Source organism: Hyaena hyaena, unplaced genomic scaffold (genome assembly GCF_003009895.1).
Source record: "Hyaena hyaena isolate Hyena2069 unplaced genomic scaffold, ASM300989v1 scaffold_511, whole genome shotgun sequence".
Lineage (NCBI taxonomy): Eukaryota > Metazoa > Chordata > Mammalia > Carnivora > Hyaenidae > Hyaena > Hyaena hyaena.
This window is the reverse complement of record NW_024081144.1, coordinates 1,072,400-1,192,100: the sequence shown is the minus strand read 5'-3', so window position 1 is coordinate 1,192,100 and position 119,701 is coordinate 1,072,400. Positions and strand designations below refer to the sequence as shown.

Sequence of the window (119,701 nt, the reverse complement as noted above, 5' to 3'; positions counted from 1 at the left end):
GAGCCGGCGGGGAGCGCGCCGCCGGCCCCGCGCGCGCCGCCGTCGGGGTCTGCGGGGAAGCGGTTCGGGAGCTGTCCCTGGTGCTGACCGCTCGTCCGCTGCGGGCCCAGGCCGTGGGACCTCCCGCCGGCCTGGGGGCGCCCCGCCTCCGCCCGGCGCCCCCGCGGGGCTCCCGTTGCTCTACGCCTGCTTTCTGGGATTGGGAGTCGGGCTGAAGCTGCCGCTGCTTATCAACAGTGTGACCTTGGGGCAAGTTCCTTACTGGGGAGTCTCTCTGGTTCTCACCTGTGAAACGGGCCATAGCGGTGCCTGCAAGGTTGGTCTGAGAATGCAGTTAAACCAGGTCCAGGGGCCTGGCACACAATGGGTGCTCAGTAAACTCTGGCCATTATCGAGATTTGTTTCCATTCTCGTGGTGAGCAGCCACCAGGCTAGGGAGAAAGGGCGGTGCCTGTCCCGCCCCGGGGCCTGGTAGCTGCCCTTGGGTCTCTCAGGGCAACCGCAGAGGAAGGGAGCAGACTCCTGCCTTGGGACCACAAAGCACAGGTTTGGGTCCAATGGCTGCACGCTGAAGCAGGACAGACTGGGCTGCTTCCTTCCTGACATGAGGTCCCTCCACCTGAAGGGAGTGCTCCAAGAGGCAGCGAGTGGCCTCTGTCCCTGCAGACAGACACTCAGGAGGAGGCCAGAGACTCTGAGCTGAGAGAGGTCTGGAGCTAAAAATTAGCAAAGGATATGTAAGGCACTAAGAACCCTGCCTGGCACGTTGAAAACATAATATGAATGTTTGCTTTTCCAACTCTCAAGTTCTTTACAAGATGCATATCTTGGTAGGAAAAACCTGCTACTTCACTCCAGTTCTAGAGACTGGAATACTGGGGACATAGAGCGGGGGTGAGGGGACCTGCGTGGAGTCCACTCCCGTCTTACAGATGGACCGAGGAGAGAAAAGCAAGCAACCGGCTCAGAGCCACACCGCAAGACCGAGAGGGTGAGTACTTAGAAACCAGACAGACAGGCTCCAGATGTCCAGCCTCCTGCCTCCCCCTCACACGTTCCCTAAGAAAGGTCACTGCCCAATTCCCCAAAGCTGTTCAAGCCAGTTTGAGCCTGGAGAGTTTCCTTATAACAAACTGGGCAAGTACCTCATTCCTCTTAACTACTGGAAAGAGCTGGTGCCTGCCCCTGTGAACATCTCTGTCCCTTCCGAGCAGGATAATTGAACGCCACCTGCCTCGTTTCCTGAGGGATCCGTGGCAGTGTGGATTCATTAATTAACTGTGCACCGTACCTGCTTCCACCAGGCACTTACTTCATGATAAACATCACTCATTATGTGCTCAGTATGCCCCAGACACAAGGCTAAACACGTTGCCTGAATTATCTCATTTAAATCTTCTCACCAGCCCAGTGAGATGACTTTGCTGGTGCAGACTGGAGGCTTAAGAGCAGCAGACCAGAGCTGGCGTAGACTGAATCCCAAACACGTGCTCCTTATGCCCTCCTCCCAGATTCTCGATGTGCTCCCAACCTAGGAAAAAATATGGAAACATTAATAGAAACTCCATATAAGGAGAAGGGGGGGAGAGAGAGAGAGACAGAGAGATGCAAACCGGCCAGCCAATCAGTGCCCAAGGTGTCAGAGTAGGAATCCTTTAAATTGACATTTTCTGTCAAAATCCCCATTAGACAACTGAGCCACTTTTTTTTTTTTTTTAAATTTCAGGATTGCTTAGATCCTGACAAACATGTGCCAAGAATTTAAAAGGAGCATCACTGCCAAATCCTCTCCAGCCAGCGCCAGTGCCTGCCGCTTCTGCCCACGTCTGCTCATTCACACTCGGCAGAATTTCCCAGCTGTGGGTCTGGAGCGGCTGACCTCGTGAAGCACGGGTTTCTTTCCCGGGTTCTGCAGAGGCGGGCTCCCGGTGCCCTTGATGATGCGACCCGAGCCCCTTTTACTTGATCCAGGACTAAATATCCCCCACAACATATAAAGTAGACGCGCTTCTTACTCATACCTTATCAGTGACGGCAGAGGCGGGAAGCGGCTTACCGGCGGTCACGTGGGCAACCGGAAGGTGGCTGCCGTGAATGGATTCCCTTGGGTGTTGACACTCAATGGTCCCCACCAAACTCACTCTTGGTGTGATCAAATCATGACCTGGTTTTAAGCAAAAAGCCCATTTCCAAAAAATAAAAATAGGGGAAAGTGAGGAGCCACTGATCTGACTTTCTAGAAACAATCCGTTGTCAGCTTCCCTTAAATAGCAAATTCTCCTGATGCAGGCGTGCAAAAAAAAAAAAAAAAAAAGATCTGAGCTACACATGATTCTGTCAGGTTGTCCAGAAACGGTCCTGGGGGTGGAGGCACGGCTCGGCACCAGCTTGCTGGTGTTCCTTCCACATCCATATGCTTTCAATTGCACGGCAATTTCAGTTTATGGCGGCTACGATGCCCCCATCACCAGCATCTCTCCTGGGCACAGAGCTTCGTGGGTATAACTCAAATCCAACAGATGCCGAGGTTGAAAAAGCCCCAACACACTGGAACACGGGTGGCAGTTTACAAGGGTTCATTTTCCCCTGGGGGCAAATGGGGCTTTTGTAAGATCAGCCCTGTGCTGTAAAGACAGGACCTTCATGCCCATGTGCTTCTTGGGGGCCGGGGTGGATAGCTTGCAGGGGAGGGGCCATGGCAACCAACGCTCAGTTCTCTCGAGGGCTCCGCAAAAGTGTGTGTTTAGTGTGCAGTCACTGAATCGACGTATAGGAAATAATTATGCTGATGACTGCAGGGGTCTCAACCTGCTGGTCACAGTCACACACCCAAGATGGTCACACATCCATCCGGATGGAGTGAATTACGTCCTTGGAGGCAGAGGATATGCACCCAGCTACGGCTTCTCACCTGAGTCTCATCCAGCTGAGACGCAGAGGAGCCAAGCGCCCGAGGAGTCAAGATTTGCCAGCATGTGGAGAATAACGGTCCAGAGCCTTTCCAATTCCCTTTCTGGGAACCCTCAAGAAGGAGTGAGTTCATCATCTCCAGACGTGTCCAAGCAGCAGCTGACTGTCCACTAACTGCGGACTCGAGCTGGCTGAGCTGGTCCCTGGGGTGGGAGGTGGGGGGACCTCCTCCAGCTTCAGAAGTCTCTGGAGTTTCAGAATGGGGGCTGGTGGCAGCTTAGGGTGCCCAGCCCCCATTTCAGCTGCTCAGCGGATCTTAGGCCACCAAAGGGGGCCCCATGTTGAGTCTTCAAGCTCTTCTTTCCCCAGATGGGCACTAGGTCAAAAGACTGAAGGCGGCTGCTGTCCCACCAGCAAGTACTTACGGAAATTGCCAGTGCCCTCGGGCAATTACTAAATTAACCTTTGTTTGGTCTTTGAATTGTTTTCTTTTCCCGGTCAGTGCTCCTGAGGGGTTTTGCCGCTGGTTGATTGAACAGGCTCTGTGGCGGGTCCACTTAGTCACTGAACCTGTGTTCACCCAATTCCAAAATATCCATCCAGGTCAATCCCATTTACAGAATAGTTTGCTTTTTGTTTTGTTTTGTTTTGAGAGATGATCAATGCCATGACATTGCGATTACTTTGTGATGTTGGCTATGCAGAGTACACTCGTATTCTAGCTCCAGGGCCCTGGATTGGGTATTTTTGTGACGTGACCAGGAGAATAAGGAGGCATCAGAACGTGCAGGAGAGAGCAAGAGCGAGAGGGTTCGTCGGCCAAGCGTGCGGAGGGCTGGGCGTGGGCGGGGTGGGGGCGCAAGGGAGGGCTCGAGGTGGGCGCGGTGCGTGGTGTTTCCATCGCTCTGGGTTGAAAAGGCAGCCTCGTCTGTTTGAACAGAAATTACTGGTGGTTTTCAATGACTGCAACATTTTACAACGTTGTGACAGCAAGCTTGATGTGCTCATTCTTCAGCAATCTTCGAGGATGACGAATGAGGACGAGGTAGTGCTGCGCGAGGCGCTGGGATCAGTCAAGGGTCCCGGGGGCTCCTTCGGTGACTCACGGTTCATCCTGACAGGCCCTGCCGATGATTCTTGGTCTCCTCCGCTTCTGGGAATGTTTCTCCGGAGAAGCGTGAGCAAGACCTCTCAGGATCTCATCATCCCTTTCCCAGCCGGCCCACTCTCCACAGCTCGAGCTGCGCGTGCACGCACACACTCACTCACTCACATGCCACGCACCGTGGGTGCAGACACGGAGCTGAAATGCCCGGTTGCCGGGGAGCCCGGAGTGGGTGAGGTTTCCGAAGGCTGATGAGCCGGGGTTCCCTGGGCCGAGCTGCACCAGGACTGCACTCCCCGTAGCTGACATCGGTGGCGTGCTCACGATCACGTGGCCCTCCTGACAGCCCTGGGAGACGAGAACTCCTCTCTCAGTTTACCCACGCGGCCTGAGAAGGACCAGAGCACTTGGGCCATTGCCGCCCTGTGAGATCCATGCCTGCCACCAGCCCCTGACGCCCGGGCCGACGGTCACAGATTTGGACTGGGGGCCAGGAGGAGGGAGGGTGTGGGAGGGGAGGCAGGTGGGGAACATTAGGGTCAAATGTGGGGAAGCAGGATGGGCGGGGCGGTGCCCCAAGGTCGAAGGCTGCAGGGGTGAGGGGTGGGATGCCGAGGCCCCCTCCCGCCCTGCCTTGCTGCTGCACCCCTCCACACGCACACAGCTGACGGCCTGGGGTGGTTCCAGAACCTCAGCTAAGGTCTTTGCTGCAGCCCATGACCGCTGCCGCCCCTCATGTCTCTACCTGGTAACATGTACCGGAGACACCATGGCGCTTTCCTAACCCCCGAAAGAAGCACGGAAGACGACTTGCATCCCCGGCTCCCCTCGCTGTCCGCTCTTTCTAGCACCTGAGCGTGGTCTTCGTGGTCCTGATTCTCTGCACGGTCTCTCAGACTCTGCTCTGGGGTGGAAGGGCCGCTCGGGCAGAGCTTTGTGCCTTCCCTTCTCCACTGTCCCTGCACCAGCCTCGGCGGGAAGGCATTAGCCTGAGGCTCTGTGCTGGTCCCCGATTTCCCACCGCCCCTCCCCCGGACGAGGGGTGCTCACTGGCCACGTGATTTCTCCTGTGGGACCAACAAGGAAACTGAGGCAATGTAGTGCATGTGACCAGAGGGGATACAAAGTTAATGAGCGACTCAGGGGTGACTCATGCCCACAGCCCCTCCCCTCAGGGCCTCCCAGGAAGAAAGGGCAGCCCACTGAGCCCACCAGCCTTGGGGACCCGTGGACCACCACAAGACCCCTGAGCCCACCCCACACACTCCTGGAGCCCCTCCGTTGCAGGAGCCTCCAGACCGTTCACTTTTGTCCCCTGGATGGGGGTCCCCTGGCCATCAGTGCCGGCCCTCCGCCAGCTGACAGCCTAGCCAGCCCCGGCGCTGTCGGTGCCCAGGTGTGCCACTGGCTTTCATCCTCCCGGCCTGTGCACGTGCCAGTCTCTGCCAGAGACACCCCTTCTGCCCGGCACCATCTGGCAAACTCCTACACAGCCCGCAAGGCCCAGGCTCAAGTATGGCAGCCTCCAGGACACCAGGGGGGTCAAAGCCCTATGTCTTCTGTGCTCACACAATACTTGATCAAAAGTGTAACCTCATCTTTTGTGTAATTGCTAAACTCCCTGTGAGCATGAGCACCTCCTGCCTGGAGGCTGAGTGAATCAGCCTCATTTATTGAGCACTTATTGTATGCAGTAGTGTTGGGTGTTGGGACGCAAGGGCAAGGGTCCGTGGGACAGGTCCTGACTTTCTCTCTCAGGACTGATGTCCTAATGGGTCTGCTGTTGTCTCCTCCATGCCTGCCTCAGGGTTCAGCCCCCAGTCTGGGCTGGTCCAGAGTTTGGACCTGGGCACGCAGCTGTCATGGGGCAGGGCAGTGGAGAGACCAGGGCTTGGAGGTGGGCAGAACTGGGCTCGATCCTGGTCCTGCTCACTGGGTGGGCGAATACAGGCCCTTCCCTCAGCCCCTCTGAGCCTCAGTTTCCCCATGTGCAGTTCTGAGCTACCCAGACCTGCTTATTTCCCAGGATGCGGGTGAGGTGACCCCCGGCTTGTCCAGGCCAGGCTGGCAGCGAGGGCTGCCCCTCCTCTTCTGGCCTGGGGCCTGGGTGCTGGCCTCGGGAGCCCCAGTCCCACTGGCTCCCCCCAGCCTGGGTGAGTGGGGCCTTGGTGAGATGGCCTCCCTACCTCCAATGGAGTCTGGAGCGGGGCTGGCATTTCCCCAGGGCCCCCGCACGTGGCAGCCGCCCACTGACCGCCTGTGGGCTCCACAGCCCTGCCTGGCAGGCCTTCCCTCCTGGGCTTTGGAGAGGTCTTTGCATTCTCGCCTTTTCCTTGGCAGCGCTCTGGCTCTCGAGGATGCGGGGAGCACGTTGCAGGGGGAGTATTTGCTCCAAACCAGGGCCCACCGGGCCCGTGCTCCCAGCCCGGGCGGCCGCTATGCTGCTCATCTCCTCTGCTGTAGGGAACGTGGCCGGGAGAGGGGGGCAGCCACTCACCTGCCCCCCACGGGCCCTCCGCCACCACCCCTGGTCCTGTCGTTGAGCCCCGACACCCTGAGACAGGGTCACCCTGGCAGGAGGTATGAGCCCTCAGTGTTGGTGGCCCCTGCCCCCCGCCCCCCCGCCCACCCCCCGACCCTCCTCCCCGCAGCTGAAGGGTGGCTCCTGCGTGGGGGCAGGGACCCGGGGCCACTGTCCGTGTTATAAAACCGTCATCCCACACAAGGGCTCTCGCCCTTCCCAACGCTGCCCTGGCCTCTCCCACTGCACCTTTTTCTTTTGCTTTTGCCCTGTTTGGTTTTGATGAGGACCTTGGCGTAGTTACATCACCACAAAGTCCCCGTAGGGGACTTTTCAAGACTCGTGTTGGTGAGAGGTGTGTATCCCATCCCCCACTGGGAAGCTTGTCCAGACTTGCTGGGGCTGACTGTGGCTCCTGCCCCTGAAACCTGGGTCTGAGGACCCCCCCGTATATGTGGCAGCGTGTGGCTCTTAAGAGGAGTGACAAGGCTGTGTGTAAGAGGTGGGTGGTGGCTGCTTTCATGGGGACGTCCGCCGTGGGCATCTCTGCTTTCCAGCTTCCCAGCACGCATGGCCCAGAAGGGGAGAGGGGTGGGGGTCTCCATACCCCGCTCCCCCGCGATGGGGCCACGTCAGGTGGGGTTGGGTCTCCCCGTGCCACATGCCATCTCCTCTGACCCCCTTCTCCTGGGGCCCCACCCCTTCAGGCCTGGGCGCGGGAACAGCACCTGCTCACTGCACTTCACCTTGTGGCTTCCTTTCCTCGCTTTGCCCACTTCTCCATCAAAGTCCCTTTGCTAAAGGCCTCCTTGAGCCTTCTCACGTGAGTGGCCGCGCCTGACGTGCCCTCCTCCCCACCGTGGGGACAGCTTGGGTCTCCCTGCAGCCTCGTCGGACCAGTGTGGGCCATCCGCTCCATTTCTCCTTCTTGTATCTCATTGGGCGGCTTTGTGTTTTCCTGCCTGAGGGTGAGGCTGAGAGCCCTTTGATTCATCTGCTTCTGAGTCTTTGTGCCCTCACGCTGATGTGCAGACACTCTCTATGTGCTCATCTGTTTTATGGGGTGCAAATACTTTCTCCCAGGCTGGTGTCTGTCTTCACCTTGGCTTAGGGTGCGTCATCAAGCTGAGGCCACCGGCTGTGAGGGGCTAGATCTGCCAGGCTTTCACGGCAGGGCTCTGGGAGGCTTGAGAGTCCGACTTCGGCTCAGGTCATGATCTCGCGGTTGGCGAATTCGAGCTCCGCGTCGGGCTCTGTGCTGACAGCTCGGAGCCTGGAGCTGCTTCGGATTCTGTGTCTCCGTCTCTCTCTGCCCCACCCCTGCTTGCTCTCACTCTGTTGCTCTCAAAAATAAACATTAACAAATTAAAAAAGAAAAGTAGACGAGATTTTCCTTACTGTTTGTGCCATTTTGACTTTGTGTTTAGTTTTTAACCCTTCTAGGATTTTTGTGGATACGAGTCACAGTTTGCCTGTTGCTGTTTTTATTTTGTTTTGACAGTCAAATTACCAGTGGTCACTGGCTCCCTATCGAAGTGGAAATTGCATCCACCAGACACACAGGGTTCTACTCCCGGAGCCTCTGCTGCCTGATGACTTACTGGCCTGTCAGCTCACCGACCTGTGACAGACGCAACTTTGACAGCCCGGGGGCACCACTGCCAGCTGGGAGGGCGAGAGTCGCCTCCATGTTCGTCTGGCTGCCTACCCTCTCTCGAGTTTTCTCCTCTGCTGAATGATCTGTATAATCCACTTGTGAGATCGGGAACCCTTTGAGGCCCCTCACGAAGACTGGGTTGAATTGTGGATTAACTGGGAAGAAACCCAATACCTGGACCAGTAGACCAGAGCAGCAGCAGAGATGCTGGGACCAAACAGCTCGGGTTCAAATCCCAGGTCCGCCTCTCCCGGGCTGTGCGCCCTTGGGCCAGTTGGTTGCCGTCTCTGTGCTCCAGCTTTCTCCACCAGTAAAATGGGATAGTAATAACACCAATACCACTCCATGGGTTGGTCTAAAAACTAAATGAGCGAAGACATGAGAAGCATGTATGAAATCAGACATCACCTTTCTTGAGGTCAATCATTACTGCGTGGACTGCTCCGAGGGGGTGGGGAATGCTGCCTCTTAAGCTCCAATATGCCCTTGACTGTGAAGCATATGTTACTTTCAGGATCCGATAACACATGGAAGATGTGTTCATCAGAACCAATACGGTAGACTACCGTCTTTACATTATAACCTCTCCCAGCAAGGCGGCTGGTTTTCATCTTCATTGATTTAGATTTTCCTTTTTTTCTCCTGCAGTAATACCTTGTAGCGCTCTTCACATAGGCTCTTCAGGCTCGTCCATAAATTTTAGGAGGGTAAAGGGATCTTGAGGCCACAAAGTTTGAGAACCAGAGGTCCGCATTCTTAGAGAGGCAGGGAAAGCTTGGGAGAGTCGGAATAGATGCTGGCAAAGCAGATCATTGAAGTCAACAGCGCTTGCTGATTGAAAAGAAACGGGAGAATCTCGCTCACCTATCAGAGGGTATTTAACGCCCATCTTCGGCAGGCGCCCCGCACGTTGGGACTTTACAGGAAGTGCTCCCGGGGACAAGCTGAGCGGCCCTGCGCGGCTGCACCCCCCGTGGCCAGCTGGCCTGGCGAGTCGCTGGACAGAAACGGAAATAAAAGACGCAGATATTGAACCAGAAGAGGCTGAGCTGTGACTGCTGGCTGACACTTGGAAAATTCCACTCCGTAAATCCAAGCGAACCCGTGGAAGATTTATTAAGACAATTGGGAGTTTAACAAGGTGGCCAGTGACAAAATAAACACTGTAAAGAAATCGATGTTTTTGTACCCATTACCATAACCCAATTATATATATGATGAGAAACAATGTCCATCTGAGGAGAGGCCAGGGGGCGTCACCGAACCCGTGATGTTTCTTTATTTTGTGAAAGCAAAGCAAATATGGCAGAACAGACACCGGAGATCTGAGCGGTGAGCACATCGGTATTTGTAACGTCACCCTCTGTGGTTTCCTCGTGTTCGAATCTGTCCTAACGCAGAGACGACGATAGATCCTGTCCCTCGTAACCACAAAGCTGCCCAGGGTTCGTTCCCCATTCTGTTGGATTCTATGTCCCCGTCATCTCTGCCGGCCCGTCTTCCTCTTGCTCGGGTTAAGATTTTTTGTTTGCTCAGGTTGAGGGACTTGAGTTAATACTTTCAGAAAGAAGGGGAGGTGGTGGTGAAATCCTGAGCCCTTGACCATCTGAGTGGTTCTCTTTTGCTCTCAGACCTGGATGGCCGGTTTTGGACGGTAGACTGACTAAAGCCTTCTCTCTGACCTTGGAAGGAGAGTCCCGTGTCTCGTGCCGGCTGGCGCTGCGATTCGGAGAACGTGCAGGGACCTGGCTCATGCCTGTCCACTGCGGGGGGAGGGGGACGGGATGGCCACCCTGGGTGGGGAGGGGTGTGTCCCTCCTGTTCTCGCTGTCGATCCAGGCTCCTGAGCTCTGTTCTCTCCCGGAAACTTTGCTCTGCTTCTGCTGATCTGGAAACGAGCCTTCGCCTGACTGGAACAGGCCTGGGTTCATTTGTTCGGCACCTGGTGAGTTCTAGGAGTCGAAGATGGGTGTCATTCTGTGGCTCTGCGTCCACCCCCTTCCCTCCGTCCTCGCTGCGCCACTGAGGGGACATCCACCAGACGGCCGAGGGGCATCTGGAGCTGTCCCCAAGTCCCCGAGTTCTGCCTCATGTTTTCCGTGACTTTGCCCTTTCAGACGGCTTCCTGGGGCGGCACCTGGCCTGACCCCCCAGCGCGCCGCTTTGCTCCTCGGCGTCTCCTCTCTGCTTTCAGCCCGGCTATTTTAAATTTCCAAGATCTCTAATTAGTTCTTTTATATAAAAGCCCATTCTTGCTTCATGGATCCGATAACCCTCTTATCTCTCTAAAGGTAGTAATTATACGTCTTTTAAAGATTCCTCTGTTGACTCAATCACTGCGCTCCCTGGGAGTCAGGGCTCCTGCTTCGGAGATGATGGCTCTTTTATGGGGTTGTTTCTCCTCACGTGCAGGGGCATGTGGGCTGGGTGCTATTTCTGCACTAGGGTGTCCATTTGTCTGTCTGCCGCTGTCGTGTCTGTTTCGGAGCCTCTGACGAAGATGGGGAGATGCATGCACCCACCCAGGCGAGGTGGGCGGGGACTTGCTCCCTTGGACCGGGGGCCTTCAGCCTCACTGAGGTCTGTGCTTCCTGGTCTCAGTCCCGCTGTGGTGACCATCCTCGGCTTGCACCTGGGGACTCAGGGGCTCTCTGCTGTCCACGCCGCAGGAGACAAATACCCTGACCACTGTGCTCTGCCTCCCCAGCTCCAGACGGGGGCGGGGGGGGGCGGGGGCTCCAGCCATATCTGCAGCTGCCCAATCTGGGCATTTTGTGGGATGTGGTTCCCTTCAATCTTGTTTCCTTGAGTCTTTCTGTGATTCCTACAGAATTCCAATTCCCTGAAAAGACTCCTTATTTAAAGCCAATTTTATTATGGTTTTTTTTTTCCTTTTAAAAACATTTTTCTGACACTTGGTAGGATCTGGAGGGTGGCATGTTTAGTTTCGCACGTAGCTGAAGGCCCCAAGATGTTATGAGACGCCCTGGGGCGCGTGTTCGCCCCGGATGCCCGGCAGACCCCTCTCCAGGGGGGTGGGGGCGCCCGGGAAAGGCCGGTGAAAGCACCAACTACCAACACACATGGCATCTCTTCTCTGCAGATGATCCTTTCAGACTGAGACTACAATTTGGGGTCTGCCCGGCATCCTGAGGTTGCACAGCAGAAAATAACCAAAACGCGGAGACCACAAAAGTTGGTGACGCGTGAGAATGTTGGTCTCCCGCCTGACGGAGACTTGGGCCTCCCTGGACCTCCTTTGCCCCTCAAGGTCGGCCCCACACCGAGCTGCTGTCAGCACCAGCAAAGGTGGTGACGGCGTCAGCCCCAGGCGGAGACTGACGCAGGGACTCCACGAGGCGAGTTCCCCCACAGGCCCCTGGGACAGACCTAGGACCCTTGGCGGTAACCAGCCAGTGACGTCAGCGACTCAACGCTGGGGGGCTTCAGGCGCAGACCCGTTGTCCAGGAATGACACAGGCCTTTGGCAGGACAACCTGACCAAGTGCCACCGAAAGAGGCCCCCAGCTGCACGCCGCCAGCTCACGTCGCCCCCTCACCTCCTACGTGAGGCAGATCTGTGTCCTGGTCGTTTTAATTTGCTGTCCCCCAGTGCGCGGCTGGGCCAGTCTCTCTCTAACTCGATCAGCGGTGGGACAATTGGATCAGGGCGGGCAGATCGCTGTCCCCTTCTTCCCATGTGAATGTCAGAGGCCCCCGGGCGTGGAGACCTGCTCATTTCGGTAGCTTCCTCTTTGAAAAGCAGATGGCGAGCTTTGGGCCTTATTGAATTTGTGTTTCTGTATGTGATGCATTTGATTGTAGCCTGAGGACGGCTGCCTGGTCCAATAGCAAATCTGGCCCGTCACCCGGTTTGAAACCTACTTACCTGCAAGAAACTATTTTGTTCCCGGGAAGGCGGTTTGTCCTCGGTGCCCAGCAGAGCCGCCAGTGGCTGAAGGATTCCTTGATCAAGGCCTTTTGAGCCTTGGGAATGACTTTGTAGGAAGCCCAGAAGCCTTCAGCCATCCAGGGCCCCGCCTGCAGGGATTTATTTAGACTGAAAAATTACAGGCCCAAGTAGGAAGGACACGCGTGCACGAGCGATCGGGGCCCTGTTGCTTCTGCTGGTTGATTAAATAGCCAAGAGCCCCGATCTCTCCCAGCAGGGAGCTGGTCACATCGATCGGAGCACAGATATAAATGGAAAACTTGGGGGCTGGTCAGAGGTATGAGGCCGGCCAGGTGTGCTAACGGCTGGTGCGTGTCCAGCACGGAAGTGGGGAGGCCCGAGGCGAGTGTGCGGGAAGCCGTGGGAAAACCAGTGCTTCCTCGCAGACACGGGATCACCGTATGATCCAGCACTTCCATGTCTGGCGTGAGCCTCAAAGAACGGAAAACAGGGATCTGAGCAGAGAGATTGACAACAGCCGAGTGTCCATCAGGAGATGGTGGAGAAAGAAAACAGGGTCCGTCCACGCCGTGGAATGTCATTCAGCCTTAAAGGGGAAGGCAATCGTGCCACGTGTGGCAACGTGGATGAACCTTCTCAAGGACACGATGCTGAGTGAGATAAGCCAGCCATGAAAGGGCAAATCCTGTCTGATTCCACTTCCCTGAGGGCCCTAGAGAAGTCCAGTCCACGGAGATGGAGACAGGGAGTAGATGGTGGGTGCGGGGGGCCGGGGGAGGGGAGAGGATCAGTGTTTACTGGGGACAGAGTTCCAGTTTGGGAGGATGGAAAGTTCTGGAGACAGATGGAGAAGACGGGTGCACGACAGTGTGAATATGCTTAATGCCCCTGAACTGTGCCCTTAAAAATGGTTAAGATGGTAAATTCTGTTATGTAATAAACACAGCAAACACATAAACAATACATAATGAACGAAGTTTAAAAATACTTTTAAGGGGTGCCTGGGTGGCTCAGTCGGTTAAGTGACCGACTTTGGCTCAGGTCATGATCTCACAGTTCGTGGGTTCGAGTCCTGCGTCGGGCTCTGTGCTGACAGCTCAGAGCCTGGAGCCTGTTTCAGATTCTGTGTCTCCCTCTCTCTCTGCCCCTCCCCTGCACGCTGTCTCTGTCTCTCTCACACAAATAAATAAAAACATTAAAATAAATAAATAAATAAAAATAAAAATACTTTTAAATAGTGAAAAGGAATTCTGAAAGACAACTCACTGAGCTGTTAATCGTGGTTATTTTTCGAGGGTGGCATTCTGGGGGCTTTTCCTTGCCCTTTTGCGGATTGCAAGCACATTTATACTTAAATCACAACAGATAGCCTGCATCCGGTGGAGCTGGGAGCCCAGGCAAGGGGCTGTCCCTGCAGCCTGGCCCCTCCTGTGAGGGTGGCTCCCCCCCCCCCCCCCCCATCAGGTGAGATGAGCACAGAGAGTACACAGAGAGGTGAGGTTAAGTCCTGGGTTCCTGCCTTGCCACCTCGTTCACTCTCACGGGGGCAAGAACCCCTTCCTGCTGGTGACAATGATCTAAATGTCCAGGGACAGCGCTCCCGGCCGTGCCCCTAGAGCCTTGGATGCAGACACAGCTACTGTTGGCCACCTTGGCCCTGGGCGGGGCCTCGGATGTGGTTTTCGCTGAGCCTGCGAGGTGCTGCCTTTCAGCTCTCTGATCTGATTTCCAAATTCACCTGCCCCCAAGTGTGCACGGGGCTGGGGGGAGGGGTGGGCAGGCAGGGGGCTGCGGTGCGGTCGTGGCTGGTGTGGCTGGTGGTGGTTGACTGTGTCACAAAGGGTGTGGTTGCCCCAAGCTGCTGAGGACCGGAGCGGGGCAGGGGCATGGTGGCCCCCGGAGGTGGGGCTGGTCTGGGGGCAGCCCCCAGTCTGCCCTTCGCAGCCCTGTGTCTGCTCCCCGCAGCTAGAATGCTGGATTTTCTCCGCAGGAGGAGCTCCCAGGCCCAGGGGCAGAGCCTGCAGCCCCCCCGCCCCCCCACCAGCCCCGACGGCCTCTGGGGAGGGGCCTGGTCAGGCCGGTGTGGTTGAAGCCCACCCACCGGGCTTGGGTCCTCCCCACTTGCTGCGATCTGTGCCCTGGGGAGCCAGCCGAGCCGGCCTCACGTGGCACAGGCAATGGGGGATTACGTGCAGAGGATGACAGTGTCGGAGAGATTCGGAGAGGAAAGGGCTTATTAAGCCGCTGAAATTGGTTCTAAATGAGGTCAGCCGTCGAAGCGCCTTGGAGGAGAGCCAGGCGCTGAGCAGCTAGCGGTGTTTATTTCCTGACAGGGTGGCGGTGACGCCCGGGCGACACCCCCAACCCACCCTTGCCTTTGGAGGGCAACTTGCACCGCAGCACCAGAGCAGAGCCGGGTGGGGCTGGGGGCAGGGTCAGAGGGCACGCGGGAGGGGCTGCCGTCTCAGCCCTTGAGGTCTCCGCAGGTGTCGCACCGGATGCGGGCGGGCCGAGGACCGCTGAGTCCTGCTCCCTTGTGCGGGGTCGAATTGCTCCGTTTGTAAAAATCCATTAATGCAAGGAACGCACATCGCGGCCGGGGCCCTGTGATTGGCCGGGTCTCTCTGCCCCCTGCGGGGCCCAGCGCTTTCCTTTCTCATTCCGTGTCCCTTCCTCCTGACTCCAGTGGAACGGCCCTGACCTTGGCTGCCTCCCCAGTGCCGCGCTTGCTAGAAGTGGCCTCACCCCAAGGGCGGGTTGCTCAACTCCTCTGCAGCCTCGCCTCCCCTGGCATCTGAGGACAGTTGCAGCCCCCCCACCCCCACCCCGCCCCGAGGCTGGCAAGGGCGACGCGAAGCGAAGCTGGTGGTGGGCTGGGCGTGGACACGCTTTCCGGCTCCTGTTGATTCCTAGCGCTTGGCAATTATTACTTCTGAGATCGGCTGCGTTGGCTTTGTCGAATGCAAGGGGCACGCGGGAGCTGCAGCCCAGTTCCAAGCTGGAGAAAGAGTGCCTTTTAAATCCGGTTAAAAATAACCGTGTGTCCCTGGCGCTCTGCTGTTTACTAAGCCACGCAGGCCTCCCTCCTTCGGAGCAGCTCTGAGCAACTGTTGATCCCTCCGCTTCCCGCTTCCCCGTAGGAATGGAGGTGGCTCGGCAACCCGAGGGCCTGCTCAGGGCTGGCGCTGTACCCCTGGGCTCCCGGCCCCAGGCCTCTCCGCCTCTCGCTGCCTCTCCCTGCCCAGGACGCTGGCTTGAAGGCAGCTGGCGGGTCCGACCCCTCTGGCCATCTGGGTGGGGAAGTGCGTCCCCCAGGAGGCCCAGGCGGGAGCCCGCAGGATTTGAACCCAGAGCCTGGAGCCCCCCTGGGAGGGGGGGTGCGGCATGAGGGCCTTGGGGTCTCCCTGCCCCAGAGTAGGCTGCCGTTGCTCGTCGTGCTGCCTGTCTTCCAAGGCCAGATCCCACCTGGATCCTGGCCCAGAGCTGGGCACGCTGTGGGGGGCCAGCTGCCCCGACTTTGCTGTGCTGACACGCCCCCCTCCCCGCCGTGGCCACACCCTGATCTGGTGGGGAGTGTCCTGGGGGCGTCTTGACCTCAAATGCCAGGCATCTGCTTCCACAGCAATGTGAGGGCTGTTCCCTCTCACGTGAGGCCTTCGGAGCCTGGTCTCCACCCCCACCCCCCACCCCGCCCGGCCTGGGCCCGCCTGCCTTCTGTGTCGGGCAGCTTCGCCCAGAGCCTCTGGGACTAGACCTGTAGCTAAGCCAGACCCCCCCCGCCCCGTGCCTCTGACCCCCGGAACGCGGACCTTCCAGCCCCCCCCCCCGCCCCGAGTCCCTCCCCAGCCTCCAGGAAGCTCGCCTGCCGCCCAGGCGAGGGGCCTCCCTGGCTCCGACTCCTCCCTCGTGCTCAGCAGCCTCGGCCTCTCTGGGGTTTCCCCACGCCCTAGAGGGAGGCCTTGCCCGCACCCCGCTCCTGTCCCGCCCGCTCACTCAATCCTTTATCTTCCTCGTACCTGCTCCGCCTCCCCTGCAGCCGCCCGCGCACAACAGCCTTTAGGTGCCGATTTCCAGACAGTGATGCGCCTTCAGGCCCAGTGGTTTCTGGCTCTCAGCTGGCAGCCTGGGCTTGGCCTGCGGTGGGGGGTGGGTCCCTCTGTCTGGTCTCCCCCCCGCCCGCCCCAGGCTGGTGTGAAGGGCAGCCGGGTCACTGGGAGGCAGAAAGCACCACCGCCAGGGCCCCGTGAGGGCTGGAATGTTCCCCCACTTCCTTCTGCAGGCGGCACACTCATTCCTCCCTACGGAACAGGGTTCAGAGCTGAGCCTGCACCGCCAGCCTCTGCAGACACCTGAGGACTAAAGGTTGGGTGGCAGCTGGTGACGTCCCTGTGTCCCTAGGGTTCTCGGTTCTCGGTTTCTCCAGAGAGGGGAGGAAGAGGAGGAGGGGGACGAAGGAATGAAGGGAGGGAGAGTGAGAGCGAGCCAGGTGCCTGAGGGAGAGGGACTGAATTCGGGGCTATCAGGGAGAACTTCCTCGAGGTGGCAGCCCAACTAGAGTCAAAGCACTGTGCACAGAGAAGGACGGGGGCTACTTGGGGTGCAGCGCCAGGGCTGTGAGCCCCAGTGGATCTGTGCAAAGGCCCTGTGGCAGGTGTGGGAGAAACAGCACTACCGGCCAGCAGGCCCGGGAGCATTCACGTTCAGGCAGCGTCCACTCTAGGCTAAGGGGCGTCACAGCTTTGGGAGCTTCGGTGACGGGGAGGCAGGCCCGTCCTGGGCACCCTTTTCTGCAAAGCCTGTCCCCCAGCGATGCACCCCGTGCCATCTGGCCCCACCCCCCAGCAGTACACCCACTCCCGCGGGAGCAGCCGTGGCACCAGCTGGAGCCTGTGAGGAAATAGACAGGAGACAAAAGTGGGAACAGCAGGCCATGGAGAGAGTGTCTAAACACAGGGACTATGTGTGGACCGTCTTTTATTTTTAGTTTGAAATTGGTCCACCCTCCAGCATGGCGGAAGCGGCTCACTGGGCCGGGGGCCACAGCGGCAGTGTCATTACTCGCTGGTCACCCCGGAAGTAAGCCCTTGGGGCCTCAGTATGCCCATCCACGGATAGGGCGGCACAGGGCCCATCCTGCGTGTGGCTCAGGGACAGGACCAGACAGCCTGCCTGGTGGGCAGCCCGGTGCCTGGCTGACGGCATCTGGAAGGCCTTCTGGCTGCAGGGAGGGGCGGCTCCCCAGACAGTGCTGCAGAGACGGTTTGGTTCGGACGGACGGAGCGCGATCAGTCAGTCGGCTTCAATTCCCGCTGATGATGTCCATGTGTCATCAGGGCCAATTAAGAGAGCAAGGGACGCAAAGGGTGTGCCCCCGGGGCACAGGCCGGTGGGAGGGCCACCGGGACGATTGAATTCCCTACCAGACCAATGTGATTAGAGAGCAGCTTGAGCCCACCCCCTGGAGGCCGGGACATAAAGTCCCGGCGGGCGGCCGCGCTCCCCAGTCATGCAGGTCGCCGGCCCCAGCATGAGAGAGGCGGCCTCCATGTACGGCACGGCGGTGGCCGTCTTCCTGGTCATCCTGGTGGCCGCGCTGCAGAGCTCGGCACCCCCCAAGAGTCCGTTTCCCTACCGCATCCCCCTGGATCCCGAGGGGTCCCTGGAGCTCTCCTGGGATATCAGCTACGTGAACGAGATGGTCTACTTCCAGCTCCTGGTGCGGGAGCTCAAGGCCGGCGTCCTGTTCGGGATGTCGGACCGCGGCGAGCTGGAAAATGCTGACCTGGTCGTGCTCTGGACCAGCGGAGACAGCGCCTACTTTGGGGTGAGTTGTTCCGAACCCCCGGCGCTCCTGACCTTGTCCTTACCCAGCCCCCACCCGGCCTTCATCTTCCACTCACGCCTGGCACCCCCCCGCCCTTAACCCAGCAAAGAAAGCCCTCCCTCCTCCCCCTTCCTGTTTACTCTGACCTTAGCCAAATTTGCGCCCCAAGCTTGGGTGTCCCAGGGAAGCCAATCTGAGGACAGAGCGGGAAATAGATGTCCTCCGCGGTCTTTGACCGCACATGTCCGGACAGGACGCGGTGTCCTGAGCACACTTGTGCACTTGCCACACACCTGCCAGGTAGATGAAGGTAGGTGAAGGGATCTGCTGCCCCCCATGAGGGCGGACCTCAAGTCCCCCACCGGCACCAGCAGCTCCCAGTGCACCCTGTGGGCCTGGTGACCGCACGTGGCCAAGCACAGCACCAGGGCGCATGCCCACGGCCCAGGACGCAGCACCCACAGGCCTAGCTTGCACCTGCGGGCGTGAGCAGGGGCGGACGCAGGTGTGGTTCGTGGTACAAACCTAACCGAGCTGACTCGAAATGGGAGGTGCCCTTGACTTGGTGCTTCCAAAATTTACCCCCTTTCTTTCTTTTTTTTTTTTTTTTACCGTAAAGGGCAGAGGAAGGGGAAAGTTTCCCTCCAAACCAGAGATAGAGGGGCTTTCGGGCCCTCAACAAGCTCAAGGGAGGTGCGGGTGGGCAGAGGCGGCCCTCTGCCCTGAGCCACTGCTCCCACCCTTGGCCCCAAATAGGCCTCCTTGGGGATGAAACTTAGCTCTCTCCACAAAAACAGACACAGGAGGGTCTAACTTCTTTGTCTTAAAATTTTTTAAATGTTTATTTATTTTTGAGAGAGAGAGAGAAGGAGACACAGACCCAAAGTAGCTCCAGGCTCCGAGCTGTCAGCACAGAGCCCAACGCGGGGCTTGAACCCACGGACCTGAGCTGAAGTCAGACACTCGGCTGACTGAACCACCTAGGTGCACCCCCACCCCATTTTTAAAGGTCTTTATCTGTGAGCAGTGGGCTTTTCTTAACCCGTTTACGTGGGGGAACCCGCAGAGGGGCCCTGGGCCCAAGACTCTGTTTCCTCATCTGAGGAGTGAGGACAGCAATCCCTCTGCACCTTTTTGGGTCCTTGTGAATTCCCAAGGAGCTGACAATGGCCGATATTTCTGGAACCCAGCTGTGCTCCAGCCAGCCCCCCCACCCCCCAGGCCCCACTACTCAGCAGGTCACAGCTTAGGCGGGAAGCCTTTCCGGGAGAGCCGGAGCCAGACGCTTGGGCCGCCCAGGCAGAATGGGGTGCAGGCGCCGGGTTGGGGCCCAGAGCGGGCTTGCTGGGCTGCACTGTCTCCCCGCTGTAAGGATACTCAGCGGCCTGGGGAGGGGTCATGGCCAAGAAGGACCTGGGGCAGCCCCAGCTCTGAGCCGTCAGCCATTCCCGAGCGAGCAGTGGCGCCTCTGATCAGGAGCAGGCATGCGGGCCGCGGAGAGAGCCCGGCGACAGGTGACATCGCCCTCCCGCACACTCTGTGAGATTAATTTGCACAACAAATTCCTGCGCAAACAAATGTCAGCCTTGTTTTTCCTCCGTTAGCCGTATGCTCAACAAATACGTTCTAGATTTCCAGCTGAACTTACACTAACTTTCTGCCTCTGTTTTAAAATTAGGCCTGCAAATTAGCCGTGTCTCTTAGCAGGGATTTCACTGTGGTGCTTTCCTCTAGGGAAAATTTTGCAAAACCTTTTGCAGGTTTCTTTCTTCTCAAGGAGATGGAGCAAACAGGCTTTGGGCCTGGATACAGGTTAAAAAAAAAAAAAAAAATCCCAAAGCTCCCGGTGTTCCTGAACTGGAACAGAGGTGGGGCGGGCAGGGGGACCGGCTGGCCAGAGGCTCTCCTCTCCCTCCCCTCCCTCCCCTCCCTCCTAGCGTCCTCTGCAGGTGACTGCTTTCTCTGCACTGGCCTGCAGACTAGGCCTGAGAGCCGGGCGCACAGGAAGCAGGTAGCGGCAGGGGGCAGTCAGGTCAGCCACCCACTAAGGACCTGGCAAAATGCAGCAGGCCCGCTTCCTCCCTGGGCCTCAGTTTACCCTCTCCAGGCAAGGCTAGGGCTGGGCACAGTGAGTGAGGGGGTGCTCACTCTCAGGGGTGTGTGAGGTCAGGGACGGCACAGCTGGCTTGTCCCTGGCCTCCCCCCTCTGCCCCAGTCTCCACGAGCTGTCGTGACCCCTCCCTCTGCAGACTGGCGGGGGTAGGCGGTATTTGTGCCAGGCGCCCACTGCCAATGCTGGTACCTTCTTAGCCATCGGTTCCTGGGTGTACCCAGAGGTCTGAGACCCTGCTCTGGGATGGCTTCGCAGGGACAGCGTCATGTTGTGCTGCGGTGTCCAAGGCCAAGTCCTCCTCCCCCGTCACCTGGGGTCTCAGAGGCCTGCGGGCACACATCCCTCTTCTCTAACCAGCCGCCCTGAACCCCGGCTGGACTTTGAGAGCCTTGTTTCAAGGCACAGAGGAAGTGAGTGGCATTGAGGGGTGACTGCCATCTCCAGGCAGACACACAAAGTGGGAGTCACCCCCTGCCACCCTCCCCCCGCCAGCCCCATGAGGACCCCCGAGATCCACACCGTGGACCACCAGCCTCGCGCTCTGGCCGTGACGCTTGGCGCCTTCTGTTCAGAGTCCATACTTGTCACGGCAGGATGCCTGGAGTGACCAGTGGGGACAGATTCACCTGGATTTCCGGCAGGATTACCAGCTGCTGAAGGCGCAGAGAACCGCGGAAGGCCTGAGCCTGCTCTTCAAGAGGCCCTTTGACACCTGTGACCCCAAGGATTACCTCATCGAGGTGGGTGGTGGCGCCCCGTACTCAGGAGATGGTGGAGCGGCGGCATCCTGGGGCAGCTTCCCTGGGCCTGGTCCGCGCAGGGAGGGAGCCAGGGAGGGATCCCAGTGGCGGCTGGGAGGGGACCAGAGGCCGGCTCCGTCATCAGCCTGACCCCTTCAGGAAGCATTCCTGGATGACACAGCCATGTGGCTCTAGATGTGGGTCCTGCCCCCAAGCCTCTCAATGTGGGGCCAGAGCCATCTTGCTGCTGGCTTCCTCTCCTCCTGGCCTGTCACCTTCAGGTGGAATTGTGGGAAGAGGCCAGGACGCCTGCTTTCCCAACCTGCCCTGTTGCCCACCGGCTGTGAGGCCTGGGGCAGGCCCCTCACTCCCCCAGACGTCCTCGGTTTACCCACCTGTGAAGTGGGGGGGAAGGGAGAGGGCAGGAGGGCCCGAAGAGCCCACCAGCTCTGCCCAGGAGCTCAGAGCCACAGCGGATCCAAAACCACCATAGGCTTCTCACGCTGCCCCAACCCACCCGCTAAAAACAACCCATCGTGGCCTTGAAGACAAAGTTCTTTTAATTTTCCAGCGTACTTTGACCTTGGTCTCCTTGTGTCATCTTTATGGTATGGCAGTGACGGGCTGTGTGGCAGACAAGGAAACTGAGGCCGGACAGGGGAAGGATTTGCCCCGGGCCCCACGGAACGGTGGGACAGGCCACGGAGGCCTCACGCCCCTTATCTGCCTTCCCTGCGGACGATGCCAGGTCGGACGGACGCCGTCCAGGCACTTTGCAAGGCGTCCCGAGATGTGCACATGTGCTCGGCTCAGGGCTTCGGGGCTGGTGTTGGGGGGCTTCTGCCTGGGGCTCTGATGTCTTCTTTGGCGAGAGCAGCTCACAGGGGCCTCAGGTTTACGTGGCCATAAACTCAGACAGCAAGCAGGGGCCGCCCATGAGGAACACAAACCCCACACAGACACCCACCAGTGCCCAGAAAACCACGGAAGGTATTTTCAGGGCCACACGCCACACGTGGATACAGGCTTGCATTCGTAGCAGCACCGTGGGGGAAGCCAAGCCCAGGCTCCTGCCCTCCTGGGGTCTGTCTGTGACCTCGAGCACAGTGCTGCCTAGAACTTTCCACGTGTGCACCGTCCAGCACCAGTGGGACAGCACAGCTCTCCAAGTTCAGGGTTACTCTTGAGAAGCCACAGTGTGGTCTTTTTTGCTTTATAGGGGCATTGACTCCTCACCCTGAGCTTTTCATGGGCCCGGAAGTGATGATCCGCACCTTGTCCCGGTGACCTTGGGGGCGGTGGAGGGGGACAGATATCTGACTTAGCGAATGTGGACAGAACATATTTGGGAAAAAAAAGTGTATTTGATGCCTGGTGCCAGCTGCAGGCTGTGGGGTAATGAGCCTGGCTCAGCCGGGTCCTCGGGGAGCCTTGAAGACACCTCCTTCACAGAGACCCGAACCGGGCATGCTGCCTGCCAGGTGAGGTGGGCGGAGCCCCGGCAGCCCCCGCTTACCAAGGAGCCCAGCTCTGGGGGGTCTGGGTGTGTTGGCTGCAGGATGGCACCGTCCACCTGGTGTACGGGATTTTGGAGGAGCCGTTCCGGGCGCTGGAGGCCATCAACATCTCGGGGCTGCAGACGGGGCTGCAGAGGGTACAGCTGTTAAAGCCCAACATCTCCGTCCCGGCCTTGCCCGCCGACAAGCGCACCATGGAGATCCGTGTCCCAGACATCCTGATCCCCAACCAGGAGACCACCTACTGGTGCCACGTCGTTGAACTTCCAGATGGTTTCACGAAGCACCACATCGTCATGGTACCTGGGTCGGGGGCGGGGGGCGGGCACATGGCGGGCGGTCCGGGGCCCGGGGCCTCGTCCCAGCTCCGCTTTCCACCTGGGGCCTCCGAGGGGTGCGGAGGGACGTCCCCATCCTGGAAGGCCGTCCGTGGCTCAGCTTGGACTGGATGTGCTCTTAGCCACAAGCATGCTTTGACCCCCGTCACCTGTCATCCTGTCACCCTGCTCACACCCACCCTCCCCAGGCCTCTGTGGCCTGACTTCCAGACTGGACCGAAGGACGCTGACTCTGCCTGTCTATCAGGTCACAGCCCCCTCCACGAAAAGGCAGCTCAATTCCGATCTCAAGTGCTCTAAACACCCACCCAGAAAGATAATGTGAGGGTGGTAGCTGTGGATTGTCATCTGTTTCCCTGGCCTGGCCCGGCGGGGAGGTGGGGGTGGGGTGGGGGGGCGACAAACTCCTCCCCACGCACTGTTTCCAGCAGTGACAGTGCAGCCCAGAGAGGCTGTGTGAGTGCACAAAGGCCCACAGGGGTGGCCGGCCTGCTCCCTGGGCTCAGGCTTAGCCTCGGGGCTGCCTCTATGTCCTTGCCCAGGACAGCTGCCTTCCTGTCCTCACCGCATCAGGAAACGGTTTGCCAGGGTCCTTATCCCCTTCCCTCTGGAGCTCTGTGTGGGCTTCTGGAAGATTCTGCCTGGGTTCAGGTTGGTGGCTCCACCTTCCAATCCCTGGGCCCCAGAAACTCCTCCCTTAACCCTCCCATTTTACAGATGGGCAAGCAGGGGCCCTGCGGGGAGCTGAGCCCTCCACCAGGGGGTGAGCAGGCTGCTGGGGAGGGGACCGCCGCCCCCGCGGGCTCAGCGCCCTCCCGCCCTCCCCCTAGTACGAGCCCATCGTCACTGAGGGCAATGAGGCGCTGGTGCACCACATGGAGGTCTTCCAGTGTGCCGCCCAGTTCGAGACCTTCCCCCGGTTCAGCGGGCCCTGCGATTCCAAGATGAAGCCCCAGCGGCTCAACTACTGCCGACACGTGCTGGCCGCCTGGGCCCTGGGCGCCAAGGTGCGTGCCCTGCAGCCCTCCCCCGGCCTCCTCCGCGCGCCCCCGGGTCCCACCCCTGCCACGCCCATGTCCCCCCCCCCCCCCGGGCTCCTCAGTCTGAGAGGCTCCAGAGGGTGCTGGCGAGGCGGCCAGAGAAAGAGCCCCCCCCCACCCATCACCCCCGCACCCAGCGCTGCCTCAGTTCTGCTGCTCTCGGGCCGGGAAGGCTTTTCCCAGCCTTGGTTGCTTTTTTATAAAAGTGCAAAATCCCAGCATAGGTACTTTGTTTCCCCACTGGACGTGGGGTTTTGTGCACGGGGTGGTCCTGGCTGGTGGCCTCCACGGGCTGCCATCAGCTGCTCCCTCCGCCGACGCAGAGGGTGAGGCAGGGCCAAGCACCAGCTCCCCCTACTCCTGACCCCGAGTCGAATAAGACATCCGGGCGGGCTGGTCATGAGCTGCCCGTCAGCGGGAGAGCAGCGTTTGGATCCCACCCGGCAGCTCAGGCCTCAGCGGGTGGGCGGGTTTGTCCCGACCCGCGTCTGGGAGGCCCGCGTGACACACCAGCCTGCCTGTCTGGGCTTCGGTGCCCAAACTGCCTGGCTCGCCACCTTCCCCCACCCTGCAGGCCTTTTACTACCCGGAGGAAGCAGGCCTTGCCTTTGGGGGTGCCGGGTCCTCCAGATTTCTCCGTCTGGAAGTTCACTACCACAACCCACTGATGATCCAAGGTAGGGAGCTCTGAGCGTGCATTTCTACCTCTGTCCTCCCTTCGGAAGCCTGGATCAGCCGTGTCCAGTCTGGAAGGGGGTCGGGGTGTCTGTTCAGTGCTGGGCCCAACTCCCCGAGGTCCAGCCTCCTCGTATGACCCATCAAGACATGAGAGCCCCTCACGCCCTTCTTTCTGTTCCTCTCCCATGCCTGCAGTGGGCTCCCTGGGGCGGGGCCCCGGCCGCACGGCTCACCCCTGCACCCCACGCAGTGGGAGGCTTGGCACCCCCATCTTCCTCGAAAGTGCCCACTGCCAGGGCCACCCTCTGGGGAAAGGCAGGCAGAGGTTTCTTGCCCATTTGCGGATGCGGAAATTAAGGCCCGGGGGTGAAGGGACTCCAACCAGCACCACCAAGTGAGCAGGCGGGGCCAGGAGCCCTGGTCTGGGCCGTGGGCAGCCGCAGCCACGTGGCCGTCCAGTGGCCGACCCCACGCTTTGAACTGGCAAGGTGGGTGGGACTCCAGGGCTGTACGGAATCACTTAGACGCTGGTTCGGTCCAGCGGCCCGCCCTCCTCCCCACACCCCGGGGTCACTAGCCTCAAGGTCAGTGAGGAGAGGTCCCAGGCCAGAGCACTGTCCCCGGCTTCCCTGGAAGTCTGACTTCTGTGAGGCCGCTCAGACCAGTAGCTGCCTCTCGTCCCCAGTTGTCCGTAACCAGGCGGCTGCCAGCATCCGGGCCCGATGGCTCTGCCCTCCCCACACCTGGTGGGGCCAGAACGGGGCCCCCTGGCGGGATGCGGCCACTCCAGAGCCAGCACGCCCCCCACCTCCGGCGGCCGGCCCCCTGAAGCCACGGCCCCCAGGGCCTATCTGCAGGTCAAGGGAAGAGCTCGGGTGTGGGGGAGGGCAGCATTTCTGGCGGTGAGCTTCCCCCCTGCTTTTCAAAGCACAACAGAGCAAACACAGGCTGGAGCCCGCGTGCGCCCATGGGCCCGATGTCCCCGCAGTTTTGTGACGGGGGTGGCAGACAGTCGGCTTTGCCTGTGGGGCTCCTCTAACTGACCCTCAGCAGAGGCACGGGGCTCCTGTTGGAAAGGCATCTGAGGCTGGCCGGGGCCCCGCAGGGCAGTGCTGTCGTTGATCCATGAGGTCTGCCCCGTGCAGTGCTGGCTGCTTGATCAGCCCATGCCTGCAGGTGACGACGACAGTGGATATTTAGGACGATGCCAGCTGATGTCAGATCAGAAATGGAGACGTTTCCCTCTGCACCGGCGCCGCCCCCCACCTACGGCCACACGGCCCTGGTCCTCTCGCTCTCTGTCTCCTTTTTTTTAAAGGGATGCTTGGTTTCATTTGTGCATGTGAGGAGCAGAAATAGCCTGAGAGATCAGAGCAGGAGGTTCAGGCTGGGCCCCAGCCCGTCCCTCCCTAGCCCGGTGACCCTGGCGGGGACCCCGCCCCCCCCAGCATGCAGCTGTCCTGGGGCTGGGAGAGCTCGGGCATGCGGCCCCCGGCGGGACGTGGGCACCGCGGGTGTGCTCCGCCAACGGCTGCCAGTGAGCTTCCTCCCGGCGACATAACTAGCGCTTGCTGCCACCGCCGGAATTATCTGTAGTGTGCACGGCGCGGGGCATAAGTCAGCGCGGGCTTTAGCGTGATATGGGATTTATTGCTCATTTAAAACCTGAAAGCAAATGGATTTCTGAACACTCCTTAAGCGTCAGGGAGGTCTGCCTCTTCCTGATTATCTGGTTATATTTATGGATCCTTTGCCAAATATAAGGATGCTCTGTCACTTCACAAATCTGGAGACGGGCCGCTCTTCTATAAATATCAAAATGCCACAATTATTTCATTATTTAATCCCCATCTGAATTTTAACCAATTGCATCTCCCTTTTTATTATTATCCTCTGATGCAACCAGCCCAGAGATACAGAGGCTGAGTTTGGACATCGCATGGGGGCGGGGGCAGGAGTTGGGCACGGGGGAGGCAGACGCAAGAAGGGGTGTTCGTGGCCCCACCTCGAGGCCAATGAGCAACAAGATGGCCAGGGCCCCTGGGAACGCCCTGGGCTCAGATCCCAGCATGGCCGCTTTCCAGACCCGCGATCTCGGGCAGGGTCTCCAGCTCAGGCTGCGAGCCTCAGTTTCCTCATCTGTAAATTGGGGCTGATGATTCTTAAGTGACACGTGCTCCTCTGCCCACGTCCCAGCTCTGCAGTGCATTCTGAGGGGTCGAGCCACGTCCAGCCACCCCATCTCCCCCGTGGGACCAGCCCAGGTCTCTGCCCTCACACACTTGGGGCCTCAGCTGACCAATTCCAGGCAGGGGTAGGGCAGGGGCTACTGGTGGCCACATGGTTGTGTGGCTGTGCCTGTGGCCACCAACATCCCTGACCTCTGACCACCAGCTTCCTGTGGCTGCTGGGAGGCCCACCCAGGGAGCCCATGGACTGTCCAATTAGCAAACCACAAGACGAACCAGCCAGTGTGGCTGGACAGTGATGGGCAGAAGCCCTGAGTTCTCCTTTGGAAGAGCCTCTTGAATTTGAGCCCAGAGAGGCCCAGAGAGAGACAGTGACTTGTCTGAGAGCACACAGCACACTGCTGACCAAGTGGAGTCTGGGGTCATGCCCGCCTGCCCCGGGGCCCCACGCTCTGCTCTAGTTTTCCTGTGATGTCCTCAGCGCGTCAGGGCAGTGGTCAGAGGAGCCAAGTGGGGGCTGCGAGAAGAATGCCTCTTACGTGTCTCTTGTCAACTTTAACACGTTTACCCACGTTTGCCGGGGGGCAGAGGCTCCTCAGGGGGCCGGGTGGATGCCGTTCCCCGCCCTCCTAGTTGCACAGAGCATCCGCAGGTCGTCCCGCGGGCGGATTCCAGTTCAGATGCCTCTGAACGTGCGGAAGGACATCAGAGCATATATGCAAAGCCACCCGAGGTAGCGCCAGCTTCCTGGATATCTCGCAGGCGCCTCACCCCCACTCACTCAAAGCTCTGTTGTAGTTACCCGCCTTGATCGAGTCTTTCCAAAGCATCAACTCAGTTTTCATAGAAACAAGGGCTCTTTCTCTCCACGTGGGTGTGGCGCAGAGCTCGCGAATGCCTGGCATAAGCAGGTGCGGGAGCGGGGGCAGCTGGCTTCGGGTGCACGCCCCAGGTGGGGGCAGGGGAGGGGCGAGGCGGCTGGGGGTCCGCTGGGGCCGGAGCGGGAGGCTGACCGGCGGGGGCTGCTGCGAGTGCTTCCGCTCCCCTCCGCCCGTCTTTCTGCTAGGCCGTCGCGACTCCTCGGGCATCCGCCTGTACTACACGGCCACGCTGCGCCGTTTCGACGCGGGCATCATGGAGCTGGGGCTGGTGTACTCGCCCGTGATGGCCATTCCCCCGCGGGAGAGCAACTTCGTCCTCACCGGCTACTGCACGGACAAGTGCACCCAGGTGGTAAGTGGGGCTGGCCGGGCACCTTGCCCTCCCTGGCCCTGGTTCCGCTGCCGAGGCCCCACGGGAGGTTCCCACTCGGTCTACACCACGTGCCGGCCAGCACCTCCTCCCGCCGCACGGAAAACGAAGCTCTCATTCCGCAAGTAACATAGACATGGCTTCACCCCTAAACCGCAGGCATCACGGCTGCAGCACGCTCTCCCCCTACCCCCAAACACCCCGATTTCAGCTCCTTTGTGTCCCTCCAGACTATAAATCACTACGTGCCCTTATATGTGGTGTCTAAAAGCAAACAGACCGAACAGGAAGCATTTGTCCTATAACCTGCCTTTTGGCGGCTACACAGCCTTACCCGGCGTGGTTTCACTGTGGACCTCACCGGGGCCACCCCGCTGCGGCCAGGGGGCACCGATCTCGGGGCCATGCAAGGGCACGTGGGGCACAGGTCGGCACGTAGACCCCGGAGCAGACGGCGGGGACCTCGCTTCCAAAGGAGCGGCAGTGACCCCCAGGCTCCGTGCCCTCGGCGCTCCCCGGAGTCATCCGGCCCTGCCTGTGTGCACCTGCCCTGACTTCTCACTGACGGCGAGAAGGACACCCTCACACACCAGGAAAACATTCTCTCAGGTAGTGTCCAGAAAATGCCGTGCACAGAGGACGCGAGCTTCAATTTGAAAAAAATCTCACAAGATGCCTTCCAGAAAGTGAATCCGATACCTCCTCCGGCACATGGTACGGGCGGGTGCCCCGTTCCCCGGGGCTGCCTACCCCCCACATGATCAATATTTTAAATATTTCCTCAATCACTTGGAAAAACACCTCACTGTTGTTCAGTGTGAATTTCCAGACTGTTCGTAGAGCGTGAGGCTGAGGGCCCTCTCGCCCGTCCCGCGGCCGTGCGCTGTTTCCTGGGAACATCTGCTCACAGCCTTCGTCCCGTTTCCCTAGTGGGTCGTTGGCTCGTCTTCCTTTTCGTATCTAGGGGTTCTTTTCATTTTCCGTCTGTGGCGATTGCTGCCGACGCTTTCTCCCGCGCCGCTGGCTTCCCACAGCGCCCGGCTAGGTGGGCGCTGCCCCTGACCCCAGCCGAGGAGCCGGACCGCGAGCACGTCTCTGACTCGTAGCGCTGTGGCCCACGGCAGCAGGCGGCTTTGCGATGCGGCGTCCAGTGCGCGTGCCTGTCCAGTGAGGTGACTGCACGTGGACTTGTTCTCCACGGGGCCCCCGAGCTTGCGGCTTCCCGCCATGAGGGAGCAGAGTGCCCTCGAGCTGGAGAGAGCAAGCCGTCAGCCGTGCGGGAGATCAGCTCCTTTTCCCGAGACTGGCACCTGGTGCGTGCCCGGAGCTCCCATCAGTGACACTCTGTGGCCGGGCCTGGGGCTGGGGAGCGACCCACCGACGGCGCACCTGGGAAAGTGGCCCGTGGCACTCTGGCCTCTGGAGAATGCCTCTAGCCGGCATGTTAGGAAACATTCTGTCGAAACCAAGTCCCCGTGATGTTAAGGAGCGCATCCTAGACCAGCCTCAGATACTTCACCATTGGGAAAGAAGAAGCTCAGCCTACCCTTCTTCCCCTCCAAATGGGACTTTAGCACGTCACCGAGGGGCGTCAATTCGGCAGCCGAAAGGCTGGCGTGGTTGACACATCTTGTCGAAACGGACAAGCCAAGAAAAAGTATGGCGTCTGAGACCACAGGCCCCAGGACGGCACGTTTTCCTCGTCAGACACCCACGCCTCCGGGCGAGCAGAGGCTCCCAATTGTGACAGGCGTGGCCGTGAGGCTTCCCAGCCTCAAATCATTGCGAGGGGCCAGAAGTTTCCATACGGCCAAGCGCAGGACAGCGCAGGTGGAGGGTCAGAGGGAAAGCATGAGGTGAAATCAGCCGACGGGCAGAAATCTCCGCAGCCCGGGGTCACTTGGTAACAGAGCGTGGCCACAGGAGCCCCAGAGCCGCTGACAGCGTGGACGGTGCAGCGCGGAGCTCGGTGGGGTGCCGTCAGGGAGGCGGCGGGTGGAGAAAACACTTCACACGTGGAATCGTTCTAGGAAATGGTCGAAGGCAAGTCCACGTGGAGCGAAGGAGAGCGCCCTTCCTCCGGGAATCCCCTCGTGCCTCAGTGGGGAGGCAAGGTGGCCCGATGTGAGGGCTGGCGGTCCCTTCTGAGGGCCAGCCGACAGCTTCCACGCTCGGTGCCACGGCGGTCAGTGCCATGTGACCGTGAAGCAGGGGAAGGTCCCCTGTGCCTTGTGAGGCCGTGCCACGGGGCAGCTGCTGAGGCTGGCGCCCAGCAGGCGCTGGACAGGACAGCCTAGCCCCCGACCTGAGCCTGCAGAGCACGGGAGCCACACTGTGCTCACCCGGGCGGCCCCTGTCCCCCGGGGCTCCCCTTGAAGTCCACTGAGTGAATGAAGAATGGACGGAGCAGCCAGAGGAGGAGGAAGGTGGCCGCAGCCTCTGGGGGCTGTGACAGTGACATCACTCTGCGGCAACTCCTTCCCTACTGACTTTCCTGGTGGGGACTCAGCCGTCCAGGGACGAAGACGAGGCTGGACAGGGTGGACGTTCTGGGCGGGTGGACGCGGCGTCACTGTCCCTGGGCCCATGGTCCAGGCCGGCGGCCAGCGAGAGGGCAGCGGGAGGGCGGGTTCAGGGTCCCCCACGTGCCAGGCCCTGACCCTGCCCCTCCCCCCCCAGGCCCTGTCTCCCTCGGGGATCCACATCTTTGCCTCTCAGCTGCACACACACCTGGCGGGGCGGCAGGTGGTCACCGTGCTGGTCCGGGGCGGCAGAGAGAGGGAGGTTGTGAGCAAGGACGACCACTACAGCCCTCACTTCCAGGTAGGGCCGCCCGCCCCCGGGGCCTGTCTGGTGCCCAGGCTGCGGGCCTGTTGGGCCTTCTCTGTCCCCCGGCCGCAGGAACGCGCCCACGCTGGGTTCCTGCCCCCCCGGGCCAGGCCCAGACACCTGAGAGCCCGCGACAGCCAGCCCTTCTCCTCTGGGGAACCGGTCCAAGGGAGGGACAGGCGGCCTTACGATGTAAAGCCCGTCCCGGATAAGCACCTTCCAGGCCCAATCCCTTCCTGCCCGGCGGCCGTGCTCAGCCCGTCCTGGCTTCCCCCCAGCGGGCCAGGAGCACAGCCCCAGAGGGCTGGGGAGGAGAGGCGGCTGGCGGCTGGGTCTGCAGCCCTCTGAACCCTCCCCTCCCTTCCCAGGAGATCCGCATGTTGAAGAAGCCGGTGTCTGTGCACCAGGTGGGTGCCCAGTTGGGAATGGGGAGGCCGGGGGGCTGGGAGTGCTCCCCACAGGAGGTCAGAGAGGCACGGAGGATGGCAGAGGCCGTGTGAAGGTCTTCTAGAACCGCGTCCATGCAAGGCAGGGGCTGGGGCCATCCCCAGGTGAGATCCACCGGGGACGTGACAGAGGACCCAGAGCAGGCAGCCCCGGGGTGGGGGGCGGGCGGGGGGCGGGCGGGGGGCGGGGCTTGCATCCTCCGGCCTGGTCAGCCGGCAGCAAGCCCCGCGCTTTCGAGCTTTCGGGAAGGACAAGGAAATGGGGGTTGCTGGTGGGGCCCCTGATCATGCAGACGGGGAGCCCGGGCTCAGGCAGGGGCTTGCCCAAGTCCACCCACGGGTGCGACATGGCCCACCAGGCTGCGCGGCAGTCCTGCCCGCCTGCGGCCCATGTGCTGAGGGGCACGGAAGCCGACACCGGTGGGTGCTGGGTCCCTGGGAACACCCAGATTTTGACTCTCACTCGTGGGGGGCCCGGAGGCCACCATGGGGCCCCTCAGGAATTGATGGATGACTGCGTGCCATGGCGCGTGCCAGGGCGTGGTCCATCACGGGAGCACAGGTGCGCCTGTCACCCCCACGTGGGCGGACGCTGACGGGCGTCTCTTGGCTTGGCTGCCCAGGGGGACGTGCTCATCACTTCTTGTACATACAACACGGAAGACAGGAATCTGACCACCTTGGTGAGTCCCCCTGACTTTTCCCTGCTGCCTGCTCCGGGGACGTGTGAGGCCTGGGGCCGGGGGTGGGGGGGGTCCCCTTCGGGGCTTTTACCCTTTCAGGAGGACAAGTCTTAACTCATTACCTAGAGGTTTGCTGGAGGGCAGGGGGTGACATCCCCCATTCATTCAGTAAACTGTCGGTCCCCGGGGTAGGGCTCCCTCGGCCAGGTCCCCCCGGGAACTTGGGAGAAGCAAACTCTCGCAGGCTCCACTCCAGACCTTGAGTTGGAACTTGGGTTGTGACACGTGGCGGCCCTGGTTTAAGAAGCGTCCCCAAGGCGCTCTGCTGCCTGCCGGGGTTTGGAGCCTCAGCAGGAAGATGTCAGCCCCCGGGTACGGACGCCGGGATGAGGGCTGTGGCTGACCCCCGTCTGTGCGGAGCTCCACCGGCCGGCGAGACAGGCGCGGGGAGCAGAAGCACGGAAAGCCGGCACGGTGCACAGGGCCAGGGGCCAGGAGGGAAGGCGGGGCGGCGGGGGTGGGAAAGTGACCTGTGCCCGGGCAGAGGGGAGGCTGCAGCAAGGGTCCGAGGACCGAGCCCCCCTCAGACCCTAGGTGATAAGCCTGCAGACTGTTGGTGGCAGAAACACTAATTTTCATGCCATTCCCTTCGGGGCTTTTTGCACAGACAAGTCTGCCCGGGTGTGCGGCTGACTGTGCAGGGCAAGGGTGTGAATGGATTCATCTGGGCTGCGCTGGGGGTAGCCCGGGAGGGGACACTGTCTTCAAGGCAGGTTCTGCGCCCCGCCACCCGGCCGGCGCGCTCTGCGGAGTGAAAGCCGGTGCTGTTAATGACCCTATGGGCTCAGCGGGCATCAATCAGGGCTGGCCTGGCAAACTGGCCTCCCGCTAACACGGCTTTGCTAATCGTCCCGTTGATCACTGTGCCCCCCGCCCCCCATCATCCTGGGAACCACGAGGCTCCCGGCGGAACAGAGCCGGGGCTACAGGCGGAGCCCACGGCACTGCTCTCTCTGTTTTCCTCCTGCTAGTGAATCCTTGGTGTTTTCTCAAACGGCTCTAGTGAGATGTAATCCACACACCAGACAGTCCGCCCATTTAAAGCGTGCCGTCCAGGGAGGTTCTAGGCTCTGCACAGGTGTGTGCGACTGTCCGCACCGTCAAGGTTAGAACATGACCTCTTTCCCAAAGGAACCCTGGCCCTTGGCCCCTGAGCTGCCCCCGTCCTGCCTCCCATCTCTGTGGGTTTGCCCACCCAGGACCCCTCCAGGTACATGCAGTCCAGCATCACGTCCCAAGGGTCCGTCCGAGTCGTAGCGAGCGTTAGCTCGTCTCTGCTCTTCACGTGCCGCTCCGGGGTCTGCGCGGACCGCAGCGTGGCCCCCCTGTTCTCCAGTGGTGACCATTTGACTTGTCTTCTCCTGTTCAGCCTTCACACCAGTCGTCAAGGGAGGGGTCTCTGTGTTTTCACGGTGAGAGCTGAGGCTCCGAGACGGAAGACACTTGCCGGGGGTCACACAGCTGATAGCAGGCCCTGTGCCCGCAATGCGCTTGACACACGACCCCTCCCTCCCTCTGGCTGTGGGGTGACAACTTCTCTGGGTCCTTGGTCATTAACTCGGGGAGTAGGAGGCCTTGGCAGGCATGCAGCCCTGACCTAAACCCCACACCCCCTTCTTCAGCCTCCAGGAGGGGCTCAGTACATAGAACAGCAGCTGCTCCCCACGGCCGGGCCCCACGGCTCCCCCTGCCCAAGCTTAGCGCCCCTCTAAGCCCCACCGGGACTCTGTGCGGCAGGCGTGGGGGGAAACGGTGCTGGGGGAGCAGCGCAGGGCCCTCGGCCCCGCAGGCAGTAGGGCTGGTCCAGCTGCCGAGCCCGCACGGGCCGACTCTCCGTAGCGAGCTCTGAGCCCTTGTACGGTGAGCCAGGCCCCTGGAAGGACCATCATACGTGCCCATTCTGCAGGTGAGCTCACGGGGGGGGNCCCTCGGCCCCGCAGGCAGTAGGGCTGGTCCAGCTGCCGAGCCCGCACGGGCCGACTCTCCGTAGCGAGCTCTGAGCCCTTGTACGGTGAGCCAGGCCCCTGGAAGGACCATCATACGTGCCCATTCTGCAGGTGAGCTCGGGGGGGGGGGGGAGGGACCCCCCAGGCCCACCCCCACCCAGTGTTACTCCCACGGTCCTGCCCCGCCTGCCTCATCGAGGTGAACTGGTGTCAGGTCCCAGGATGTTCAGGGCAGGTGCACCCCAGGTGTCTCAGACGCCACGTTCTTCAGGCCAAGGCCCCAGCTGCCCCGCTCCCTCCTCTCAACTGTCACCATCGCCCTCGCCCAGAGGGACCGAGGAGCAGGGCAGCTGGGCATCCCGGCAGGCATGGACAGCCCTCGCGCCCACCCAAGAGACGGGGGCCTTTGTGACGTGATTTCCGTCCCAAGGGGAAGGCAGAGGGAGGGCTCTCACGAGCAGAGCGCAGGGTGTAAGGGGCCCTGGAACCAGACGAGGGGGTCAGGCGGTGGCCGCGGGGCCCTGGCACCCCGGGGAACCAGAGAACAGTGCAGGTGACACCGTCCGGTCGGGGCCACCCAGGAGCCGGGCAGGCCCGCTCCTGGGAAATCTGCTGTGTAAACGCGCTGCCCTTCTGCAGGGCAGCGTCCACACGGGGACGGGGCTGAGGTGGCCTTCAGCTGGGCTCTTCACATACTTTGTTTCTGCTGCCAAGGAGCACGCGCCTCTCTTCCCCCAACACTCCCGCCAGCCAGGTGCCCCACCCCCACCCAGGCGCACACCCATGTGCCCAAGGAGCCAGGAGCCCAGCACTTGGCAAAGGCGGGCAGGGCAGTGCCACCGGGGGCCTGGGCTGGCTGTTCCCTGTGGCCACTCGGGGCGTCTCCCCCAGGCCCACTCCCTGCGCCGCCTGCTCCTGCTCCTCCGGGGTCTAGGCTCCAAGGACAGGGACCGGGCCAGGGCCCTGAAGCCCAAGGCCGCAGGGAGAGCCCCCTCTACCCTGTCCCACACGGCAAAGCTGCAGGGTGGCCCTGAGAGGCCGCCATGTCCGCCTCAGAGCCGAGTTCTGGAAATGACTGGTGGACGGTGCCCACTCCACAGAGCGAGGGGAATTCTTCCCAGCCGTCCTCCGTCTCCAGGCTCTCACGGGCGAGGGGACCCCGCCTCAGCCACAGTTGGGAGGTTGTGTCCACTCAGGCCTTGCTCCTTACCTTCCCTGGGACTCAGTTTCTGTATCCATAAAATGGGTGCACTAATACCTCTGTGTCCTCACCCTGTCATAGTCTTTTTCTTCCTAACACTTGCTGCCGCCTGAGACACGGCTCCTGGCGGGCTCATTTGCTGTCTGTCCCGTCAAGGGAGACGGGGAATCCCCAGAAGGCAGGGACTTGGCTCACGTGGAACGGCACCTGCGCTGTGCAGTGGGTGAACGCAGTGAATGAGTCTGGAAGCCTCAGCATCCCCGCACGAGGCACGGGTCCTGACGGGCGTCTCCCCATCTCGCAGGGGGGCTTTGCTATCACGGAGGAGATGTGCGTCAACTACATCCACTACTACCCCCTGACACAGCTGGAGCTCTGCAAGAGCACCGTGGACCCGGGTTTCCTGCAGAAGTATTTCCACCTGGTGAACAGGTGAAGGCTCCGCGGGAGCGTGCTTGAGGGGGTTCCCGTCCCCGGGCTCTGCAGAGGACGCCCCCGTCAGGCAGCTGGGCAAGAGTGACGCGCCCAGGCTGAGTTCCGGGGGGCAGGGTGAAGACGCACGAGGCCGCCGCACCTCCACTTCCTGTACGGTGCCCGCGGCAGGCATCGCTAATCGATCCCCATCCTCTCGCCTTGCTGAGCCTGGAACTGGCCTGAGGAACCCTCTGGGCCCAACCCTGGAGCAGCCGTTCCCAGGCATCGCTGGCGTGGAGGCAGCGGGGTTGGGTGGAGGCGGCCTGAGTCCACCTGCGGGGGGTGGGTGTCACTCACTGCCACCCCATCGGCCCCACCACATGGCAGGCTGCTCGTTCTCCCCACCCCCCCACCAGGTTCAATGATGAGGAAGTGTGCACCTGCCCCCAGGCCTCTGTCCCTGAGCAGTTTGAGTCGGTGCCCTGGAACTCCTTCAATCGCGAGATGCTCAGGGCCCTGTATGGCTTTGCCCCCATCTCCGTGCACTGCAACAAGTCTTCGGCCGTTCGCTTCCAGGTATGTGGGGGGGGGGCAGGTGGCGCTGCGGCAGGCCACCCGCGCGAGGCGACACCCCCACACCTTCCAACCCCCAGCCGTCTGCAAGTCCCTGGGTGTGCCCCTGTGCACCCCTGGCCCCCACGAGGACCCCAGGATGGGGCTATAGGGCTGCGCTCCAAGGAGCTGGTCAAAACAGTCCCTCAGAACAGCTGGAGAAATCGGGTGGTGGCAGACGGGCCCAGACAGGCTGATAGAACTGATGGCCCTCTCCCAGGCGACATCGCATCCCAGGACTAGTCTTGGGGGTGTGAGTAGGGCACCGGCAACACCCCCAGAGTCTAAAAATAAAGTGCGGGGGCGGGGGGCAGGCGAGAAGCCAACCAGCCTGAGGCTGCTGGCTGGTGGGGCCTCCTTATCTGGGACCCACTGGGGTTCGAGGGCATCTCATTTATTCCCGAGAGCAGAGAGGGTGCTGGTGGAGGCCTGGCTGGTGCTGAGTAGGGTGTGGGGAAGGGTCCGCAAGCCTGCAAGTCTGGGAGACAGATTTCCCGCCTTTGGGAGCCGCATTAATGGCCGAATCATACATCCTGGGCCCCGAGGGCAGGGCTGATGCTGGCCCAGGAGGGAGATGCGGTGTGGACGTCTGATATGGTTGGAAACTCGGCATTTGGGGCGGGCTTGTTGGGGAGGAGGGGCTGAAAGCTCAGCCTACACCCAGGGGTCCTGCTTGCTTCCGCTGGGTGGCTGTTCAAGCGAGGGGCAGGCAGGGCGTGGGGGCTGGGGTGACTCCAGCTGGAGGGAAGGAGGGTGAGTTGGGTTTGGGATAAGGTGAATTTCAGGGCAAGAGTCCAGGAGGTCATGGGAGAAAGTCGCTGGGAAGATGTTGCCTCATCTCACCCCTCCAGCCTCAGTTTACCTCCTGGTCCTTTCCTCGCAGGGCGAATGGAATCTGCAGCCCCTTCCTGAGATTGTCCTCAAGCTAGAAAAGCCCAGCCGTCACTGCCCAGCCAGCCAGGGGCAGGGCCCCTCCGGCCTCACCGTGGTCAGCATCGGCGGGGGCAGAGATTGAGTGGGGGACGGTCTCTCGCTCCCAGCTCGGCGCCGTGGCTGTGGAATCACACCAGCTCTGTGCACCCCCACTCTTTGAAGACCCCCTGCGGGACAGCTCTGTGTGCCCAGGATGAATGGGCAGAGCCAGCCCCTGCCTGAGACCACGGTCCATTCTAGCGTTTGCCCCTCAAGGATCCCCCTGCATGGCCGAGAGGGTCCTGTGAGAGTCCCTTTGACCCACCTGGGACTGGGGCGACCAAGGCCTTCTCTGCACTCCCCTGGGTGGCCCAGAGCCCCACCTACCGCACTGGGAGGGGCTGGTCCTAGCTGCGGGGCAGACCCCCCCACGGCCCCCCGTGTCCCCAGCCCCCAGCGACGGCGATCTGTGTTGGTGCATTGGGTACATGTGCTACTTAAACATTTCCCTGCAGAGTGGCTCGTTTGTCACAGTGGGCGTCTTCCCTGCCACGGAGGCAGGACAGCCACTTAGCTAGTTAGAGATTTGCCTGGGGAGGCTGCTCTCTGCAGGGTAAACAGATATTTTCGCCCACCTAAAGGGAAACACTAACAAGCATCACTAGCCCTGAAGGGTGAGTTGGCAGAGACCCAGACGAGGAGCTGGGTGCCAGCCCCTCGGGGAAGCGGCACCATCAGCCCCGCGGCTCTCCTCGGAGGCAGTGGGACAGGTGCCTAACAGACTGGGCTCCGGAGCCAGGCCCGCTCTGTGTGGGCTTGGGTGGGCCATTCCACCTCCCTGACCCTCAGTCTCCGCATCCAGAAAATGGGGCCAATGCCGTTGGGTGAACGAGACCATGAAGCTCACATGTGGGCCGGCGCCCGGGGACGTCTAACACAGGGTGGCGTGGCGCCGCCCCCTGGGAGGGGCCTTGTCTGAGCCTCCTTTCTGCGTGGGCGCTCTGCCCCACGCGTCCTGGGTCAGTCTCCACCTTCGTCCCCTCTGCGCTGCCTCCCGTTTAAGGCCACGTTTGGCCCCTTGCTGGTCTCTGCAGGGAGGGACAGATTTGGCCAGTTCAGCAGAACGCCGCACAGCCTCCAGGGGAGCGGGAGGGTGATGGATGGGCCTCCCCGTGCTCCTTGCTCAAAACCCGGCAGCTAAGCGGCTGCCTCTCCTTCTGAGCCACTTCATTATAGACAAATGGGCCCAGACGCTCTGCAGTGCGTCGTATAAATCACGGCTTCCCGCGCCGTAAGTCACGGGCACGGTCACTGCAAAGTGCCAGCCCGACAGAGGCTGGGGAGCCGGCCGGCCCTCCGTCATCTTTATGGCCTGGGAGGACATGTGGGGGAGAGGGGCGGGCCTCGGGAGGGGGCCTGGCGCAGTGTCCTGCCCAACAAGGCCCCTTACCTCCGGCCGGCCGTGAGGACTGCCAGACGGGACAAAGGTCCTGGTCAGCCGGGGACTGTGGGAGAGGTGCCAGGGGGACCCTCAGACGCGGCGAGCCCGCCTCACACCCCCTGAGCCCTTCCTGGCCACCGTCACTTCATTCCTGAGCCCCTCGCCTCCCCAACACGGCACCTTCCCTCCCAATCTCCCCAGAGGAGAAGCGCCTCACCCAGGGTCCCGGGACGATTAGTAGTGACAGGGAAACACACCCTTCCAGAACTTTCTGCCACCCAGATGCCAGCCCCTCCCCCCACCACTTCTCTCACTCTCGCCCTCTGGGGCTGGTCTTCCTCTTGCCCCTGGGACAGCCTGCGTGCTTCCTGCAGAGACCCCTGCGTGCACCCTGCCCCACCCTGCTCTAGCTGTAACAGCCCCCCCACACCCCTGGATTATTGCATCCCTGCCCTTGCTAAGAGCTGCCCTGGTGTGCACTCTGGCTCTGTGCCAGCCCGTCCAGCAAACCCACAGCTTAGCCGTTTCTGCTCCCATCGACACAAAGGGAAACTGAGGCACAGAGCCCTACAGTTAGGTGCTGGGGTCACCCAGAGGGAGCCATGCAACCTGGCAGCCACCCTGGGTATGTCGACTAGACAGTCTGGCCTCTCCACCTCCCTTTCCTCAGGCCGTAGGCACCATCCCTGTGCCCTGTGAGGGCTCAGCAAGGGCGTCTGGGAGAACCGATTTATTACCTGAAAACAACCTGTCAGGGTGAGGGGTGCTACTGCGGCCCAAGTCCCTCGAGCGACCTTCCAGGCTCGTCTGAGCAGCCTGGTGGAGGAAGAGTGAGGGCCTCACAGCCTGCAGCCGGGGTTCCCATTCCTCTCTGCTGTGTGGCCTCGGGCAAGCTGCTTTCCCTCTCTGGGCCCGCCTCTCTTGCTGCCCATTGAGGGGCAGGGGCTGCTAGGGTGACATGAGCCATCGGCGGTGAAGCGCCCTGAGCTCCAGGCTGAGGTGTGCTCGCCCAGCATCCATGCTGAGAAGGGGTCTGGAGGGGGGGCGGGGGCGGGCCTTCTCGGTCTGCAGGCTCCAGCCAGAGCGGGTGAGTGCCGGCCCCAGGACGCTCCAGGGCCGTGCTGCCCGGTGCTCAGCAAGCAGCCTCATGCGGCTATACGAGCATAATCTTCAATGAATTAAGATGATATAAAAGGGGACATTTGGGTTCTCAGTCACACCTGCCACATTTCAGTATATGTGCTGCCGAAGCGAGCACACACCTGCCACATTTCAAATGCTCCACAGCTACATGGGGCCGAGGCTGCAATGCTGCAGGTAGAGAGCATTCGCTCAGCACCAGCTGCCCCAGGGCTGTGCTGCCCCAGGCTGCGGTCCCAGACAGCACCGGCCTCCCAGAGCAGCCGGGGGGGGGGGGGGGGGGGGGGGGGGGGGGGGGGGGGGGGGGGGGGGGGGGGGAGGGAACGGGGAGCGGCTCAGCTGGTTCATCGGCAAAGAGCAGCTGGGCCACCGCAGGGGGGCCGGGATGGTCCACGGATGCATTTTGGCAGGATGGGTCTCGGGTCTCAAAGGCTAAGGATTGTCCTTCAGGCTCTGGAAGGTTGGGCTTCCTGCGCCCCGCACCACACAAAGCTTCAGCAGCAGCCCCATGGTGACCAGCCGAATGTTCCCTTGGGCCCCGAATGCCCCTCAGGGACAGGCTCTGAGCACTCTTTGGCCCCCAGCTGCCAACGGCTGGCCTGGTCCCCGGCCCCCATCCATCCTGTTGTGCAGATGGAGAAACTATGTCCCAAGGATCCCGGGCGCCCCCACCTTCTCTCTGTTCCGCTGCAGCACAAGCCGAAGCTTCTCCGGATCGCAAAGCACCCATCTCGCCCCCTCCAGTCCGTGTAACATGCACTGAAAACCACGAGCAGCCTCCTGGGGCACACGCCGTTCTATTTTCTCCACCTCCCCCCCCCGCCTCACGCACACACCCCACGTTTCCCTGAATCTCCGGGAGGTTCTGGGATGGAAAGCAGCCTGCCGTGTCCCCTGAGTCCCAGGCCAGAACTTCTGTTTTTGTGGAAGATTCCTAATAGGGACTTGGGGAGCCATCAAGGGAAGATTCTGGACCGGAATCCAGGAAGCCCTCCCTCTGAGATTCGGAACTTCGGCAGGGGGTGCGTGGTGGCCCCCTTGACAACCTGACTTGAGTGGGCTGAGGAGGTCGCCCTCATCACATTTGTTCCTGAAGGTCTGGATCCAGAATGGAATCAGGACCATCACAGTTGTCCCCAAGGTGTCCTCGCCCCCCCCCCGTCCCTCCGGTCCTGGGTCTCCCCCCACCCACCCCTCTCCTGCCTCCGGTCTGAGCTGCTTATCCAGTCCCAGCTGCGGGGCAGGCCCTGGGGTAGGCGCAGGGGCGGCACCCTGAGCAGGACATGGGGTCCTCCCGGCTTCCATGGGGGGGGTGCAGACAGGGAACAGACCAAAAAGAAGCAAACAGTGCACAGAGGGCAGCGGGCAGAGCCGTAGGGGGAGCCGGCTGCGGGCGGCGGCCACGAGGGGCAGGCTTGTTGGGAAAGGGGAAAGTTAGTTAAAATACTGGGGGGAGGTGAGGAGGGGAGTCCCAGCAAAGGTCCCGAGGTGAGAGTGGGGAACAGGGTAGGGGGGAGGCCGGCGAGGCTGAGCAGGGTGGGCAGGGGCGGCGGGAGGCTGAGAGGCCAGAGAGGCTGCAGCAGGGAGGCAGTGGCTAGTGGAGGCCGGCGCAGTAACCAGGGGCCGGGGGTAGCCGTGGGGGCGGGAGCCGGGTCAGGCTCCAGAGGTACCCAGAGGGGAGCGCCAGATTCTAGAACCGAGTGAGAGGGCGAAGGACAGCAGGACCCGCTGCGAAGCCCCAGCCGGCGGCAGCCATCCCCCTTCCCAGTGGGAAATGAAAGCTTTGCCCTGGGCTTTGCTCCAGCTCCTTCCTCGCTATCTGAGAGACATGCGCTCCAGGAGGGGAGGAGGAAGAGGGGAGGGGCGGAGAGAGAGGAAAGGAGAGGGAGGGGGAGAAGAGAGGGAGAGGGGAGGAAGACCCAAAGGTCGCAGTTGCTAAGGGATGCCTCGGTGCTCATGCAGGGTCACCAGGGGCCAGCAGGTCCAGGGGAGCCCGTTCTGGGGGGAGGGGGAGGGGACGGGCGGCGCCCAGGCCCAGGGGGCAGGCCAAGGGGCAGTCACCTCCCAGCCTGGCCTTTGGAGCCCTGGGTCAGAGAGGGGCTCCTGAGCTTGCGGGGCATTTAGCGGGGGGCGCTCTAACTTGGAGCCTGAAGGACAAGGCTGGGAGCGTTCTGAGGCCCTCTGCCGCCACAGCCCGGAGCCCTCCTTCCGCAGCCTGTGGCTGACACGTGGGGTGACGGGTGGCCCTGCGGCGGCAGCGGTGGCCACACTCTGCCAAGCCCTTCGCGCCACGCAGCCCTTCACGGTCTGCTCCTTCCACTCGCAACCCAGGCGAGGGCCATCAGAGGAGTGAGGCTCCCACCAGGCTCCCAGGGCTCCCGGTGACCCAGAGCCACATGGCTTCGCCACCCACCACCCCGACAGTGACAGTGACAGCGACATGGGAGCCTTGGGCAAGCCTCTCATGGTGGGGAGGGGGGGCTGAGATGAGCACTCAGGCCCCATCTGGGCTAGACGGTGTTCCCACCAGAGCAAGGAGGGTCCTCAGCAGGCAGGAGCCCCAGCGGGGGTGTCCCCAAGCTGAGGCAGAGTGGGGAGCATGACTCTGACCCCCCTCCCCACCACTTCCCATTTGCAAATGGGACGGTTGAGGCCCAGATGAGGTATGACCCTGGCCCTGGTCACATGGTGGGTCAGGCCCACCCCAGGACCTTAGCACATGATGGGCTCCTTGTCCACAATCACTTTGGGTGTGATTCTCGTGTGTCTCTTACCCTAGCGCTTCCTTGTCCCTTCTGTTTGCCATGCTGGAGGGGGGAGGTGACATGGGAGACCCGGGACGGAGCGGGCTGGGAGGCACCTGGGCATTCCACTGCCAAGGCCCTTGATCCTCACTGGGGAGGCGGGCACCTCATCCCTGCCAGCCGGGCTCTTCCCCACTCACCCCTGGAAGACCGGAGGCGGCGGGCTGGCCACCCGACGCACCCGGGCCGTGTCTGGCAGCCCAGTGCAGCCCTCCTGACAGGCAGGAGCCAACAGGACCGGCGTGTGCGCAGGGGCCGCCTGCCTGCCCTGCGGAGGGCACGGTGCCCCCCGGGGCCTCGAGCTCCAGGGGCCCCTCCCCACAACCCCTGGCAGGCACTGCTCAGCCAGCTGAGGGCCATGCTGTCGTCCACGAAAACCTTTGACACCGGGTGGGGCGACAGGTGCCTAGACTGGGGGTGACAGAGGATGGGTCCCGGGGCCCCGGCGTGGGGACACACTCACCCTGCCCTAGGCCGCCGAGGCAGCACGGCCGGGGCTGCCCCCCACCCGGCTTCCTGCAGCTGGCTGGTGGCAGAGCTGGGAGGTGGCTCCCTGGACTCTCCCACGGTGTGACCCGATGCTCGGTGCCCTTTCCAGAGGGGCCGGTCATTTCTCCCCGGCAGAGAAGCAAACGTGCCAACAGCGAGGGCTCGTGCCAAAACTCCTGTCTCCGAGCTCAGCCCCTGAGGGAGGGGTCAGATGGGAACCTGGAGCCGCCCTCCATCCTCACGCTTAGCCTCCCCCTACGCAGGACAGACTGTGGGGGAAACATGTACCCCGGCCCAACCCAGGGCTCTGGGGCCAAACCGCGGAGCCTGGGGAAGCAGGCCAGGCCATCTGGGAAGGTGTCTCCCCTCCTGTGCGTTTCTGGCCCCTCGGGATCCACTCGGCTTCCCCCAGACTCTCCCACGGGGGCGGGGGGCCAGACCTGCCTGTGAGCTGGGAGGCCACAGGTTTCCAGGTTTCTGCCAGAGGCGTGCAAAACCCAGAGGCGCAAGCTTCCCGGCCTGTGGCCTGGTGCAGGGGGCGGGGGCCACAAAGCTTTCCAAAGGCTCCATGTGAGACCCAAGCGTCTTCCCAATAAAGCTTCGGCTTTATTGACCTGACCTGTGCAGCAGCCAGGGCCCGCCCGGGACTGCCCCGGCCCCAGTCACCGTGTGGTTTCCTGCGAGCGTCTGTGGGAGCCGCGCCCTCCGTGTCCCCTGCACATCTGTCACCTTCTGCTCCCCAGAGCCAGGCACGCCTGGGCAAGGCCTCCTGTGCAGCCCCGGGCTGCCTGGTGGGCGTCGGAATCTTGGGGGCAGCTAGAGAGGTGATGGGGGTCCTGGCACAGGGGCACGGGGTGGGACAGACCCTCATCCGGGCCAGGGAGGCAGGGAGGAGGGCCACACAGGCAGATGCTAGAGAGTTCTGAAGGCCCAGAGACGGGGTACAGGGGAGTCACCCCTTTTAAGCCCCTGTGCAAGGTCCTTCTCTGGGGCCACCAGTGGAGAGATAGGAGGGAACATCCCAATCAAAAAGTAAGGCCACAGGCCACAGGCAGGAGGGGTCTGTCAGGTTCTCATCCGGCAGCACGCCGCTCCTTCACAGACCTAGAGGACGATGTGCTCTTGGGGAAATCGAGGCAGAAGGTGGGGCTTCTGCATGGGTGAGGGAGGGCACCGGTGTGAGACCCACCCCTCCCAGCCCCTGCTTCTGCTCACTTCTTTCAAGAGCTGGGAGGGCCCAGAACGCTTTCCCGCGTGAAAAACAGGTTAAGGCAGGAAGAGCTTGCTTCCTAGATTCCCTCCTCTGCCAACCTCTGGGAAATGGACCATCGTGCCCAAGGGCCTGGCCGGCCTGATTTGACTGCAGGGATGGAGCCAAGCTGGCACCCCTGCTCTGGGCCTTTGCTACCGTGCCCGAGGCAGACAGTGCTAATCAGTCCTCACTCTGCCCCTAATTCTGGATGCACCCGGAATTCTCCCAGCGGTGCTCTGCTCTGGACAGTCCTCTGGTCATCAGGCCTGGGGAACCCGGCGGATCTCTTTGCCTCCCTGCTTTTATACTGGGCTTACTAGGGGTTAACGACGCACCTTCTCGGAAGCTTCTAGAGGGCCACATGTTATGCTCCCTGAGCCCGAGAACTTGCAGGTTTGTTTTGGGGGGTAGGGGTGGACGGGCCCTCTGGGGCCGTTAGTGTCTGTTTTGGGGGGTAGCAGAGCTGCACTGTGGGGGCGGGGAGGACCCCGATCTGGCTGGGGTCCGGGTCCTGGGCCAGGGCGGCGGGCCCCGTGGGGATGGTCAGCGAGGGACGGAGCAGCCGCTGGCCTCCTGACGCACCGAAGCTCTGTCCCGCGGGGGTATCAATAGATTCCCTTCACCCTCCTGTTGTCAGGGTCGAAGGGAGACTTCAGATGAGCCCGGGCAGGGTGCGCCACGCCCATGCGCTCCAGAGCGTAGTCCCCACTCTGCACGAAGTCCAGCGAGACCTGTCACAGAGCACGAGGGGTGCAGGTCAGCCGCTCCCCGCGGGTGCTGGGCTCCCATCTCCCTGCCTCCCGGAGCGGGGCTCGGCCTCCCTGCCTCCCTGCGGGCAAACCCATCTTTGTGCCACGGGCCCTTCTCCGAACCCAGGAGCTGCCCTGAGCCCGCAGGCGCCCTGAGGTGGACTTGACACCCTGGGGCCGCAGCAGAGCCGGGGTCTGGCAGCCCGTGGGGACACCTCCAGCTGCAGAAACTGCGGGTCCCTGGGACACCGGGGAGCAGGAAAAAGACCGTGTGCCTGGCCCCAGGCACGCTGGCCCCGTGTGGGGATCCTGCGCTCTTGGTACGGGTCCACCCCCAGGGCCGTGGACAAGGCATCGGGGGCTCTGTTCTTAGAGGTCTCTCCTCTGCCAGCAACACAGGACAGGGAGCCCGGGTCCCAGGACCCCCACAAGCCCGGGGGGGAGCCCCCGCCCAGGCCTACATGGCGGGCCCAGCGCGTCCCCTGCACCCCTGCCTGGGCCGGTCTGACTCACATCCGCCTCCTCCTTGCTGATCCTTCCAAGCGGCTCTCCCTCTGGAGCCTCTGGTGGGAGGGAGGGGGCTGCAGCCTGGGGTCCCCCGAGGGCTGGGTGGGCGTCCCAGCCCCCACGGTCAGAGCCTTGCAGGGCCTCAGTTTCCCGGCTGTCAGAGGGCCGGTGCAGGCCTCCAGGGAGGCGGGCGAGCACGGGTATAGAGGTGCTAGGACAGCGAGTCCTCCCCCGGCTCCGTCTCGCCACAGCCCCCAGCCCATGCCGCTGTCACCCTGTGACCAGACTCCGGCAAGAGCTTGTCCCGGGCGCCGACCCCTGCAGGCCCTCGATGGGCCTGTTCCCTGCCCCTCCCCCACCCCCTGCCACTGTGCAGGGACGGGCTGGGCTCAGTGGGGGTCACTGGGGTTTATAAATGGTCATGTGGCAAAACGCGTCCATGCATGCACGTGTCCATGTGTGAGTACACGTGTGTGTACATGTGTGTGCACTGCTGTACGTGCACACAGGTGTTGGCACGCATGTGCACCCCACAGAGGGGGCACACGTGCGACGAGGAAAGAGAGGAGAGGAACGTGCTCTCGGGAGGGTCCGGGTCCAGGCCTCAGCTCTCCCTGGCATCCACCCCAGGCTCGAGGTTTGGGTCTCTGGCTCCCGGAGCAGAGGGCGTTAGCCCTGGCCCAGACCCTCTTTATGACCAAGAGAAGCTCCCAAAAGCCAGATTCTTTCAGAAAGAAAATACAGAAATAGCGCTGACCCCTCCCAGAGACACGGCCCCATCAACCGTGACCTCGTCACTTGCAGGGGTGCAGGGGTATGGGCGGCGCTGGGGCACTGACAGGGAGCCTGGCGAGGAACCGGGCTTCCCCTGGCAGAGCTGGGGTGGGGCGGGCTTACCGACTGGCCGCTCGGGTCCCGGATGTAGCCGTAGGCTATGGTCTTGTCAATGGCGAAGCCGAAGTCAGCCCTCCGGATGTGGCCGACCACTTGGCCGTTTCTCCAGATGGCCTCCAGGCCGAACATGGGCACTTTTCTGGAAGAAGCAAGAGAGAGATGGGGACCCGCACGCCGGGGCCTGGCGCCACTCCACGGCCTGCCTGGGACTCTGGTGCCAGCTAGCGCCTGGCCCCAGGTCGCCGGGCACTGCGTCCGAGCAGATGAATGAAGGAGCAGAAAAGACCAGCGCCTGGCCCCGACTTCGCGTCTGCAAGGACAGACCCCGGTGCCTGGGAACAGCCCCTCTTTTAACCTGCTTTCCGTTCTCTTCTGAGTAAGCCTGTTGCCCCAAGGCTGTTTTTACTGTGTTCTCTCCACAGTACGACACATCATCTATCAAAAGGACTTTTGTTTAGTACGCGCAAGGGACGCATGCAGACTATAAAATTTCAGATGAGAAAACACAGAGATTAAACTACAATTACGGATGCGCCAGCATCCGGAAGTAACTGGCAAGTTTTAGTGCAAATCTCTGCAGACTTGCCCGCTGGGTGTTTTATCCGTGGTGTTTAAATGATGGGCACCATCATCCAGAGCCTTATGGTGCCCAGGGCCAGGAGCCCCCTGGGAGAGGGGGTGAGGGCCCGTGGTTTTGAGCAGCTGTGTGGCTCCGACCTGGAGCCAAGGCATGGGGACAGGCGGAGGGGGCCTCTGGCTCTGGGCTCCCCGTGAATGAGGGGGGGAGGCAGGAGATATGGCGGTTCTGGGACAAATCCCTGCCCTTTCGTCCCACTCAGGCCTGTGGGGTGCGTGTGCTTTGCATGTGAGAAAACAGGCTGGGGTGGGGGAACTGCGGCCCCGCACAGGGCCCAGGGCAAAGTGGCCGCGCCCTGCCCCTCCACAGCCCGCGTCCCGGCCCTGGCCTTCCTCGGGACCGGGGCCGCCCTGGCTGCCGCACGCGGTGGACTTGGCGGCCCTGTGAGGCCCGTGGGCTGGGGCGGGCGCATCTGAGGCCCCGGGAACCACACAGGCATCAGGCGGTCTGCAGGTGCTTCCTGGGGGGCCGGGGGCCGGAGGGGCTCCACAGGGCCCTGCTCCATCTGCACCCCCACACTGGAGCCCGAGCCGCTCCCCGGCAGGCGGGCAGGCGGCGTACGGGGGGCCCGGCCTGGAGCCGAGCGGGAAGCGGCAGGGTGATGGCAAGCCACGCTCAGCTCCCTCTCTGCCCCCTGCACCCCTCCCCGCCATGGCTGTTGACATTCCCGTTGACGGCTCCAGAAACCTGGGAGAGTGGCTCCGTTTGGGGGGGCCTGTCAGCTGCAAATCAGCAAAGCTCAGCCGCAGGCCTGGAGACCGTTGCCACTCAGATTCCCGCGAAGACGCAGCGGTACTGACACCAGCCTGGTCCTGTCATTTCAGAGTCACCCCCCTGCCCAGGTGGAATCCAGGGACAGACTGGCCAGATCCTGAGGACACAACTGAACCACCTGCTCAAAGCCAGCCCTCCCGGGCTACCCTGTCCTTGACACCCCCGTTCTCCAAGTGGGGCTGGTGGCTGCAGCCTGGCCTTCCCTCCGCCATCTGTCTTGGGGGGGATTTAATGGGAACGTAGTGAGGGGTCACCACGTGGTGACCTCAGTCTGTATCCACCCTCAGGATGCAGTCTGGCGGCGCCTTGGTCTTTTGCCCCCATCCCCACCCCCGCCGTCCCCTCAGGCCCTGCCGACCCTGCCCTACTGGATGGACTGACGGACGGACGGATGCAGGACCACGGGCTACTCACTCATCCACCGTGAAGCACACCAGACGCCGGCGGAGGCCCTCGGCCCGCTGCTTCTCCAGGGCCTCGCGCCCCAGGAAGGGGACGGCAGACTTGAGCTTGCAGGTGAAGGCCAAGCCCGCTTCCAGGGGACTGTCGTCTGGGCGCAGGTCGGCGTGCCAGTGCCGGTAGCCTGTGGGGCAGAGACCCCGGGGTCAGTGCCCAGCAGCAGATGCCCCTTCCAGCCTTTGCCCTGCGGGCTGAGACGCCAGGGAGGGACCTGAGCAGCCCTGCCCTCACAGTCCTCAAACCTCCCGGTTTGCACCCCGTCCAAACCCAGCTCCGGCCGCACCCCCACAAACCCGGGCAAGCCCCCTCCCCCTCCCCCTCCAAGTACTGCCATCAGGGACCCAAGCGCCATCCATCGCCAGGCCTTCGTGGAAGACATGGTTTGCGGGCAGTGCAGGGGTGGGTCGGAGGGGAGGCTGGGGAAGCGGACATGAAGGGGTAAGTGGGAAGGGGAGTGGCGCAGGGAAGAAACACAGGGGGACGCCCCCCCGCCCCCCCCCCTGCAGCATGGTGGCTCTGGGCAGCTCACTGGCGCTGTGTGGCCCCTGCACACACCTTTCTCGATGCTCAGGGAGTCGATGGCCCGGTACCCGGCGTTGACGAGGCCGTGCTTGGTGCCCGCAGCCATCACAGCCTGGTACACGGGCACGCAGGCCAGCCTGGGCACATGCAGCTCCCAGCCCAGTTCCCCCACGAAGGAGAGCCTCATGGCCCGCACCTGGGGGCACAAGGCACGGCTCAGACCCAGGCTAGGGCCCGGCGACCCAGGTCAAGTTCCTACGGTCACCATTCTCATTAGATGGCCCTGGGCCCAGGCCACCCACCACCCAGGGAGGGGGTCTCCAAGGACAGAGCTCCAGACTGCTCTGGAACTCTTTAAGGAGAAGAAGGGGTGTCAAGGCCGGGAGCAGGAGGAGATGGACACAGGGTTCCCAGGACTCAACTCCTCTAAGTCACTGTGCACGCGCCCAGGGCAGCCGTACCAAGTGACCACAGACTGGGGACTTGGAACGGCAGAGAGGTGTCCTCTCCCAGTTCTGGGGGCTCGAAGCCCCAAATCGAGGTGTCACACTCTGTGCTGCCCCAGAATCTCTGGGAGAGGGACCTCCCTGCCTCCTCCAGCTTCTGGTGGCCACAGGTGGTCCTAGGCTGAGGTCACATCCCTCCAATCTCTGGCCCAGGGCTTCTCCTCTGTGTCTTCTCTGCTTTGGTCTCTTAGCAGGACACTTGTCATTGGAGTCAGGAGCCACCCTGATCCTCGATGATCCTGTCCGAGTCACACCGTCAAAGACACTTCCAACTAAGGCCAGAGTCAGGGTCTGGGTGGGGGGCTAGCACACAGACATCTGTTTTGGAGGCCACCATGCAATCACCACACGACCTTTGGCAAGTCTCCTGGCCTCCCTCTGGCCCCAGTTTCCTCATCTGTAAATGGGATCAGGAGCCTGGCTCTGTCTTTTTTAAGAAGGTCTGGGGCACCCAGGGGGCTCGGTTGGTTGAGCATCCGACTTCGGCTCAGGTCATGATCTCGCGGCTCGTGGGTTCGAGCCCCACGTCGGGCTCTGTGCTGACAGCTCAGAGCCTGGAGCCTGTTTTGGATTCTGTGTCTCCCTCTCTCTCTGCCCCTCCCCCACTTGCGCTCTGTCTCTCTCTGTCTCTCAAAAATAAACATCAAAAAATAAATAACTTAAAAAAAGAAAAGCAGCTCTGAGGTCTGTCTGTGAGGGGGAGTTGCTGGGAAGTTGGTGGCCCAGCCCATGGGTCACCGTGGTACACCGGTGGGTTCAGACGCCTCAAGGGGGCAGCAGACAGGCACTGAGTCCTCTCTGGGATTGCTCTCCAGCCTGGTCAGCCTTGGCCAGATGCTGGGCTCTGGAGACACACATGGCCTTGCCCCCCAGGCCTGGGGCCTTAGAAGGACTGAGCCAGAAGCACCAGCCAGTTCTATGGCAATAACGGGGCTCAGGGTGAGCAAGTGCTGGGAAGGAAGGTGGGAGGGCCGGGCCGGGCTGGAAGGTTAGAGCTTCCTGCTGCAGACTGGCCTTCCAGAGGAGCAGGGGCCAGGGCACCGAGCTGGAGCAGGTCCGTAGGGGAGGGGAGGGAGAGAGGGGCATGCAGTGGGGTTGGAAGGGCCTTGTCATCAGGCTGTAGACGTGTGTGAGGACCACTTCAGTGACAGCTGGGCCCCCAGCCCCTCGGAGACGGCAGTGCTGTTGACAGAGTGTCCCTGGGCCACTTTCTGCACACACGTTCTGTCACTGGAGCCCTTCTCCCACACAGTGGCGGAGACCGATGTAAATCACACCAGGGGATGATACAAAGACAGGGGCAGAGGCGCCCAGCCCGAGCACGCGCTTCTCTGATGGGCTCCCAGGCTGGCGGCTGCGGGGCCACAACCAGCATCTCCCTGCCTGGTAGCCTGTGACCTGTCCTGTGCCGCTGGTTTGCTTGCACATCATTTACAACCCAGCCATGGGTGCCTGCTTCCCGGCCTTTGGGCAAATCCTTGAGCCCAGGGTGTCCCCAGGGGTAAGGCCTGAGCACTCAGCTCCAGGACCATCCTCGTCACAACAGGGATGTCGAGGGTACAGTGAAGCACAGAGCTCACAGGGATGAAAGCGCTTACCCTGAGCTTGTGCAGCTCGGGCTGGACTGCTGTCTGCACAGGAGGGGGCGGAGGCCGCTCTCCCGAGCACAGACCCGGCTCCTTATAAACCTGATGCTTTAATCACATTGCTGCCGAGGGGCTGGATTCTGAAAGCTCTGGAAACTGAACATTTGCTCTGCATTGCCATTTGCCCGGGCCTCTCAAAAAACTCAAAACTGACACAGAAAATGTACTGTTGACATTTCCCTGCTTCCCCAGTGCAAGCCGTGGGCCCCTGACAAAGATCGCCTTGTCAACGGGGTTCTAATTTTAGACAGCCCATGGAGGAGCTTGGGGCTCAAAGCCAATCTCATTTTGAAACAGGAAAAATCATTTTTAAAGCTCACCCATTAATGGCCCAAGATTGCAAGTTCATGTCAGACACACATGGTCCCAGTTAAGTGATAGGGTCAGGCTCTGGAGCTCTGTTTGACTTCACCAGTGGGAAGCCTCTTCCACAGCTCCCCCCACCCCTCCCCAGGCCAGGGACTGGCTGCCTGACTCTCTACTGCACCCTTGTGCTCAGGCCCAGCACACAGTAGGTCCTAAATAAATACTTCCCAAATGATGGAGGAAAACAGGGGCAGATGGACTTCTGTTTCTTGCAAATTGAGGGAAAGAGTGTGGGGAATTCTGGGTGCATTTCTAAGTTCACAGAATTGCTGGTTTTCTATACATCTTGCATTTGTTTCCACTGAAGCAGTGGATTTGGGGGGGGGGTCCTCATTTCTTCTGAGCAGGGACATATAATAAAGAGGAAAAGCTAAAACTGAGGATACCTGGATCATGGGTTCTGGGTCAGCCAGGCCCATGTGGGTCAGCCTCTCCCTGTCTCACCCCCATCTAAAGAGGTCAGTGCTGCTGATCATCAAGTTCAGGGGAAGTCTGGTGCCTGGCACATAGTCATCTGCCAGTAAAGATTGGGCTGGACTGACTTCAAAAGCAAGCTCCAAATGGAGGCAATCCCCCTGCAAAACAGGGCCCTGCCCTCTTACAGGAACCACAGGCCCTAGACAAAGTGACAAAATCATGGAAGGTCATCAGGAAAGACCTTACATCAGGACCTTCTCTCACCCTAAGGACCCCTCAGGATACTGCTGGAATTAATAAACATGGGATACAAAATCAACATACAAAAACCAATGGCGGTTTTATACCTTAACAATGAAAAATCCAAAAAGGAAACTTTTTAAAAATTCCATTCATAACAGTATCAAGAAGAACAAAATACTTAAAAAGAAACCTAACTATGGAGGTAAAAGGCACCTACACTGAAGACTACCAAGCTTTGCTGAAAGAAATGAAAGAAGATAATAAAGGGGAAGACATCCCATGTTCATGGATTGGAAGGCAATCATCATGATATCAATACTACCCAAAGCGATGTACAGATTCCATGAATCCCTATCAAAATCCCAGGGACACGTTTTGCAGAAATAGAAAAATCCATCCTAGCATTCATATGGAATCTCAAGGGACCTCGAATAGCCAAAACAATCCTGAAAATGAACAGGGCTACAAAACTTGCAGTTGCTGATTTCAAAACTAACTACAAAGCTCCCTTAATCAAAAACAGTGTGGCACTGGCATAAAATCAGACCACAGACCAATAAACTGATGGGACAGAAAAGAGAGCCCAGAAATCAGCCTTCGTGTATGTGGTCAAATGCTCTTCAGGAAGGCTGCCAGGACCACTCAATGGGGAAGAGACAGTCTCTTCAACAAACAGTCTTGGGAAAACTGGATCTTTACACGCAAAAGAATGAAGCTGGACCCTCATCTTCCACCATATATAAACATTAACTCAAGATGGATTAAAGACCTAAGAGTAAAACTGTAAAACCCCTAGGAGAAACAGGGGAAAGCTTCATGACATTGGACTTGGCAATGATTTCTTGGATATGACAGCAAAGGCACAGGTAACAAAAAGCAAAATTAGTCAAATGGGACCTACACTGAACATGAACACTTCTGTGCATCAAAGGAAACCTATGGGGTGGGAGAAAATATTTACAAATCATATCTGACAAGGGATTAATATCAAGCATACATAAAGAACTACCACTCAACACCAACAAAACAAATAACTAAGAAATGAGGACAGGACTTGAATAAATATTTCTCCCAAGATGGTATACAAATGACCAACAAGTATAATGAAAGGATGGTCATTATCACTAATCAATCATGAGGGAAATGCAAATCAAAACCATAGTGAGATATGACCTTGTACCCATTAGGATGGCTACTAGAAAATAAAATAAAAGAAACCAGAAAATAACCAGTGTTCGCAGGGATGTGGATAGATTTGAACCCTTAGGTTCAGATGCTAGGGAAAACAGTGCGGAGATTTCTTGAGAAATGAAAAATAGAGTGACCATGTGTCTGGCGATTCTGCTTCTGGGTAGATACCCCAAAGAACTGAAGACAAGATATTGGATAGATATTTGCACACCCATGTTCACGGCAGCCCTAGTCACAACAGCCAAGTGGTGGAAGCAGCCTGAGTGTCCACTGACAGATGAGAAGATAAACAAAAGTGGGGTCTAGCCATATAATGGAACATTATTCAGCTAATAAAAGGAAGGAGATCTTGAAACCGGCTACAACACAGATGAACCTTGAGGACATTATGCTGCGTGAAGTAAGCCAGACACAAAAAGGCAAGCGCTATATGAGTCTGCCTCCATGGAATTAAAGTAGTCAAATTCCTAGAGACAGAAGGTAGCTGGTGGCTTCTAAGAACTGGGGGGAGGACAAGTCGGGGGTGTGGTGTAACGAATACAGAGTTTCAGTTTCACAAGATGAAAAATTTCTGGAAATCTGGTCTACAACAAGGTGAATACAGTTACTACTACGGAACTATATGCTTAGAAAAGGTTAAAACGGTAAAAAACAAAACACCCTTTTCTTCATGGACGGGCACCTAACGTCCAGAGGGACTGGGTGACTTGCACTTTCTTACTGTTTTGGGTGCCAGGAGCGAGGAAGAGCTGCAGACGCGCATGCTGACGGGTCGATGAGGGGCCGGCCACCCACACAGCAGGCACCCCCTGGCTAAGAGTGTGGGCTCGGGCTCAAACCTGAATCCCTAGGGGCACCTGGGCGGCTCAGTCAGTTGAGTTGATTTCCGCTCAGGTCATGATCTCACAATTTATGGGATCGAGCCCTGCCCCGCGTTGGGCTCAGTGCAGAGCATGGAGGTTGCTTCAGATTTTCTCCCTCTCCCTCTCTCTCCCCCTCTGCTCTTCTCCCCTCAAAATAAATGAATAAACTTAAAAATTTTTTAAATAAATAAATAAGTAAATAAAAAGTCCCCAGTGTTGCAAATCTGGTCATTGATGTCCCTCTGAGTCTCTTCTGTGAGCCCTGGATGATAACAGTATGTCCTTCATTGGGGTGCCTGGGGGGCTCAGTCGGTTAAGCATCCGACTTTGGCTCAGGTCATGATCTTGAGGTTCGTAGGTTCTAGCTCCACGTCAGGCTCTGTGCTGACAGCTCAGAGCTTGGAGCCTGCTTTGATTCTGTGTCTCCCTCTCTCTCTGCTCCTCCCCCATTCGTGCTCTGTCTCTCTCTCAAAAATAAATAAGCAGTAAAAAAACCCCACAAAACAGATGTCCTTCATAGGCTCATGGGAGCACTCAACAGAATCATCCCCATAAAACCCCAGGCAGGGTGCTCCCATTTTACAAAGAAGGAACCGGGGACTCAGGGGAGTTTGGTCACTTGCCCCAGGCCCACTGATGTCCCGGGAAATGTTTGACAATCGTCTCCCGGGGTGGGGAGGGGGGTGTTCTGTAGCAATGACCACTTTCCATGGTATAAATACTCCCCCCACGGCTGATCACGAGGAGGCGGCGGCACGGGGTCTTCACCTGAGTTTCCGAGTGTAGAGCACGTGTGGGGGCCATAAGAGCCACACCCCCTGCCCTAGACAGAATCACTTGAAGAGTTTCGGGTGGGAGCACTTCTGGAAAATTGTGGGAGCTTGGGTTTTAGCAAGATGTGATCTGGGAGCCTGACTGTCCGTACTCGGTGCATTACTGTGCTCCCGCCAGCCTTCCAGAGAGGTCGCGGGCAGCCGCCTCGGCTCAGATCAAAGGCCACACAGGTGCCCCGGGCAGGGGAGGCCATGTGGCTCTCATGGGACCACCCCCCCCCCCGACCCCGGGCATGTGCATCATCGGAGCAAGCCTGGAGCGTGCCTTTCTGGGGAGATGCCACAGGAGGGCTCCGGCAGTCGCGCCGGTGGACACAGGCCACTGTGTCCCACGTTTTCAGATCACATTAGCTTGTGGCAGTTTACAAGTTTCCAGGCGTGTGGTTGTATAACAGCGCCCCCGACACGCCACGCACCTCCTCCAAACTCAGCCATCCCTTACATAAGTGAGGATTCCCAGGGGCCTGGAGACAGGTGTGGGCGGGGACCAGAGCAGGGGTGGCCCTCTGCGGGGTCTGGCACCCTGAACCCACAGGACAGGGGGAGAACATGCTGGTGATAGGTTCAAGGACCTTCGTTTTTCAACCCCCCATGGGGCCGCCGAGACCTCCTGGATCCTAACAAAGTTCTGCAAGGGGGACGTGCGATTTCTCCCGGTGGTCTGGTGCAGCAGGCGGGTATGCAGGGGTGGGGCGGCTCTGGCGATGGTGGTAGTGATGGTGAAGGTAAAGGTGGTGGAGGTGAGTACGGCAATAAAGATAGTGGTGACGGCAGGAGTTGGGGGGGCGTGCGGGGGGTGGTGGGGATGGGGGCGGAGGAGGGGATGACTGCAAACTAATGTCCAAGAATAAGAACAAATAAAAGATATGATGCTCAACTCACATATCGAAAACCTGACCTTCGGGGCACCCGGGGGGCTCAGTCAGTTAAGTGTCCTACTCTTGATTTCAGCTCAGGTCATGATCTCATGGTTCGGGAGTTCGAGCCCCACGTTCAGCATTGCACTGACAGCGGGGAGCCAGCCTGGGATTCTCTCTCTCCCTCTCTCTCTGCCCCTCCCCTGTTTGTGTGCATGCTCTCTGAAATAAATGAATAAATCAACCAATCAACAATAGATGATATTTAAACTAAAGAGAAGAAAGGCTGACCCATTCTGAGGATCTTAAAAGCCTCATAGAAGCTGTTGGACCCCCCGGGGTCCTTCCTCCAGGCCCCGGGAAGGCCGAATGGGCCACGGACCCTCCCCGCTGCTCCTCAGCAGAAAGTCCGCCTCCCCAGCCAGCTGGCCCTGGAACCACAGATTTCAAGCCACCCTGGGCAGTCCCCGAGGAAGATGGCTGTCTACACCACAGAGCAGAACGGGGGCTGTTGGGTGAGAATGTCACTCATTCCCCACAGAGAAAGGACAGAGCCCTGCCCTGGAGGGGCTTCCAGAATCACTGATGCTCATGTCCAGATGCCATCCAGACACATGCCCACCACGTCTTTACCTTATGGTTTCCCGGCAAGAAGACACCAGGTCCCCCAGGGGATGCCTTGAACAGTGGCCGTGGCCCCACGGCGGCTTTCTCCGCCATACCCATGGGGCCCGCCCCCCTGCCCCCCTGGCTTTCCAGAGCCACGGACGGATCTTGCACACGTTGTGCAAAGCAACTTCTAATGCAGCAGCTAAAACCCAAGTGTCAAATGAACACAGGTTCTGTGAAGCCATGCGAGGCCCCGTACGGAGGCCTGAGCCTCCGACTGTCCACGTAATGGGTGCAGGTGGGAGAATGTTCTATCCCGAATGAATCGAATCCCAAGGCTGCCACGGCGAGCCCTTCACACCGTCAGAGGAAACCCAACCTCCTTTGGACCTGAAATTAATTTTCAGGAGACAATCAACATTATCCCTGTGCCTCGGACGAGCTTGCGGCCTGGCTCCCGCCGCTTTCCAGAAGGGGGGCCCCCCCGTCCTCGGCCGAGGCGCCAGGAACACCACGTCTCCCCCCGGAACCATGCTGGGTGAGCACTTCCCGCTGGGAGCCTCGCTGGCCTTGAGGCCGGCATGTGGGAGGCAAGGCCATCTGGTGAGCTGCCTGCTGAGGGGACGCCTCCCTCCGCCCCTGTTCTTCCTCTAGGAATGCGGGGCTCCGGGTGGCTTGGGGCCCGAGCATGTCGGGGAATTAGTACAAAACCAGGACACGGCTCTGCCGGGGTCGTCGACCCAGCTGTTTGCTGTGAGCGTGGGTCACGCCGGGCAGTGGCAGGTCCTACTTGCCCACCCCGGGCCCTGGCTGCCGTCTGGGCTCTGGCCCTCGACATTCCATGCATAGCGACCAGGAGGCCATGCCGGCCACGCAGGCCCACATTCCTCCCCTGCATCTGGTTGGCTGGAGTCCAGTGACCTCCCGTAACCTGGCCGGGCCGCACCCTGGCCCCAGCGCCTCTTCACACAGAAGGATATGGCGTCGGTCCATGTTGAAACCAGTGCAAGATATTATTTGGGAGAATACGAAATCCCCCTGTGTTCAGAGTCCAGACAGACTTTGCAGAACAGCGCAGAAAGGATTTTAGACACTGTCCAGCCTTTGTGCTACAGGTGGGGAAACCGAGGCCAGGAGAGATGGTCCCAGAAGGCCGGGCAAGACTAGAAGCCAGGCCCACAGGCGCCCGGCTCTGCTGAGCACTGGGGTGACTCTGCTCCTGGACTCTAGGGTTCTGTGCTGACCCAGCCCCCACCCCTGCCGGCCTGTGAGGCCACCACCGGGCCGAGGGCAGCCCAGATTCCCCGGCCTGAGGCCCGGCCAGCTTCTCCACTCCTCTTACTGGAATGGGGTGAATGGGGAGGCCATCGTGTCCTAGGTGTAGCCCATCCCGGAACATGGGGCCTGGGTCACGTCACCGCCAAGGGAACTCAGCCTTTGCTCTGTGTTGTCCACGCCTCCATGGGCCTCGGGAGGTGATACTCAGAGGTAGGATTTCGGCCTGTTCGGGGCCTGTCCGGCACCAACCTCCCTCAGCCTCAGCTGCATCTCGTCCCTCATCCCTCGGATGCTCTGCACTGGCCCCCGCAGGGTGCACGCTCCTCTCATCTCGCCAAGGGGGCCATGGGAGGGGGACCCCTGTGCTAGGGCCAAGCCCCTCGCCGGCAGAGAGGCCGGAGTCACCGTGCCTCTCCAGTACCTTGTCTTCCCTCACTTGTCTTTGCCAAACTCCATTCTCCCTCCTGGGCATCTGCTCCCGGGACCTCATGCCAGCTGCCTGGGGAGACAACTGCCCACCGCCCAGGCCCTCTCTCCAGTGCAGGCTGTGCTGTGCTGCTGAGTCCTTCCCGCCCCACCCCTACCCCCGCCAGGGTGTGAGCTTGTGGAGGGTGGGGCCCGCATCGCCATCCCAGGGCCTCAGGGTCCAGCAGCGCCCGGCACCAGTGTGGGGGAGGGGCTCCCAGCCAACATGTCCAGAATTAATTCTAGAGCCAGGTGGGAGTGCGGGGGATGGGCGGTAGAGGGAGGGCAGAGGTGGGGAGAGGAACTAGCATCAGGACTAGATCCTGCAGTTCAGTCAGAGCTCAGATGAGACCTGAACTGGCTGCGTGTGAGCTGATGAGGCCAGCCTCCCGTGGGCAGGACCTCATACCTTTGCACCTGCTCCCGCGTCACCCCCCCCCCTTCCCCCCCCCCCCGCCCCTGCAAAGGCCTAGGACCGCACAGCGCACGGGGAGGAGACAAACTACCAAAAGATGGGCCAGAACACACCACGGAGTGACCCAGAAGGCTGGGCCTGTGTACCTGGGACACCACTGGGTCTGGGTCTGCTTCTGGTTCTGAGGAACCTGCCTTAGGTCAATAATCAGAGTCGTCAAAGGACCATGGTCAAGGGCGGCGCATCACCGGGCTATTCCCAAGCATGGACGCTGCTCAGGGAGCTGAGACACCATCACAGGGGTTTCCAAAGCGGCTCTTGGGGAATGTTTGGAGGAACCGGAAAACTTACAACTGTCATCAGAGAATAAAGCTGCGTGCACACGCTGTCCACACAGACATCCCCGCTTCTGCTGGAAACCTTACAGACAGAGATCGGGGAAAGCAGATGCAGTGCTAGCCTACTAACCTCGGCTTTGCTGGGGGCAGAGTTACAGGGGCTCCACGTCCTAGCCCTCGGTTTACACACGTTCCCAATATTTACAGTGAAATGCGGCGCCCACCATCTCCTCGGCCGGACTCTGGCAAGGCGAGCTTTGTGCCGGCATCTCGTGCGAGGCCCCTGCCCACGCACCAGCCATCCCCGGGGCCGAGGGCAGAGAGAGGAAGCTCCGACATGTCCCGCCAGGGTCACACTCAAAGGGGTCTTGCGAAAAGTGAGCTGTGCCTCCAGGCCCCTCGTTCTGACCACCACACGGCACCGTTATGCTTGGAAACCGAGCACTCGTTCATAAGGTACTAAAACGCTTTTTGACAAAACCAGGAAGTGAGCTCCAGAGGAGACAGTGAGGAGAAGGCACCCCGTGGGTGCCCTGTGCCCGGACCCAGGCGTCTCGTGCCACCCTCACCTTGTGTCCGGCCTTTCTGTCACCCTAGGGAGGGGGTCATCCTGGAGTCTGGCCTCGCCTCCCCTTGGCCGGAGACCCGGCCCAGCCCAGCTCCCCGGCCCTGCTGGCCAAAGTGCAGCCAGGCGGCCAGGGGGAGGCGGCCAGGGCTGCGAGAGGCCGGCCCTGGGGGCGGAGGCAGCTGAAGCACGCTGGCCAGGAACGGGTCCCAGGGGCCTCGGTGGGGCGGCCTGTGCCAGGAAAGGAAGTGCTCCCACCTGCTGCCCTCCCCCACTCATCCCCCCAGACACAGGCAGGCCGGCGGACACCAAGCCTCTCAACTCCCCTTCACACCTCCACAGGCCAGAACCCAGTCCCAGACAGGGCCGGACGCTGCCCGGACCTCGCAGGGGCCCACAGCCCAGCTGCAGCCGGGGCCGGCCGGGTGCCTGCCGGCGCCTGGGTTGAGCTGTGCCGCTTTCTCAAAGCACCCACCCTCTCTGGTCCTGGCAGGCAGCTCTGAACCAAAAAGGCAGGAAGCAAGCTAGACAGAGGAGGCAGAGACCCCTTCCCCCGGCTTCCTGTTCCTCAGCTCGGCCTGCGGGGAGTGAAGGCAGGAGCAGAGCCAGGTCAGCGCTCCCCTGGTCTGCACACCCGCCTTCGTCCCCGTCTTCTCTCTGCGGCCCCCTCACCGAGTCCAGCGCGACCTTGTTTCTGCGCTACCAGGACCCAGGTTGGGCCCGGACCTCCAGCCCCCCGCAGGCCAGGACCCCACTCCTCACCAACGTTCCTGGGCACTTTTTCCACCAAACCCCGGACGAACATGGAGGCAGAGGAAAGGGAGAGGTGCCCCCTGCCCCGGCGGCCCAGCCCCCGACCCCCTGCCTGACGGCCCTGTCCGATCTGGGGACGTGTGTTTGGTGCTTTAATGTTCATTAGCTGAGGGCCGCGGGCAGCTCTCCGCGCTGCCGTAGGGCCTGGGCGTGACCACCGTGCGGGACGATCACAGACTAGCTCCTCTCCTTGGGCGAGTCTGGCCCCTGGGGCCGCTGGGCCGTGTCTGGACACACTTGTGGCTGTCACCGCTGGGGGTGCCCCTGGCACCGAGTGGGTGGAGACCAGGGGTGCTGCTCAGGCCAGCCTCCAACACAGAGTAATTTCCGGAACGTCCACAGTGCCGAGGCTGAGGGACCTCCTAACAGAACCTTCGGTGCTTGTGTGGATTAAGCGGGACATGTGCAGCCTGTGCCCAGAACGGTGCCCGGTGCCCAGCAAACCCCCAGCGGAGAGTGGCCTCAGGGAGTCAGAACGGAGACCAGGATGCTTCGTTTCCAACAAGGACACTGAGGTGCAGGGAAGGGACGTGCTGGCCCAGAGCTAGACCCGCCCCCGCCCCCCTCCGCCGCCCCCCTTCACTCTGAAGAAGGTTCCTGCCAGAGCTGGGCCCCACTGAGCCCTGACACCGCCCACTGTTCCAGAAGCCCTGGGGCCCGGGACCTGGACTTTCTGGAGCTGGGAGCTGCTCGAGAGGAGCCCCTCTTCCCCCCGCAACACTGCGGGAGGGGGGGCGGGGAGAACGCCAGGGAAGGCCAAGTGCCTCCCCAGAGGCCACAGAGCCCCCCCCCGCCCACGGCCGTGAACTGCTCCGCTGTCCCCCATCCTGTTGTTTCCAATGCGGTGGAGGAGGCGCGTGCCACCCTGACTGGGGGGGACAGGATGCCCCGTGCCTCTGGGGAGGGGACGCTGTGGGCGGCTGTGCGGCTGGCGAGGCTGTCTCTCTTGGTGGGAGCTTGGGGGTGAGCCCCCCTCCCTGGGCAGAGCACTCGGGCCCGTCACCCCTCTCCAGTCCAAACGGCCGGTGGGCAGGACCATCTAAGTCCCCGCGGTGAAGCGGCGCACAGAGGCTCAGGGAAGTCAGCAGACCTGCATGAGGGCACGCAGCGCCCCCTCCCCCGGGTCCTGGCCCCAGGCTTGCTGCCACCGCCCACAGCCCGGAGCCAGCGGCCCCTCGGTACCTACCAGGTGCCCAGCGGCTCTCACCAGCTGGTGGGTGGAGAAAGGGAAGGCCTCATCGCTCAGGTCTGCGTCGAGCACCTCCTGGAGAATGGCACGGCTGGGAGCAAGAACAAAGTCGGTGAGGCAGTCGACAAACACTTGCTGAGCACCCGTGGGCGCAGGCTCTGGGCAGGAGGCAGCAGGGAAAGAGCCGTGAGCAGGGCAAGCCCCTGTCGACGTGACGCAGACTGACCACAGACGGGCATCAGCAAAAGCGCGCAAAGAGGACCACGTGCCCAGAACACAGTCCACTAAGACACCCGCTCAGTAGGAACGGGGTCGGGGTAGCCCGGCCTCACATGAGCTCCTGGGGCCAGGCCTAACCAGCTGACGCCCCCAGGTCCCACCAAGTCCCAGGGCAGGAGCCATGTTTGTGAGCTCCCTGAGCGCAGGGGCCGCCCTGCCCGCCTCCCGCACCCTGGCACCGGTACCCGGGGTCTGGCTCTCGTGCTTCATGGGTCACCTGAGAGCTCGCTGGGCCCCAAGCTCTCAGTACCCATGGAAACCTTCACTTCCTGGGCCCCTTGCCCTCTCACCTCCTTCCAGGACTCAGTTTACTCCTTCCTGCCCTCCTTGGCACAGCCACCCAGATGCCCTGCCCCGGTTAAGACTTTGTCATCCTTCAGGTGTTGGCTTAGCTGCCACCTCCTCCAGGAAGCCTTCCCCGACTCCCTGAACCAGGCTCAGGTGCCCTTTATCTGGGTCCTGAGGCTCTGATACAGCTGACAGGGCACCTCTCACGTGGCTTGTACTTGCCCCCACCCCCATGCCACCCCCAGACCAGGAACTCTGTGACAACAGGGCTCCTGTCCCAATGTCCCTGGCACAGAGGGCACACGGTAAATGGAACAGATTGACAACAGCCTGGCTTTGTACCCCAGGGTGGGCTCCCCGTTGGCAGGAGACAGCCCCCCACAGGGGTACCAGTGGGTGCTGGGGCTGCAGGGTACGGCTGCTCAGAGTGCTTGCGGCCCACCCTGATTCCCGCGCCCACAGCGCTGTGGAGCTGCCCACCCACGCCGGCCCGAGGTGGCCAGCACGCTGCAGGCTGCGAGCGCCTTATGTAACTCACACCCCCGGCACCCACGTGCTGCCAGCCCCCAGAGAGCCCATCTCCAGCCCTCAAGGAGCACGGCCCCTCTGGTGCCTTCCCGGCCTGCTTCTCTGCAGGGGCAGGAGTCTGCGGCTGCTGCCCCCCGCCGGGCCAAGGGTTTGTAGGGGGTCCGCAGCGCGACGGGTAGCTCTGGGCACCAACCCACCTAAACCGGGTTGGGGCGCAGGAGGCTGTCCCTCCACGAGAGAGGCAGCAGGTGGCGCTGGGGGGCACGGGCCAGAGACACTGGTTCAAGTCCCGGCTCACCTCTCACCCCCTCCCACCCCCGCACCCCATCCTCTGCTGGGGCAGTGATGCCCCCTCCCAGGGCACTGGTGAGGAATCAGTGCGAAGGCACGTACCAACCGCCTGGATGTTGGTAATTGTGACAGGGCCCGTCCACTAGCCACCTGTGGCCGCTTGAGTTTAAGTTCATTACGATGAAATATTCAGTCTCATCAGACACATTTAGGGCTCAGTGGCCACCTACAGCTTAGCGGTAGGTGCCGTACCAGGCCCACCCAATTACAGAACGCTTCCAGAGAGCTCTACTGGACAGCAGGTCACTTAGCATCGCCCACGGTCAGGGTGCTGGGTTAAATCGCTTCCCACCTGACAACTCAGAAGGTCCAGCCCCCACCCGTGGTGCCAGTGCGGCTGTTCCTCTACAGGAATGCGGGGCTGTCCTTGAAGGAGAAGGCACATCGGAGCAGGAAGTTAAGAAATTACCAGGGGGGTGGCCGTCATCACCACCCACCTGGAGTGGCTTCCAATGAGGCAGAGGAGGCTGGCCTGTCCCGCAGGGGCCCTGCCTTGGTCTGGCTGCTTGCACCCTCCCTCCCTTGCCCACCCACCTCCTCCGTGCTAAAATTAGCTCACGCCGGGCCGCGGGCACTGTGGTATGGGTCGGGGGGAGGCTGCCGAGGGCCGGCCGGGACCCCCAGCTCCGTCCGGCCCACAGACTGTGAGTGGCTGGCCCCGGGGAGACCAGGAAACCGCCCACGGTATCTGTGCCGGCCGAGCTGGGGTCCTGGGCCACCCCCCCCTCGGGCCCCACGTCCCTCCCCTTAGCCGTGGCCAGCGACCTCGCTCCGCTCCACATTCCCCTCCTCCCTTCTTGGGTCCGCGTGCTCCCGCCCAGCCGTCCCACAAACCACCCTCAAGTCCACTGCAAGTAACAAACATAATGCTCGGTTTTGGGTCTTCATCCCGCTGGGACCCCCGGGCCACCTGGACACGGCTTCTCCGGCCCCCGAGCTCCTCACACCCCTGCTGACCTCCTCGCCCTGGCCGGCATCAGATCCCCTGTAAAGCCCAAGTCTGACCGCGTCTCTGCCCTGCTCAGTGCCCCTCACTCACAGCCCCCCCCGCCACAGGCTCTTGCCTCCTCTGCTCCCCAAGCGTGTCTCCGCTGCCCTGCTCCAGCCAGCCTCACTGTTTTCCCGTCGACACACAGGCCACCGAGCCTTTGCACCTGCTGCGTCCTCTGCCTTGGAACACCGTCCCTCCAGAGCGCAATCCCTCGTTTCTTCCAGGGCTTTGCCCAAACGTCCCCGCAGTGGATGCTGGCATTCGTGGCAGCCTCAGGTCAACCACTTGACAGATGCCGATCCACATTCAAGTATACGACGTGCTCAGATTCGTCCAGCAAGTGCGCATCTGCCGGGTGCCCCCGGGGTCCCAGAGGGACTCCCGCTGACACGGACACAGCCCGGGGGCACCTGGCTGCAGTGCGTCCGGCCACCCCCCCCCCCCCCCCCCCCCCGCCTCCGGCTGTTCTGTTCCCATCACTTTCCAGGAACACAGCCTTCCTCGAACACGGGCCCCCAGAGGCAGGGCCCTCCCCCGCCCCCCCCCACTTCACTTCTCCAGTCCCGCAGTCCCGTGGGGAGTCTCCCCCCCACCGATGGTGCCTGGGCTCCGGGGCCAGTGATGGAGCACCGAGAGCACATGCGTCGTCGCCAAGAGGGTGTGTAACTCCTCGGGAAGGGCGACGGCAGGAGTGCGGCTCTCAGAGCCCGGGGGCGGGTCTGCACGCACGCGCCCCGACACTTACGAGCATCACCACCCTGGGCAAACGTCTCTCTGGCATAGGGTCTGGCGCCTCACAGGTGCCCGGTTGGTGGCTGTTACCACGATTATTCTTCCCCACTGGTCCCCCGTCCCCAAGTCCCTTCCGGAATCCCCGCCAGAGGGACCTCTCCAAAGGGCACAACCGCCCAGGAGCTCCTTTGCCTAAGCCAGTCTGTGGCTCCCTGCACAGGCCAGCCTCGGAGGGCCCTCCAGGCTCTGACTCCTTGCGGGCAGGAATGCAGCTCAGCAAGTATGTACGGAACGAATGAATGACTGAATCACTCGTCCGGAGGTGTTCGGGCCGTGGGGGGGTGGCCTCTCAGTGTTTGATAGACTTCTCAGCCCCAGGGTCAGGGAGAACCCAGCCTGGCTGTACACACTGGAGTGGGCATCAGTAACTGCTCGACTCTACCAGTGACCCAGAGGCAACCCCCCTCTGGCACCCCCAGGCCCTCTGCAATGCCGCAGCTCTCGGTGCAGACTCCTGGCGGTCCAGTCTGTCCCACCGAGAGCTTTCCTGTATTCCGGGGCTTTGAACGTGATTTCTCCGGCGTGGCGTCTCTGGGTTCACGAGAGCATTTAGCTAACCAGAACATCCCACTCTGGACCAGTGCCCTGTTCCAGCCACAGGTCCCAGGTGGAGGGCCCCGGGTTCGGGCCCCGGGGGGCCGTGCGTCCAGCTGCGTGGCTCCCGGTCCCGTCCTTACCTGGCGGGGCCCTGGATGCTGATCATGCCCAGGTCCTCGGAGCTGTCGATGAGCTGGCACCGGAACTTCTGGTCCTGCAGCACCGAGCTGATGTGACACCAGTTATGCTGGGCCACGGCCCCGCCCACGGCCAGGTAGTAGCCGTCCCCTGCAAGAGAGGCACCCGGGCTCAGCGAGGCGGCGGGGCCTGGCCAGAGGGCAGCCACCCTCCCCAGTGGCCCTGGCTTCTCTCTGGGGGCTGGGACTGGGGGCTGCGCACAAGGGAGCCCTGTTCTGGGAGAGTCTGAGGCTTTCAGCCACTTCTCAAAGGGCTCCCGGTCCAGGAGAGGGTGAGAGCCCCCCACACCACGGAGCCCCGTCCGTCGTCAGTGCTGGGCAGCCTTGGGCAAGTCCCTGTTCCTCTCTGGCTGTGCTTTCACTCTGTATTCCCCTGGCCCCTGGTCTCTGGGTCCCCTGTGGCCATATCAGGACTTGCTGGGGCTGGGTACTGGGCCTGGCTTTATAGGTAATACCCCTTTGATTCCTCCCAGGAGACTGATGCTCAACACCACCCCAGGGGTTCAGAAAAGGAGACCGAGGTTCAGATAGGTCATGTGGTAGATCAGACTCTGTCCATCTCTGAGTCACAGGCTGGGCCACACTGCCACCCAGGTATGGGTGCATGGAGGGCAACCCGTCTCGGCCCAATGTCCAGGGAGAGCCCCTGCCCCCGGGAGCTGGGACAGCTGTGTGGCCTTGGACCTGTCACACAGCCTCCCTGAGCCCCTGTGCTCTCATCTGTCATTGAGCAGCAGCATAGCTCCTCTGCGGGGATATTGTGAGATCCAGCCACTGCCTGTGCCTGGGGCAGGCGGGCACTATCTCTCGAGGAGCCAGGGAGGTGGGCGAGGTGGGGAGGGAGGGAGGGGGGAGGCTCCTTCATCTCAGCTTTCTCTGGACCTCCCCTCCCATCCCGTCTCTTTCCTTCCTTGTTAGTTTCAACAGGGCTCCCCCACCTCAGAGCAGAGGTCCCCAGGAGATCCCTGACCCCCCAGCCGCTTCTCCGTCTGTATAATGGGAACAGGACCGGAAATGCCCTCACGAGGGCCCGGTTCACACAGTTGCTGCGGACGGGGCCCCAGGGAGGGGCCTGAGCAGGGCTGGTTCTGCGCTGGGAGGGGGAGGCATCCTCCTCTCAGGGGCCTGTGGCAGCTGCTTCTTTCCACCTGGGACACCGCTGGCTCTGGGCATCAGCCTCCAGGCCGGGCATAGCGAGTGGGTGTGGGGGGAGATGGGCAAGGGGCCCCTGAAGCTGGAGAGTCCCCCTAAGTGCCTCTCCCTGGACCATACCTCACCCCACCCCACCCCCGCAGCTGTGGTAATAGGTACACTACCCACCACGACTGACAAGTAGGCACGCCTCACTACCCTTCCCTGCAAAGGAGGGCCCGGCTGGTGGCAGAGGGCTGGGGATGCAAGGGCGCCAGGCCTCTCTCCCTCTCCGGGAGCACCTGCTGGCCGGGCTCTCGTTGGGGGGTGCCCAGGCAGGGTGGGGTGGGGCGGGGCTGGAAGCTTGGAGCCTCCTCCCTCCTCAGTTCCACCCCAGAAGGAGCAGAAGCACGGGCTGCGGGCCTCCTTCCACCCTGTCCAGGGGGCCCCTGGGACATTCCCCACCTTGTCATCCCATGTGCTGTGTTCCCTTCTGCTCCCCCAGGTGCCACGCAGGGGCCTTAGCTTCCGGGAAGCCCTCCCTGAATACCAGAGCTAGAGGCACCTCCTGGCAGGTGGCCAGACCCTGGGGTCGGCAGCGGCCCACCATCTCCTGTGCCCCCACATCCCAAAGCAGCCCCCAAGTCCCTTCTCTCAGCGCCCATAGGCAGCAGCACCCCTGGGCCGGCTCTGTCCCCTCCTGGCCCAGCCTCCAACCCCACCCCCAGTCCTGTCCACCACATCTTGACCCCCTTGCTCCCCAGCCCTCAGGAGGGACCGAAAGCACTCCCTCCGCCCGTCAGAGCCCGCGCCTCACAAGGCACGTGGTTTGGATACACTTGGCCCGTCTTCACCCAGGCCCTCCACTCACTGGTGCCTCGCCGGACCCAGCTCAAACACCTCCTCCTCCGGGAAGCCCGCTCACCCACCCCAACCCTGCAGAGCAGCAACGCGCCCTCACCGCAGTGGCCTGCCCCGTTGCCCGTGCCTGGGGGCCGCGTCTGTACCCCCTCCCCAGTCTCCCTACAACCAGGACAACACCCTGCACGCACCTTCGGATCCTTTGGGCTGTGGGGCTGGGAAACAGGCTGCTCCCCAAGTCCCTGTCACACCCCCCTATGGGGACACTTTGCAGGGACACTACCCCACCCCACCCCGGAGGACACTGTCTGGGAATCACATAGGCCTTGGCACCAGGCTGGCCTGGCTGAGAGGGGGTTCTGTGGCTTGATGGCCTCACTTCTTACTTCTCTGAGACTCCGTTTTCTCATCTGTAAGATGGGCTGAACCACACCTGTCCCCATAGGACTATGAACAGCATCCACTGGGTAAAAAAATCTACCAAAGCACCAGCCAGGTGTGACTGAGTCTCCTCTCTTCCTCCTTCCTCTTAAACTGATGAGCACAAAGGGAGACAAGCCAAAAGGCCAAGTTGGCCCCCAAAAGGGCCCCCTGACCTCTGGGCTGGGGACTCTTATGGGCCCCATCCTCTGTGTAGCACCAGGGGTCTGAAACCACCCTAGGCCCCTCCCCAGGGGTGTTGCCGGGCTGCCTGGGGCCAGCGGGGTGGCAGCTGCGGGGCCTGACGCTCTCCTGGCAGCTGTCCCTCACTGAAGATCCAAAGTGCCAGGTCCTGCGGCCGCAGCGGGCTCAGCTCCGGGCCCAGCCTGCAAGCAGCCATGGCAGAGAGGGCGTTCAGTGGGCACTGAGCCCAGGGGCTCGCGTTCCAGCCGGGTACCTGGGGGCCGTGGATTTTATCTGGCACCTTCCTGCAGTGTCAGAATGTCTCCTGCAAGCACGTCTTCCTTGGGGATATCAAAGATGGTTCAAGATCACGGTCAGCATTGACAGCTGCTCTGTACGCAACCTTGATCGAATGCAAACCGCCCCATCCTCTTCGACTTCATGGTGATCTGATGTAACAGGTGTAATTAACCGGCGTCTAAAACATGCATATTTAACAGGCATGCATATTCATGGCAGGAACGCTACAGTTTTTAAGGCCGAAAATAAAACGCAGTCCACATGCCGCCGGTTTTCTCGTGTTTGGCCGTGTCCCCGGGCCCGGCAGCACGTTCCAGAGCCTCCCGGGCTGTGACTCAGGCGTCACGGCGCCTCCCTCGCCACGGGTCCCGCGTGCTCCCGCTGGCAGGCTGAGCGCAAACCCGCCCCCCATGCCCAGGCAGCCGTGCAGTCTGACTCAGAGGCGCCGGAGTCTGGGAAGAACACCTCCGAATTACGAGCACCGTGCCCTTACCTCGGCTCCACAGCCTGCCCATGCCTGGCCCTGGCAAGGCGGGTGCTCCTCAAACCATCTGCGCCAGGAAGCCACCTGCTGAATCTGGGCGCACCTGGGGCAGCGGCTCAGTATACAAAGTGCTTTCACTATAGCTCCCTGTGGTGAGGCGACCAGCAAGGTCCCCATTCTCCAGATGGGGAAACTGAGGCTTGGAGCCATGGGCCACAGAGCCAGGCAGTGGCAAGACCTGGCCCAGGACTTTGGTGGTTGGTGCCCTCACTGGGGTCCCTCTCCATCCAGCTGTTTACAGTCACCTTTCTAGCTGTGGCAGCTCCTACCCATCCCCAGAGGCTCAGACCAGAACATCACCTCCTCCAGGAAGCCTTTTGGAGGCTACTTCCATAGCCTCTAGAGCCCTGCTCTCTTCCATCCCCTTGCTCTTCCACTTGGTGCTCTATGGTCTCTTCTTGGCCCTGTGTGATACCGTGAGATCTCGGAGGCCCCAGCCAGCCTCCTTCCTCTCCTGCCTCCGCTGGCTGCCCGCATCTGTCTTACTGTAAAGGCTCTGTGAGCACTGGGAGAAGGAAGGGGCGATCGAGTTCATTCACAAAGCACAGCCGCCCTGGCTGCACCCACTGCTTTCCCGGCTCCTGCACCACCAGCGCCAGGAGGTGGGGGGCCCCCAAGCCCTGGCTGCACCCAGTAAGACCCCTCACCCGCACTCACAGCCTCCGGTCAGCTGGTGCTACGCCACGACACTGTGTTCAGCAGTCAGCCAGGGACCCAGGAGTCCACCCACCCTCAGCCCCCAAGTCCACCCCCAAGGAGTCCGTGTCCAGCACAGCAACCTTGTCCCATCACCCCTGCACCCCCCCCAGATATAACCCCAGGGGCTGGAGTCTCCTGGGTGCCTCCAGCAGCCTGGGAAATGGCAAGTGCTCAGCAAGTACTTGTTGAACTTGTGCACCTGCCCGGCCAATGAGCCCTCCTTCTCACTCGCCGCCCCCTCCCCCACGGCCTCGGGAGCTCGCCCGCCAACCCCTGACTGAGTCTCACCGAGGACACAGCTACATCTGTTGGCAGCATGGAGCCGGGTCCCCGGGGGCGGGGGCGGCCAGCTTCTCTGAATGGGCTGAGTCCTTCCTGCTGACGGACCCTCTCCCTGGCATGGCTGACACCCTTCTCCTCTGCAAACCCAGTCTCTCAGAGTGGCGATGGGGCCCCTTCCTGGAGAAGGAAGGTGCTTCCTGCTCTCTGCGGATCTCAGCCATCTCTCTTCTTGCCTAGCCAAGACGGTTACAGGACTAGAGGTGACCTTGCTCCCGTGAGAACCGAGAAGTAGGGTCGGGGAGTTGAAGTGACAGGCAGCAGATCTGGCTCAGCGTAGCTGTCAGGGCTGTGCAGACAAGGATAGCAGGTACTGAGCTACCTGTCACTGGAGGCATGCAAGCAAAAGTGAAGGGGCTGCAGAGGGCAACCGAGTAACAGCTTGAGCACCGAACCATATACCTTCTAAGGACCTGCCCCAGCCCGAGACGGGATTCAGCAGAGATCAAAGTTCCAGAGACATTGGTGGCAGAAAGGAGCTAATGTGTCCAAGTGGGAGGGGACCTGGCCCCATCTGTGGCTCCCTCTGTTCTGGGCAGACAAGCTGAGCACGCCCACGTCCACGCCACGCCACGGCACAGACAGATTCAAAGACATAATCACGGAGCACTCAGAGCCGCCGTCAGTGCCAGAACAAAGCCAACCTCTGGCCTGAAGCGACACCCCTAATCTCCCAAGCCCTGACCGTTGCGCGCGCCACGGGTAATTACAGAGCTGCCCGTGGCAGCCCATCCCCGACCCAGGGCTGCAGTCACAGCATCACTCAGCCCGTGGGGCACCTCTTACCTTCAAAGGCGGGGGCCAGGGCCGAGGCCTGGGGGGTAGGGGCCAGGCGGCTGACGGTCAGGTCGCTCTCGGTGCCGCCCCTGTGGTTCAGCATGCATGTGTACACGGTTGAGCCTGGGGGCGAGAGAGAGACCCAGAGTGTGTGAGCCGCTCAGCACAGCCCGGCACACACGCCTGCCTAGCCACTCGATGGGGTGCCTGCCCTAGGGCGGGTGACCTCGACAAGGCGATGCCACCAACACGGAGGGGCCCAGAGAGGGAGGGACGGTCACCCACGCTGTCATTCCCTGAGGAGGAAGGATCACGAGCGGGGCTTCTTTCTTCTTGAAACACCTCGACCTGGGACATGGATGTCCCCCACCCCCCACATGCCAGAAAGTTCTTAGGAGCAGGGCTCCGGTCTCGCTCACTCTGGTGCTTCCGTGTCTGCTGAGCAGAGGCTCCTAATGTCTGTGCATAAATGACTATGTGGATGGATGGATGAATGGAGGCAAATGGGAAGGTGGATGGAGGGGTGCTGGGGTGGGTGGGTAGGGGGGGCAAATGGGGTGTGGGTCACGGGGAGGTTTAAGAGGAGGTGAGCAGGAGGAGCAGGTGGGTTGACTGGCTGAGAAAATGGTGTCATGGGTTGAATTGTGTCATGAAATGATATGTTGACGTCCGACCCTGAGTACCTGTGAATATGACCTTATATGGAGATAGGGCTTTGCAGCCGTGATCGTGTTGGATGGTCATTGTGGTGGGCTCAATCCGGGATGCCTGGCCTCCTTGTAAGGAGAAGAAAGTGCAAGGAGCTGTGACATCAAGGCAGGGGTGAGGCTGGTGCAGCCACAGCCGAGGAACACAGAGGATTGCTCGCCCCCCGCCCCCAGGAGCCGAGGAGCCTGGAAGTGTTCCACCCCGGCTGTCAGAGAGAGCACAGCCTTGCTAAAGCCTCCTGAATTCTGTATTTCATCCTGTATTTGTATTTAATTCTAGAAACCCTACTTGGGGAGAGTGTTCCCGAATGGGCTCCACAGTCCCAGGAGACATTTACAGAGAGCCTCCTGCCTTGTATCCTTTCTGGAACAAAGTAAACAGAGAAGGAGGGAAGGAGGAGGGGGAAGGAAGGGCAGGGGGAGGGATAGAGGAAGGTGCTGGGAGCCTAGGGCCTGAGGCGTGGCAACGAGGGCAGAGAGATGTAGACGCAGGGCCCAGGGCCAGGCCAAGGGGCAGAGCCCTGAGTGTCAGGATGGGGCTCTGTGTCAGAGGGGGGCGGGTCAGCTCGCCGCCTGGCCTCAGTGTGCAGGGCTGTGCCCAGGAGGTTCTTCCTGGCACCAAAGTGGGACAGAAGCATGGCCCCCGGAGCTCGTACCTGGGGGTCGGCTGACATCAGCAGAGAAGAGCCAGTCGGCAGCCTTCCTCGCATCCAGACCCACCAGGTAGAACTTTCCAAAGTAGGACATGTTGAACACGGCAGCGGCCCCTCTGCAGGCCAGACACTCCTTCTTGATCTGAAAAGTTCCAGGGAGGAAGGATGCCATGAAGGGCTCGGAGCCACGCCTCCCCAGAGCTTGGGGCACTGGCCTCTTTGCTGCACACCTGCCCCGAGATCCCCTCCCCGCTCCCAGCTGGCAACCCACCGTCACCATTCTCCTCAAGCACAGGGAACGTTCTCCCGGCAGACTGTACACCACCAAAGAAGACAGTGCAATCAACGGCATGCTCTTGGACCACAGCAGAATTACATTCAAGTCGAGGGCAGGAAGAAAGTTTGCATGTAAGTGACATTGAACAGCCACTCCTGAATAACCAAAGGATTGAAGAAAACATCTGGGGTGGGTGGGATAGGAAAATACTTTGAGAAGGATGCTGACGGAAGAGGGGATGAAGGCAGGGCCGTGCTCACAGAGACCTTACACCTGCAAATGCTGCCATGGAAAGGAAGCTCTCAATCAGTCCATGTCTCAGCTTCCCAGTTGGAGAAACTGGAAAAAGAAGAGCGAACTAAACCAGAAGCAAGCAGAAGGAAAGACTTAATAAAGACCAGAATAGGAAATAGATGAAATGAGGAATAGTTGAGAAAATCAGCAAAAACAAAGCTGGTTCTTTGAAAAGATCAACAAGATTAACAGACCATCAGCTAGACTCAGAAATAAAACAAGACAAGAGACTCAAAGTACTAAAATCAGGGAAGGAAAGAGGAGACATCACTACCCACCCTACAGCAGTAAGAGGATTCTAGGGGAAACCCACGTGTAACCATATGCCAGCACGTGGCATGTGAAATGGACAAATTCGTAGAAAGACACAAGTTACTAAAACTGACTGAAGAAGAGGGATGCCTGGGCAGCTTAGTCGGTTGAGCATCTGACTTCAGCTCAGGTCATGATCTTGCAGTTCGTGAGTTCAAGCCCTGCATCGGGCTCTGTGCTGACAGTTCGGAGCCTGGAGCTGCTTCAGATTGTGTGTCTCCCTCTCTCTGCCCCTCTCCTACTCGTGCTCTCTCTCTCCCTCCCTCTTTCTCAAAAATAAGTAAACATTATAAAAAATTTAAAAAAAGAAACTCCCAAGGAACCCACTAAAATCTATTACAACTAACAGTTCAACAAGGCAGCAGGATACAAGATCAAGGTGTAACAGACAAATAAAAACTATTATATTTCTGCATTTCACTAACAATGAGCAATCAAAAATGAAATTCAGAAAATAATCCCACCTACATCATCAAAAAGAATTTAAAAATACCAATAAATTTAACAAAAGAAGTGCAAAACTTATATTCCAAAAACTCGGCAATATTTTTGAAAGAAATTAAAGAAGGCCTGAAAGAATGGAAAGACATCTCATGCTCACAGGATGAAGACTTGATATTGCTAAAATGATGATGTGCTCTCCAAATGGATCCAGATTCGGCACAATCGCCATTAAAATCGCAGCGGGCTTCTTGGCAGAAATTGGCAAACTGATCCTGAAGTTCATACACAAACGCAAGGGACCCAGAATACTTAAAACAGTCTTGAAAAAGAAGGACCAAGCTGGGAGACTCCTGCTTCCTGATTTCGAAACTGACTGCAAAGCCACGGTGATCACACTAACACAAGGGTATGCACATAGGTCACTGGAATGGGGTTGAGAGTCCAGAAATAACCTCCCACGTTTATGGTCACGGCTCTTCCACAAGACGCCAAGGCCGGGCGAGGGGGAAGCCACGGTCATCAACATGCAGTGCGGGCACAGGGGGACAGCCACATGCAGGGAAGGAGGTGGGCCCCTACCTCACACCAGACACGAACCTTAGCCCAGGTGGGTCCAGACCTAAGAGTAAGAGCTGAACTATAAGATTCTTAGAAGAAAACACGGGAGCAAGTCTTCATGGCCTTGGGTCAGGAAAAGCCTTCTGAAATATGACCCAGCACATAACAATATATGTTATATCTCAATATAAAAACCAGTAACCCGATTTAAGATGAGCAAGGTGTCTGAACAGACATTTCTCCAGAGAAGATGTACGAATGGCCAATGAGCACATGGGAAGACGCTCAACATCATTAGCCAGGAGGGAAATGCAGCTCAAACCCCCAGTGAGATCCCAGCTCACACCCACTAGGATGGCTGGGATCAAAGAGAGAGATTCACAAGTGGTGGTGAGGACGTGGAGAAGTCAGACCCTCATCTGCTATGGGTGGGCACGTGAAACAGAGCGGCCACTTTGGAAAACAGTCGGCAGATCCTCAAGACGTTAAGCATCGAGCTCCCATATGATCCGGCCACGCACCTGCTAGACATCTACCCAAGAGAAATGAAACCTATGTGCACACAAACACCTGTCCGTGCATGATCACAGTGACATGACTCCTAGAAGGTAAAGAGTGGAGACAGCGCAAGTGTCCGGAAAAGTTGCTCAGAAAAAGAAGTGACGAATCACGGATACGACTGAAAACGAGTACGGATCTTGAATATACTGTGCCAAGCGCAAGAAGCCAGTCACGAAAGACTGCATGATGTAGGACTCCATCAGTATGAAACGTCCAAGCGGGTACAGTGCCAGCGACATAAGAAGCTTTCGTGGTCGTCTGTGGGTGGGGACGACATGGGGACAGAGTGGAGGATGGGGAGTGACTGCTGGTGGGTCAGGGTTTCTCCTGGGGGTGGACAAAAATATTCTAACATCACCTCGTGGGGACAGCTGCACTGGCCCGGGGGGTAAATTTAAAAACACCGAATTGGGGGGCGCCTGGGTGGCTCAGTCCCTTAGGCGTCCAACTGCAGCTCAGGTCATGATCTCACGGATCGTGAGTTCCAGCCCCGCGTCGGGCTCTGTGCTGACAGCTCAGATTCTGGAGCCTGCCTCTGATTCTGTCTCCCTCTCGCTCTGCTCCTTCCCCGCTCACGCTCTGTCTCTCTCTCAAATATAAATAATCATTTGAAAATTTAAAAAGAAAACACCGAATTATATACTTTAAGTGGATGTGTTGTGCAACATGTGAATTCTATCTCAGTAAAGCTGGTTGGTTTGCTTTTTTACACAAAGAACACAGCGCACCTGCTGGCTGGTGTACGGATGCCCCCGCCGGGCCCTCCAGGTCCCGTGTTAACTGTCCATTTTTCTGCCCCGTCTTCTGTCCGGGCACCATGGCATATTCGTGCTAAACACATCACCCACTGCTGAGTGGAGGCGCCCCCCCTTGGTATCCGTCGCCGAGCGCTGGGGACCTGTGTCACCTCCTCCCACCCCACACGAGGAGGCTGCCAGGAGCGCCCTCTGAGGGCCCGGGGAGGGGACGCACGGTTGGCTGCGGGCTACGTGGCTGGAGGACCAAGGAGCCTCGCATCCAGCCCGCGCTGTCGAGCGGTGCCCCCCCCAGCTCCGCGTGGGCGCATCGGCATGAGCGGTGAGAGCGTTTACACCGGGGAAACTGGCCAAGGCCCCACTCGGGCTTCCCCGGGGGGTCTGGCACCCCACAGGAGCCCCAGATGCCGCCACCCCACACCCCGCAGACACTGCTGCCCTCTGTGGGGCTCCTGCTGCCCCTTCCCTGCAGACCTTCCCTGACGCCTGGGGCCGCAGAGCAAACCCTGACACGGTCTCCGGGCTGAGTCCCGACACCCCGTCTCCGCGGGCTGGGGAGGCTGCCAGCACTGAGAACAAGTGTGTGTTTCATGCTCTGGGACTGTTCCGGCGCCTTTGCAGAGGCTGGACGAAGCCACCGAGCCAAGTTGGCATCCCCTCCGGGCGCCCACGTCCCCGAAGGCCAGACGTCCTGCAGGCCCTGGGAGCCGCGGGAGCCGAGGTGCCAGACTCCAGGCGGCGCCAGGGACCCCAGAGCTTCGCGACACGCGTGCCTCCGGCTTCCGACGCCCAAGCCCCTCCCCCGGTGCCTTTACCACCAGAGCGAGCTGGGGCGGGGCGGGGGAGGAAATGGATCTCTCCCTGGGGACCAGCCGCAGAATCTGTGAGGCCCGGTGCACAATGGAACCTCAGGCCCGGTTCCTAAAGCATTAAGGGTTTGCAGGTGGCGAGAGCAAGTGTGAGTCCCCACGTGGGGCCCTCTGAGCCGGGGCCCCGGGTGACCTCACAGGCCGTCCGTACAACCAGGAATCTGGCTGGCTGCCTTTTCCTCCGAGAGGGTGCTTCCCCGGGCGGCCCCGGGCTGGGCGCCCACAGGCTTGGCTCCACTGCCACACTAGGGGCGGGCGAGGCCTCCCTCGCTCTCTCGGCCACGTTCTACTGGGTGATCCCTTTACAGAACGGCGGGCCGCTCAGCGTGGAGGCTGGCGTGGCTCTTTCTGCCCAAGCTTCCCTCAAGAGCACCTCTGCGTGGTGCAGACTGCGGGGGGTGGGGGCAGCCCGGCCCCCACAGCCTGTCGCCCCGACCCCGGCGGGAGTCAGGTCCAGGCACGCCAGCCAGAGCGATGACCAGCGTCGCCTCCCCACTTCTGGAGCCAGAGGTGCAGTGAGCAGACCCCAGACCCCAGACCTCCTGCTCATCCCCTGGAGGGGCCCATATTAGGTCTACTCTGTGAGAGCCACCGATAGCAGCTCTCCGGAGGAGCCTGTCACTCACACAGTCTCAGGAGGGAGGGAGGCCCAGAGAGGGGCAGCCCCTGGCTGGGGCCACACAGCCAGCCCCAGCCCCACCACCCGAAGCGGGAATACTGCCGTGAGGCGTGGCAAGGCCGTGGTACAGGGGAGGGAAGAGAGGAGAACATCAAAACCGAGTCAGCCCAAAACAGGGGTGAACAGTGGAGCCCACAGGGCCTCTGCCGGGACTCGCGTGGGGTCCCCGAGGGTCAGCCCCACCGGGAGCCCCACTTTCTCCTCCCTCGGGGCTGGGGGGCTCAGCCACTGACCACGTCGAGGTGGGGCGGGAAGTCGAACGTGTACTCGTCCCCCAGCAGCCGGCCGTAGGCGTGGTCGCCGTGCGCCTGGTTCCCATAGGCACCGTAGTAGTCGTACTTCAGGACCTGAGGGAAGACAGGCTCGTCACCGCCCCCCGCCCCCGTCCTTCCCGCCCCGCCCTCCGCCCCCCCTACGCTCGCTCGTGCGCTCGCATGTTCATGTGCGCACACGGCTGGGCAGGCGGGGAGCCGGTCCCGCAGGGGTGAAGGTGGCTTGGACGATCCGGCCTCACCGGCGCCCTCTGGAAGGCGGTGTTGGGGGCACAGCCTGGGGGAGGTGAAGGGGTTCAGGAGCCCCACAAACCCTGGCACAAAAACACCCTCGTCGCCGTGGTGGTGGTGCGTCTGAGGGCCGGTGGGGAGGCTGGGCTGTGCCAGCTGGGGCCCAGAAGGATGGAGAAAAAGTGGGGTGTATTCGGGGTGGGGAGAGACGGGCGCGTCACCGGAGAGCTCTGGGCCACCGTCAGGGCTTTCACCTCAAGGCTAAGACAGCAGGATAAGACCCCAGAACCAGGTCCCCGAGGAAGAGGGTGACGGAGTCTTGGGCAAGCCCTGCTCCGAGTGCCTCAAGCTTCTAGGGAGGGAGATCCTTTCCGCAGACGAGTAACTGAGGCAGAGATTAAAACTCGCCCGACGTCACAGGCCTGGCAGACCTTGCCGCGTGGGCCCCAGAGGCTGGCTCCTCGACTGCCCCTTGCCTTGGCCCATCCTGCACTGTCAGCGGCTCTGAGGTGCCCACACACGGCCAACCCTTCCCCAGCCCTGCTCTTACCGAGGGGCCAGTCAGCTGCCACCCCCAGCACGGCCAGACCTACCCAGCCTCTTATCACAGGTGCGAGCCGAGTGCGGGGTCCTGGCTGAGCTGGGTAACTCTGCTCCCCGGGCCCCAGCTCGAGCCCTGGCATCCAGGGCAGGGGCCTCTGCACAGCCATCTCCCTGCCGGGCCCCTGAGACCCAGAAGGGACATCCCAGCTGCAGCCTGGCTAGGCGTCAGGGATTTGGGGGACATCTTGTCACTCAGTGCCCTGGACTCCCAGGATGGCTCCCCGGTGAGAGGGTACAGAGCCTTCCCATCTCCAGTCCAAAGGAATGTTCTCGATCCCTGATCCAGTGTCCTCTCCTCACCCAGGGGACAGGGGTTTCCAGGGACAGGCCAGCTGGGATGTGGACGGCTGTGCAGGGGGCTGTTGGAGACCCACCCTGTCCCTGTGTCCCCAGCCTGGCAGCCTCCTGGGGACAGGCTGCGCCCCCTGGCGGTCTTAGAGAGCCCAGCAGCTCCAATCGCTCCGTGCCTCACTCCGTTCGCCTGTCCCTCCAGTGGTTAGGACCTCAAGGGAAGCTCTGTGCTGCCGAGTGAGCCCAAGAGAAGGGACCTGCCCGGGAAGGCTCTGAGAACCCTGGCTTCCATCTTGCCTAAGGATGCCCTGGGACTGGCCTTAGGCCGTGAGTTGCTATGGCGACGGGAGGTAGTTGCACGGGAAGGGGGCCTGGTAAAATACAGCAGCAGGAGAGGGTTTACATTTGCACAAATCTGGATGCAGCTCTGTCCCCCCGATTGGGCTGAGAGCCCCCCACCGCCCACTCAGGGGACCCCAGCCCACGAGTTTCACGAGCATGCTGGCTGAGTACTTCTCTGACCACCTGGGCCTGTGGGAGGCACCGGGGGAGTGGGGGAGCCCCCAGGAGGGCACCCAGAGGCCAGAAGGCTGTGAAATCCCAAGTTACAAACCAACACGGAATGCATAATTCTGTGCTAAATCCTCCCACTAACGTAAAATAACAGTGGCAGTTGCCAAAAATATATGAGCAAAATTATGAGAAGATGCGCTCATTTCTCCTGCACGGCGGGGGAGTCCTGTGCGTGGCCCCTCCCTGTGGGACAGCAGCTTTCCCGGGGGCCCCCGGGCTCATCTAGGCCTTGGAAGGCCTGGCTGCCGTGGGTGGTGAGTGACGGCCCCGGAGACATCTGTAGGGGACGGCCCCGTGCTCACAGCCACGTCTACAGGGGCTCAGCCTTCCCGCACGCAAGGGGACTCACCCGCCGCACAGGCCCCACCTTGGGTGGCGGTGGCAGGTGGGGTGGCGTGGACGGGTGTGGGCGTGGGCGAGGCCCGTGCCTACTCACTGGAGCTGTGCCTTTCGGGGTGAACCATCCGGGCCGCTCCCAGCCCTGTCGCTCCTGGAACACGCAGCCTCGGGCCAGCAGCTCCTGGGTATGGGTGGGGAACGAGCACGCTTCAGGGGGGCCAGACACCCCCTGCCTCCCGCCGTGCAGGGCAGCAAGGGACCGAATAGGCCACTGATCACCCCAAGGAGCAGAGGGCAAAGAGGCCCTGACTCTCGGAGCCGGGACCCGAGCCCAGGCTGGGGCTGCCCCAGAGCCCAGCCCCTCAGCACCCCCTGCAAGAGAATCCCTACTGAGTTACCTTCTGCTCAGGACACAATTGCATCCCCCAAATTCCTACTTAAAGCCCTACTCCCCCACCCATGTGACCACAAATGGAGGTGAGGCCTTTAAAGAGGGGATTAGGGGGGCGCCTGGGGGCCTCTGTCAGTTAAGCATCTGACTTTGGCTCAGGTCATGATCTCACGGTTCGTGGGTTTGAGCCCCGCGTTGGGCTCTGTGCTGACAGCTAGCTCAGAGCCTGGAGCCTGTTTCAGATTCTGTGTCTCCCTCTCTCTCTGACCCTCCCCTGCTCACTCTGTCTCTCTCTCTCTCTCAGAAATAAATAAAACATTAAAAAAAAAAAACCATGGCAGACGTGTGACGCGTGCTATACCACAGGCCAGCCTCAAACAGAGCGGGCCAAGGGAAAGGTCACAGGTTGCATGTGACCTTCTCTCATGACCCTTCATGAGCCACTTTCATGAAGCGTCCAGAACGGGCAAATCCTCGGACAGAAAACAGATCGGTGGCTCATGCAGGCTGGGGCGAAGGTGGGGAGAACAGGGGGTGGTCACTGCTTCCTGGGCACATGGCTGCCTTTCGGGGGCATGAAAATGCTCCGGCACCAGATGGTGGTGAGGTTGCGTGGCGCTGTGTACGTACTTCCTCCCCCGAATTACGTGCTTTAGAATGGCCAAAATGGCAAATTTTGTGTGATGTATGCTTTACTGCAATCCCAAACCATAATAGACTGAGTTCGTTTTCCGGGCCTGATGTGCCCGTGCATGTGTGCTGGCATCTCCCACACAACACCAAGCAATTCTCGGGCCCCAGGAGAGGGTCCGAGAAGCCAACCCAATTCTGACACTGCCTACCCGAGGGCAGCAGCAGATCTCCCAGGCTGCGGGCTTGGTCCCACAAGGCTGCCCCCATCTCCTACTCCAGGCTGTTACTGGGACTTGTGACCGATGGGCCGTCGAGCAGACCCCCCTCCTCGGGCCAGAGCATCTCACAAGACTCAGAGGAATGCTTTCCCCACTGGATCGCCCGCAACTCCAGGCTATAGCTCTGGAGCAGCCGGACGCGGGAGGGGAGTGGGCGCCAGGTGTGGGGAAAGGGCACGGGGCTTTCGTGGCCCTCCAGGCCCCACTCTGCACAAATCTCCACGCGCTCACCAGGACAGAAGCTCTCTGAGCCCCTCCTTTGGGGTTTTTCTGGAGGCCCGTTATACGGGCTCGGTGGCCTCCGTGGCCGCCGGTGAGCAAGTCCGCCTCTAGCTCCCCCTTTGAGCTTTCATCATTCAGGAAATTCCAAGGTTTGGGGAACTTTGTGTCAGAAACGGGACTGGACAAACACTAAATTGGTATTTCTTATTATAAGTCACAGTAGCACACGGATACAATAAAGGGGAATAGTGGCAGAGTTCTTTGACTGGGGGACAAACAATAATCTCCACTCTCAGGTTTGGGGGGGCCCTGTGGCCACGGGCAGCCTTGGGGGACCGGCAGGAGGGCCCACAGTGCGCAGGCGCCCACGGCTCCAGACAGGCTGTATCCGCTGCTCCCGTGGACCCACCCAGACCCTGAGCGGGCCGAGAAGGGGACACTGCCAACCGGTGGCACCGAGGAACGTCCTCCTTGGACACCCAAAGGGGGCAGCACAAGGGGCAGTTCTCAACACAAAAAAAAAGCCCGCCGTGAGTGTGGCCCTGTGGCTCAGGGAGGTCACCTTCCCGAGGAGGGGATAGGGGCGTGGCCTTCTCTAATAAAACCATTGTGGCTGGGAGGTGTCATGAGCAGGGCTGACCACGCGGGGAAGCGGGCTCTTGGGTGAATTCGGATCACGCTCCCGCGCCTGCCATGTGCCCCTTTCCACGCGCCTGGAAAGCTGTGCACGTCCGGGTAACACTTCTGAGCCCATCTCCTTCCAGTGCGAGCCAGGCAAGCCCTGTGCTGGCTGGGGAGGCTGTGGGGCTGTCAGGATGGGGTGACCCGGCAGGCTGAGGACAGCAGGGCGGTCACCCATGGCCCGAGGTCCCAGCTGGCCCCCCGAGCTCAGCCAAGAGCACCGGTGAGGTCCGCGAGCCTCTGCCCGGGAAGTGCAGGGGACACTGGGGCCCTCTGGGGTCCAGTTACCGGAGTCCCAGACGAAGGAGTTTCCTTCCTTCAGCTTCAGTGCCACCTGCCTCCCGCCCCACCCCCCATTCGGCAAACACCCCTGAATGCGTACTAAGGGTCAGGACTCCGTGCTCAGTGCTCAGGAGCCAGAGAGATGAGGACACAGCTCCTGTCCCCAGGGCCCTGGAGCAGCCGAGCTCGCAGCACAAGGTGTGGGGGGTGGGGGGAGAAAGGGGAAGTGGAGCTGGGCTGGGAGCGCGGGGAAGGGGCCTGGGCTGTCAGGGGCTTGGCGGAGTGCCACAGCCGGGCTCCAGGAAGGGCACCTGACAGTGGGTTTCATCGTATGAGTAGAAGCTTGCCAGGGAGGAAAGGCATCCCAAGCAGGCCCTACACGCAGGGTGCACGTCTCCTCCACGTGCTGCCCTCTGCCCATGCCCGTCTGATGCGAGACTGCACACACCTGCCAGGCACCCGCCCCCCAGAACCCCCCCCCCCACCGTAGCAGTCAGGGAGGACCGCGGGCTGTGCGCTCTGAGCACTGTCCGTTAGTCAGAGCCGGGAATGACTGAGCCACGCCTCACCTCGCCCGCCCTGGAGCTGGGGTGCCCCATCCCTTCCGTCCCCCCCAAGCCCTGGACTGCGCGTCGGGGCGCGGCACCTCGTGCAGGGCGTCTTTCCTCATGTTGCGCCCCGCCAGGGGCTCGTCGTGGGGGAAGACCACCGAGTAGTTCTTGGCGTAGGACTCGTGGCTGCGCTCGCGGACCCAGCGGCGGTGGTCGGTGAGCAAGGGATGGAAGCGCCTGCGGTGGATGGAGGGGCGGCTCACTACCGGGAGCTGTTAGGGAGGGGCTGGCCAGGGACCAGGGCAAAACCGGACCCGCGTCCCTCTCCCAGAGTCCTCCCTGGGGCATGGGTTCAGGAGGGGGTCCGGCCTCTACTCCCCCGCGTGGGAGGGAGTCTGGGCTCTACTCCCCCATGTGAAAGGGGTCTGGCCTCTATTCCCCAACATGAGAGGGGGTCCAGGCTCTATTCCCTGTGTGAGAGGGCAGCTCAGCCTCCTCACTGTGACCCCCCCACCATTACGTGGCCTCTCCTCCAGCCTTTTCGTGGGCACAGCAGCTGAAGACACCCAACAGCTTGTCTGCTGGGTGTCCTCGAATGGCCACGGCTGCCAGAGCCCACTGCATAGCGGCTGGCGCACCTGGGTCACAGGCCCCCAGCCCCTCCCACACACAAACCCCCAGACCAGCCTCCCCATCCGTCCCTTCCCTCACCGTGCACCTGCTGGGGTCTCCCACTCCCCCAGGCCTCTCCTCCTCATCCACAGTCCGTCCTCTGTGACTCCTCACCGGGCCTAACGGACTCTTGGTTTGCACGTTGTTCTGATGGGGGCGGGGCTGCGGATGTGCGTTTGTCACCGTAGGTATTATCGCCAGTCGTGGGGGTCATCTAAGGAGCCCCTTCCTGGCTCAGGCCCAGGGCTGGGCGCTGTGCACGGGGACCCTGTCTGCCTCACGCCGCCGTCCCTGCTTTGACTCACTTCCACACGAGAGGAGACCCAGCCTGCACTTGTGCTGGGAGGGACCCACGGAGCTGGGCCACGGGGTCTGGGGAGGCTTCCTGAAGGAGAAGTGTGCTGGGGTGCGGGGTTTGGGAATGCATGGCAGGCCTTGGAGGGGCTGAGGTGGGTGTGGGGGGGAGGCTGGGAGCCTGCCCTCGGCTGATGGCCGCTCTGGTCAGGTTCAGCCCATCACCAGGAGCCGGCACAGTTCTCCCAGACTAGACTGATAACCTTCCTAGTGCCTTTGAGAGTCAGTCCCAGCGGGGCGGGGGTGGGGCGCGGTGGGAAGGGGGGTGCTGGATGTCCTCAGTCAGGCCCCCAGGACAAAAGAGGAAGCGGGATCTGGGGCGGGGCGGGGTGATCCCTGTACCCACAGACACCGCCCCTCCGGCAGGTTTCCAGTCTGCCAGAACTGTCACCTCTGCGCACACCTGTGCACGTGTGTGTGTGGCCGGGGCGTGGGCTCGAGCTCAGCCAGAGCAGGACCAGGGACCTGCAGGGGGATGGACCGCTGCCTGGGGCCACGCGGCCTGGCTCCAGCACTCCTCCGTGAGCAAGGCGGCCTGCGGCCAGGGCCTAAGCGGGGGCCAGGGTCAAGTCACCCCCCGCGCTCTAACAAAGAGTGGCTCCTCCTCTCCGGTTACTCGGACCCCAAGGGCTTTTGCTAAAAACCACGGCCTACACCGCAGACCCTGCCTGAGCCAGGGCCGCTGATGCACGCCGCCGCAAGGAGAGGCATTGCTCCCATTTCACAGACGGGGAAACCTTCTGCCTGAGCCCCGAGGGTGAGTGGACGAGTTCACTGCCCCACCTCTACCCGCCCAGGCCCCAGCCTCCTCGCCATGAACCAGCCCACAAAACGCTCCTGCCAGGGAAGGCAGCTGACGTCGGGAGGCCCAGGCCCATTCTCAACGGGGCAGGGCAGGCCTTCACAGGACTCTGCACCCCTGTCCCCGCAGGGGCTCCCCCAGCCCAGGAGGGGTGCAGGCACGTCAGCCACCCTCTGTGGGCCAGGAGGCTGCCCGCCGAGGCCTGGGGTGAGCCCTGATGCGTCGCCTGTCCCTGCGCCGAGGCCCTTGCCCAGGAGGGAGGCCGGAGGCCGCGCCCCTGCCCGTTCTGGTGTGCGCACCCCGAGACTGCAGACAAGTGGCCTCCCGCAGCGGCGCCTCCTCTCCCTGTGTGTAGCAGGAGGGGCTTGGACTGGCCCATCCCCGAGGCCCCTTGCAGCTATCATTTCTGGAACATTCCTCTCTTGGGATCGTGTAGGCACAGCCCCAGACGGGCTCGGAGGCAGCCCCAGAGCAGACTGCGGTGCCAGGGCCGTGGAGGGGGTGGCAGCGGGGGGATCTCAGTGTCCATCTGTCTGCCTCTGTGGGGGCCAGACACCCCCTCCCCCAGCAGGTGTAATGTCTCCAGCAGGCCAGGAAGGGGTGAGGTTAGCAGAGCGGCAGGGGGCACATGGAGCTGAACCAGCACAACTCCCTCCAGGGCCCTGTCAGGGTCTCCTCGGGAAGGCTATCCGGCAGGAGCAGTAAGGGGGGGGCGAGCTGTGTACCCACAGGGGCGCCCCTCCAAGCCGTCGCCCCGACTGCCCCCTGCAGGGCACAGGCACCCCAGACCCACCAATTCCCGCCCTCCAGACCCCCTGCCTGGGAGGGCCTTCGCCCTGCCTGCAGATGGTGGTGGAGACCAGGCCCCCTCCTCCAGCTCTGACGACAGCGCACCCCCCCCCCCGCCCCCGGCTCAGGCTTGTCTAGTGTTTTCTCGCACACGTGATGCAGAGCCTGCGCCCACACAGACCTCACTGCCCGGGGCTGCGGCGAGGAGAGAGCCCGGCACTGGGTCTGATTAATTCCCGCCACCCTGCACGGAATGCTCAGCTGGCCTCCGGGCTCAGGGCTGTCGGAGTCCCAGACTCGGCTCGCGCTCATCATAACCACCCAGCGCAGCCTCACTCCCTGGGCAACGTGTGCAGTCCCTCCTGCTCTCCAGGCCTCAGTCTCCCCACGCGCAAAATGGGATGAGGCGATTCCGCTGCTGATCCGAAGCTATCTCGCCAGTGGGACAAGACATCCTGGAAACTGTCAACATCCGTGGATGTGCCAGACCCGGGCACCTGAGCAACGCCCCTGCTGGCAGCCTTCTCCCCCTTCTTCCCTTACTGGGGCCTCTTCCAAAGCCCTCTGGATTTCAGGGAAGGCTCCTTCCTAAATAGCCCTCGCTATATGCCCCACTCTACCTAATCCCGGGGCTCCTGGTAGCAGCCGCCCAGCCCACAGTCTCTGGTGCACACTCGCCTGATGTCATAGCTGTACATGTCCTTCTCCGGGCGCCCGTGGATGATCCAGTGGGCCAGCTCCTGCCCACAGCCGCCACCCAGCATCATGCCTGGAAGGAGCGGGGCTGGAGGTGTGCATCTGCCCTGGAGCCCCCACCTCTGTATCATGCCCCTCCCGCGTCCACAGCCAGCATCACCCCCTCCCCCAGCCCCTGATCTCACACCTGGGGTGTCACACTCCTGCTAACAGGACCTCGCCCCTCCCTGCAGCCCTCCTCTGCCCTCACCCCTGCCAGCGGCCGCTGTGCTCCGTGCCTGGGGGAGCTGTGAGATCGGGGTGCTGGGGGTCAAGGAGGGGCCCCACACGCACCTGCACTGTTGAACCCACAGCCCAGGAAGAACCCTCGGAGTTCAGGTGCCTCCCCCATCAGGGGCTTGTGGTCCGGTGTGAAGGACTCTGAAAGGAAGGGGGGCCTGAAGCTCTCTCCGGGCCATATGCGCCCAGGGCGGGGTCTCCCGAGACTGCAGAGATTGGAGCGGGGTCTGCAGATGCTCCTTCACCCAGACCTTCCCCGTCCTCACCACTCCGCTCAATGCCACTTCCTCCAGGGAGCCTCCCCAGTTGCTACTGCTGTGTTCCCGAGCTCCTCAGCATCTACTGCCAGAGCCACCCAGCTGGGACCGGGTTCTGCTTTGCAGGATCCAGGTTTGTCTCCTGCTGAGGAGGGGCCTCTCCCTGAGCCCCGTCACAGTGCGCCACCTTCCTGCCGCATCACTGCTCGTCATTCTTGCCTCCTGGACCATGAGTATGCTAGGGCAGGGACTGGGCGCCACTCAGTACTGTGTCCCAAGGCCTACACGGGGCCCAGCAAACAGCAGGTGCTTGATAAATGTCCACTGAATGAAGGACTGCTCCCAAGTTCTTTGGGAGAGGGCTGGGGGCTTCTGCTCTGTGGGCCGATGGCGTGTCACGGGCAGAGGCCAGAGCACGGAGGACAAGGGCACCTTGGGGAATCAGTATAAAGAGCTGAGCTTTGCAGCCACGATCCTGGGGTTGAACCTGGCTTTCCCCTTCGTAGCCCTGTGACCTTGGGCGAGTCACTTCGCCTCTCTGAGCCTGAGTGTCCTCATCTGTAAAACTGGGATCATGCCACTGACTTCACAGGGCTGTGAGTTAGTCCATCTACAAATACTAGCAGCCCACCCGAAAGTGCCCAGGGCGCGGCTCTGAACAAGACTGGTCCCACCCCTCAGGGACGGGGAAGGAGACAGTAAATACATAGATAAGCAACACAGAGACTATCGGGAAGAAAATACAATGGGAGAAGCGGTGGTGAGTGACTCCCACCGGCCCTTTCTGCTAAGCACTGTGGTCACTATGGTGTAGGCGTGGACACTGGGTCACCCTGCTAGTGGGTCATGGAGCCAGGGGCCGGTTCAGGGCTGCCTGACCCCCAGCCGGAGTTCTCAGCCTCTGTGCGGCCTGTCCCCGCACCGGACAGGGACGGGACCCCAGTGATGTGATGAAGGACAGGAGCCTCCCGGGCTCTGCTGGGGGGGGGGGTCTGGCGGCAGCATGAGGCGAGGGTGAGGCCAGGGCGAAGGTGACAGCAGTGTGGCCGGGTCACCCAGGGAGCACTTCGGGGAGGGCTGGGGACGTTTCCGGGCAGATGGGAGGCTCAGAGAACCTCACGGGGCATCTGAGGAGAGAGTTTTGTGGGGGGGACAAGAGTCTCCTGAATGTTTAGCAAATGACTCAAGACGAGCACGAGGGTGGATGCAGGGGCCCCCACCTTGGCCATGACCCCTGGGACGCAGAATGGAGCTCTGCCAGCCCCCAGATGCCCCGGAGTCAAGGGGACATGGGACTTCCCAGTTCTGTTCTGGAAGCCAGAGGCCATTGACCGCCCCTGTCCTCTCTGGCAAGGAGGAGCAGTGTGTTCCCCACGAACCCCCTCCCCACGCAGGAAACCAGACCCAAGATGTCCTCACATGCACCCCTCCCATAGGGCTCCCTGGGAGCAACGACTCCCCAGTTTAATTAAACAGAGGATGCTCCCGGGTGACTCGGGCGCCTGGGATTGTTTCAGGCCTGTGCTTCTCACTGCCAGCCCCACACACGCCCGGGGAAGCTGTGGGGAGAGGGCAGTGAGCCTTTGGCCCACGGCCGGCTCCCCGAGTCCAGTGCTCAGGGCCCGTCCATCCTGCCCACCGCGGCTGGGCCTCCTTATGAGCCGATCAGACTCAAGCTGGCACCGGGCGGAGAGGGCTGGACCCCCTGCAGACCACAGGCCCCTGGGTGTCAGAAGCTTCCCCTCTGCTGTCCAGGCCTGGCCCTCACTTCCTGCGTGGCTGTGGACGATCCATTACTCTCTGGCCTCTGGCTAACTGCCGCCCCTCAGGACTTACTGCAGTTTGCTGGTCCAGGCTGTGCCCTGCACCCCACACGTGGCTTCTCCTCCTTGCTCCCCTCCTGCTGAGTAGGTATGCTGGCACCCATTTCACAGATGAGGACACTGAGGCACTCACAGCCTCAGATACAACGTCTCCTCTGTGACTTTTGGAACCTGTCTCCGCAGCCCTGATACGGGGCAAGGCCAGTCCTACCCATTTTTTTGCCTTGACTGAGGATTAAAGAGACCCTGTGGGTGCCAGGAAGAAAGGGGGGTGGCGTGGGGGAGACCCGTGTGCTTCTGCAGGAACGACAATGGGGCGGTGTGTCTCCGTTCCGCTCGCGGCAGGGACGGCCCGGGTCGGTGCCCGACACAGGCCAGCCTCGCCTGTGTCCTCGCTTCCAGCCTCCTCACTCACCCGGGCCACAGACTGTGGACTTGACCCCCGTCTTCTCCAGCACGGGCACGCGGTTGATGGCGCCTTCGATGTGCTGGGTGAACACTTCCCAGTCCAGGTCAAAGAGGCCAAAGGCAAACTTGTCTGACACCTGAAGGGGCAGGTGGGGGGAGGTGCCCAGTGAGAGCCGCCCAGTGGGAGCTGAGCCCGGCCAGTCCCTGCTGAGGTAGGGGGGTGACAGGGCTGGGCCCCTCAGGCCTCCTGCACCAACCCATCAGTGGGCCTGTCTGTCCCCTTCCCCCGTGCTGGCCCAGGCCCCCCGACTCTGCGCTGGACTGTGCAGTGGCCTCCACCCGGTCACCCTCCTCCCCACCCTCCTTCGACCTCCTCAGAAGTCAGACCATGCCCTCTCTTGCTCCCCAGCACCCCTGTGGCCCCCCATGGCTCTCTGGGGCCCACCGAGCCCTACAAGAGGAGGCCCTGCTCCCGTCTGGCCCTGACCCCCAGCCTCGCTGACCTCCCTTCAGTCCTTCAAGAAGGACAAGCCTGACCAGACCTCAGGGCCTGCACCCCCGACCTGAGGCAGCTCCTCGTCCACCTGCTCTCTCTGGGGGGGGAGGGTGCCCTGCTCTGACGTCGCCTCCTCTGGGGACCCTGCCTGACCACAGTGTGAGGGACAGCCTTCCACACCCTTCTTATGAGGCTTATTCCCAACCTGCTGGCTTCCTTCAGCACAGATCACCCCTGCCCGTCTGTTTACTGTGGGTCTCCCCACCCAAATACAGGCACCCCGGGGCAGGGACCTTTATGCTGCTCTCCCTCTGTCTCCAAGAAGTAAAACAGAATCTGACCCAAGGCTGTCACTTAATCATTCAGCGTCTGCATGAACCCAGGAGCGAGGGTGGCCCAGGCACGCCTGAGGGGGTCGAGGGGGCCGCCCGACTGGCACGCAGCCCCAGAAGCTGCTTGAAAGCCTCCAGGCCTGGGCAGCCGCCGCCGCGGGGCCGGGCTCACGGCTGTTTGCTGTGGACAGAGGGTTTTAATGCGTCTGTCATCTTCCAGAGCCGCGAGTTTACATTTCCGCAGCCTCCACTGATGTGCGAGGCCAGTCCTCTCCCGCCCCGGGTGTGGATCTACCTGTGTGCCACGTTCAGAGAAAACGGACTTGACCCTTCTGGGGTCAAGGGGCCTGCCATTTCTCAGGTGTGCAGCCGACGAGCTTCAGGAAGGTGGGCTTCCTGGAGGAAGGCTTCTCCAGACTGAGACGCAGCCCTGAATCACCCCCTGACCCCTCTGTGTCTCACCTCCTCCCAGAAGATGGGGTTGGCCTCGTAGCCGCCCACAGACAAGGCATCCCCTTGGAGGCGGAGGTAGACCGAGGCGTCGTGGTCGCGGACATTGGGCATGTTCTGGAAGGCAGAGCAGAGAAGCCTCAGGGTCAGCCAGGGCTGGGCGGTGGGTCCCGTCCCTCCACCAGGGGGCACAGGCCCACCGTGGACCACGGCGCCTCCTTTTTGTAGGAGGGCAGAGTGGACCCAGGGCCTCAGGCTACGCTGTGGACAGACCACCCCCGCTCAAGTCTCTCCTTCCCCAACCCCCAGAAAACAGCGGCAAAGACGTAACAAGGTGGGGGCGGGGGGAGGGATGAGGTACGACCCACAAAGCCAGGAGAGCCGTGGGGAGACAAGGGCACGCAGGGGATGGGAACCCACACCAGAGGACTCGGAGTGGAGGCCGCGCCCCTCCATCCCTTCCAATCTGTAGAGACCCAGCTGCGGCGACCCAGCCCCCTCGGCAGGGGCTGATGGGCAGAGTGCGGGGCGTGTGTGCACATGCGGCGTGTGTGTGCACACTCGTGTCAATGTGCGCGCGTGTGTGCAATGTGCGAGTGGGAGGGAAAGAGAATGTCTGTGAATGGGAAGACAGGCCAGGGTGTCTTCAGAGCAGGGGCCCAGATCCCCTCCCTCCTCACCCAGCCCAGCTAAGGCCTGGCCTGGGGACGGCGCTAAGGGCTGGAGAAGTGAGTCTCCAAGGGCTCCAGGCTCAGGGGGGAGATGGGCTGCCATTCCCCCTCGACAGCGGCCTGGGGACTCTACCATAGAGACACGGCATGGCCTGCGGAAGGCTCGAGATGCGACACCAGGGCCACTTGCCGAAGAGGACAGCTTACCCCCACCCCCCGCGAGATGCCCTCCTTCTCCAAGCTTCCGGTCGGGCTGCAGAAAGTCCCCATTAGAAGTGAAAGCGCACCAGGAACTTCTGAGATATGACAAGATTGGGTCCGTAAAACAAGGTGCCACGGGAAAGGAACACTCCCAGATCAAGTGAGAGGTCTCGAAACAGGAGGTGGTCAGCAAAATGAAAAATCAACAGGAGGTTGGATAAAACCATCTTCCAGATAGGAAGATAAACGAAATGAAGAAATGGAAATCAGGAAAGGAAAACATAAGGAAATCACAAGGTCAACACTAAAGGTCCGACATCCACCTTATCAGGGTTCCAGAAAGACAAACAGAGGAAATGAAGTAGAAGAATGTCAGAGCAATAAGCCAGAACAACTTCTAAGACTGAAAGTCATGGATCTCCCTAGGGAAGGAAGGGGTCCCACTGTGGCCCATGCGAAGACGACGTGCTCTCCAAACAGATCCAGATTCAGCACAATCACCATTAAAATCGCAGCGGGCTTCTTGGCAGAAATTGGCAAACTGATCCTGAAGTTCATATGCAAATGCAAGGGACCCGGAATATTTAAAACAATCTTGAAAAAGAAGGACCAAGCTGGGAGACTCCCGCTTCCTGATTTCAAAACTCACTGCAAAGCCATGGTGATCACAATACTAACACAGGGTACACACGTAGGTCGCTGGAATGGGGTCGAGAGTCCAGAAATAACCCCCCACGTTTATGGTCACGGCTCTCCCACAAGGACACCAAGGCCGGGTGAGGGGGAAGCCACAGTCATCAACATGTGGTGCGGTGCAGTGGGACAGTCACATGCAGGGAAGGAGGTGGGCCCCTACCTCACACCAGACACGAACCTTAGCCCAGGTGGGTCCTGACCTAAGAGTAAGAGTTGAACTATAAGATTCTTAGAAGAAAACACGGGAACAAGTCTTCGTGGCCTTGGGTCAGGAAAAGCCTTCTGAAATATGACCCCAGGAACACAAGCAACAGAAAAAATAATCTGAAAGTTGGATTTCACCCAAATCAAGACCTTCTGTGATGCCAACAACACCATCAAGAAAGGGAAGAGACAACCCACAGAATGGGAGGAAATATCTGCAAAGCATAACAAAGTCTCTGGTAAGAGATTTGTACCCAGCACATAACAATATACGTTATGTTATATCTCAATATAAAAACCAGTAACCCGATTTAAGATGAGCAAGGTGTCTGAACAGACATTTCTCCAGAGAAGATGTACGAATGGCCAATGAGCACATGGGAAGACGCTCAACATCATTAGCCAGGAGGGAAATGCAGCTCAAACCCCCAGTGAGATCCCAGCTCACACCCACTAGTACGGCTGGGATCAAAGAGAGAGATTCACAAGTGGTGGCGAGGACGTGAAGAAGTCAGACCCTTATCCACTGTGGGTGGGAATGTGAAAGAGCGCATGTGCTTTGAAAGCAATCTGACAGTTTCTCAAACAGTTAAACAGTTACTATATGAATGAGCAATTCCACTTCAAGGTATCTACTCAAGATAAATGAACACATATGTCAACACAAAAACATGGAGATGAATGTGCATAGCAGCATTATTCATAACAGCCCAAAAGTGGAAACAACTCAAGTGTCCATCAACGGATGTCTGGACAAATAAAATGTGGTCTATGATAGAATTTTATTTAGCCATTAAAAGGAATGAAGCATAAGAAGTCAGACACAAAAGATCATGTATGGTATGATTTCATTTTATTGAATGTCCAGAATCGGAAAATCCATAGAGAAAGATATCAGATTAGTGATTATCTAAGACCGGGGACAGGGTGGGAAATGGGGAGTGACTAAAAATGGGTATGGGTTTGGGGGATGAAGATAATGTTGATAGATAGATAGAATTAGTGACAGTTACATAGAAAACTGAGCAACTGGAAAACAATGAATAACTCCAGGAAACACAAAAGTTGGACACTATTTTGCTCAGGAGTTAACAATATTTACATTGTCAGTATATTGCAAACACTGACTACTGATTTCACCAATAAATAAACCAAAATCATTGTAGAAACTGAGCAAGAGTGAGGAGACGCCACATCCCCTGCTGCTCTTTGGTGCTGGACTCGCTGCCCTCCCTTGTGGGCCGCTTACCCTGGGGAGGCACACAGGAGATGGGACTCCTCTGCCCATCTCCACGGAGAGACGGAAAGGGGTAACCTGGTGGGTGCCCCTCCCTCCCACCCCAGTCTCCTAGTTGTGCAGCTCTTCTGTAGAACTGGAATAAGAATGTGTGCATCGCGGACTGTTGTCAGGAACTCGTAGGAAGTTCTCCGTACCTGAGCACTTCGGGAACGGTAATCGTGACAGCATTACCTCTAATGTCACTACTACTCTAAAACAAAACAAAAACGCTAGAGCTGCATAGAGCAGGACAGTGGGGACACCTGGTGGCCAGAGAAGTCCCCGACTTTTGCTCCAGCAGGACCAGAGTCCCCAGCTCCCGGCCCCAGAACGCTGAGCTGCCTTGAGTGCCCTGCACATGCTCAGCTCAGCCCCAAGGCGTCCTCCGGGCACTCTCACTGCCGTCTGCACGCAGGCCACCCTACAGGTACGACCCCGGTCCCACTGATGTCCCTCCCTCCTGACCTCAGCCCACACCCTTTCATTAGTTTTCCTGTGCCCCACTCCATCCAAATCCTGTTGGCCACTCCCCCTGCCCGGGAGCTCCAGCCTTCCCTAATCTTTTCCTCTGAAGCACCGGCTGGCCGGACCACCCTGTGCCCCGTGGTCCTGGTCACTGTCATCCTCACCACCGGCTACAGGCCAAGCACCGCATCAGCCCTTCAGCTCACGAAGCCCACGGCTATTGCTCATTTTGCGGAAAAGGAAAGCGCGGCCCCCGGTGCACTATGACTTCCTGGCTGGGTCATGGAGGGGCTGAAAATCATCCCCGGAGCCTAGGCTTTCCCTTTGCTTGGTGCCCAAGTAGAACAGCTTCTGCAGAAGCAGGCAGAGGACGGTGGGAAAGCCGGACCAGCAGAGAGCACCGGACTCAAACTCCAGGCCCAGAGAGGGAGGCACCAGCTCGCAGGGGAGCGGGGACTCCGCCCTGGGTCAGACCCTCAGAGCCAGGGGTACCCAGGGCAGCACAGCCCTGTGGTCACCCAAGGAGGATGATCCCTCCCCAGGACACAGCCCCTGTCCTGCCCCACAGCCTGTGGTCAGAGCCCACTGTGGCCTGAGGGCGACTCCTGGCGGCCACCCGGGGAGCTCCCCCCACAGAACCACGGAGCACGTGGCACACAGCAGCCCTCTAGAGGCCTGTGCACCATCACATTAATCTCATCCATCCACGAATGGCGGGGAGGACCCTGTGTCAAGGGACAAGAGCAGGAGCGGTGGGGGCCCACCTAGCAGCCAGCCAGTGGCTGAAGGGAAGCCGGCCTCTTCCAGGACCCTCTGTGGGGCTGCGTCTCACACTCTCCCCACCAACCCCCGCCCCCCGGCCCCTCTCTGAACTGCCTGTGGGTCCTGCACGGCCCTTCTCCTGCACCCCTTGCCTGGGCTGGGAGCCCCGGAGCAACCCTGTGCCAGCCTCCTCAGAGCCCTGCACCCCGCCCCCCGCACCCCCATCAGCCTGCTCCGGAACTGTCTGCAGCTGCCCCCAGCTTCACCCCGACAGGAACTGGGTCCTTCTCTCTGTCACAGCCCTAGTTTTAGGATAGGGCCGGAGATGCGGCAGTCACTGTGTGCTGGAGAGCAGGGTGAAGGAGGGAGGGTTACAAGGAAAGGGGGTAACGGGGTTATAAACGGATGGATGACGATGGAGGGAGGGAGAGATGAAGGGGTAGAAGGATGGAGAGATGGAGGGATGGAGGGGGGGAGGAGTGGAGGGAGGGAAGAAGGGAGGGGGAGGGGGATGGAGGGAAGAAGGGAGGGGGGGAGGGGGGGGGGGGGGGGGGGGGGGGGGGAGGGAGGGATGTACAGTGGTTTATTACAAATTTTCTTGAAAACTAAATGATCCCGAATAGCATAGTACTTAGGAAAGGATAGGTGCTCAATACCATTAATTATTGTCCTTCCCTTCTTTGTCTTTCATTTGCTTATTCTCTATAGAAAGCNGAGGGAGAGAGGGAGGGAGGGGGGAGGAGGAGGGAGGGAAGGGGAGGGGGAGGGAGGGAAGGGGGAGGGGGAGGGAGGGAAGGGGGAGGGGAGGGGGAGGGAGGGATGGAGAGAGAGAAGGGAAAAAAACGGACGAGGGGGGAACAGATGGAGGATGAGGAAGGGACAGCTGGATGACAGGCACAGGACACCAAGGTGACAGGAGGCTGCTGGCCGCACCAGAGGGGGGGGTGAGAAGGGAAGGGACACACGACTGGGGCACCTCCAGGCCCCTGGGGGGGATCTGAGCCTGGCACCCAGGGCATATCCGGGAGTATGGCGACACGCGGGGGTCCCCGAAGAAGTGCCCGGGGCACAGAACACGGCAAAGTGCCAACTGGCCGCACTGGGCAGCACAGGCTTGGGCATCGGTGAGAAGCTGTGCCCCCAAGGTCAAGGGATCAGCACCAGCAGGGTCACACCTGTGGTGCTTCATTTAACGGTCACCCCACCCAAACACACGGGGTTCTGATGCCCATTTCTCAGATGAGGCGACTGACGTTCAGGGTGGTGAGCCACCTGCCAAGTACTGGGGTTCGGAGCCAGGTCCTTGCACCTCCCATTATCTACGTACCTGGATCCCCTCAATGCGCTCAGTGACAACGTAGGCGTGGTGCATGGCCACCAGCGGGACCTTGACTCCGGCCATCCGGCCCACAGAGCTTGCCCACACTCCTGCGGGCAGAGCAGGGATAGGTCAGCACTGCTGTGCCTGGCAGGGCGGCCGGACAGGTGGGCATGGGGCGCCTGTGTAGGCACGTCTGTCCCGGCGGCAATTCCTCCACGTAACACTCAGGTTCCTCTACCCCCACCTTGCCCAGAGAATACTCAGGTCCCCCCCCACACCCCACACCCAGAGAAAGGCTGGGCTGAGGGAGCAGCCAGCATGGCCACCGAGAGCCAGGGGAACCCTGCCCACCTGCACAATTGACCACACAGGGCGTCTGGATGGAGCCATGCTCTGTCTCCACTGCTGCAACCCGCCGCACCCCAAAGTCATCAGTCCGCACGCGGATGCCGGTCACAGGGCAGTTCTCGATGACCTGGGAGCGAGAGGGGCTTCTTCCGGAACCATGCAGGGCCCTCCGAGGGTGCTGACCACGCCCGCCGTCCCCATCCCCTTGCCCAGAGGGGACCTGAGAAACCACTGGGGAAGTGGGGAGACCATAGCGCTGGAAACTAGCCCCAGGCACTCCTTGGCTTGGGGAACTTGATCCCAGACGCGGGCTCTTTCTCATATAGTGGCTTTTAAAAAGGAAGGCTTGCTTCACTAATGGGTGTTTGCGGTCTAGTCTTTGGTAAAAAAGTCACGGAAGTGTGTGGTTTGGTCCCACGTTGTAAACATATATATCTTCCTCAACACATATTTGGGGTCAAACTAAAATGCCAACATTTGTACCCTCCGGGTGATTTTCATCTTCTTTTTTGCTTTGTTGTCCTTTCCAATGTGTTCTACAACTCTGTGTTTATCTCGGATAAGAGATGAGAAACATACGAGATTTGCAGAGGACTGGCTTGTCTAGTGGGCCAGAGCCTCGGGGAGGGAGGGCTGACATCCTCCAGGGGCCGAGGCGCTGCCTGCCTTTGTAGGAGATCAAAAGGCCCAGAGAGGCCGTGGTACACGGCCCAAGGTCACACAGCAGAGAATGGCACCTATTTTCTCTCCTTGGGCTCTTGGGGTTCTTGGGGCCAGGGGCGGGGGACACAGGGCCAGGTGGCCTTTGGTACCTGTGCTCCCCGGGCGGTGGCAGCCCTGGTGAGGGCGGTGCACATGCCGGCGGGGTCCATCGTACCGTCGTGCGGCACATACAGGGTCCCATACAGGTCGCCTACGTTCATCAGCGGGTACAGCGCCTTGGTCTCTGCCGGGCTCAGCACGTGGGACTCCACACCATACGCCTTGCCCAGCTGGAGGGACCCAAAGGGAAGTAACTCAGCCCTCAGGGCGCAGACCTCCTTTGGCCACCCTCCTCCCGGTCCGGGCCTCCAAGCGTCAGCCCCAACCCTGCCTCCTCCAGGAAGCCTCGGCTGGTCACCCTGCCCCCGCCACCCCTGTCCCTTGGGCCGGCTCCGCTTAAAGGTAAGGAGCGTGGGGCTCCGGGCTGTCCCACCTTCTGCAGTGTCCCCAGTGCCGACGGAGGTCATGTGACCCGCAGCAAGTTGCTTAAAGTTCCCCTGGGGGCATGGTGGGTGATAATGGCTTCCGTGGTTGATACCCCCAAAGGGCGCGGACCGGTCTCTGGTGAGTAAGGGCTTCTCACAGAAGCAAATACAATACCCCCCCGCGGTCTGACAGGGGCTTGAGGATCAGATGCCCCGGGCCGACCAGCTCCCGGGAGGCCCCGCGGCTCGCAGTTCCCAGGCTCCTGACTTAGCAGGGCGGGCCACGCAGGCACAGTTGATTGGCCCACGGGCAGCCAATCAAGTGGCCCCAGCTATCAGAGCCCGGACAGGCCCCGCCCCGCTAGGAGGGAGCTGAGCCAATCGGATTCTCTGTCTGAGAAGGAGAAGCGGCTGAGGCTTCGCGGAGCTGCTGGGACCTGCCGGGAAGGCTGGGGCGGGGGCTTCCTCGGGGGCCTCCGTCCCAGCTGATGAGCGAGCCGAACGGGGCAGCTCCTGCGCCCGAGGCCCCGACCTGCCCTGCCTCCAGCCTGGGCACCCGGGGGACGCAGCACCCCGGCCGGCCACACCGCTCATGCGCCCTGAGCGGGTTGCAGTCGGTGCTCTGTAAAGGGACCGATTGCTGGAGGCGCGTGTCCCCACCTCCAGGCCCTTCGGCAGCATAAAGCTTTCTCCTTGTGGGGGGGGGGGGCGCCTGGTGAATACGGCTTCCTACTGACCCCGTCTCCCGTGGGCACCGCGCCCGGTGGCGGAATAGCTCCAGGACGGGGCCTCCCCGTGTCCGGGGCTCGGCGCACTGGGCTCCACAAAATGGTCCCATTTTAAAGGCGAGAATGCCAAGGCTCAGGGAGGCATGGCCGCTTGTCCCCGGTGGCCCGCGGGCAAGGGCTCCTTGCCTGCGCCGTGCCCCTCCTCCCACCCACCGACATGAGCCTCTTGTACTCATCCAGGCGCTGCCGGTTGGACGCTATGAACAGGCCCCCATTCTGGATCCAGCCGGTGTGCAGCCCCGTCTCCTCCTCCAGGTCGCGGCTCACCACGCGCCGGGTGTGGGCCAGCAGCTCCACCTCCACGTCGCTGGGCCGCAGCTGCCACAGCAGGCCTGGCGGGCAGGGGCAGGGCGCCCTCAGTCCCCTGCCGGGCGAAGGCCTCCTGAAGGTCAGGCCGCGGGCCCGGGTCTTCCCCTGAAGGCCGTGTGGGACGCAGAGAGGGGGACCAGCGAGAAATCTCAGGGTCGGGGCGCCCGGGGGGCTGGGTCGGTTAAGCATCCGACTTCGGCTCAGGTCACCATCTCAGGGTTCATGAGGTCGAGGCCCCCACTGAGCCCCACACTGGGCTCTGCGGACAGCGAGGAGCCTTCCTAGGATTCTGTTTCTCCCCGCCCCCCCACCATGCTCGCTCTCTCTCTCTCTCTCTCTCTCTCTCAAAATAAATAAAATTTTAAAAAATCACAGGGTCGGGGCTCCTGTGTGGCTTAGTCGGTTAAGCGTCCGACTTTCGCTTAGGTCATGATCTCGCGGTTCGTGGGTTCGAGCCCCGCGTCGGGCTCTGTGCTGACTGCCCCCTCAGCCTGGAGCCTGTTTCAGTCTGTGACTCCCTCTCTCTCTGACCCTTCCCTGCTCACGCTGTCTCTCTCTCTCTCCTAGAAATAAATAAAAATATTTTAAAAAAATAAATAATTAAAAAAAAATCACAGGGTCAAAGCTGACTCGGGGGCGGGGCTTCCGGCCCCTGGGCACCTACGATTGAGGCACTACCCAAGGTCCCATTTATGGAGCACCTACTGCATGCCAAACTCGGGCTGAGCCTGTCTCGGGCTGACAGAGCGGCCCTGTGGGGCCAGGACCCCAGCCCGGGACCCACAGCACAGGTGCAGGCTGTTCAGCAACAGAGCGGCTCATTCCAGGCAGAGGGTGGGGTGTGGCCAGCCTGGGGGGGTTGGGAGGAGGCCAGCCTGACAGCGCGGGGGGGCAGGGGGGCCCACAGAGGCAGTGGTGGGCAGGGCCCCAACCTCTTCCCAGCTCCATGTTCAGTGACCTCATGCTGGCAGCACAAGATTAGCCAAGGTGGGGGCATTTACCCCACAGAAACTGGCGAACTTAACCCAGGACCCAGGGTCGGCTGCCCTGGTGATATGCATACAGTGGGTGCTAAATACATGCCCACTGGTTAGTTAGGGGGATGAAACTCAGGGACACCCCTGGTGCCCACGGAGGACACCGCTCTGTACCACCCCGACAGCCCCTTCGCCGTCTGCGCTCTACACCCGCCCGGGGACCCCCCACCGCAGCCTCTGTCCGGGGGGAGTTCCTGCTCCTGGAACAGACAGCTGCCCGGGCCCCCAGCTCTGCTCGCAGCCCTCTCCCTCCTCCCCGCTGCTGCTCTTCAGAGGCATGGGGGGCAAGGGGGAGCCCCCCGTCTTCTCTCTGTGTCCCTCCTCCTCCAGCTCAGCTACCTCTAGTTGCCAACCCGGAATCGGCCCCTCCCGGCGCCCCCCTGCCCCAGCCCCTACCCGCCGTGTGCCAGGTGGTCCCGGAGGTGAGCCGCTCCCGCTCCAGCAGCACCGCCCCACCCACGCCCAGCTTGGCCAGGTGGTACAGGGTCTGGCAGCCCAAGCTGCCCCCGCCGATGACCACCACGCTGGCCGTGCTGGGCAGGGGCCGGCTTGGGCCCTGGGCCACCGCCGAGGGGCTCTGCGTATCTTTCAGGGTCCGCTGGTATGGCACGCTCTTCTCGGTGGTGGGGCCGGCTTGGCCGCTCAGGTTGCGCAGCACCGGGCCCCGGGTCCAGCTCAGGCGAGGGCGTGTGGAGGCCACACGCAGGGCTCTGCTCAGCGAGGCCATGGGGACTCCGGGCTCGGTACCGCAGGAAGCTGGGGAGAGAGCCAGGGCTGGCTGGGGCGTGGAGGGGTGGGGGGGACCCAGGGACAACCCCCCCATACCCTCCAGGCCCTCCTTCCGCGGCCTCCCCGGGCCCGAGCTCCCCTGCAGCCCGGTGCTCAGGGACTGCGGGGCCTGTGGGCGTCGGCTCTGTCCGGCTGGGCCCAGGGTGACCACGGTGGGAGGCAGGGGGTCCCTGCCAGCCCAGGGGCAGGCCGCTGGAGCAGGTCGTAGAGGGGACTCCTCACCCCCTCCCCTGTCCTGGGAGTGCACTCTGCCCCCCCTTCCCACAATGGGAGCTGTTTTCAGGAAGGAAGGCTTGTGGGAGCCAAGTGTCGCTGAGACCCTCCGGACAGTGTGTGTGGCTGGGCCCCGTGAGGCCTCTGGAGAAACTAAGGTCTGGCGGTTGGCGTCAGAGACCCGCTGTCTCCCAGCCCCTGGTGTGCGAGGCCCCTTGCCTGCTAACCCCGCCCCCTCCACCCGGAGTGGCCTGCTTCTGTCTGTCTCTCCTGGCCCTCTGGGGACGGACGTGGACAGAGCACTGGCCCTGGGCTGGGCTGGGGAGGGGGTGTCAGGGGCACAGCGGAGACGGAGAGCAGGGGCCGATAGGAGGACCTACCCAGGGAAGTAGGGTCGCCAGTGAGGGAGGGCAGGGTGGGGGGGACCTGAGAGCTGAGGACAAGAGGGAGCTCAGGTGTCAGGGGCACCCAGGGCCCAGAGAGACGACCTTGAGAGGGGGAGGGGTGGGCTGCAGGGGGAGGGGCGCACGACACTTCCGCAGGGCGTCTTCCAGAGCACAGAGCCCCATGGGTGCTGGTCCGAGGAAGAGCCCCTGTCACCCAGGTGTGATGAGGGGACAGGTCGGGCGGGGGGGTGGGAGGCCGAGGGAGGGAGGTGCCACCCGGGGCAGGGGCCACGGGTGACGGTGATGGAGTCACCTGGACCCACAGGCAGGAGTGTGGGGGGAGGGGAGGCCCCTCCCTGCCCCTCCGCCTCCTCCTCGGTGCCCTCAGGGCTCGCCTCGAATCCCTCCTCCTTCAGGAAGCCCTCCCAACCAGAAGTCACATAATTACAAGAACATAACAGGAGGCCCAGCTCCTAAGGAGAGAAGTGCCCCGGGGGTGTGTCCTGCCCGACACGGGAGGAGAGGTCGGCTGGGAGGGCCCTCGCGGGCCCCCGTCCGGGGTCAGCAGGCCAGGTTAGGGGTTTAGTCGTGAGTCCAAGGTGCACAGGGGCACCTGCAGTAATAGTCATGAAAGGCATTAATTTCCTCGTTAATTTAAAAAGTCGACCTCTGTTTGCAAGAGCGTCCATGTGCCAAACATTCTCATTCAACAATCGAGAAACTCTCCCGGGTCCATATGACAGCTGGCCCCGTTGGTACAGGGGAGGAGACCAAGGTGCTGGAAGGCTAAGGTGGCCAAGGTCACAGGGCGGCCGTGTGGCCCAGCCGGGGAGCAAGGCCAGGCCCGTGCACAGCCCTGGCCCGCAGGCTCTCCCGGACCCGGGACACCTGTCCCACCTCACCAGTGGCGACGCGGGTGAAGGGCTAGCTCTCAGCTGGTCAGGGCTGCCCTGCCACCCCCCCACAGGGACCCCCCCGTGGGGAGGGGACGACAGGGGATCTCAGTCCCTCTGTGCCTCCTTTGCCCCACAGTCTGAAGGCGCACCTGCCTTCTGCCCACAGAGGGGCCCTGGGCACAGGGAGGGGCACCCCTGGGCGCATATCTGTACTTACCTTCTGTCTTCAAAGAGCCCTAATCTTCCAGGAGCCCCCAACAGTGGCGCCCTGCCAGGGGAAAGTCAGCGTCAGTGGTTGCGGGGCACGGTCAAGGCTAGGCGTCCGCCCTGCCCCCGCCCACGCTGCCCAGCACTGCTGCTCGGCCTCCTTCCCCCCTGCTGTCCCGCCGGCTCAAGTGCCTTCTGCCCTGGGAGCTGCCGCACGGGCCTCCCCCTGCTCCGGCCAGGCAGGCTCCCCCAGCGGGGCAGGCGTGGGGACCGCCCGGCAGCCTGTGCTCCTCCCGCCAGCAGCTGCTTCGGTATTAACCCGCTCTCCTGCCCTTCTGACCCCCTCCCGCCCGGTCAGCAGCGTGTCCCGGGGGGTTCCCGGGGTGTAGGGCGCAGGACGGCCGGGGGCTTGGGGGCATTAGGACGGGGTGGGGACCTGAGCGACGATTTCACCTGAGCTGCGAAGCCGGAGCCGGAGGAGCGCTCCTCAGAGGCTGTGGGGTGAAGGAGGTGGGTGGAGAAAGGCGCCGGGCACGCCTTCACCCGGTGCGGGAGGGCGGGTGGCCCGGGCCCCCGCCACGCACACAGGCGCCTCCGTGCTCGCGCCCACCCAACCCGAAGGTTCCCGCGGCCAGAGGCGGAGAGAAGACTTGGTCTGTGCCAACCTGCCCGCCCAGGGGAGGCCCTGGGTCCTGTGCTGGGCCTGTGAGGCCTTCCTCCTTCCTCCTGTAGAAACAGGACGGCCCGCCCCCGGCCCGCCCCCGGCCCGCCCCCGGCCCGCCCCCGGCCCGCCCCCGGCCCGCCCCCGGCCCGCCCCCGGCCCGCCCCCGGCCCGCCCCCGGCCCGCCCCCGGCCCCACTGCCAGCGCCTGTCGCCGCCCGCCCGCCCGGGCAGGAGGGACCGCCCACTGCCTCTGGGTTCTCCGCGAGCGGCCAAGCAGGGCTGTGGACCCTGAGGCCCCATCAGCCTTGGGTGATGAGGGTGATGGGGCGGGTGACCTCACTTCCCATCTCTAAAACAGGGGTTACGGGAATGCTGCGGTGCCCCCGCACCCCTGCCTGCCTGTGCGTGTCTGTGCTCCCCAAGGCCCCAAGATGAGCTAAGCACAGGTGAGGTGGGCATAACGTGCTGGCGAAGCAGCAGGGTGCCAGGTGCCAGGCCCCTGGCATCTCGCAGGCCCCCTGGGGAGGAGATCCAGGGCCTTTGCAAGCACCTGCCTGTCTAGCTCCAGCTTGTTCGCTCCCAGGGAGGGGGTGCTCAGCGCCTACGGAGGTCAGCCAAAAAGTCTGGCTGTCCGTACCCGGCCCTCCAGAGCTCCAGGATCCCTCTGTCGCTTTGTGAGATGTCCCGGAGCTCTGGCTGGCCGCCGCGTGGCACCCAGCTCCCCCGCACAGGAATGTCTGCCTCCATCTCACTGCTGGGGACGTTGGGACCAGAGAGGGGCGTCAGCCTGCCTTGGGCCACACAGCAAGCTACGGGGGAGCCAGACCAGAAGGCTTCAGTCTGACTTTGAGCCTAGGGCGTTCAGTCTATGCCCACAGCAGACACTTGGAGGAAATCCAGAAAGAATAAGTACCTATACCTCTGGCTGTGCCAAGAATTAGAATAGGTGTTGATATAAAATGGACTTCCTCCTCCCATGGATTGAGGAAAGTAGAATTCAAACGACTAGCTAGGAATACAGTAATGTTGGCCACTAATAGAGGGAAATAATAGGAGCGATCCACTGTAATTGGTACAGATGAGATAAATGTGTTCTTATGTGCACCAAGGCGATCCAGCTGTCCCGCTGCCAGTATGTCTATCTTCTGCGTTTATCGAGCACCTACTGTATGCAGTGCACAGCTAGAAGGGCCAGAGACAACTAAGAGCCCTTGGGGGGCTCAGCGTTCAGGAAGAAGACAGATTTGGGGCAGGTGGGGGGCTGGCTGCGATGGGCTCTCCTGAGCGAGCTGCCTTCCAGCATCTTCAGGGAGGTGGCCTGGGCTCTGGCCTGACCACGTGCTGCCACCATTCTGAGCCCCCATCATACGGACAGAGACTGTCATTCATTCCCCCTGCCCGCCCCACGAAGGAAGGCCGTCCCACCTGAGTGAGGCTTCCCTGGGATGGGGCCCAGGCCCAGGGCGGGGGTGGGGGGGGTGGGGGGCAGCCGCTCACACAGCACACAGCGGGCCCGCCCAGCAGCCCGGGGCCAGGGTGCACTCACTCAGTGGGGTGAAGGACAGGTCAGACAGGGTGAAGAAGGAGCGTGGCCACAGCGACTTCAGAGCCCTAGACATGAGGTGCACGGGGGACGCAGTGGCTGCTGGGGCCCCAGGGTAGCGGCCGAGGCAGCCTCTCCCGGCCCTGGACTCAGAGACAAGCTGCGGCTGCGGACTCGTCCCCAGCCACGCCAGCTGCACAGTCACCCTGGACCTTGGACAGGGGGTGGTGGCTGGCAGGCCGGGCCTGCTGGGGGTCAGCATGCAGGCTGTGTGATTGATCCGGCCCTGCTGGGGGTCCGGGACAGGCGGCTGGGCCGCCCCGTTGCCCTGGCTGTCGGAGGGCACAGCTCCAGGGTGGGCCGGCTGCAGCCAGGGGCGCTGAGGCAGGGCTGGTTTCCTGTGGCCGAGCCTCAGTTTCCCCATCTGGGGAGCAGGGGCTACCACCCTTGCAGGGTCAGTTTTAGGGAAGTTTCGTAAATTTCCCTGCGTATGTTACCTCCTACTTCCAGTGCACTTTGAAGAGAGCCATGGTGCAAAGCGGAGTGACAGTTGACCCCGGAGGGTGAGGGTCACCCCCGGTCCCAGCCCTCCCCCGACCCTGGACCTCTGCCGAGGCGGGCTGCCCCCTGCCCACAGGGCCTGTGCCACCCGCAGCCCCTCCTCCCGGGACGGCCCTGCCCACGGGTCCTGGCCAGCCCTCTGCCCCCACCCGCTGGCCAGGCTTCCTGGACAGAGGGAGGCGTCTGCAGGCTGCCCTCTGACTGGGCAGACGTCCAGGGTGGAGCAGGGGCCTGGGGGGCGGGGATGAGGCTCCTCGAGAGCTCTGTGCGAGGCCCCGCAGAAGAGGGACGCGAAATAACAACGTCGACCCAGAGGGAGGCAGCGCCCAGCCTGGCCCCTTGGCCTCTGCGAGGTGCCCTTGGAGCCCCTCTGGGGGACCAGCAGTGTCCCCTCAGAGAAAAGAAAAGATCAGTGCCGTCGACTGAGGCACAACCTAGCCAAGGGGTGTCAGCCAGGGCAATTGAGGGAGCAGGGAAGTCCCCAGAACGACTTTGAGAGCCGGAATTAGAATGCTTTGTATTCGAACGTCTTTGTGTGTGTCACCCTGGAGATTTCCTACAAAAATGCAGATTTCCAAGCTCCTTTTGAAAACCTGAGGGGGGGGGCACACGCCGCTCCCCCCGCCCCAGCCAGACGCACTTAGATGGGCCCGTTCTGTCCAGTTGGCCACTGTCCCCACGCGGCCAGTTTGCCCCTTCACATTTCCTGCTGGGCTCTGGGAGCTTTGCTTTTCCACCCCTGACCGGGAACCGGGCATTGCCCGAGGTAAAGACACTTCCTGTCTGTCTCCCGCTCAGGGGCCCGAGCACCAACAGGAACCCAAACAGGGAAGCGGGGGGAGGCTTGCAGTGAGCAGAGGGGGAGGGGGCTGTGCAGTGCTGTCTTTGGCCCCAGGATCTGAATGCCCTCCGTAGGGCAGCAGCTCGCGGGGGATGGGGAGCTGGGTCACCGTCCCCGCCCCAGGAGGCAGAAACATCGCCCCCTGGTGGTCATATGTGAGCATGACACCCTGGGAGAGCTGGACCCCGAGACAGGGACTCAGCCCCAGGATGGGCACTATTGCCCCAAGAGGGGGCCGGCAAGCTGACTGGAAGGTGGAGACCTCCCCAGCACCCCTGCCCCGGGACCGGCAGCCTGGGCTCCTTCGGGCTCTCACGCTGTCCTCACGGAACACGCCCCTGGCAGGGAGCTTCCTTCCTGATTGCCACGAGCTTTGTCTCCGTTTCCAAGAATAGCGTGAGACGCGCCCTCTCCTAGTGGGATGCACCCATTTCTCTCCATAGTCCTGACAGCTTTTATATTTTCAGGCTATGTTGTGAAGTGTATTAAGCTTCAGGGTTGTTCTGACTTATCATTTCTTATCATGAAATAATGAGCCTCTTTATCCCGTGAGATGCTGCTATTTAACATTTGGCTCTCGGGGTGCGGGTGTGGCAGACTTCTTTGGTGTGAACACTCCCTCCAGCGCCAAGTTCAAGCTGCCAGTGCGGAGCCGCTGAACCCGGAGTTGGAATGAGGCACACGGGACGGGTCACTTGTGACGCCCACTGTTTTTACACGTTAAAGATGCTTTGTGGCCCAAAGCAAATATTGGTCTGATATCAATATTGGGTGTTTTTCAAATGTTTATTCATTTTTGAGACAGAGAGAGACAAAGTGTGAGCAGGGGAGGGGCAGAGAGAAAGAGTGAGGGAGACACAGAATCCGAAGCAGGCTCCAGGCTTCGAGCTGTCAGCACAGAGCCCGACGCAGGGCTTGAATTGAATTCAGGAATGGTGAGATCATGACCTGAGCCGAAGTCGGACGCATAACCACCTGAGCCCCCCAGGCGCCCCTCATACCAATATTGTTCTATCCACTTTCTTTGACACCTGCCTGGTGCGTCTTTTCCCATCGCTCTGCTTTCACTATTCCTGTGACACGTCTCAGTGGTGTCCGGCACATTCCTACTTTGGAGGGTGACACAAAAAAGCTGTGACCTCCCACCACTGGGGACAACAGCTTCTCCCGGGAGCCTGCAGAGCAGAATGGGGGGCCAAAAAAGAGCTCTCTCCTGGCCACGCTGCCTGTCTCCACCCTGGGAACACGATTTGCCTCTTTTCTGCTGAACTTGCTGAGCTCCTTAACCAGGGGTGGGGTGGATAGATGCACACACTTGACACGTTGGTTAGGGTCTGGGGTTTAATTTTTTTTTAATGTTTTCTTTCTGAGAGAGAGAGAGAGAGCATGAGCAGGGGAGGGTCAGAGAGAGAGGGAGACACAGAATCCAAAGCAGGCTCCAGGCTCCGAGCTGTCAGCACAGAGCCCGACGCGGGGCTCGAACCCACGAACTGTGAGATCATGACCTGAGCTGAAGTTGGACGCTTTAACCGACTGAGCCACCCAGGCACCCCTGGCTCTGAGGGTTAGAGGTGGTGTCAGAAGACATTTCTCCTCCTAAGAAAATGTGTCGGACCAGGGGCACCTGGGGGGCTCAGTCGGTTAAGTGTCCAACATCGACTCAGGTCATGATCTCGTGATGGGCGAGTTTAAGCCCCGTGTGGGGCTCTGTGCTGACAGCTCAGAGCCTGGAGCCTGCTTCGGGTTCTGTGTCTCCCTCTCCCCCATTCCCTCTCTCTCCTTCAAAAATAAACACTAAAAAAAAATTTTTTTTTAAATATATCAGACCATGGGGCGCCTGGGTGGCTTAGTCGGTTAAGCGTCCGACTTTCGCTTAGGTCATGATCTCGCGGTTCGTGGGTTCGAGCCCCGCGTCGGGCTCTGTGCTGACTGCCAGCTCAGAGCCTGGAGCCTGTTTCAGTCTGTGACTCCCTCTCTCTCTGACCCTCCCCTGCTCACGCTGTCTCTCTCTCTCTCTCTCTCCTAGAAAAAAAAAATATATATATATCAGACCAAAAAAATCCTGGGACAGTCGAAACAGAAACTTTCGTTCTCTCCCAAGTGTGTGTGGTTTATTCCCTACACCATAGAGGATGCAGGCGTAGCTCACTTGTGTGAGCGAATTGAGGATTATTCAAGGTGTTGTTCAGATTCGAAGTGGGATTGGACTGTGGCGAGTCTGAGAAAGCTCAGCGTCTCGTGCACTTTCCCAGGAATCAAGCTGATCCATCACCAAGACATGCTTGACCTGACCGCCTGTCTTTGCGCCGCAGCCCCCTCGTGGCCGTCGGTCTCTGTTGGCAGAGGCTGCTCTCACCTCCCGTTCTCACCCCACGCTCTTATCTTTCTCTGGAAATCAGACCCAGAATAAAGACTACGTTTCCCAGCCCCCGTGGCAGCCAGGTGTGACCAGATGACCAAGTCATGGCCGGTGGGAGTTGGTGAGTGAACCTTCCAGAAGGTGTCCTTAAAGAAAGATGGTCATGCCCCTTCCCTGCTCCTTCTCCTTCTTATTGGCCGGAATGCGGATTCCAAGGCTGGAGCTGAAGTCCCGTCTGGGAGCATGTGAGGGAGGCCACACCCCAGAGACCAAAGGGAAAACCCAGAAAGGCCCAGGTCCCTGATACTGTGAGCCAGGGTCGCTGGCCAGACTGTTAGGTGAGCAAGAAATAGCCATCTCTTGTCATAGGTTGCCCATCATTCGTGGCCAGATTGTAACCCTAACAGCCCAAGGCTGGCACTGGGGTTAGAGCTGCAGAGAACGGCGGGTAGGGATCTCGTTACAGCCCCAAGGGCACGCAGGTGTTAAGATGTGGAATGACTGTCCAGAGAATCCAGGGGAACAAAACTCCCATACAGATCCACTGTGCATGCGCAGGCTTCCTTTTTCTAGGGAAGTAAAGGACCAAAACTAAATCGTTAAGGAATAGAAATACAGCAACCACGACTAAAGAACAGGAGTCTGAGTTTGACTCACAAACGTAAAATCGTATCATGGGACCTCCCCCACCTGCTACTCTCTCCTCCAGCAGTGGGGACAAGCCACAGTCAGACACAGCCATCCAGATGAGAGCTGCAATTGTAAAGCCCTATAATTTGTGGACATTTAATACATTTGTAATTTTCTACTTGGAAAAATTACATTTTAAATAGATAATTTGAACATGCTTAACAGAGACATAAAACTTTTGTTCAGAGAAGCCAAGTTTTGTTTCAGCCCGAAAGAAGGCCTACCTCCAGTCTTTGGCTTTTGTAATACCAGCTGTCAAGGTCACCAATTTGCGTTCAAGTTCAGTTTCACTAGTACACTACAAGCTGCGCTATCAAATATTTTTATCCTTTAAAATTTAAGAATTTGAAATATTTTATAATTTGCTTCTTAATTATTTAGAAGTATGTTTCTTAGTTTGCAAACATACGGAGGTTTCTTGTGTATTTTTTTTTATTACTGATTTCTAATCTCACTCATCATGGTGAGAGAAACTAGTCTATGATTTAAAATTCTATGAAATCTGCTTTGTGGGCCAGTATGAGGTAAATCTTCATGGAGATGATGTGTACTCAAGAGGCTACAACGTTCTGCATATGCAATAGCTAATTGTTATTTTACTCTCTACCCTTACCTTTTTTTTTGTTTGCTTCAAAATCAGCTTCACTTTTAAGTTACAGAGAAAGAAAGTTGTGTTAAAGCCTCCCATCTATGATGATGGGTTTATCTCATTCTTTCTGTTCTTCTGTCAATTTTGCTTTATGAATTTCCCAGTTATATTATAAGGAGCATACTAGTTTAAAGCTGTCATGTTTTTCTAATAAATGAGAATTTTATCATTATGTACTAAGCCTTTTAAACTCTGGTGATGCCTTTCTTTGTTTGCCTGCTTGGTTTGCTTTAAAATCTATTTGGTATGACATTAACTTTTAACTTGACTACACTGTGAATTCCTATTTTCATCTATTTTTATAGAAGTCTAGGGTTAACTACTTTGTGTTAATTCGTCCTGGGGCAAACCAATGCCTTTCCATTCTTTTATTTCTGGAAAGTTAACAAACTGATTGAAGCCATTGTCCTGTTTGGTGATTTTGGTTTTAGCCACGTGTTAATTTCCTTATCACGATGTTGGTGCTCCTGGAGATGCCTGGCTTTATGCAGGAGGCCAGTTTCCGCTCCTGGCCTCCAAGGTCCTGGGGCCAGCGGACTGAGTGCTGGAATTCCTGGTCTCAACCACAGAAGGCTTGAGGTCCGAGAGCCTGCCTTGGCGTTGGCTCCCAGTAAATGCTCTGGTTTTGTGGCTCTCCTTTCTGGGACAGGCCACCGTGTTCCCAGCTCAGTCCTGCATTCTCTTGTGTTTTGTATGGTGTTCCTATGTTTGTGGTGCAGGAGATGTGTCCTCCTCACTCAGAAAGTGGGTGGTTCCCACCTCTGGTCCAGGGAGCTTTCCTAGAGCTCCGTGTGGCAGCCTCTGCGGCGGCCCCACCCAGGAGAGTCCACACTGTCAGAATGAAGGGACATGGTGCCCAGGTACCCCTAGAGCCCTGTGGGCAGCAAGCCCTCTGACCAGGAGTGGGCGGCTCCCATCTGCTTTCCCACACCCCGGGGTGACCTCAGGCATACGGGCTCCTCCTCCCTCCCGGCCTCCAGCCCAGTCCACATGCAGGCCTTGAACAGGTCTGGGGCTTCCCACTCCTCCTGGGTCGGGACTCCACAGCAGGTGCTTTGAGGCCCTCCCTCGGGGATTCCCGGCCCCTGGCATCCCCAAGTCCCCCTGCACTTCCCCTCACGCCGCTGTGGCTCCCTGCTTCCTGGCCTGGGGCTCTCTCCAGCTTGCCTGGCCCTGCTCGGGAGCAGACCTGAGGGCTGCTGAGGGAGCGTCCGTGTCTGTCCATCCCCCACGTGGGCGTGAGAACTCAGACATGCAGCTGGCTCTCGCGGGAGATGGGGTTGGGACAAACAGGCCTCGCTGGGCCTTGGGCCTGAGACACTGTCCAGAGGGGGCGGCTCCAGAAAAGGCGGGCCTCCCATTTGGTTCTCAGGGGCATCAGTGAGCCAGACTCTGGGGCTCTGGGTCCTGGAGACCAGGGCTGGGTGGGCTCCAACACTCTGTGTCACCTCAAGCGTCTGCACTCGCCTCCTGGTTCGCAACAAGATCTGAGCACCTGCTGTGTACCAGGCTCCAAGTCTCATCTGAGCCTCCCAACCTGGAGGCGAGTCCCTGGGCTGGTCACCCGCCCCGTCAGCTATGCCCCTGTCTCCTCAGTGGCAGGACCCCAACACTCTCCAGGGGGGCCATGTGTCCCGCTCAAGTCCCGCGGTCAGTCTCCAGCCTCCACCGCAGCCAGGAGTGGCCACGTGCCTCAGCTCTGGGTAAGGAGGGGGAGGGGAAGCACTGTACTCACATCTGCCTCTGCCTCTGCCCATGGCCTCGATGGCAGGAGCTCTAGCAGCCTCTTTGGTCCATGAGACCACGGTGAGGATGGAAGCACATGCTGGGGGGGGAGGGGGGAGGAGCCTGGGTTGGGGGATGGGGCACCAAACCATCCCGGGACTACCTCGTCTGGACTCCTTCCCCGTGAAAGAGAAATAAGCCTCTCTTTTACTATTCTGATTTTCTCTACCACAGGCCACAGACCCACTCTCTGGAGAGAATATTATTTTTTTATCTCCAACATATACATATAAAGAAACTGGCTCAAGATCTGAAGGACGTGCCCAAGAAGCGGCAGGACTGGGGTTGGATCCCACCCAAACCGGAAGACTGTGTCTCTGATGGCCACGGCGCGGGAAGTCCGTGGCACGGGGCCAGCCGGGAGGAGGCGCCCGGGCCGTGGCCCTGGCATCATGCTCTCTTCCAGACCCACGGCCTCTGCCTCCCCAAGGCCTCTATCTGGCCCAGGCCACAGCATCCCAGGCCAACAGGGTCTGGGTGAAGCAGCCTCCGCCGAACACAGAGGAATCCAGCCACTCCCTCCTCCCTGGCAGGAAAGGCCAGCCACTCCTGCAGAAAAGAACCTAGGTTTATTTGCAGTAAAAACCGTGGTCGGAAAAAACCTATTGGCAAATGTACAGTTTGTGTCCTTCTGGGGGTCGGCACCAGCGCCGGGACCCCCAGACCCCTGACCCGCATGCACCAGGCTCCTAAGTGTTCACAGCTAATGTCAGGCCCCAGGTCCAAAGTCCCTCCGGAGGGCGTCCTATGAACCCCCCACCCCCGCCTCCCAGCCTGCCCCGGCCCGCCTCCCCTCCGGGGTCATGCAGTGCACACCCAAACCAAACACGGTTCAAAACAAACGAAAAACAAAACAAAACATTCACAGAAACCAGGTTCTCAATTGTTTTCTCAGCATCCTTCGTTGCCGTGACGCCTTGTTCCATGAGGGTCTCAAATATACATCACTTTCCTGCTCTCATCAAATATCTTCCTTATTATTCACAGATACATAATGGGAACTCTGGGTGAAATAATTACAAACTGTTTTTTCCCTTAAAAAACAAGCCAAACCGAAAACAAAACGATCAAAACAACAAAAACAGAACCTTTTTGACAACAGTAAACACGAAAGGGGCCGGCTGGTTTCTCCCCACCGCCCCCAACCCTAGGCTTGTGGCCGTGGGAGCCGCGGGCTGCGTGCAAAGTGCCGGGTGCGCCCTGATGGTGGGGACGCGGGGCTGCTCTCCCCGAGGCCAACTCTCCGCTTCCCTCCTCTCAGCCCTCTGCCCCCAAACACGATCCTGTTCATGCTCGCATCTCAAGCCTCTGCAGACCACCTTCGCTCTTCCCCTGGCGTCTAACTGCCCCCAACCCCTCCCTGCCTCCTCCCCGGGCCGGACACTGTGTGCGGGAGTCGAGCCTGGAGGCCACGTGGCTGACCTCAGAGGGAGCCCAGGGTGCAGCAGGAGCTAGGCTTCCCCATGCCGGGGCTTGCCTGGTCCCCGCCCCCTGCAGCAGGCAGGGCAGCTGATCAAGGGGCAGGGGACACACACAGCACAGCCCGGGTCTCACCAGCAGCTGCGGCACAGAGCTCGAGGGGTGACGGCGCCCCTAGGTCTCATGCAACATCCAGGCAGAGAAAAGGGTGTGGGCGAGACAGCCAGAGGCCAAAGGCCAGGAGTCCGGAAGGGGAGTTCAGGGGGTAGGGCCACCCCCAAGAGCACTTATTTGGAGCTGGCCACGGCCAAGTTCACGGGCTGCAGGAGGAAGACTTGCGGGGGCGGAGGCACCGGCACCTGGGCGAAGGCTGGGGGCCCCGCAGGAGCCACGCGCACGACACAGGAGACCCGGGGGCGGCCACCTGCTGGTGGGCCCGGGGGACCTCCTTCCGGAGAGGAGTGCGAGTAGCAGGGGCCGGGCCCACGTCGGGGTTTACGAAAGGTGTATCCGCCTGACAGCAGGACAGGACAGACACACTCCCGGGACTCGGGGCGGGGGCAGTACCGTTGACTGGGGAGGAGGCTCCGCCCCTTCGTCCTTCGCTTGGGCTCCTTCCTGAGAGGGACTCCCCCCCCCCGCCCTGGGCAGTGCCTGCATACCCCTAGTGGGAGGGTCGCGAGGAGGTCAAGGGGGCCTGCGCGGACGCCTTCGCAGTGCTCCCTCCTGCTACACCTGAGCACAGCCGGGGCTGAGCAGGGGCTGCGGCAAACGGCCCAGCTCTGGTCCCTTCTGACCCCCTAGGCCCGAGGCTGCCCCCCTGGGAGCAGCAGGAAGCAGGCAGGCTGAGTGTTCCGGGCTGAGCAGACGGGGCTGGGGGGAAGGTCCCCTCTGTAGTCCCCGTCCTCCCTGGGCGAGCACCCACCGTTCAGACCTGGGCTCCTTGATGCCGTTTCAACAGGACAGGGGCCAGGTGAGCTCTGGCCTCAGCTGTCGCCCAGAACCTGGCTCAGGACGCCCGGGGCGCTCCCTCCCCTCGGCGCTCCGGTGGTGGCCGTCATGACAGGGCCGGCCCAGCCCTCTATGTACAAGCAGCGTACCCAGGACGGGCCACCGAGGGCAGACTGACGGGGGGCCGGTTCGCACGTGGGATTCTCTCCCATCCCCATGGGCTGCTGAAGACTGGAAGGTTGGCGGGCATGTCCCCTCTGAGTCACAGAACTAGAGACAGACGTCAGAGCTGGACTCTTCCGAGAAAACCCACGAGTCCTGTCCACGTGGCTGTGGTCACTGGATGCCTTCCTCCTCTACGTACGTCGACGGAAACCAGCCGATCTGAAAAAGATGGCAGGCTCACGTGAGCGCGCGCACGCACGGTCTGCACATGTATGCGCACATGTCAGGGTGAGGGACGGCAGAGGCTCGTGGGAATGGGGGATCCTTCAAAAGACTGGAGTTCGGAGTTCGAAGCCAGGCTTGCCCCAAGGCGGGGGCCCTGGCAAAGACAAAGAGCCTGGTGGAGCTGCGGCCCAGGGTATCCCTAATCCATCAGCCCCCCAGCAGTTCATGATGACTTACTGGCGGCCAGAAAACAATTACATCCTCCCTGGAGAAAATAACATGAAGCCAAGCCTCGGTAGCATTCTATACACAGGCTCATTATTCGACTGGGACCGGGTCACAGACACCAAGAGGAAATGCAGGTAATGGAAACCAATCTACAGGTCATCCACATACGAGGGTCATCAGTCTGGAGATGTAAGTGACTCTGACGTAACATGTTCGAGAAAACAGCTGATAGAGCATAAAACTTTACCCGTGAACTGAAGTCAGAAATCAAATAGAAATCAAAGAACTGGGAAATACGACTGAAATTAAGAATCGACTAGGATTCAGCAGCAGATGAGACAGAGCGGAGGAGAGCCCTGGTGAACTGGAAGATGGGCCGATGGAAAGTAGCTGGATGGGAAATAAGCAAATGGGTGGAAAACTCATGAAACCAGGTAAGTAACATCTGGACCACGATGAAAAGACCTGACACCTGTGTGAAAACAGCCGCAGAGGGAGAAAACTTGAAAACTAGTGGTACAGCCCTCCAGGTCAGCAGCGAGGACTCGGTGGCCTCACACTTCTGAGGGGCTGTCAGGTTGAAAGCGGATCTGACCTGAGGCCTCAGAGGGGCAGACAACACGCTAGGTGGAGGCTGACCAGCTCCCGCCACCCGGCAACGGAATGGTGAGCAATGGGAGCCAAGGCAGGAGACGCTGCACAGCCCAGTGTGTCTGCCTGGGTGAGTGCTGACAAACCCAGTCAAAGCCAGGGGATCCAGACGGGCTACAGGGATAAGGGGCCACGGAGTGTTGCAAGGTCATGGGTGGACAGGGAAGAGAGTCCTCAGGAAGAGCACGAAGGGGCAGGCAGAGTGGGTGGGAAGCCGGTGTGCCTCTTCCCATCTGCCCAGGGTGGGAGACAGGCCAGTGAGGACACCTGGGCCCTGCTGTCGAACTGCAGCCGCTCAGCCTTCAAAGGAGGCTCGGGCACGTGCAGGTGACGCGGAGCATGGGTGCAAAACACATCCCCCTGCACGACCACAAAGGGCCGCAGAGTGGGACCGAGGGCGGATACGGGGTCACGCAGGCCCGGCTCCGGCCCCAGCGGGGCAGCTCGGGGCCGTGGCTCAGCAGGGCTCGGCAGGGCGCTGGGGCCGGCTGAGCTGAGGTGCCGGCCTGCCCGCACCCGGCCGGAATGGGCGGCTCACCCGTCCGTTGGCCTCGCCCTTCCACCAGCCCTGGTCCCCGCCAATGCGGCTGTAGATCTTCACCAGGTCGCCTTCCCGCAGCGAGAGCTCACGCATGTCCCGGGCTGCAAAGTTGTACCTGGCCACGGCTGTGCCGATGACACGAGGTGTGAACACTGTGGGGGGAGACAGGCAGGGTCACAGTGCCGGCGGGGGCCGGGGGGCAAGCTGGGTCCCCCTGGGGCCTGGCCCTGTGCCCAGAGCGGAGGGCCGGCCGGCAGAAGGGCTCTGAAGGCACAGACTGTGCTCCAGGTCCACCAGACCTACAGGCGGTGGCCCCCACGGCCCCCCCGCGAAGGCCCTGCAGAGTGGCCGCCACCCGCGCTGGCTCACAAGCAGCAGGTGTGAGCGTGGGCTCAGAGTGGAGGCTGGGGCGCTGATCACCACAACCTCCTCGGGCCCCAGCCCTGCCTGCCCGGTGCGCGAGGGCCACTCAGCTGGCCCGGCCTGCACGCCGACGGAGTGCCCGGGGCCAGACCCCAGGGTGCCGGGGCCTGGACACCGGGCTGCACCCACCCAGCTGGGGACAGTGACCGTGGTGGACAGGACACACAGAGAGGACTCTGGCAGCGGAGGGCCAAGCAGTCGCGCCCAACTGAGACCCGGTCCCCCTACCTCCAGGCCCACCCAGTGGGGCCGCCCGGTGTGTCCCCGCCATCACCCCGGGGGTGGCCACCGATGCTCCCAGAGGCAAAGCTCTCAGCGAGCGAGGAGGGACAGTGCTGACAAGCTGGGGAGCGGCCATGGGGTGAGCGGGCGAGAGGTGACAGCAGTGAGGAGGGTGGCGCCGGGCCTGACCGTGCCCTCTGCCCCACCCCCGCCGGCCAGGCGATCCCTTCCCTGTGCCTGTCCCCTCCCCTCGGCCCCGCCCTGTGCCGGGCCAGGGGTCGCTGCGGGAGCCTTCCAGCGGGGGCTGCGGGCCAGCGGGCGGCAGGCCGGGCCCCCCCACGCCCCGAGCGCCCGCGGTACCTGACCAGAAGGGAGTGGAGGAGCCCTGAGAGGCAAAGCTGAGGCCCTGAGGACTGAGAAAAGAAAAGTTGTAGGAGGCGCAGGAAGCTGCAAAGAGGCGAGAGAGAACGTGAAAGGGGAGCGCAGGCAGAGCGCAGGAGTGCGGGGGTGCGGGGCCAGGCCTGCCGGGCGGGGCTGCCCCTCCCACCACCTCTCTGTGCCCCTTTCCTGGACCCCATAGGACCTCCTCCCAGCGGGTGGGCTCCAGGGTTTCTGGAGCCCCTTGTCCAGCCCGCACTAGGTGCTCCTCTCCGGACCCGTGGGGACCCGCATGCCGGGCCCACCCTGCCTCTAACGCCAGGTGGCCTCGAGCAAGACGCTCCCCTGTCCCCGCTGCCTGGCCGCAGACACAGGTGCCAGATCTGCTCCCTCCCAGCAAGGACCTGGGGGGGGAGGTGGGCTGGGGCCGGGGAGGGAGCTAAACGCAGGTGGGGCCTGCCCTGTTCTCACCCCATGCTGACCCCCGGGCAAGGGCGTCCAGGCAGGGAGCCACGTGCCAGAGCTGGCACTCCCCGCCCGTCACAGGGGCCACAGGACACCCTGGCTCAGGGGCTGCGCTTGTGACGGGGGAGGGGCACCGCCCTGGCTTGGCTCCCACAGGAAAGCCTTCCTCGAGGGCAGGTGGGCAGTGAGAGCCGGGGCCGTGGGAAGCGGGCAGAGCAGACGCCTCTGGGCGAGCGCCGGTTTGCCGGGCGGGGGCGGGCGTTACCTGGGGACCGGCTGGAGGCCCTGGTGGCCGCGCGCTCCCGTGACTTGTATGGGTACTTGAGCGTGGTGTCCAGCTGCTTGAAGCTCTCCTTGAGGGAGTGGCACTGATAGTATTCCACCAGCTCCTGCAGAACACGCGTGCTCACCGCTGCTCACCGCCTCCAGGCAGTCCTCCCCGGCGCCCTGGCCTCCCTCTCCCACCTCAGTTTCACTTGGGGGACTTGTCTTCTTGACCCTGCGAGCTCCCCACTCCTGCTCTCGGCCCAGCGCCCTGCGCAGGGTGAGTGGTCAGAATCTCAAAGGCTCTGAGCCAGCAGCTTCCCTCCAGCTGCTGCTGAACGAAAATCAGGGGCCGACGCTGAGCATGACGCTGGGATCCCCTCGCTCTCTTTCTGATGGAGAGAGCCTGACCCCCTCACGCCTCCGACAGCAGGGAAGGGCTTCCAGAAAGAACAGCACGTGCCAGTGACCAAATGCCCTGTGATTACCGGTGTGGAGAGGAGCGGGCAGTGCCAGCGGCGAAGCTGACCGCGTGGAAGAGTCCGTAAACAGAAACCACACCCCAGCTATTGTTCGAGTCGAGGGGCCTCCCCTGAGCCTGAACTGGGGACACCTTTCTGCTTGGTGCTTTTCTGCGGCCTCGGCAGCCTTGTCTAAGAGCTCACGTAATTTAGGAAAGACACAATAGGTTTAATTAAAAATCATGCTAAGAACTGTGCCTTGGGACACCTGGGCGGCTCAGTCGGTTAAGCGTCCTACCTCGGCTCAGGTCATGATCTCGCGGTTCGTGGGTTCGAGCTCCACATTGGGCTCTGCACTGTTGGTGCAGAGCCCGTTTCAAATCCTCTTTTTCCGCACCTCCCCTGCCTGCATTCTCTCTCAAAATAAGTACACATTTATAAAAAAAAAATAAATAAATAAAAAAAGAAGAGGGGAAAGAACTGTGCCTTTACCTGCATTCTGACTGGGGGGCTGCTGGAAGCCACCGGCTGGGAGCCCGGCTGCAGGGTAGGCACTGGGGGGGGCTGGGAGCCCAGGTGCAGGGTAGGCATGGGGGGGGCTGGGAGCCCGGCTGCAGGGTAGGCACTGGGGGGGTCTGGGAGCCGGGCTGCGGGGTAGGCACTGGGGGTGGCTGGGAGCCCGGCTGCGGGGTAGGCACTGGGGGGGGAAGCTGGGAGCCCAGGTGCAGGGTAGGCACTGGGGGGGGCGGCTGGGAGCCCAGGTGCAGGGCTGGGCCCTAGGCTTTCTGTCTGCAGTGATGGACACGCAAGGCAGGCCGGGCCCTCCCCTCACTGTGCACGGAGCCCACCTGGCCCTTTGGGGGCAGGAGCCTCAACGCAGGGGCTGTGACCTAACTGTCCCAAGGTGCTCTCCAAACCCACTTCCCGGACCTTCCCTGCTGGCAGGAAAGCACAGCCTACAGGGGGCGGGGTGCAGGAGGCCACGGTAGCGGTGGGGCCTCTGGGCCTTCCCATGAGCCCTGCAGCAAGGCCGAGGGAGCCACGGGATCACCTACCAAGAGGCTTTCGAATTTCTTCGCTTCCGTGATGTGGACCCAGCTGTCCTTCTCCACCACCTTGATGTGCTTCACCTCGTCATTGAACCTGGGCAAAGCGCAGGGCCTGGAGGTCACCACTCAGGCCACGTGGCCCCCAGCCGGGGGTCCAGTCTGCTGGAGCAAAGACCCCTGCCCTCGGCCCTCCTGCCCCCCTCCCCCGGGCCTCTCCAGGGTCAGCCTGCAGGGTCTCAGGCCCCAAAGCCCATGCTCTGTCAGCCCACGGTGGCCTCCTGTCCTGGGGTTCTGCTCATTCTCCTCTCTGCGCGGGGGACATGGTCCTTCTCCCCGTTTCCCCATTGCCCATGGCCCCGGAGGCCCCAGGGGAGCAACCCCGCCCAGCCCTGATGCCACTGAACATTCTCCTCCGCACCCTCCACTCCAGCCGACGGGCTCCCCAGACGGAGCTGCCCCTCTGCCGGGAAGGCTCACCCTCCCGCCATCCTCACCCCCTGAGCCCGCGTCCTCAGGTCTCAGTTCCAGTGTGATTCTGCTGGAGCGTCCCCCCCTCCAGACGACATCACGAGGAAACACACCAACATCGCTACAGAGCAAAAGCCCTCAGCAAGACTCCCCACGCATACGTCTACATAAACTGAATATTTAAAACCTCACAAGCCACAGCCAGATGGGACATTCCGAGAATGTCAGGCTGGTTGAACAACTGGAAACCAGGTAAGCAAATGAACAACTGGCAAATAACCAGGTGCCGGCTGGCCAGCGTCCCCTCCCGTGGGGCCTTTGCACACCGCCCGCCGTTCCTCAAGGATTTAAAGTTGCCCACACATGCTCAGCCCACCCCAGCTCCCTGGGCCGCTCTCAGCCCCACGGGGGAGCCCTGTGAGCCGGGCACACAAGGTGCTAGGTGGACTCCTACCTGGCGAGTGATGTGTCTGTCACCTCCACTGCAGACCTGCCACCCCACTGCCTCCCTGGGCCCTCATGAGCCCATTACCACCCCACCGCACTGTCACACCTCACGAGGCTCCCCTCGGCCACTGCAGGTATGTGGCAACCTCAGCTGGGGAGCAGGCTCTGCCTAGTGGGTGACCTGGGCCATGTCTACCCGTTTCACTGGACATCTGTCCCTCCTAATGCTGGTCTTTGTTCTCAAGAGCCAGCAGGCTGGTTTCGGGCTCCAGGCAGTTGTGGGCGCCCTGGAAAGGCTGCGCCTCCAGCACTCCCACCTCTGGGGGTCTTCAGCCCCCATCTGTACCTGGGGACTCCGGCCCTGGATGAGCGGAGGTACCCACACACCATCTCTCTTGGACTTAGAACGGGGGGGAGGGGCATTCTCACACACGTGCGCACACACAGGCGTGCCTGTCGACCGCATGTGAGGGCCGGCACCTCAGGCGCCCGGGATCTCGGTCCCCACCGGGTGCAGGAAAGCGGTGACACAGAGGAAGGGGCGAGCCAACGCTGGGGGGTGAGGCTGGGAGGGGCCTGCCCCTGGACACGGGCCACCCTGTGGGGCAGCAGATGAAGCAGGCAGGACCTTGAGGGTCACCACGGCAGACCCCTCTATTTGCTGGCCTGCGGGCGGTCGGGGGTCCTCAGCCAATGGGACCACCCAGCAGTCAGGCTCTGTCTCCTGAAGGGGCGGGGGCAGCTGCTGGGCAGGAGGACCCCGGGACAAAGGCTGAGGCCACAAGGCCACAGGGGTGTGACCTTCCCATTCTCCCCGAAGCCCCTGGTGCCGGGAAGACCCCGACCTTGTATGGCGTCCCTGCCCGGCTCTGACACCTGAGCTTGTGTGGTCCCTGCATTCTTAACAGGGGACGGAGCCCACGGGGCGGCTTCGGGCTGGACGTCGTCACACACGTCCCGGGGCCACCACGTACTTGATGCTTATGGCGAAGCGCTCCGCCTCGGCCGGCCGCTCCCTGATCAGGTAGGTCCCGCTGGTGTGCGATTTCAGCAGGTTGTCCGTCTGCTGTCTCTCCATGTTGCCCGCGAACCTAGCGGGCGGGACGAAGTGGGCGGTGAACACGGCGACAGTCCAGGACGCCCTGGCCTCTGCGGCGGCGCTGACCTGCGTCAGGAGCCCGTCCTGCGGGAGGGGCTCGCGTGGGGGGCGGGGAGACCGTCGTGGGGAGGGATCCGGCCCCCAGACCCCAGCCCGGCCCCAAGGGGTTTCCGCAGAACCCGGCCCGCAAGAGGCGCTCAACG

General features: G+C 61.0%; 3 protein-coding genes across 7 annotated transcripts in view; 1 reads left to right on the top strand and 2 right to left on the bottom strand.

Moving 5' to 3' along the window:
• The first annotated feature begins 17,584 nt into the window (after positions 1 to 17,584).
• DBH (dopamine beta-hydroxylase) lies at positions 17,585 to 37,406 on the top strand. The gene is made up of 12 exons (XM_039255180.1): positions 17,585 to 17,930; positions 20,637 to 20,783; positions 22,342 to 22,599; positions 23,469 to 23,645; positions 24,253 to 24,355; positions 27,612 to 27,778; positions 30,476 to 30,619; positions 30,994 to 31,032; positions 31,695 to 31,754; positions 35,266 to 35,393; positions 35,792 to 35,951; positions 36,871 to 37,406. The coding sequence occupies exons 1-12, from the start codon at positions 17,613 to 17,615 to the stop codon at positions 37,000 to 37,002; spliced, it is 1,833 nt and encodes a 610-aa protein (XP_039111111.1). The 5' UTR covers positions 17,585 to 17,612; the 3' UTR covers positions 37,003 to 37,406.
• Positions 37,407 to 43,355: 5,949 nt separating this feature from the next.
• SARDH (sarcosine dehydrogenase) lies at positions 43,356 to 101,561 on the bottom strand. 2 transcript variants are annotated; one of them, XM_039255184.1, is made up of 22 exons: positions 101,405 to 101,561; positions 100,962 to 101,012; positions 98,857 to 99,216; positions 97,268 to 97,446; positions 95,952 to 96,131; positions 95,143 to 95,266; positions 94,798 to 94,898; positions 89,205 to 89,309; positions 87,922 to 88,051; positions 85,481 to 85,567; positions 85,130 to 85,220; positions 81,930 to 82,071; positions 78,894 to 78,977; positions 76,721 to 76,834; positions 71,742 to 71,880; positions 70,388 to 70,501; positions 65,068 to 65,215; positions 61,159 to 61,252; positions 48,601 to 48,763; positions 48,001 to 48,169; positions 46,179 to 46,314; positions 43,356 to 44,756 (listed from the first exon to the last, which is right to left on the bottom strand). In XM_039255184.1, the coding sequence occupies exons 3-22, from the start codon at positions 99,185 to 99,187 to the stop codon at positions 44,631 to 44,633; spliced, it is 2,757 nt and encodes a 918-aa protein (XP_039111115.1). In that variant the 5' UTR covers positions 99,188 to 99,216; positions 100,962 to 101,012; positions 101,405 to 101,561; the 3' UTR covers positions 43,356 to 44,630. The 2 variants fall into 2 exon arrangements, with proteins under 2 accessions (XP_039111115.1, XP_039111116.1); XM_039255185.1 differs by lacking the exon at positions 76,721 to 76,834.
• Positions 101,562 to 110,903: 9,342 nt separating this feature from the next.
• Positions 110,904 to 119,701, bottom strand: part of VAV2 (vav guanine nucleotide exchange factor 2) — a 146,514-nt gene continuing 137,716 nt past the window's right edge. For 3 of the 4 annotated variants that reach the window (XM_039255164.1, XM_039255165.1, XM_039255167.1), the window contains 5 exons: positions 119,374 to 119,490; positions 117,491 to 117,578; positions 115,976 to 116,099; positions 114,220 to 114,374; positions 110,904 to 112,796 (listed from right to left, as the gene is read on the bottom strand). In XM_039255164.1, the coding sequence (XP_039111095.1) occupies positions 112,749 to 112,796; positions 114,220 to 114,374; positions 115,976 to 116,099; positions 117,491 to 117,578; positions 119,374 to 119,490 (532 nt within the window). In that variant the 3' untranslated portion in view covers positions 110,904 to 112,748. Of the gene's footprint in view, positions 112,797 to 114,219; positions 114,375 to 115,975; positions 116,100 to 116,731; positions 117,047 to 117,490; positions 117,579 to 119,373; positions 119,491 to 119,701 lie in introns of those variants that run through there. The other variant, XM_039255166.1, reaches the window with a different exon arrangement.

Coding starts and splice junctions, on each gene's coding strand:
- SARDH (XM_039255184.1), bottom strand. CDS start 99,187: ATGGCCTCGCTGAGCAGAGCCCTGCGTGTGGCCTCCACACGCCCTCGC. Junction 95,267..95,951: donor CCACCGCCCGGGGAGCACAG/GTACCAAAGGCC, acceptor TCTCGCTCCCAG/GTCATCGAGAACTGCCCTGT. Junction 44,757..46,178: donor GGGACCCGAGCGGCCAGTCG/GTAAGCCCGCCC, acceptor GCTCTGTGACAG/GTCTCGCTGGACTTCGTGCA.
- DBH (XM_039255180.1), top strand. CDS start 17,613: ATGCAGGTCGCCGGCCCCAGCATGAGAGAGGCGGCCTCCATGTACGGC. Junction 30,620..30,993: donor ACTACAGCCCTCACTTCCAG/GTAGGGCCGCCC, acceptor CTCCCTTCCCAG/GAGATCCGCATGTTGAAGAA. Junction 35,394..35,791: donor TATTTCCACCTGGTGAACAG/GTGAAGGCTCCG, acceptor CCCCCCCACCAG/GTTCAATGATGAGGAAGTGT.